The following is a 143,860-nucleotide window of genomic DNA, read 5'->3' on the forward strand; positions in this document are numbered from 1 at the left end:
CAAAGAACACTGAATAGAGAGAATTTTAAAGTACAGAATTGGCGGGGCAACAAAGATAACCAAATTAGGGTTTTAAAAATACAACATCTTAGAGCGGTTATTTAACAACCGCTCTCAGAAGTCTATATTAGAGAGCGGTTTCAAATGAACCGCTCTCAGAAGTCTATATAAGAGAGCGGTTCCAATTGAACTGCTCTAAGAAGTATATATTAGAGAGCGGTTTCAAATGAACCGCTCTCAAAAGTCTATATAAGAGAGCGGTTCCAATTGAACTGCTCTAAGAAGTATATATTAGAGAGCGATTGAGGCAAAACTGCTCTTTTAATGTTTTATACAAAACAATTATTACTAACCGTTATCTAAATAGGCGCTCCAAAAACTAATTTCTAGCGTAGTGATTGATCCATGTGTTTAAGTCTTTATATAAGTATTGGATGTAGCTTTAGATCTAACGTGGCATGACACTTTTAATTATGGTTATTTTGACGACTCATGAAAAATGATGTTTATGACACTTGTTTACCAAACCTCTGTAAGTAAGTGTATGCATGTGTATATATATAAATGAACAAAGTCTATCAAGTTTTTTTGCTGCTCTTAGCTACGAAAGCTTACCTATTATTATTTATAAAATTAGATATTGATTGAACGACATTAATTTATTCCAAGGAATTATTATAAGCAAGCTATTTAAAAAGTGTGTTAAGTTATATTTTCTCACTTTGATCTTAAATTTCAACAATCTTTAGAAATTGTTTTAGCTAAAATAAAAATTTGGAGCCATGGCCAGAATTTAACTGTAAAGTTTGAAACTTGAGTCTTATTTGACCAGAAAGCTATATATATATTTTTAATATATATAAAATCTTATTTCCACTTCAGTCACTCCAAAAGTGGAGTTGTATGATAAACGTTGTTCTTATTGAAAACCTACGGATATACGATACAAGAGTAAACTTAACATGAAACAGAGACCCCCTTGAAGATAACTAAAGAGCTTAAATTTTAAAGGGTCCACGCCATAAACTTTGGGCTTTTCCATTAGCAACCATTTCATCACCATAGCGAACACCTGCTTCGTTGTTATTCATGCCAGAAGCAGCAAACTTTCCCATTGCATTATCATCAATTATCATCCTTGAACGTTGTTGTTTCGTAGGATATGCGTCATTCACACTGCTTCCTTTGCGTGTACCAAAAAACTTTTCTACCATTTCAAACCCTTCTTGACCGATCCTCCTGAGTTCATCCATATATAGATGTTGAATATTGGAGCTGTAACAAAATAGAATTTATTAAAGTAGTTGCTAGTTGAGTCGTTAGTTTCTTGCTTCAAAGGATGTGAGACCCAAGTGTCCTTTTATAGAGAAACCGATCGAAGTGGTTGGTGTAGCTTCTTCCTCTTCAGCTCTCTGCGTGGACACTAGAAAAATGTTAATTTCAGTTTTTAATTAAAAACATTATTTATTTTGTAACCTTGAGCAGAGCAAATATATCCTAATTTTTATTTTAAAAAAGTCGAATATTGATTTAAAGTAAAAGATCATAGCGTATTTGGCAAGCTACCAATAATTGAGTTCTGATATTCGTATAGTGCAATGCTAGGTATGGTCATTATTGAGTATAGTCGCCCAAGTATTGAGACGATTCGATTTTTGAAAGTTTGAGTATCAATATGTTAACTTCATAAAAATTTATTCTCTAAAACTTTAGTCCTCGGTATCCACTCTGTGATAAATATATTTTTAAATACAAATATTTTATCGTTTTTCTATTCAACATATATAACATTTATAAATATTATATTATGATAAAAATATTTTATTTAAAAAATATTATAGTGTTCTTATAAGGTTTTTTTTAATCTAAACTATAAATATTCTTTTTACTAAAAACAATAATATTGAAGCTAAAACTTAAGACTATAGATTAAACTGAAATAAATTTTATTATTTTTTAATCATTTATTATAATTACAAATTTTATTACATAGTATATCAAAATTTTTCCATAAATATTGTTATAATTATTAAAGATTAATATATATAACTAATATATTATATGAAAATTAGCGGAAAAAAACAGTTTTTACGTGAGGAATAATTATGTTAATGCAAGTTAAATTTTTGAATTAATTCAATATAATTTCACTGTTATCTTATAAATAAATGTAATTATTAATTATTGATATTAAAAAAATCAATTTAATTTTTTTAAAATATATCTGCAATTAAATTACACTTTAAATAAATCCTGAATATTTATAGATATATTAAGAAATATATTAAAAAGAGCTTATTAAAAAACACAAGTTGTTATCGTAAACTCTTCCTTATTTTAATAATATTTTCATAAGCTTTTCATTATTCTACAAGCTTCTTATTTTTATTATGTCTTTAGTGTATATATATTAAAAAATTATTCTTTAATATAATATTATATATAATTATATTCATTGTACTTTTATGCTCTATTTTTCATTCACTTGAAAATTTTTAATCAATAAAAAGTTGAAACAATTGATTTTAAATTTTTATTATGTATTTATTATTAATTTTGTTTATGATCCTATAATAGTTAAAGTAAGACTTATCAAAATCTCATATCAACTTTATATAATAATATTATACTAGGATTGGGTTGTTATTAACTTTATATAATAATATTATATTAAGATTAGGTTGTTATTTATAAGTAATATATTGAATAGCTCAAGTAAAGTGTTTAATGAGTTAGAACTTCTTTATTATTGACTAGATGTAATGTTAAATGAGTAAGAATTCTTACATTTGACGAATATAGATAAAGAAATTGATTAAAAAATTTAATTTAATTTTTAATCGAGTTTAATAATATTGTGTGTTATACGTATAATCAATCTTGCCTAATAAGATAAAAATTTATTTTTATTATTATTATACATTTATAAATATAAAAAAACTTAAAATAGATTTAAGAACTCAAATGTAAATCAAAAATTGAAAATTCTTCTAGACTACATGCACATAGAGTTGGAGATAAAGCCTTATAAGCCACTTTTACTTTTTCTATAAAAGGCCACTTAGATCTCAAACCTAAAAAAGAACTTAATTATACGATTGTTTGATTTGATAGCGAGTTTTTAGTTTTAAATTTTTAAATATCAAATTTAGTTGTTTTAGTTTAAATTAGGAGATAAATTGTATTTTTTCCTAAAACAAACATAATATTGACACAAAAACACAATTATTAAATTAGAATAAAGATACCAATATCGTTTCATACTTTAGTCTAACATTTCACTTAATTATTTTAAAACTCCGTTTGTCACCACCATTTTTTTTTAAAAAAATTTAGGCACACTTTTCACCAACAGTTATAAAGTCATTTTTTAAACATAAAACTAGCAACCAATTTTTTTTATTTGCAAGCCATTTTTTGGTCCATGATTATAAAAATATTTCTAAAGTATAGATATACAATATTTCTTAACATGTATGTATTTAAATAATTAATAATACTCTTTATTTTTACAATATATGTAAGAGTATTATCATTATTAATACTCTTATACTTTATTTTTATTTTATATATATATATATATATATATTATTTTCACAATATAAAAGATATAACTTAAATTTTTAAAAATTTTGTTAACTAAATTCTTAAGATTGATTTAAAAAATTTTAAATTAGTATTTTTGTATTTAAAAATATCTTTATTACACTTTAAAAATGAAAGTGAATTAACTATTTTTTAATAAAACATTATTACTATCAGTTACTTAAACTCAAATAAAAAATTAAATTAACATTTTAAAATAATAAAGTTAAAAACACACTCTCGTAAATTATGGAAAAAAACAATTATTGTTGTAAAACTTTTTATGTTAAAATAATTGGAAGCTTTAAACTTGTTGTTAGAAGCACGTAAATTCCTCTTCAATCCGCAGCGTCTGAAGCTGTCATTTGTATTCTTTTCTTATAAAAAATACTTAGAAGAGTAATTCCATTACATACAGAATACTTTATTGAACTAGGTATGTAATTTCTTTTCCTCAGCTACAGAAGACCATGATTTATTTAAATACATTTGCGGTTCTTCGAGCTTTCTCCTACATATATACCATACAGCAGTAATCTAATATAACAACTAATATAGACCCAGTTGAGGATAATTGAAAACATTTAAGCCGAAGAGCTTAAAATTTAAAGGGTCTACCCCAGCGATTTCCCTTTGGGTAACTAACAAAAGATATGCCACCACAGTGAACAGCAGCATCCATGCTATCCGTAGTAGAAGGCACTTGATAAACCACCCAACTGGAAGAACCTTCTCGTCGCCCAGAGAATGCATCATTGGTGATCCTTCGGTTTGGACCACATTCCTTGTCCACAAGAGCAAAGCCTTCTAAACCGATCTTCCTGAGGTCAGCCATAGAAGTACTAGTCTTCTTCTTGGGTTTCTTGCTTCAAAGTGCGAGACCCATGTATCCTTTTTATAGAAAAGCAAAAGTGGTTCCCGAGCTTCTTCCTCCGCAGCTCTCCGTGTGGACCCATGAAGAATGTTTGTTCAATTACACGAACGAATAAATTAAAGAGTAATATCTACGAGACGTGTTCATCCAGTAATTAAAGCCACAGTTTCCCATAAACAAATGGTTATATTAATCTTTATGAGTTCTTAAATTTATCTATTTGGTAACCTTCAGTTATAGAGGGAAAATATCCAAATTTTTATCGTTTTAAAAGAAAATAAGCCTAGTCATCTATAAAAAACAAATACGACTTACTGTGTTTATGTAAACTAAATTTAAAATTTTATCAAGTTTACAATTTTTCAATGAAATTGCACCAGAACTATAGAAAAATCCTTATTATTTTTTGGTGATTCTTTTCTCCTAATATATGTTAGGAAAAAAAAAACAGAGAAATATAGTTTCATATCTAAAATTTAAATAACTTTATACTTAACAGGAGTTTGGTATGAAGATTCTTTCAATTTCTTTATGAATCTTAAGTTAAGAATGTTAAATTTTTATGTAGGGTATGAATAATTTTAAAAATACTTTTAAGAAACTAAGAGTATGTTTGATTTGTATTACATTTTATTTTTCAAAATAAAAAAAAAACTGTTTTTAAAATAGAAATCAAACATGTTGTAACATTCTGGAGAATAATTTTTTTAATTAGGCTTTTCAAGAAAATATTTTTAAAAGAAGAAATTTTTTTTTAGGATTTATATGAAGGCAGAACATATTTTATAATATAAAAATATAATTATCTTAACATTTTTAAATTTAAATCAATGCCTATTCATGACTTGTATAATTATATCGCTGCAATAATTGGAAATAATTTAAAGTTATTATAATTAAAATTGTATAATTATCACCGCTCATGGTGATGAACGTAAGTGCTACTGTCACTCAATACAATTATTTTTACTATTATTATTGATAAAGTTAATTTTTATTTTATTTTTAACTTTCATTTAATTTTAAATAAACATAAATTTTATTAATAGTGTGCATAAATTTTATCAATTATTTGCTATGTTAATTTACATTTAAGTTCATAAAGTATTTCAATATGTTTTATTGTAAAATTATGAACCTACGACACAAATTAGAAATAGAAGGTTTTGTTGTTTCAATTTTTGTATAATCAAATAATTAAATATAGAAAGTGGAGCATAATTCTCTTTTATAATTAAATAAATATCTTATTTTACGTTTAAACTGTGGAAGAGGGTATGAATCTTTTGTTCCTCCGCAAACCGTGTTCGCGCCACTGAGCTTCAATTATGATTTATGCTTTTAATTTCAAAGATTACAAGTTGCTCAATGAATCCCGTGTTTAGAATATAATTTCTTTCTCTGTTTCTAGGATATGTACTAATTCCCTTTTATTTTTATTTTATTCCTTTTTAATCAATCAGAATACTCGTAATATGATCATAGCCTGCTTTATTTTCTACAAATCTCACTCTACGTGGTCCTAATAAAACTTGAACCTAGTTCTAATTTATTTCTACAAAATGCTTATGGGAATAATCCCAATATAATGCTTTCAGATCAACAAATCAAAGTATTTTCTTTCTTAATTTTCTCTCTTTTTTTTAACAGTATATTATACTCATATATTATAATAATTTGGTCTAATATAACTAGTTACGGTAAAAGGAACTAAATATATTAAGATATGACGGGTGCTGTATAACTATTCTTCAACATAATGCCTGTTACAAACTAATTAATATATATAAAGTTTTTTTTAAATAGTAACTTATTTTTAAAAAAGAAACACGTATTTCATAAAAGAAATAATTATAACTACCAGAGTATATTATTTTTGACATATATTAATCAATGTCTAACAATGAACATGAAATTGTGACCAAAGTTAAACGTAAACTCAACGAGTTCTCATTAAAAATACTTATGGCAGAAAAGAAAGTTACTTGTTAAATAAGTGGCATATATTCATCTCTTGATATGAACACATTTATTTTTTAAAATATTTAAATAATAAAATTATTATACTCATAAGCTTAAACTTAATGATGATAACTTAAATCCATTTTAATTTTCTCATCTTAAAATTAAAAATTCCAACTATGTCAATATCTATTAATATCTTAGTTTTAATTTGTACGACACGTCGACGCTCGTAGGGTACAAGGGTATTTTCGTCTAGCTCACTGATATATTAAATTAATCTATCTTATTGGTTATTATGATACGAAATAAGACAATTATTTAAATAAAATAAAGGTATTAATTATGTGTAAAGATGAATTTTTTAAAACGTGAATATATATAACCGTATAAAAATTAATGCTATAATATCATATTTAAATTCATAGTAGGGTGATCCAAAACTCAAAATCAAGGCAGCATTGATAATAAGTAATTTGTTTATACAATAAATTTTAAATCTTATTTTACATATTGTTACAATACAATAGTATAAAAAAAATATAAAATTTTAAATTTTAAAAATATTAATAACATATTTGACATTTTTTTTATAATTAAATAAAAGTTATGTACTCTACTAAATAAAAGATGAGCTCAACTTATGTGTGTGTGTGTCTTAGAAAAAAAAGCTTATTTAAATTGTGCGAAAAAGATCGTGTGCCAATCATAAATAGGTTTGTATTTTAGCTTGAAGGTTGTGTACACTTTATTACTTATTTTTAGCATCCCTCTTTTCCTTGTAGCTGGGTTTAGTGTTTGTTCTTTTTTTATTTTAAGAATATCCCATAATCCGTTTTTAATTTGTTTATTGCATGTTTAGGAAAGACTAATTCTGGAATCATTCTTTAAAACTTTTAATGATGAAATTATAAGCTCCAAACTAATTTTCAAAAGCACGTAAATTTCACAATGATATGCGGCATTTGGAGCTGTTATTTGTCTATTTTTCTTACTGTAAATATTATTCAAATTTGTTAGTTTTAACTTTAGGTACTGAGTTTAAATATTTAAAATCAGTAAATTTTTATTAAAAAAAGATATTTATTATTTTGAAGATACAAAATTGTAATAAAGATTTTTTAGTAAAAAATTATTACTTTTAAATTATTAAACTTAACTTTAAAAAAACTGAGGTTAACAAAACACAAAGTTATATTTCATCAAATCTGTGAATCCGTTGTCTCAACTTCTATATTGATTGTACGATACTGTTCCTATTCACACTACCGTTTTTTAATTGCGTGGTTAAGAAAGAAAAACTGTAATTAAGTAAAATACTAACAAGTAAAAATTTATGATTTTGGTGATTAATGTCCACTTTATACAAAACATTGGGAAAGAGGGTCGTGAGAGCACTAGAGATCAAAATTAAGAGGTACTTTCACTACATCTCCACAAGAGTTAAGACATACAAAGTATTTTTTGGAGGGAGGGTACTCAAATTTATAGGGAGTACTTTATTCAACTATGTATGTAATTTCCATTTATCAGCTACAGAAGACCTTGACTTATTTAATATATTTGCAGGTTTTCGAGCTTGTTCCTACATATATATACCACCACACAAGGGTAACCTATAAAACAAGTAACAGACACCCAATTGAGGATAACTCAAAGCATTTAAGCCAAAGACCTTACATTTTAAAGAGTCTACCCCAGCGATTTTGGGGTTTACCCTTTGGGTAACTAACAACAGATATGCCACCACAGTGAACAGCTGCATCCATGCTATTGATTGTAGAAGGCTCTCCCATCATATTGTTAGGCACTTGATAAACCACCCAATTGGAAGGACGTTCTCGTCGCCCAGAGAATGCATCATTGGTGGCGTTAGTGTTCCTTCGGTTTGGACCATAGTACTTGTCAATAAGGGCAAAGCCTTCTAAACCGATCTTCCTGAGGTCAGCCATAGATGTTGAATACTATGAATGTAGAGTTACTAGTGCTAGTCTTGTTGTTGGGTTTCTTGCTTCAAAGTGTGAGACCCATGTGTCCTTTTTATAGAAAAGCAAAAGTGGTTGCTGTAGCTTCTTCATCTGCAGCTCTCCGTGTGGACCCAAGAAGAATGTTTGTTCAGTTATACGAAGGGTTAAATTGAAGAACATTATCTAGACGTGTCCCCCAAGTAAATAAAGCCATTTTTTGCCATAAACAAATGGTTGTATTATTCTTTATGAGTTATTAAATTTATTTATTTGGTAAGCTTGACTGACTGAAAGAATATATCCAAATTTATCGTTTTAAAAAGTCGATAGATCATTGATAGAAAGTGAAAGTGATCACAGACGTGTGTATCTAGCTACCAAAATAATTGAGATTTGAGATTCGTATAGTGTTTGGATTATATTGTTGCACCCTAGATATCCTCTCTCTATCTATTTATCTATTATATCCAAACTGATAATTTCAATTGATTTAGAGTTTATTTAGTTACAGCATAGAATTGATTATGTAAGAATTAAGAAAAAAAAATTCAAACTTAAAGTGTTTCATTAAGTGTGTATTTTTTTTATTTTAACTATTGATCTATATTTTAAAAATTAATTTTAAAGTGTTTAACTATAAAAGAAATAAGTACTTCGATTGTTTGAAAGTTTGCATATTTATTCTTTTGTTTCTGAATATATCCATTTACATATGATAAATTAATCCTTATTTGTTAATTTAATACTCTATCCGACTCTAAAATAAATTAGTATTGACCTTTATTATATTAATTATCGAGGTAAAATTATAATTTTAATTTGAGAGTGACACCAAAATTTAAGAGGCTTTATCAAAATTTTATCTAAAAAAAAAAATCACTTGAATTTTCAACAAATGTAATCATACACTTTGACCTATAAAAAAATGAAGGAATAAAATTTAATAGAAAATTTTTGCTATTCTCTCAAGTTAAAAAATAAACTTTAACAATTGAAAAATCATTCACATCCTCTCATTTTTATCCTTATAATGAATAAAAGTAACACATATTTTACCCGATTCTCAAACATTATATTTTATAATCACATTAAATTATAATGATTTATTTAAACTCAATAAGTAATCTTTTATAACTAGTCATGAATAACCTAAATATTTTTATAATTTATTTTGATGTTGAGTTTTAGTTTGGTATCTGTAGCTAGATATTATTATGTTTTTAGTCTCTTTATATAACACTTTTCTTTTGTTATTTTTCCTATTCGTAACATATATTTTATTTCAATCCCTATAATTTAAGTTTTTCCGTATAAATACTAAAAAAATATAATATGTAAATGGATCACAATAAAAATTGTATTATGTATAAGTATTGACATAAAAAATTGTTTAAATATGAAAAAAAGCATATTTTAAAAACTTTATTTAAAAATTTGTTTATAAACTTTTTGATAAATAAAAATTAAAAGTAAGAATTTTATATAGAAATTAAAATAATATTTAAACTAATATTTTATTATTATAATTCAATCAAAAGAAAAATATCTAGCGTCTCCATCCAGTTACAAATGCCATACTTTATTTTCATAAACCATTGGTTATGGGTGCTTAATTTAGTTTTTTTAATATTTACTTTTCTTTTTTTATCATAAAGTTATTTAAGAAAATAAGTATGCACAATATTAATCTCAAATGAGTATCCACTACATTAATTTATTTGAGTTCTTAAACTATTTCAAGTTTTGTTTGTTGTATAATTATGAATATACAAAAAAAATTAAAAATAGAAGTTTTGTGGTTTCAACTTTTTATAATTAAATAGTTCCAAGATTAAAAAAAAAAAAAGAGAATAAAGGTACCGTGAATCCAATTCTTTCTCGTTTGTAATTAAAGAAAAAACAAACTGTGGAAAAACGTATGAATCTTTCGTTGTTCCCCAAACCGTGTTCGCTACTCTGACTTCAATCATGCATTAATTTAACTTCAAAGATTACTAGTTACTCAATGAATCCCGTGTTTAAGAATGGAATTTCTTTCTTTCAATCGGAATACTCAATTAATCATTCAAGATAAGTGTTTAAAAGTTAAGTAATATGTATTTTAGTGTTGTACCTTTTGTATATTTTTAAGGAATTGTTAGAAAATGAGACTTACATGAACTATTTTAAATACTTTTAGAGATAATTTTTTAATTAAAATATGAGTTGATTTAAAATTATTGTTAATTAACTTTTAATATTCATTTTTATTATAGTAATTATCAAGGCAAATTTCTATTTTTAATTTGAGAGTAACACCCAAATTTAAGAGACTTTATCAAAAATTGGTCTAAGAATAACATAAATTTACTATGATTGTACTTTGAATTTTGAACAAATGCAATCATATACTTTGACATATAAAATGAAGGAATAAAAATTAAAATGAAACTTGCACTATTCTCTTAAGTTAAAAAAAATAACTTTAAAACTTAAAAAAGTATTCACATACTCTCTTTTTCATCTTTGTAATGAATAAAAGTAACACACGTTTTACCCGATTCTTAAACATTGTGTTTTCATAATCACAATAACGGTATTGACATTATTTAAACAATAAATAATCTTTTATTACTTGTCATAAATAACCAAAATATTTCTATAAATTATTTTGATATCAACTTTATTTTAGCTTCTATATATAATTTTCTTTTAAGTTTCTACATATAACACTTTTTTTTTTGTTATTATTTTCTATATAATATATATTTTGTTTTGATCCCTGTGATTTATATTTTTTTTATATAAAGACTAATATATATATATATATATATATATATATAATGTAAAAGAATGATAATAAGAATGTATTATTATGTATAAGGATTAACATAAAAAATATTTAAATATAAATAATGACGTTATAAGGAAAGTTAAAAAAATTATTTAAGAAATTGTTTATAAAATTTTTTGTATAAATAAAAATAAAAATTAAGAATTTTATATAGAAATTAAAATAATATTTAATTATTATATATTAAATCAAAAGAAAAATATCTAGCGTCTCAATCCAGTTACAAAAGCCATATTTCTTTTTTCATAAAGCATTGGTTATGGTACTTAATTTAGTTTATTCTTTTAAAAAATATTATTTACTTTTCTTTTTTATATGAAATTTATTTAAGAAAACAAGTGAATTATTTAAAAATTAATCTCAAATGAGTACGCACTATATTAATTTATATTTGAGTTCTTAAAGTATTTCAGGTTTAGCTTGTTCTATAATTATGAATATGCTAAAAAAATTAAAAATAAAAGTATTTTTGTTTCAATTGGTTATAATTAAATAATTCCAGAGTTAAAAAAAAAATAGGGCATAAAGGTACCGTGAATCTAATTCTTTCTCTCTTGTAATTAGAGAAATCTTTCATTTAACTTTTAAACTGTGGAAAAACGTATGAATCTTTTCTTGTTCCACAAACCGTGTTGGCTACCCTGAACTTCATTTATGCATTAACTTAGCTTCAAAGATTTCTGGTTACTCACTGAATCCCGTGTTTAAGAATATATTGTCTTTATTTGGTTCTAGGATCTGCTCTAGTTCCCTTTTTATTTTATCTTATTGTAATATGATTTTAGCTTGGGTTGTTTTCCACAAACCTCACTCTATACGATGTTAATAAGAATCGATTCTAGTACTAATTGAGTTACTAAAAATATGCTTAATTATGGGGATTATACAAATATAATGCTTTCAGAACCAACAATTCCAAATAAAATATTGCAGATAGATATATTGGTTCCTTTCTTCTTCTTTTTCGAAACAGTAGATTTAACTAATTCAATTTAACTAGTTAGTATCTACGAAAAAAAATATAACATATGATGCTTTCGTGCGTGTCTAATACTGCTCTAAAAATAAACTCATTCAAGATATGGGGTGGTGTATCTGATTCTTGGACATTATATATGCATTGGCATCTTTCTACGTTCAAACATTTTAAACTAACTTATTCGAATACTTTCAAAAATGCTTTAGCTAACAAATTTATTGTCATTTATACCCCAAACAAAACACTTGTATCACCTTCTTTATCCTCTTCGAAACTTTATGTTTTCTTACTTGCGTAAACTCCATGACGTAATTGTATTAATTTGCCATTGTCCCAAAGGGATATGTAAATAATTTTTACTGTATGCTGGAAATTATATGAAAAAAAGAAAAAAGAGAAAATTACACCAGTGCTAGTAGCAAGCATCGTATCGCTAACTAGTAAGATACCAACACTCAAACGCATAATGGCAGGAAATGTATGCAAGTACAAAAATATAAGTTTTTTTTATAAGCCAAGATAATATTAATAAGGAATACAGAAGGTACTTAACCCAAAAGCAATATAAATTATTAAAAAATACAAGATTCTGTTACGCTCCCAAACTATAAGAGTTTTTAAAATTAGTATATAAAAAATCCTGACAATATATATATATATATATATGTATAAAAGATTAAATAACATTGTCACATAACTTATTAAATTAAAGCGAGGATAATGGGTTTGAATATAAATATTGAGATACTTATAAAATACGAAAATAGATACTATAATTATTAATTATTACTAAAAAATAATTCTTTGTTAACAAATAAAATTTGTTCAGTATTAAAATAATCTTTATTGATATAATTTTCTTATAAAAAATATATTATTAATATAGACATTGCAGGTTAATACTAATAAATAATGCATCATACTAATATTTAATATATTAATAGTGTGTACTGAAAGAATTATTTATTTACATAATTATAATTTTGTGTAAATTTTTCAAGTCTCCAGTAAGAACTTAGTTTTTGTTAGACAAAGGTTGTACTTGTTATATTCATCTTATTAATTCAGTTGCAATCTTCTCTTATATGTTGTTACAGTTTGTTTAGTAGATTTTTTAAAAAAAGTGTAAAAGAAATTAATTTTCTTCAATTATTTATCTTTTATTTCATCTTATCTTAGAATGGAACTTCTTTTTATATGATTAACTGAACAAATTAGACGTGGATACTATTAAGACAAGAAAGGTCGTATATATTCTCTACATATTCTCCAGTCTCCACTTCTCAGAGCACTTATATTAAATAGAAAAAAAAAATACATAACTTTAACGTAATTTAACATTATTTATTTATATCTACAAACTGTTAATATATAATTTTATTATTTCATAGGACAAAATTACAAATTCTCTAACTATAACATTTAGACAAATAAAATTATAAAATCTCATATAATAAATAACTATCTAAATTTCTAATACACTTAGAAATTACATATTATTTTAATAAAATAAACAAAATTTCATATTTATATATTTTTTTTACTTTTTTCTTCTTCTTCAATGTTTTCAAAGTAAAACTTAGATGAGTCACTTATTTTAATCCAATAATATTATATATGAATCTGATAACTGAATTTCGATTATACAACCAGGTTTTTAATTCATGAGGCTAAAAGCCGAAAAGTGTGATCAAGTAATACCTAACTTTTTTGAGAAAGGGAATCATGAGAACGCCAGAACCAGAAATCATATACAAGGAACTTCCATTACATCCCTTAAGACTTCATATTACAAAAACAACTGAGTACTTATTGGGTACTCAAATTACAGAAGAGTACTTTATTGAGCTACCTTTGTAATCTCCTTTGCTCAGCTACAGAAGACCGTGATCTATTTAAATATATTTTGTGGTCTTCGAGCTTTCTCCTACGTACATAAATATCATAAAAGAGTAACCTATAAAACAAGTAACAGACACCCAGTTGAGGATAACTCAAGGCATTTAAGCCAAAGACTTACATTTTAAAGAGTCTACCCCAGCGATTTTGGGGTTTACCCTTTGGGTAACTAACAACAGATATGCCACCACAGTGAACAGCAGCATCCATGCTATTGATAGTAGAAGGCTCTCCCATCACATTGTTAGGCACTTGATAAACCACCCAATTGGAAGAACGTTCTCGTTGCCCAGAGAATGCATCATTGGTGGCGTTAGTGTTCCTTCGGCTTGGACCATAGTACTTGTCAATAAGAGCAAAGCCTTCTAAACCGATCTTCCCGAGGTCAGCCATAGATGTTGAATACTGTGAACGTAGAGTTACTAGTACTAGTCTAGTTGGATTTCTTGCTTCAAAGTGTGAGACCCATGCGTCCTTTTTATAGAAAAGCAAAGGGCTCAACGCGTGGATCAAGAAGAACATTTTGTAGGCCTGAGTTTAAAAATATATGCCTTAATTAAATTCGAGTTTACGCGGGTTAACGCGCATAACTTCTAAACTTCAGGTTCGGCGTGTTGAATCCGCGGCTTCTGTGTCAGTCTGTTAATCTTTCAAAAAGAAAAGAAGAAGAAATATCATTTTTTATACTTTAATAATAATTAACTTTTATATGTTTTTTTATCAATTAAAAGTTAAAAGTTTACAATTTAAGTAATATATATATATATGGACAAACCTGCAAGATAACTTATTTAACTGTGAGTTTATGTAAACTTCACAAATAAAGCTTTTGGTTTGACTCACTTTATTTGAAAAAAAAAACGAAATGAAATATTTTTTATTTTAATAAATATTTTATTTTTAAATTTTTTAAAATGAAAATAAATTGAATGTGTTAAAATCGGTAAAATAAAACATCGGTAATAAACTGACTGAAATCAATAATGACCTGGTGAAAACTAGTATTAAACCAATTGGAATCCATTTATTTTAAAATTTTGAATTTTATTTTATTTGTAGGAAAATATATTCATAAATTGCTAATAATTAACTATTTATTATGAATATTTTATCTTATGAATCAGGTACAATGGTCCTTTTATGTATTTTTTTAACTTAATTTTTTTATTCAATATATTATATTAGATTGAAAAATATATATTAAAATTTACTACTATTTTTTATTCCGATTCAACTGCAAGCGAATTGTTAAATCATAAATCAATGTCTTTACTGATTTAATCTACAGTTTGATTTTCTCTAGCTACCAAAGAAATAACAGTTGCTGCTTTTTCTATCTATTTATTCTCAAGAACTGTAGCCTGTATTCTCCGAACTTTCTTAGCTGCATAAATCTCCCATTTTTTAATGAGGGAACATGAGAGCATAGTAGTTCATCATTTATCAATATTTTTATTAAAAAGAAAAAGAAAAATGGATATGAAAAAAATGGAATATTGATTAGATAGAACAAGGAATATGTGATATTTCACTATCTTGAAAAAGATGTTGTATAACAAGGTGAACAAAGTACCCCCAAAGCAGGCATAGGATGGTCTATTGAGTGGTAATGGATGAGCAGCCAGGAAACATGCCAATTCTAACGCCAAATCCTCTTTTACTGTATTGTCCAATTTCAATCTTTGAACCGAATTCCACTCTCCATCTGTCAAAATATTCCATATATTTATTTTCAGTTCTTTCCAAAGCAAACTCTTTTGCTGTCCCTATTGATCTGTTTGGTTTAAATTTGATACACTTAACTTTGTATGAATTTTATCTAATCATACTAAACAAAATTACATTAATGGATTTTCTTTCATTTTCTTCTAAGTCATATTGTAGAAGACACTTTATTTCAATGAAATATTTATTATGTTTTTTCAATTGGCCGTGCTTGTGTATCAGATCAAACCGTCCAAGCCCATTTTTATACTCGCTTGAGATGCCGTGGATTGCTTTTGGGGTTATTAGATTTCTTGCCATGTTTCATGTACAATGGAACCGTCTTAGATTACATAGACACTTGGACTCTGCTTTCGATTGTACTTTATGTACATAATATTCTACATATAAGCTCTTTTTTTTACATGTTTAGTTCTTTACTAATGTATGGGAATTATTTTAGGTAAAAAGGCTGTACTTCGTGCCATTACGGAATTAAATATTAAATAGCTATAAAATATACGTAATCAAATTTTTATGTGATCTCAATTCTCATTTTATTCGTTCTTAAGCTTGATTAATTAATAGCGATATATTCAATATAATATCACTTGCAGATGTAGAATTTTGATTTTGTGGTCGCTATCAAGTAGGAGGCATCATGCTTCAAAGAAGTAAAAAATAATAATAATAATAATTGGAGGTATATCAGCTCCACTTTATTCGCATTAGTAACTTGGGCTTTTTAAAACTAAGTAGTGCACTTAAAAAAAAACTATATAGTGGCGTATTTTTTAAAACTATTTATTAAAATATGAGAAAAAAATAATATTTATTACTTTAGAATGATTTTTGTCATGCGACAAACTATCCCATTTTGTTATATATGTGTATGTGTCTACGCACATGTGCAATGCAAGCAGTGGCAAGTACTAGACTTCGTAGATTATCAATTTTTATTCAATTTTTTTAAGTTCTACTTCATATAATATTCCATAAATTGATAATGTTAAATTTAAATATATTTAAATTTTATTTGGTTTTCTATAGTCACTTGAGTAAAACTACTATATTTTATAATGATACTTACTTTTTGTCAAGGTTTCAAGGTTTTAATTTTTTTGGTTTTTTGTCAATTCTAGTGGTCTTTTGTTATGGGTTCATACTTATCATCTTTAACGAAACCCATTTCGGCTTAGTTTTTCTGGTCAACAAACCCATTGACACTTCCCCAACCAAATCTTTGTTTTGGGTCGTTGGGCCTTGTGGTTTATAGAAACTAGAGTCCGGATAATGCGAAAGACTTATCATATCATGTAAAAAGAAATGTCCATATGGTGGAGGGTAATTTCTTAGCCACTTTTTAAAAATCAAAATTTAGAAGTCACTTTCAAATTTTAAGTTTTGAAAGCTAATAATAAATTTTGAAATTTTATTTTCAAAAAATATATAAAAAGAAACAGTATTTTAAAGAAAAGTGATAAAAAATTAAAATTTTTGATATAAATAGTCTCTCTAAGTAAAGCTATTAAGATGAGTTAGCTTGAATTCTAACTATTTTTTTATTGTATGAGATGAGAAAGATGTATGTTTCTTTTACCAACATGCCTCAATTAATAGCATGAAGAATGTTAGTAACACTCTATTTTATATTTTTTTAATATATTTTTTATTATTAATTAAAATTTATTAAAAATTAGAAAAGTACGAGAATGAAATACACACCGTTAATTACGTTAACAAAAATAGACTAGGACACAAAATGCGGAGAACTGATCCAACACTATACAAATTATCAAAGGAGAAAATGTAAACTCCAAAGATCAACACATATAAGGGAACCCCATTAGTACATCCACTAGATTTATATAGTACGTGTACACGCAATCATAACATTTCAGCTTTCAGCTGCAGAAAAACCGTAGATACACTACCATAGGCACTCGAATACTTTCAGATTTCCTTTATGTAACATACAAAAAAGGGACCAAAGTAATGATATAGTAGTGACACTAGTTGACACTATTTAATGAAACCAATGATCTACCTGCCCAATTACGACGTGGTAACTTTGGCTTTTCATTATTGTCAACATTTGCCCCACCAAATAGAGCAACTGCTTCTTTGCTATTAACAATAATAGGCACTTCGGGTGTTAGAACTTGAGGCCTTCTGAATCGACCATAGTATTTCTCTATCAGATCAAAGCCTTCAGAACCGATTTTGATAAGGTTTGCTGGAGATGCCGATGGACACATAGTGTAATCAAGTTAATTTTGGGGGTTGTTTAGTTTCTTGCTCCCAAGTACAAAGCCCACGGGCTCTTATATAGATAGCAAAAGTGGTTTTAGTTAACATAATTACTATGTACGATGGAACCATATTGCGCGTAGAAAATTACAAGGGTAACATGAAAGATGCGTTTGTATAAAAAATAGTGCTTGGGACACTTGTTTGGATTATGCTTCACGCATATGGGAGGAAGCATCTCTTTTTATATTGCATAAATATCTTGGGATCATTTTGACACAATAAAAGCTATCTTGTTCACGCCAATATGGATCTATTTAATTTGTTTAGGTGATTTTAATTCTGATTTGATTCGTTTTAATTTTGATTAGTGAAGGGATATTTTCAAATTAATATCACTAACAGAGGGGGTATTTGGTATTTTGCTCCTCGTTGGGTATGATATCATATCAAGCTATTTGCTGCACTTTTTTGCGTTAAGATTAAGAACACAAAACAGCAAAGAAGCTGTGAAATGTGGCAGAATCGTTCAACTCGAATTGATCTTGTCTTAAATTCAGATAATCAATCATGATAAAGGACATGGAGAATCTAATTCCCTGCTGGACCCTTCTATTATTAGTCCACTTTACCTATTTATGAAAAATTATCTGGTTACTGATATTACATTTTAATTTTATGGTTGTATGACTAGGTTATACCATTTTTTCAGGCCATAGTCATATCGTTTTACTTTTCACCTTTTAAAATAATAAAATGATTTATTCTTATACTATAAGTCTGAATATTCACTCTTAAACAAGATAACTTTAAAATATCTATTCAGCAAGTCACCTGACTTTTTCAACATCAAATATTATGTTTTGTGTGCGCGCGTGTATATATATATTCTTCTCAAGTATTATTATTTAAATTTAGTCAATTTAAATTGTAATGGTTTATATCAAATTAATAGACACAAATTATATGTCTTGATTCAAATAATTTATTTTCATACATTTTTTTAATCTCAAAAAGTTTATGTATATTTTATTTGTATTTAATAAAAAAATTATTATTAACAACAAAACAACTATCACTATACTTTTTTTCTTAAAATAGAAGACCTTGAGATATTTCTTCTTTTGCAATTCTTTGTATTCTCGTACCCCACCTCCCCCTCCCAAGTACTACGATTGAATCTCACCATGTGTAGACAGAACGATTTTGTAGTACATCTCACTTTTTTTTAAAAAAAATATCCTTAATATTTTTGCATACAAAGGACTAAAGCATCTTAATCATATTTTACTTCTCACTCTCCTATTCTTTTTTTCAATTCATTTTTTTCATTAAATTTACAAACTAAAATATCCAACAACACGTACTATTAAAGATGTTAAACAATGAGAGCACATCTAGAGTGCATAACCAATACACAAAAGAAAACAAAGTATACATACTCAATTTTAAATACAATTTAACAATCTTAACAGCTCTAAAATCTAATAAAATCAAGAACTAAACTTATTAAGGCAAAAAAAGAGAGAGAAAGTGACCTAATTGAGAAGAGATAGGAAAAAGAAATTCTCACAAAGAAAAGAAAAATGCCCATTAATTAAATATGAATTGAGATCTTTTTTTCAGTCAACTTCGTGGTGTTGACTTACAGAATATTATTACGGGTAAAGGGTTAAGGTGTTTAGTTCTGGGCCATCCTTTGAGAATTCCGACACATATAAATTCGATAGCTATATATTGAGTATATTAAGTAAGAGTAACCATTTTTATAAAAGACTAATAAAAAAAGTTAAAATCCTAGCCTCTAAATTATATTATAAATAATTAAAATTAAATATAAAAAAATGTATTTTTTAAAATAAAATTTAATCTTAACGGTTGACTGACGCATGATTATACTTCTTAAGTAGAAAAAGTTGGTGAATGTATTGAGACTTTGTCTTTGTTTGATTCAATATTACTAAAGAACAAAAGCCACCGTATGAGAATTTAAATAACGAGGGAAAGAAGCATCCTCATTGTGTTGTGGGACAGCAAGTGCAGCCACCTTTTCCTTCAAAGTGCCAAGTGCCTATATTCACAGCAACATACAACAATTGCCTCCATTTCCCTTCCCCTATAAATACACCTTAACCTTATCTCCAATGTCTTCCCCTCTACTTTCCATTTCAGAGTTTCATACCCAATTCATTATTCATGTCCTCTTCTAGATTCGATAGAGCTTCAAGCGTGAGAGAGAGGGTGCAAGATACCCTCTCTAGTTACCGCAATGAATTGATCTCTCTTCTCTCTAGGTGAGAATATATGATTAATTTGGCATTTTGGGTACTCTAATTAATATTTAATTCTTCATACATGCTAAGTATGTGTGCCATGAAATGATAATAATTAAGTACTTTTTTGGTTGCAATTTTGCAAAGGTATGTTGCTCGGGGCAAAGGAATACTACAACCACATGACTTACAAGATGAGGTAGAAAAGATTCTTAGAGAGGTTGAAGGGATGCAGAAACTCAAAGATAGCACTTTCGTCAAAGAGCTTGAATATGCTAAGGTTGGTTTTTTTTATTAGATCATAATCACAATGAACTAATGGGGCTCTTTATTCAGCCCCGTCTGTTGTTATCTAAATCACACCATGGATTTTATACTTTAATATGTGTGCAATTTTTGTCTTCCTGATTTTAATAACTACATTTAATCTTTTTAATTTTTTAAATGTTTAAATTAAGTCATTTATTCTAAAAATAAAACATTATATTTTATTTTATTTATATATTTATTTATTTATATAAATCAATAAAATGCACACTTTTATTATATTTTTATTAATTATTGAATAAGATTTTAAGATAGAAGACTTAATCTGAACATTTGAAAAAAAAATAAAAAAAACTAAATATGAGTAATTAAAACTAAAAATAAAATAAAATTGTACATATATTATAGGGATAAAAAGTGTAATTAAACCTGAATTATATTATAAGATTTTTTTAAAATACATACATTGATTATAAAACATTATTGGCAGTATTTGTATTGTTACGACTGTTAAAAAAACATTTTAAAATAAAATTATTCAAATCTTAATTATTTTAAATAAATTGGATTAGAAGATAAACTAAATAATTACTCATTATTTACTGAGGAAAGAGTGTTAGAAATACTCTATTGTAAAGCTTTTGATTAATGATTTTGCAACTCAAAAGCATAAAAATTAATGAAATAAAATCTAATAAGTTAGTATATTATACATCGGACATGATTTTATTACTTCATTAAATCTCCAAATTTTCTAACATGGTGTTGCCTAATCTTAAACTTTAAACGGGTTGCTAAGATAGTTGATTCATTAATATTACATAGTATCATCCTTGGTTATTGGGTTGTCTATACAATCCAAACATACCAAATTCACTATCACATATAAAGTGCCGAGTTTACTTTCAAGAAAAATTTGTAATAATAATGTAAAAAGTAGCCAACAGAAAACTTAAATGAACCGCGTATTCATAACACCCCCAACACCCCCCCCCCCCCAATAGTTTGACACTTATTGTTCTATTTTTTTAAATAAATAAACAAAAAGGTTATATTTTCAAATAGAATAATGATATTTTTCTATAAAAATTATACTTTTTTTTACAGTACATTATTTTCTCTCTATCTGTTCTTCTCACCACTTATGTTATCCCATAAATTTCTCTCGTGTTTCTGTATCTCTCCTTGTTGTAAAAAAAAATTGTGAGAATTTTAAATAAGAACAATATTATTCTTTCAAACACAAGATATGTTGGCTTATGAAACATTCTTAAATTTAAATATTATATTGACTCCATTTTTCCTTACCGCTGCAGGTTATAATAATGATAAATGCTACGCGATGCTTGTTTTTATCGATTTTTCTTTAGTTTTAAGCTAATTGTTCTTGTTGTTGCAGGAAGCTATAGTTCTACCTCCTTTTGTATCTATAGCATTGCGTCCAAGACCTGGTGTTTGGGAGTATGTTCGTGTTAATGTATTTGAACTCAATGTGGATAATCTTAGTGTAGCAGAATACCTTCGATTCAAAGAAGAACTTGTAGATGGAGAGTAAGGGTTATCTTTGTTACGTGAATAATTTTTTATAGTACTTATTGAATTTTATATTTGATAATAATGATAAGGAAGGTTACCATTTTCCAAAATGTTCAATAAAATAAATTATGTATGATTTTGTAGTTTAAGTTTGACTTCACATAGATGATAACATGATTCTTGAAAGTTTGATCCAGGTGCACTTACAACTATGTGCTTGAACTAGACTTTGAGCCATTTAATGCAACATTCCCTCGACCAACTCGATCATCCTCCATTGGTAATGGGGTTCAATTTCTCAATCGTCATCTATCATCATTCATGTTTCGTAACAAAGAAAGTTTGGACCCTCTCCTTGCATTTCTCCGCACACACAAATATGATGGCCAAGTACGTTTCTGTATTACATTTTGATTCTGCTGAAAGCAACATATTCAATCATTAAGATTAAATAGAGAGAAATTCTCTCACTTTCTTTTTCGCTCCTAATTTCTTCCCTTCAGTTAAGCTAAGTTTTAATGTGAATATTAAATTATAGTACGATTCTTATTTTACCTTCATCATTTATCTTGCTCATGCATCACGTTAGAGTGCTCCTTCAATTGGGTAAACTTTTTTGACAGATGTAAATTTATAATTATATTTTTACTAACAATATATTGTGTAGGCAATGATGTTAAATGATCGCATTCATAACATATCCAAGCTCCAGTCTTCTTTGGCAAAGGCAGAAGAATTCCTTTCTAAGCTCTTACCCAATACACCATATTCTGCCTTTGAATACGAGTAAGCAAGAATCTACCAAAAAACTGATGTAATAATGAATTTTCAAAAGATTTGAAGCTAACTATATGTATAAGTCCATTTATTTACTGATAACAAGAATTAGATATCATTTTTTCTTCATTATTTGGGTGTAGACTACAGGGAATGGGATTTGAAAGAGGTTGGGGTGATACAGCACAAAGAGTGTCAGAAATGGTGCATCTTTTACTAGACATCCTTCAGGCTCCTGATCCAAACACCTTGGAGACATTTCTAGGAAGAATTCCTATGGTGTTCAACGTTGTAATTGTATCACCGCATGGTTATTTTGGCCAAGCAAATGTCTTAGGTTTGCCTGATACTGGTGGGCAGGTATTATTTTTTAAGTCCTATATGATTCTACATGATATTAATAATTGAAATTGAAAACTTGCTCATTGTGCATATTATGTTGACTTGCTAATACTTCAGTAAGAATTATAATTCTTTGTGTTGGTTGTAATTAATTCTTTCTATCATCTAACAATGAATAGATTGTTTATATACTTGATCAAGTTCGTGCTTTGGAAAATGAAATGCTACTCAGAATTCAAAAGCAAGGGCTTGATGTGTCTCCAAAAATTTTGATTGTAAGTTGTTCCACAAGTTCTCCTCACAACCTTCCCCCCATCACACTTATATTTATGACCAAAAAAATATATTATTGACATCACATTATATTGAAGCTTTTATGGTGCTTCAAGGTTACAAGATTGATACCAGAGGCAAAAGGGACAACATGCAATCAGAGACTAGAAAGAGTTAGTGGAACTGCACACACATATATATTGCGAGTACCTTTTAGAACTAAGGATGGAATTTTGAGAAAATGGATTTCAAGGTTTGACATATGGCCTTATCTGGAGACATTTGCAGAGGTATATTAGCTTATTTTAAATTTTATCTGTTATGCCTCACTTTTGTCTTTCTCCTCCCCTGTCTTTTCATCAAAATAATGTTACCGAATGTTAAATAAGTATATAATTTGCACATTTACATTTTATTATTTGTCTTGCATTAGAATTGATTATTAATGTTAGCCTTACATCAAAGTTGATCAAACTGAAAGTTGGATGTACACTTGAAACTAAAAGTCATTTCTAGTCAATAACAGATAAAAATGTTTGGAAAAATATATTTTTGTTAATTGATATCAATGCAAAGTGATCTATGTAATAATAATTTTCAATATTGTGGGATCTTTTCTTTTCCTCTTTGCTTTTAATCTATGTTATAAAAGTGTAGGATGCAGAGGAATTGTAACCCTATATACCACAATCTAACCTACAAGTGCTAGTGTAGGTTGAAGACATTTCATTAGTTATCATTTCATTTACTTCTAAGGTAACAAAGAGCTCAGTAATCTTATGCCTTGCTTACATAGTCTAATGGCATTTCTAATTTGTGAAACATGATTATTTATTACTATATGAAAGGATGCCTCAAACGAAATCGCAGCTGAGTTACAAGGAATTCCAGATCTAATAATAGGCAACTACAGTGATGGAAATCTTGTTGCTAGCTTGTTATCCTATAAGCTAGGAATCACACAGGTATGCTACCACTTTAACATCAAGTTATAATAATACAATACAAAAGTCAATTAACTTAGATATGCTTAATCACTCGTCTTTTAGGCCTGAATGGATGGTAAGACTGATCCATCTTTTTATAATGTTATCTTCATTGAATTTTCCATATAGTGTAACATAGCTCATGCATTGGAGAAGACAAAGTATCCAGATTCTGATATATATTGGAAAAAATATGAAGATAAGTACCATTTTACTTGTCAATTCACAGCCGACCTTATTGCAATGAACAATGCCGACTTTATAATCACAAGTACATACCAAGAAATTGCAGGAAGGCAAGTTTTTTAACATGATACTTGAATTAATATTTTCTATTATTTTCATCACAACTGATGATAATTTTTTTTTAATTATTCATTTAATTTTAAAACAAATTTCATTTTAGAGTTTACATCACCATTTGATCCTTTGTATAGTGTTTTAATTTAGATCATCCTACCCCAATCTAACAAATTTTCTTTGTCTTCTGAGAATTTGGTTTCCCATTTCATACTTTTCTTGTACCCTAAAGCATACAAACATGCACAAAGTATTATAAGCATTCATGACGTCAATTGTGTATACAAAATTTCCCACCTATTTTAATTAAACTCTAAATAAATGTCAAAGTTAAGTAAAATTGATGGGAATTTTCTATTTTTCATTTTACATAAAATATACTCATGAACACATAAAGTGGATTTTTAATCTAACTTAAGCGTTACTAAGATTTCATCAAAAAATAATTGAATGGTTTCACATAATTCTGTAGTATTTGATGAATTGGTGTTTTTCACCTTTTTCTTCAGTTGTTCATATGTGATTTTCTAGATAGAATTTTCTATTCACTTCTATTCACTAACTCTGTTTATTACTTTGCCTCAGCAAGAATAATGTTGGACAATATGAGAGTCACACTGCCTTTACTCTTCCAGGATTGTATCGTGTTGTTCATGGCATTGATGTTTTTGATCCCAAGTTTAATATCGTGTCTCCAGGTGCAGACAAATGCATATATTTTCCATACTCTGACAGAGAAAACAGACTTACTTCTCTACATGGTTCAATTGAAAAGCTGGTATATGGTATTGAACAGAATGAAGAGCACATGTGAGTACATTTGTTCTCTTCTCTTTTGTTTTTTAAATTGGATTTTGTTAGCACTTTCTCAGTCAAATATTCATTTATCTTAGAAATTAAAACTAAAATTCATAGCAGTTGCGTTAATCACTATCTAGTGTCGAATGAACTAATTTTAATAAGCATTATTTTAGCCTGTGCCGTAAGACATGAGGTTGAGTAAGTAATGCATGAACATAAACAATTTTTGGAATATAAAAGATACATTAAAAATTAATTTAAAAAACAAATACTTAATCTAAATGCCCTATTTGGTGTGCTATGCAGTAAGCTAGACCAAAATTTGTTTCGTTATCATGCAACTTCAAATCAAGCCTGTTTTGCTCTCCTATATTATGATAATATGTCAATCATATCATAGTTAATAAGGAAGTTTACTACTTTATAGTTTCATTTATTATGTCGCTTTAATCTTTCCCTTGGTTGAAACTGCACTTGCTAAATGGAATAGGTGAAGTGTTTTCGAGATGCAATTCCTTAAGTCAAAACATCTCTTACAATTCCTCCATTGCTTTCATAACACTAATGGGAGATAAGAATTTTGTTTAATATCTTGTTTTGTTGGTGCAGTGGCTTGTTGAATGATCAATCGAAGCCAATTATCTTTTCTATGGCAAGACTTGATGAAGTGAAAAATATGACAGGGCTTGTAGAATGCTTTGGTAAAAGCTCCAAATTGAGAGAGCTTGTGAATCTTGTGATAATTGGTGGTTACATTGATGTACAAAAATCTAGGGACAGAGAAGAAATGGGAGAGATAGAGAAAATGCATAACCTTATAGAAAAATACAACTTACACGGTCAGTTTCGTTGGATAAAAGCCCAAATGAACCGTGCTCGTAATGGAGAGCTCTATCGTTATATTGCTGACACCAAAGGCGTTTTTGTGCAGGTAAAAAAAATTGATAATCCTCCCTCGAATTCTGTTTATAAAAAATAATTATTAGTATTTTCTTTTTATGTCAGACCCAGTTTCATATGCATTGATTAGTAAATATTATTTTTAATGTGAGATTTGTGTTAAATTCATTGCTTGTATAATAGATATATTTATTTATTTAATGTACAATTCATCAATTTGACCATCTAATACTATGATATTTTTAGAATATAGAATAAATTTATAATATATAACTACTTTTTATTAATATTGATAAATTAGTTATTTACTTATAAAAATAACATATGTTTTGAGTTGTTAGATGTTGAATGGTTATGCATGTTCTTGTTACTTGTTGCAGCCTGCATTTTATGAAGCTTTTGGCCTAACAGTTGTGGAAGCTATGACTTGTGGGCTTCCTACGTTTGCCACTTGTCACGGTGGCCCTGCTGAGATAATTGAGCATGGCATTTCTGGATTTCATATTGAGCCACATCACCCTGATCAAGTTGCTACAATGTTAATAAACTTTTTTGAGCAATGTCAACGTGATCCTAGCTACTGGAACAAGATTTCTGATGGAGGGCTTAAGCGCATCCATGAAAGGTATGTTCTTGCCAGCTACACATTACAAAAAATGAATCTTTCTTTACAAAACTAATTATTATTATTTTTCTTTTGTGTTTTGATATTATAGGTATACATGGAAGATATACTCTGATAGGCTACTGACTCTAGCCAGTGTTTATGGCTTTTGGAAGCATGTCTCTAAGCTTGAGAGGAGAGAAACTAGGCGATACTTGGAGATGTTTTACATTCTCAAGTTTAGAAATTTGGTGAGTTGTATTTCTCTCATGGAAACTCTTTTGTGTTTTTTTTTTTTTAATTTTAGCTTTTAGAGTTGAGTTTAAGTATTTAAAAGTAAAAAATAAAAGTTATTAAAAAATATATTTATGATATTGAATTTATAAAAAATAAGAAGTTTTTAATGAAAAGTTGTTGTATCGCCTTCACTAAGAATAAACTAAACAATGGTTTGTGCAATACACCTATTTCGGAGGGTGTCTTATCATTCAAGCCATTGCAATTTGACACTAAAACAAAATGAAATGGATGTTTCCTACGTGTACAGACAGATTTGTTTTCATAAGTACCACTTTAATAATTTTTTAAATACTATCTTGATGATGTTTCCCTACCTTGTGTTTTTTTAGATAAAATCAATTCCATTGGCAGCCAATTAGCAAATTTAGACTTCATGGATAGAGTTTTTCCATATGATGCTCACTTGTTCTCCTGGCTTATGGAACTAATGCGAATGCTATAAAGGTAGGTTGGAGATGGTGTAAATGAACTTCTATGAAGTTCATATGAATGGACAATGTAGAAATTATCTAAAATCATAATTGTACAATGTTGGTTGTACTTTCATGAGTTTTATATTTGTGTTGTTTTAGTTAAATAAATCCACCGTACATATTATCAGAATAACATTATTCAACAAATAGAATTTATAGTAACTTATGTTAAACAATTATTCAGCATTATTGTTGTTCAAATTTTTTTAAGACATTTTTATATTTAATTTCAAATATCATATAAATTCTCTAACGTACTAAATCTTAATATCCTACACTATGTATATTATTAAAATAATTTTGCATATTATCTTAGTTATCGAACATTTAATATATCAACAGCTTTTGGCATCAAAAATGAAAAAAAGAAAGAAAAGAAAAACACCAAAAGCCTTAAGGCGATCGATAATAGCTATTTTTATAAACAAATTTTATTGTTGTGATTGAATCAAAACATTGTTGAACAAAAGAATATCCTGCCAAAATGCCTTTCACTCACCCCTTTATCTTCTTAAATCACTTACACAAAATAGTTTAGATTTTCCTTATTTTTATATTATCTTACTTTTGTTTCCTCAAAAGAAGAATGAAAGAGGCCCTCACTTTTTGTCTTTAGATTACGAAAGTGACTCGTTACTGAAAGGCAACCTTACCATCTTCACTAGTAATCATTACATATATTTGTCCCCTTTTTTTACTTAAGAACCCTTACTTACTTATAACATTTTATTTCTTTAAAAAATAATAATTACTTGATAAATGATAGTTTATTAAGAGTAATTAAAAACATTTATATTTTAAAAAACTCTCATTTTATATTAATAGTCATTACTCATTGAAAATTTAACAGTTAAAATTATAATTACATGTATGCATATGTAAAATAAAGTATGTAATTATAGAAATATCAACTGTTAATTTTTCAATCAATGATTATAACTTTAAACTTTTGTTTCCTAAAATAACTCTTTAGAGAATATATAAATTCTGATTTTTTTCCATTTCTTTTAAAAAAGTAAAGAAGTTTATCTTTATTTTGTAAGTTTATCTTTAATCTCTTCGTTTCATGAGATGGTTTTACTTTTTATTTAATGGTCTTACGTAAATTCAAATTCATAATATGTCGTTAGTAATTTTTCTTGTACAATATTATGTTTTCGTCTGATATAATGTTGTGTGCATTTCACACTTTCTTGGACAATGATGTTTTCTTTTGGTATATTATGCACATTTGTTTGTGCAAAGTCATTTTCTTAAAAGATTCTGGTAATCATCTTGTTTTTGTTAATCTGAGGCACTGTTTTACGAGGTGACCGAAATCACATACGCAAAACATAAATGAAATGCCAGAACATATATCCAGTACGAGAAAAGTTCAACACGTAAAAATGTTTAATTTAATTTATTCAAAAGTATATACTGTTTTTTAAAATGTTTGAAATTAATCCAAAACATGCAATCGTTAAAAAGTAATGGAAATTGATTGTTAAATAATAAATGAGGTGTATATATCTGATAAAAAATAATAAAGTATGTAATTATACACAATAAATAAATAAATCAATAAAAAGTAAAAGATAAAAATATTCGATAAGTATATAAAATTGATAACTCAAAATTAATTTCACAAATCTAATCCTCATGATAATACAAAATTAGCTTGAATAATAGGAATTTAATTTCCTTTGAGTTCTTTTTAACAGAGATAAAATAGAGATGAAAGAAATATATTAAAAAATAAATAAAATATTATTGTTTAAATGAATGAGTAAAAATTAATTAAATTATATTAAAAATAATTCTAAAAAGATAAAACCAGTTTTTAACAAATTTATTTTTTAGTATGATATTTTTTTAATAAATTTTTATTTTAATATTTTTATATTCTATAAAAAAATTTAATAAAATAAAAAATAAAAATACAATAAAAGAAAATCAAATTTTTTATTATATAAAATTTGTATTTCAACAAAAACAAAGTGAGAGGCAGTTCCTCATCCCATTTCTCCTTTCTCCTTAATTTCCTCCCACCTCTTTCCATCTTGTTTCTTCTTTTTTACCTTTTTAACAAATATCAAATTTAATAAAAGATCAACGTACACCAAAAATATATAATTATTTATATCTTTATACATTTATTATTTTATCACATCTCAATTTTTATGTTAATTTCTCTGGTATTTTAACTCCATTAAACACTTGGAAAACAGTATCCAATTCAGACGCAAGTTGAACTCGACCCAGCCTACAACTCGTAGTTATATACCTGCACTTTGTCTGTGACACACACCAAAACCAAATCACACTTTCTATAATATATTCATCTCCATCGATAACTCCGTCTCACATCGAATTCGAACATGGCGAGGAATACTATTGACCTTGTATCCAATCTCAACGTAGCACAACACTTCTCCATCGACTCAACCCTCCGCTATTGCTCCTCCAATGTCTCTGGCTTCCCTCATTCCCCTACTCACTTCACCATCTCCCAGGTTCCATCTCTTTCATTCTTAGCCGTTTTGCGCTTCTGGGTTTTCTGAGTTTGCATCAAAATTTGATTTTTCATTCTGTTTCTTTGTGGGTTCCGTGGTGAATTATTCTTCTAGTTTGGGCATGGACAATCCAACCCCACGTACTTGTTGGAAGCGGGTTCACATGGCTCCTCGGTGAAGCGCTATGTTCTCAGGAAGAAGCCTCCAGGGATGTTGCTGGCTTCAGCTCATGCTGTCGAAAGAGAGTTTCAGGTTTCTCTATTCATGAATTCATGGATGAATGTTGAATAATCCTGAGTTATTTTGTACTTGAAAAAAAAATGTATTGAATAAAATTTTAGTTTTGGCAGTGAATTAAAAGTAGTGGACTTGAAAAATGTTTTTTTTTTTTTTTTTTTTTTGTCTATAACTCACAGGTTCTGGAGACATTAGGCACTCATACCCAAGTTCCGGTTCCTAAGGTTTTTTGTTTGTGCAATGATCCAAGTGTTATTGGAACAGCATTTTATATCATGGAATTTTTGGAGGGACGCATATTTATTGACCCCAAGCTACCAGTATGATTTCTATTCTAGTTAGTGCTTTGTTTGCTCCACTGAAATTTGTGATTGCTCAATTGTTATGGATTTGATTGCTGACATGTTTTGTGTAAATGTGTCAGGGTGTGACACCGGAGAGGAGGAGGGAAATTTACCGGGAAACTGCAAAAACCTTAGCTTCCTTACATTCTGCTAATGTGGACTCAATTGGTCTCGGAAAATATGGGCGGCGAAATGATTATTGCAAAAGACAGGTAGTTTATTTTATATGGTTTACTGTTGAACTGCCTGTGTGTTTATGCTCAAGGTTATGTGTTGAACATGTTTTTATTTTTTCAATGAGGTATATTGTATGAGGATAGAAGGGAGTGCCAGTTGACCTTCTGATGAATTGTGTATCTCTATGGAGGACATGAACATGGATGCATTAGACAGTTATTACAGTAACATAAAATTCATGAAAGTGAATTTTATGTAGACCTTGAAAAGGTTGAACCCTTCACTTGGTTCTTAAAAAAGTCTGAGTCCTCCATCAGGTTGGCCAATGCCCAGGATCAATCTTTGGTCAGGGACTCGGGGGGCTCTTATCTCTTTTTGCTTGCCCAATTTTTTACACCATTGCCCCATCTCCCATGCCTGCCCCTGCCTATTGTACCAGCCCACTAAAGGGGGGTTAGGATCAAATTATTTTTATTTTGCCAACTCTATTGTACTAATAGTTTGATTCTTTTAGATTGAGAGGTGGGCTAAGCAATATATTGCCTCAACTAGTGAGGGTAAACCTGCAAGAAATCCAAAAATGTTTGCCCTGGTTGATTGGCTGCAGCATCAAATCCCTCCCGAAGATTCTTCAGGAGAAACAGCAGGTCTGGTTCATGGAGATTTTCGCATTGACAATCTTGTGTTCCATCCCACAGAGGTAAGATAAATATTGTAAGAGTAATGACTAGACACTTTCCTTTTCTTTGTTCATGTATTAGTGCATAGGTTTTTCTTTTGGGTCATGGTCAAACTAAGAGTATCATAATCCTTGGGCTAAAAGAAACAAAAATTTATGTTTTCAATGTTATGTATAGATTACTTGGAGTTTGGTCAGTGTTAAGAATCAAGATTAGCATCTTAGAACCCAGTTCTTATGCCTGATAAGTTTTCTTTCTGCTGCAGGATCGAGTAATTGGAATACTAGACTGGGAATTGTCTACCCTTGGTAACCAAATGTGTGATGTCGCATATTGCTGTATGGTACGTACTATATCGACATTCTTCTGAATAAAAATGTGTTGTTATATTACACAGCATAGCTGTTTTGAACCGCATTTTGTTTATATTTTCTTAATGATTAGCATTTTCATTTATTCATTTTGTGTTTTTTTTTTTCCTGGAAGCCTTATATTGCAGATATTGGATTTGAAAAAGTACAAGAAGGTTTGGAACTTTTTGGATTACCTGAGGGAATTCCTTCACTACCAGAATATTTGGCTGATTACTGCTCTGTAGCAGTAAGTGTTGTAACTAAATGCCTCAATTTAGATTTATATATCATTTATGAGGTATACTGAAATAAATCAAAAAAGTTTATGTTTACCCTTACCTGAAGAGATAATCGTCTTAGGGATTGCAAACTCCACCATTTGGCTTGTGACGGAATTTAGATTCAAATCAAATTAGCAACAAATTGAAACTTCTAATCAATTAAATTCTAACACTGCTTGCACAATAATATGTTTCTAAATATTAGCGTATAAGGTTATCTAGAAAGGATGAAGATGCAAAAGCCAAAATTGATCCTGAAACCACAAAGAAAAATTCATGTATGTGAAGTGAGAAACTATCCTCACTCTTTATATGTGTGGAAAATCACATAGCTCAGTTGGGAAATCGTGGTTCATATAGGGTAAGGATAGGGGCTTTTCGTTGTGACAAACAGAGTGTTAACCTACTCATCATGCAAAACCCATCACAAGGCACAGAAACCATACAATCCACATGGGTCTAAGTGCTTATAACAGCCCTAAAATAAACATAATTACAATTTACAAATTGGTTTATACCAATATATGCACCATAATATTTGACATCCAAATATTCAAGTTAAAGGAATATGTGAATATTATAATCTATCTACGATTTAAAAAATCCAACAGCATGTTCAATGATAACTAGCTAATCTCGTAACCTGGAGATTGGGATTGTACATATGTTCTGTTGGAAATTTTTAATTATATCTCTGACATCTGTATGATATGTTGATCTACCATGTTAATTTGTAGCTCTAACTTGCAATTTATGTACATCATCTAGCTTCTAGAACTGGTCAAGTGAAATGGCTATTGCTTTATATTATATCTTTGCCCATACTAAAGAATCCTAAATTTCTAACTTAGGATTTTTGGATGTCAGGGAAGAAAATGGCCTGCTACTGAATGGAAGTTCTATGTTTCCTTTTCTTTGTTCCGTGGGGCTTCAATTTATGCTGGAGTGTATAATAGATGGGTTAAGGTATCTAAACTTGTTAGAGATGTTGTTGTTATTGCAGTTTAAGATGTAATATTTTGTGGCCTATTTGTGTGCCATCTAGGGCAATGCATCAGGAGGTGAGCGTGCTCGACACACAGCAGTACTTGCTAATGGCCTTATAGATGCTGCTTGGGAATTTATTGAACGCAAATCTGTACTTCCGCACCATCCTCCCTCAGGTAGCTATACCATTTAAACATTATGGGCTCTCACATGTAATGTATCTCAAATATAAATAATTTGTTACTTTACTTGAAGCTAATCATATTGCTAGATTATTAGTATTACACTAATAGCCTGGGCATTTTTACTCTTCAACAAATCAGATGCAAATGCACGACACTATTCAAAGGAGTTGGTGAATGGGAATGATATGCAGGGCCTCTCAAATCAGGGGAAGTTTGTTCCTAGTCAAAAGGTTTTGGTGCTGAGGAACAAATTAATTAAGTTCATGGAGGAACACATATACCCCTTGGAAAATGAATTTTTTAAACTTGCCCAGTCAGAATCACGTTGGACTGTTCACCCAGAAGAGGAAAAGTTAAAGGAAATTGCAAAGAGAGAAGGCTTGTGGAACTTATGGATTCCTGTATGCATCTTAATTCTGCTCTTCTGTTACAAAAGCTTTTCTTTTCCTTCCTTCTAGTAATTGGTATATAAGGTTTTCACCATTTTCTACTTTTTATTGTCAAATCAAAATTCAAGCTATTATACAAGATATTACATAATCACTAATTAAATAAAATATTTATGACCCACTTTTTTAGTGAAATACTATTCAGAATGAGTTAAAATTAAGGTTTTCAATGTGAAGAACTCAACCTTATGTGAGATTCATACTTATGCATGTGTTTAGAATTATTATTATGTATACAACTAGCTCAAGCTTTGTGAGTTGCGTACATTGAAGTATGAGGATGCTAATGTAGAATTGTAGATAATCTACCCCCCTCCCCCAAAAAAAAAAAGCATAAAAAAACCTCCTTCCAGACAAAGCTTGCTAAGCTCTAAGGTTGTTGCAAAGAGTACTCCAACAATAAAATAACAAAAATATAAATGGGTACATGAAAAATGTCTGTAAAAGGAAGTCACAGATACAGAAAGTGCTGGAGAGATGAGCATTGCGAGGAAGATATCTTGGCAGGAAAGCTAAGAAGATATTCAGCCTAAAGAGCTAGATGGAATATTGCATTATTAAACAATTTTCATCTATGATTATTTTTAAAATTCTGTTTTTATTGGTGCTACTATTACTATGTTTTTTTGAGAGAAAAAAAAATCTGAATGTGTCTGTTTTTATGCAGCTTGATAGTGCTGCAAGGGCAAAAAATCTTATTTTTGATGGAAGCAATAGTGATCTCTCTAGTGATGCAAATGAGTTGTTATTGGGTGCTGGACTTACAAATCTCGAATATGGATACCTTTGTGAGATCATGGGTCGTTCTACTTGGGCTCCACAAGTGTTTAATTGTGGTGCACCTGACACAGGTAATATGGAGGTAAGATGGAACTTATAGATTTGCATATTTGATCAGTAACTGACCAACTTTAGTTGGATTCTCTCCCAGGTTGATCAGTTTAGCACTTCTCTCTATCTACAATGCATTCTTGTCTGATCTGGTTGCAACATTACCTTGCATGTTAGGTATTACTACGCTATGGAAATAAAGAACAACTACGAGAATGGCTTATTCCTTTGCTTGAGGGGAAGATTAGGTCTGGATTTGCAATGACAGAACCACGTGTTGCATCTTCTGATGCAACCAATATTGAGTGCTCTATCAAAAGGTAGGATTATGCATAATCTTAAAGCAATTCAGGAGTTTAGTCTTTCCATTTAGTTGATGTAAATGCTATGAAAAATTAATAAAAAAACATGGGTTTGAGTCAATTATACATTTGAGGCTATGGACTGCCTATTTTTTTAATTATTCATACACAGGCAAGGAGATTCATATATTATCAATGGGACAAAATGGTGGACAAGCGGTGCTATGGATCCAAGATGTAGAATTCTTATAGTTATGGTGAGTATTTGGTTAGAAGTTATTGCTTCAAGAGTCAACGTGCTATTCAAATCAACAGAGATTAGAGAGTAACCAAAACATACATGGACAGGGCAAAACTGACTTCAATGCAGCAAAGCATAAACAGCAATCTATGATCTTGGTGGATATCCAGACTCCTGGTGTTCACATAAAGAGACCACTGACAGTGTTTGGCTTTGACGATGCTCCTCATGGGCATGCAGAAGTAACATTTGAAAATGTTTGTGTGCCAGCAAAAAACATCATACTGGGTGAAGGACGTGGATTTGAGATTGCTCAAGTAAGTTGAAAAATATTTCCTTTGGGTTTGGGTTGAATACCGGGATGTGATCTTTGTTTGAACACTGTTATCCACTAAAATTAAACACTTTTTTGTACAATTAAATTCAACTCTGCTTGAATGCTTGCAGAGCTTCAACTTTCATGTGTCAATTCCTCCCATGGTCTAAAGAGTAATACCACCTTAAATCAATGTTACTGGCATTTTTTCTTAGGGACTAATATTGTAGATACCATAACATAACAGGCACTTGAGTAAATAGAGATAGTGTTAAAGGCTTGAAGATGTTCCTGTTTACCTCACCAGGCACCTTTTAAGCGCAAAATCATGACGCTCATTCCAATAGACTGAAGAGGACTATTCCTCATGTGAACCCATAGTCTTTGGCCAACATCTAGCTAGCAGCCCGATGATTTCAGATATGAGACATCTTATCAGTATAAATTACCATTTAAAAAGTGAACACATCAATAATAGTTTTAAAAATTATCCTAACAAGTATATGAATTATTTGAGCTTTCTAACAGCGAACACTATATCTCCCTTTATTGTTTGAGATGCTTGCTGAAGTACCAAATATATATATGTGTGTGTGTGGGCCCACGGATGACTTGCATTCTTGCAGGGTAGGCTTGGTCCTGGAAGGCTGCACCATTGTATGAGACTGATAGGTGTTGCTGAACGAGGCATGCATATGATGGTTCAAAGAGCTCTTAATAGAAGAACATTTGGGAAGTTGATTGCTCAACATGGTTCATTTCTTTCAGATATGGCCAAGGTATTAGGATTCTCATGAGATTGGGTTAAAAAAAAGAAGCAATTATCTAAGTGAGAAGAGTAGAAATCTGTTTTAGTTTGACTTCATTCGAGGTCTCCGCTTACTTAGCTTCCTTTGTTCAGTGCCGAATAGAGCTAGAGAAGACCAGATTGTTAGTGTTGGAAGCGGCTGATCAGCTTGATAGGCATGGGAACAAAAAAGCTCGGGGGATAATAGCAATGGCAAAGGTAATTGCTGTTTGTAACACAGCATATATTGTCCAGTCTTACGGTACATTTGGATATATAACTTAAGTACTTATTCAATAAGCTCTTTTTATATGACTACTTATGCCATAAATTTAACCACAAAATATATTAGGATAAGCTGAAATCAACTTATTTTGATAAGTTATATTAAGAAGATTTTTGAAATATGTTAAAAAGCAACTTATGGAAGTCATAAGCTATTTTTATAAGCTCTCTACAAGCTATTCTAAACAGACCCTAAATCTTATATTCTTATCATTTCATTTCTGTTGATTTTATTTCAACCCTGCTTGGTATGAGAGCAGGTAGCTGCGCCAAACATGACTCTAAAGGTGATTGACATGGCAATCCAAGTGCATGGAGCAGCTGGTGTATCATCTGACACAGTCCTGGCACACATGTGGGCAACTGCAAGGACATTGAGAATCGCAGATGGTCCAGATGAAGTCCACCTGGGGACCATAGCCAAGTTAGAACTACAGAGAGCCAAGCTTTAAGAAGTTCAACAGTCTGCACCACTAGAATGAAACAGGAAGTTAAATTGCCACCAAGGAAAAAGCATTTATGACAATAGCATTGTTCCCAAATGCTTTTGGAAGCATTGCATAACGTGTATTTGTTCAAAATAAGCTTGCTCACTGTATTCCAGGTTGGTAACGCTTGTATTCTTTGTTAAATAGTATACACCATAACAATGTTGTTGCTGAGAGAAAATAAAAATGATACTGGGTGTGGCAGTCTTGTTCTCATTTACAAACATAAATATATACCAAGATTATCCGTGGTAGAGATTAAAGATGCATGCTTGAATATCTTAACCACGCCTAAGCAAATATGTGAGCCACAACTTGGTGCCTTATTCTCCATGTTTCAGAAGAGTGCTAAATACTCTGCTTCTCCATTCCTCCCATTCTCATTGACACATCTTCACATCATACAACCTCTGCATTTAACAGAAATAATACAGTAAAACGTAAATCAAGAGACCGTAGCGTTGTTAAACTTCTACCATTTTAATGCTTAACTTAAAATTTTAAAAGCAAAACATTTGCTACGTAATTCCCACATTTCAAATGAAAGGAGTAAAAATAAGTTGGGTTGAGTAGGCTTCACAAAGCCAGAAAGAGCTTGAATCAATCTTTTTTAAAATTTGATTTAACCTGTAAGCCTAAAGAAAATTTTATTTTGTAATATATTTTTTAATAAATTAAAAAAATTATCTTTAAATTTGTTAGTAAGTTTAAACTTGTATAAATTATTAATCCCAAGTCTTTAAATAAAATAAAATATATAAATTTATATTGACTTATAAGAGGTTAAAGTGTTGTCACTTAGCAACAGAAGGAATAGTATGAAAGGAAAAAAAAAAGAAGTAAATTTTATTTTTAATTTTTGTGTTTTATTAACCTCAAACTTTAAAGGATAAGTATTCACAAATAGAAATTTTTTTATAAAAAAAATATATAATTATTGTATTGAAATTATAAAAGTACAATAAATATTTTTTTAATAAAATTTTATTATTATTAATTGTTTATCATTACCTTAAGGGTTGAGGTTAACAAAATTTATAATTTTTTTAACAAATTTTAAATATTAAAATAAAGTAAAAAATGTGCAAAGTAAATACTTTTCACATAATTAAAGAGAGATGATAAGAAATTAATAGTATAATGATAAAAATAAAATAAATTTTACATTGATTGAAAATAATATCTAATAAATACTTAAATAACTAATTTAATTATATATGTATTATTACTTTTTTTTAGGTATGATGAAAATAAAACTTATAAAAATATTTTGTTCTAAAAACTGAATGAATGATTTATTTTAATATGAATTTATACTTGATGATATAAATTTTTTAATATAGTTCTGTAATATTAATTTCTAAAGTTTGATATTTTCATTTGAATAGTTTTATTTTGAATTATTTTACTAATGTTTTGGCATGGGTCCACTTACGGCCGTACATCGGGGTTGTCTTATCCATTCCACCACAGGAATTTTCAACTCGCATTCCTCACTCACTGCATGACACCACCTCACTCTCCAATGTTTCGTTTGCCGCAGGTGGATATTGTCCCTACCACAGGAGTACTGAGCCCGCAATGTATATTACTCTTATAATACATGATTTTATTATTTTTTCAAAAATGTAAGTATGATCTATTTAGTGTGCGATACCAGTTAATGACGTTGTAAAAATCACTCCATGCATGTAAATTTTTAATAATTAATTTTACTTTTTTGGTACAAAGCCGAAGTGAAACACGATCTTGTAGCTGCTCATAATAGAATTGCACTGTTTAAAGTAAATAACAAAACTTACGTTGGCAACCATTTGATGATTTTTCTTTGGTTTAATTTGATTGCTGTCATGTGTTGTGTAAATATGTTGATCACATTTCGTTCAACGAATAACAACACGATACCTAAGTTAATATAACGATATAAACACAATAACGGAACAACAGTAAAATTCAAATGCCATGCATGCACACGCACACGTCAAGAACTGATATTGTCACTGAAGTCCATGATTCAAGGAGCCCTTCTGGAGTATATACCCTTTTTAACCATCGTTTTCCCTAAAAATTAAATGCCCAAAATTAGCGAAATGACAAATATATTTTAGTCGATATTGTACACCAAGTTTAGGAGTTAGGTGACGTGCCTGGATGTACATTGCATGGACATGACAAATTAATACACTCCGTTTCATAAGTGATTCCCAACCAATTCCCTTCAAGATAACGGAGATGATTTTGCATATAATTTAGTACGTATATAAATACAATCATGATGACCACAACTTGATCAGAAGCACAATACCCAGAAGGAAAAAAAAGTCTTAAACAATACTATTCTATATTCTTTTTCATTTTTGTTTAGAAAAAGAGAAAAAAAAAAGTTTTAGTTTAGAACTGCACGCATAGAGGGATATGGCCGAAGAAAAAAATGGCAAGGAACAACAGAATAAATATGCCATGGTTGGCATCTCTTCCGTCCTCCTTGTGGCTATGGTGGCTGCCGTGGCTGTTAGCTTAACCCACAGAGGCGCAACCTTAGATGGAAACGATCACCTCCATAGTTCTCAAAGGACCAACGTGGACATTCTTTGCCAACCAACACAGTACCAAGAAACCTGCAAGAAAAGCCTCGAAAAATCATCTGAAACCGCAAACATGAAAGAGCTCATAAAAACCGCGTTCAATGCCACAGCTATTGAGCTTTTAAACCACATAAACAACTCCACCCTCTATCAAGAGTTGGCCAAGGACAACATGACAAGACAAGCCATGGATATTTGTAAAGAAGTGTTGGATTATGCTGTTGATGGCATTCATAAATCTGTCGACACTTTGGACAAGTTTGAGTTAAGCAAGGTGAGTGAGTTTGCTTATGATCTCAAGGTTTGGCTCACTGGGTCACTCTCTCACCAACAAACTTGTTTGGATGGTTTTGTGAACACAACCACAAATGCTGGGGAGACTATGGCTAAGGTTATGAACACTTCTTTGGAACTTAGTAGCAATGCTGTGGATATAGTCAATGGGGCTTCTGAGTTTTTCAAGGAACTTAACCTTACCACAAAGGGTAATAGGAAGCTTCTCTCTCTTGTTGGTGGTGGTTTTCCTTCGTGGGTTAGTGAAGGGCAACGAAGCCTTCTCGAAGTTGGGCCTGGAGATGTTAAGCCCAATGTGCTTGTGGCCCAAGATGGGAGTGGCCAGTTTAAAACACTCGCTGATGCTCTCAAAACTGTTCCCCCAAACAATGCACAGCCGTTTGTGATTTATGTCAAAGCTGGTGTGTACAATGAGATTGTGAATGTGGCCAAGGAAATGACCCATGTCACTGTTATTGGAGATGGTCCCACTAAGACCATTTTCACCGGTAGCTTGAACTATGTCGATGGTTTCCTAGTTTACAACACAGCTACCTTCGGTAAGTCCCGCAGAACTCAGTATTGAACATTAATTGCAGTTGGAGAGTATAAACTTCAAAATTTTCTTTAATTAGAAAAACCATTATTTACTTAACAATTAAAAATACCTTGAGTTTATCTCTATTAATATAAGCTTTATCTAATGACAGTTAAATTACTTATATAAACAATATTACATATCTACACTGACAATATAATATCACATTCACATACAAGCCTCTCAATATGAAAACATATAGTATTAATACTATAATGTTTGAAAAATCCTTAATATTTATAATAACAGCTTAATTTAAGCCACACAAAAGAAACAATCCTATTTCTTAACTTCATTTTTGTTAATACATGATTTTTCTAAAACCCATACTACTGCAGGCGTTAATGGTGACTATTTCATTGGCAAGAACATTGGTTTCGAGAACACAGCAGGATCGGAGAAGCGGCAAGCAGTGGCACTTCGAGTGACCACAGACCACGCCGCATTCTACAATTGTAAAATTGATGGGTTCGAAAACAGCCTCTACGCCCAATCGCAACGTCAATTCTACCGCGATTGCACAATCAGTGGCACAGTTGACTTTGTCTTTGGGGATGCATTTGGAGTCTTCCAAAATTGCAATCTAACGGTGAGAAAACCTTTGGATAACCAGCGGTGCACCGTCACAGCAAGCGGGAGAACAACACCGAACAGCCCCAGCGCCCTCGTGTTCCAAAGTTGCCACTTCACGGGAGATGCTGACGTGGCAACATTGACCCCCAAAATAGCGTACCTTGGAAGGCCTTGGAAGCCTTACTCTAAGGTTGTCATCATCGACTCTCTGATTGACAACATATTTTCCCCCGAAGGATACATCGCATGGATGGGAAGGGCGTTTATGGACACGTGTACGTTTTTTGAGTACAATAACAAAGGTGCTGGTGCTGACACGTCAGCAAGAGTTAAGTGGCCAGGTGTTAGGACCATAAGTTCTGTTGAAGCAGGGGATTATTATCCTGGGAGATTCTTTCAACTTGCTAATTCAACCGAACGTGATGCTTGGATCGTTGATTCTGGGGTACCCTACTCCCTTGGCCCCATTGTGACTGTGACTGCCCAAGCCCAAGCCCAAGCCCAAAGTCCTATACCCACTGTGTTAGTAAAAGGAGAAAGCAAAACGCATGCTTGACATTCTCATGCATCTGTTGAGAAAGTCAAGATAGAGACACGATGGAAAGAGACAAATGGAAAATATAATGAAAATGTGATGCAAAAGACAGACTCAAAATTGAAAGAATAATGGAATGTAAAAAATTGAAAATTTTAAAGTTGGGAAACTATTTGTTCACTCTTAAAGTTATGTACGAGAAAATAAATGTAAAAATATTATTACTCTATTAGAGTTTATGTATGTTTGATTTAATTTATATTAGTAAGTTTTTCCTTTTCTTCATTTTAAAGTATGATTAAATTAAAATAAATTTAATTAAGATAAATTGATTGGCAGAATGCAATATTCAATAATAAATATTATAATTTTTTTATTTACATGCATTTTTTTCATTTAAGGTTCACTGTGACTTGAACTTAAAATTTCAGATTAACCAGAATAACTCTTCTAGGTTAATTTACGTGTTAAATTCATTTTTTTAATATTAAAAATAAAAGTGATTTAGAAAGTAACAAAAGGCTAAGATTTAACTTAAATCAACTGTCATAAAGCTAATTATAATGAAATAGAACTATAGAAGTTAACCGTACCTGCATGTGAAAAGTATAAAGCTTTTTAAAAAATTCCAATACTCTTTAAAACACATATTTTTAAATTTATCATATTGACTCAGGGTAATTTTAAGGACAAATTTATAACCAAATGTTAATATATTTTTTATACAATCATGTTAAAATAAATGAAATGTGATTATGAGGAATGCTAATGTCAAACCAATCATACTCTTGAGTAAATAAGTAAAAGAGGAAGAAAATAAGTAAATAACTGCAGATTACTCCTTCATGTAACTGTTTGTTTTTAATCTTTTTTGGTCAACATATAAATTTTTCTTAGTCACATTATCCTTGATATAGAGATCATGTGATTTATTGGGCTAAAGATCAGGCCCAATTAGCTTTGATTTGTGCGGGAAAAACAAATCGAAAAGTTTTGAAAGTCTTTCTCTCTCCTTCGAACCATCTCCCTCTCTCTCTTCGCTTGGTTGCCGCTCTAGCCATTTTCTCTGCATACCACAAAGCTTCGAACTTGTCAACACCCCATTTTGCGTTTCCTGGGGGATTTTAAAATCCTGTTTTCCGTTTTCGGAGTTCTTTAACTCCTCGCCGGAAAATTGAAACCCTAGGGTTTTTTTTTTCTCCATTTTGTTTCTTGGTATCGAAAGTTGCTGACATTACTATGATTTGCTTAGTGATTTTGCCCATTGAATATGACTAAAGATACTTCGGAACCTGGGGGAAGTGGCGGCGGTGGCTTCCACGCGGTTCACGCGGAGCGTGACCTAGAATCTAACTGGGAAGTTGACCTCGCCAAGAAACTTGAGGAGTATCTGCTAAAAATTTGCTCCGGCGAGATTACCGGAGAAGAAGAAGGCCATATTCCAGTAAATTTTGCCGAAGGTTTGATACATTTCACACTTTTGCCATTAAAAAATTGAATTTGATGTTCAAGCCCTATGTTCAATTCTTCAACTGAAGTAACTGTTTCTGGGTAATTGTAGCTGCTCTGCTGCTTCAGGGTTCCATACAGGTGTATAGTCGGAAGGTGGAATATCTCTACACGTTGGTGTTACGTGCTTTGGAGTATCTTTCTCAGAAAAGGTTTGATTTTTGAGTTAAATTTTCAGAATTTATCTGCATTTTATTTTATAATCTGCAGCTCTCTCCTGTTTGGTGGAGAAGTAGAATGAAGGGGCCAATGCCCATTTTGAAGTTCCCATTTGGTACTAATAAACATTGGTATTAGGCGCGAAAAAAAAAAGTAGAATTGCCTGATTCAATGTTAGAACTTCACCATTTTTTTATTACATATCAGTGGCAACAGTTTGTTCGTGCCTTTCCTATCTATCTGAAACAGCTAATATACCACTTGTGGTAAATGCAAGTTAAATTATCGAATATATAATATGTAGCATAAACTACAAACACAAGCAATGAATGACCAGGGATCAATATTTCATAAATGGAGATTCTCAAGTACCATAGTTTGTTTCAAAAGGACAAAACAATCAATGTGTCATGGATTAGTCTTTTGATACTTGGCTCCTTTCTTGTTACTTAATCTTGGAGGGTGGACTCTAACCATCTATTTGGTTCAAATGAGGGGAAGGAATGTGAGGAAAAATATAATTTCCCAATATTGTGGGAGAGGGATTTAGGCATTTAGCCACCTCATTTTCCTCCCCTCCATTCTCTTCCAACCAAAGTGTATGTAAGTGTAAGTTCAGTTCATATTATACTAGTCTATTGACGTCGTATCTGAATATTTGCTTTTTATAAAATTGTAAACCATTGTTTCAGGTTGCATGTTCTCAGCTTGCTTCTGCAATGGAGCTGGATAAGTTTAAAAGATAACTGATTTTCTTTCAATAATTGTGATTTCATGAGAAGGAAGGTGACTGTAAATAATCCTATTAATAGAGCTTGTTAGGCTGAAAGACCTATGAAACCAATCACGTGCCTTCACCTAGCAGTTGAAGCTTTGGGAGAGCTAATTCCTGACATGTTATCAGGACCTTTATGACCAAGTGATCAGGAGTATGATCAACTCCACCTCCATTCTTCTAAATGAAAAGTTTGAATTTCAGCATGAAGTAGTTACCCATGCACTGCCCATGTTTTGAGCCCTATGTGCTGGGCATGTTAGAGATATGAAACCGACCATGCTCCTTCACTTAACAACTTAAGCTTTTTGGAGTATTGATATTTGACGAAAATAACAACAGATTTTAAGTGACATAAAATAGGAAATAATGTGTTTTGACCAATTTTTTAATTTCAGTTTATGGAAACTAAATAAGTGGATAGAACTGTTTGATCTGACTGTTTTTTTTTTTTGAGGCAGACAGCAAGATCATATAGATGGGTCATCAGTCCAACCAGAAGAATGTGGTCCCCATGCCATTGTTGATGAAGAAAACGATCAATTCTGGGGCTTAGATGACGTCCCAGGTACTCTATTTAATGGAGAATATGACTAAATGATCAAACAAGAACCATGACATAAGGGGATTTATTATTTTCATCATTAGTTTTAACGTTTATTTAGAAAATATTAGGTTAACACAATAGATTTGTTCTATACCGGGGTGAAGCATATTTATCTACAAATCTCCTTAAATTGGTAAGATTTTGGGCTTATTTGGTGGAGGATTCAGAAAAAATTAAAAAAAATAAAATTTGGGTCATCATGTTTTTCTGAAAAATGGTTCTTGCTGCTTTGGGCCTCCATATGATGACTATAGGTTTATTGAGAATGTTTCTCATTCTAGGCTTCTCCCTTCTCATATGGCTAGATGACTTAGATATTTGTATGTATTGCAGTTGAAGAGAAGATTTCCTTGGATGGTACAACAGGCAAAGAAGTGAATTTGGATCTATTTATAAAACCTCCTGCAAATTTAGTTGTTCTTGAAGGTGACTGCTTGGATGCTGTAGGTGATGGAGGGGAATTGGAGTCTTATCTGGTATGATAATTGCTTGCAGCTGTTTGCATGATGATGTTTGTATAGTTTTATTCGCTAATGTAATGATGATTTGTTGCAGTTGTCCACCACAGATTTGTACCAGGACTTTATTTTATTGGACACATCTGATGCTGTTGCCGTTAATCAGTTTCTGAAGAGCAGCAAAGCTGGTACCACTCAAAATGGTGCTAATAGAGGAACCTCAACTCGTAAAAGCTTTCTTTCTCCCAGACGTTCTGGTGGAAGTGCTCATAGATCATCAGCTGCTAAGAGTCAGCGTGCTAATTCCAACTTCTCTCCTAAACTTAACTGTAGATTTGATGAGGAAAATGTTCGGCCCAACACTCCTACTTGTGATGGTCTTGGTAACAATGACTTTGGATTTAATATGGGTGATGCATCTAGGGATTCAGACAATTCAGATGCTGATAATGATGATCCATGGAAACCTTTGAATCCTCATGAACCAGGCAACTTGAGGGTGAAGCCATTCAGAAAAGGTCCCCACCACCAAAAAAAAAAAAAATTCTTCATCAACTTGCCTTATGTAAATTGTGTAATTTACATATCTACTTTCTTCTTTCTGTTGTAACTGCAGTGAAAGTTTTAAAAAAGAATGGCTTTAATGTAACACAACCGGTTGCTATGAGGACCTTGTTTCCACCTGCAAAATTGCATGGTCCTATCAGTACAGAGCTCATGGAAATGTGGGAGATGCGACAACATGTTCACGATCCACAGAGGGATTCTCAACCTCTAACATTATATGAGAAGGTACCTTTTCATGATGTTTCTGTTTACCAATACATGACTTCTGATTATATACAATATGTGATATGTAAATTGCAGCTTAGGCAATCTATGATTAATGAGGTGAATGAAACCAGTGGTACTTTTTTTAACTCTGAAGCTGACAATGATGACAACGACTTTGATGGTGGAAATCCTGAATTTGATATGCCAGACAATGCCTGTACGGATGAAGATCTACTTCCTTGCAGTAAAGAGGTTAGGACTTGGGAAAAAGGACCTGCAATAATTTGACTATTTATATATTCTAATAACTTATTTGAAACTAATATGATTTGAATATTTACTTGAATTAACAGCATGAAATTGATGATGCCCATACCAAGGCTGATGAAGCTGTAGATCTTGAATGTCCAGATTCTCAGGCTAGTTTGGAAGATCTGTGCCGCTCTCACCTGGTAAGAGTGTCATCATCTTGTATTGAATTAGTTATTTATCTATTATAAAAATCTGCTATAAAGGTGCTTGTCATGTGTCAACCTCCCCACTTTCCTGTATTCATAAATTTATTTTACCAAACCCCTAACTTTACCGGGAGAAATTTAAGTTCTGTAAAGCATATACTTACGGTTGTCTGGAGAAGTGAAACGGATGATAATTCACTTAAATGAATTACAAACATCAATCAAACAGTGTATATAATTATGTATTCGGTCCGTTAAGGAACACAAGAGTTCCAGAGTCTTAGCTCTGTATGATTTCTGTCTTCCTTGCACTAGTATGTATATCTTTCACTAAAATGATTACATATTGTTGCATGGTTGGTAACCATTTTTCCTTATCTAGAATGCTCTGCTAGCAAGCATTGCTGAAACTGAAAAGCAAACTGAAATGGCTGCAAGGGTTTCAACATGGAAACAAAGAATTGATAACAACTTGGAAGAACAGGTGAATTCATCTTTTGGGCGTCCATCCTCTCCATCTTTTGAGTGGTTTGTACTGACTGGACTGTTTTGGTATGATAGGAATCACACCCGCCATTTGATATCCAAGACTATGGTGAGAGAATTCTCGACAAACTATCCCTCGAAGCAAGCAGTAGTGGTGTCCTTTCCTTTTCAGATTTGGTCAAGGGTCAAGAGAAGTATGATGTGGCCCGAAGTTTTTCTTCTCTTCTTCAACTGGTAATTCCCTTGTTAGCAGTGTCCAGTGCATTTCTAGAACTTGTACTTCATGTTATGAGGTTGGACGTTGAAGAGTCCAATTGACTAGATTATCAACAAATCATTAGTTCGATGTGTCATGTGAGTTCTACAAATTTCCAGGTGAACAATGGAGAAGTCAATCTACAGAGAAATGGAGTTGATGGGGAGTCTATCTGCTACACATCTGTGGATCCCTTTCATGTTAGGCTCCTTAAGCATGATAAGAAACGGGAGAACGTGCAACTTCATTTGTCAAAAGAGAGAGCCAAGTCTCCAACAAAAAAGCCATCTATAAAAGGTAACAAGAACAAAACTAAAAGAGAAAAATCTCCCACATCTTCTAGGAAACATGGTCAAACAGGGTTGTCACCACCAGCAAATTGTAAGTTTTCTGTAAAGCTTGGAAAGGCGAGTGCCATAAAATTCTCTCCCGAAGCCAAGAGAAGGCGTAGATCTCAGTATGTTGAACCAGTTAACCAACATTAAGCAGGGTGACAATGTTGATATTAGCACAGCTTATTCCACACTGCCCCAAAATGATTGAAGACATTTGCTAGATGTCTTAGTTAAGCTATGAAACCATTTCACTTCTAGTTCTCGCTAAATACTAACATTCATCCGTTTTCACCTGTATCATTATTGCTGTTGACTTTATTAACATATTGGTGTAATAATATCGCCATGTAACACTACGAATATGAATTCTAATCAATGTAATCACTTCTGTTCATGCTTCATGCCCAATATCTTGATTCTATAAAACTTCACGTATCCTTCCTACACCCGCCATCAGTTTGTTGCTAGAATTTGTGATTGCAAGCTAATTGTGCATTTGATCCTGTATAAAAACGGAGATCAGTCTACATTGTAAGAATTGGAAAAAAAAAAAAATATCTGTTGAATTTGTACTGAAATTCTTGCCCCTTCATTTATAACTGTTGATTTTTCTTGTAAAACTCCTCTCCGTTGATTGAACTAGAATTCAAATAAGCTCTAAATGTGATTCAATTAAGTAATTTTTTAATTACGTTAACTTTATTAATTTTTTTTATTAATCACTAAATTGTCTTCATTAATCTTATTCCTCCGTGTTCTTTTCCTCCTGTTATTAAATAGTAAAAGATCAGGTCAAAATTTGATGATTACATTATTCAAACATTTTACTCTAAATTAAGAATTACTTTCACCAATTAAAAACACAAACTTCATTTGCCAGTATGTGTTTTAAAGAGTATTGGAATTTTTTAAAAAGCTTTATACTTTTCACATGCAGGTACGGTTAACTTCTATAGTTCTATTTCATTATAATTAGCTTTATGACAGTTGATTTAAGTTAAATCTTAGCCTTTTGTTACTTTCTAAATCACTTTTATTTTTAATATTAAAAAAATGAATTTAACACGTAAATTAACCTAGAAGAGTTATTCTGGTTAATCTGAAATTTTAAGTTCAAGTCACAGTGAACCTTAAATGAAAAAAATGCATGTAAATAAAAAAATTATAATATTTATTATTGAATATTGCATTCTGCCAATCAATTTATCTTAATTAAATTTATTTTAATTTAATCATACTTTAAAATGAAGAAAAGGAAAAACTTACTAATATAAATTAAATCAAACATACATAAACTCTAATAGAGTAATAATATTTTTACATTTATTTTCTCGTACATAACTTTAAGAGTGAACAAATAGTTTCCCAACTTTAAAATTTTCAATTTTTTACATTCCATTATTCTTTCAATTTTGAGTCTGTCTTTTGCATCACATTTTCATTATATTTTCCATTTGTCTCTTTCCATCGTGTCTCTATCTTGACTTTCTCAACAGATGCATGAGAATGTCAAGCATGCGTTTTGCTTTCTCCTTTTACTAACACAGTGGGTATAGGACTTTGGGCTTGGGCTTGGGCTTGGGCAGTCACAGTCACAATGGGGCCAAGGGAGTAGGGTACCCCAGAATCAACGATCCAAGCATCACGTTCGGTTGAATTAGCAAGTTGAAAGAATCTCCCAGGATAATAATCCCCTGCTTCAACAGAACTTATGGTCCTAACACCTGGCCACTTAACTCTTGCTGACGTGTCAGCACCAGCACCTTTGTTATTGTACTCAAAAAACGTACACGTGTCCATAAACGCCCTTCCCATCCATGCGATGTATCCTTCGGGGGAAAATATGTTGTCAATCAGAGAGTCGATGATGACAACCTTAGAGTAAGGCTTCCAAGGCCTTCCAAGGTACGCTATTTTGGGGGTCAATGTTGCCACGTCAGCATCTCCCGTGAAGTGGCAACTTTGGAACACGAGGGCGCTGGGGCTGTTCGGTGTTGTTCTCCCGCTTGCTGTGACGGTGCACCGCTGGTTATCCAAAGGTTTTCTCACCGTTAGATTGCAATTTTGGAAGACTCCAAATGCATCCCCAAAGACAAAGTCAACTGTGCCACTGATTGTGCAATCGCGGTAGAATTGACGTTGCGATTGGGCGTAGAGGCTGTTTTCGAACCCATCAATTTTACAATTGTAGAATGCGGCGTGGTCTGTGGTCACTCGAAGTGCCACTGCTTGCCGCTTCTCCGATCCTGCTGTGTTCTCGAAACCAATGTTCTTGCCAATGAAATAGTCACCATTAACGCCTGCAGTAGTATGGGTTTTAGAAAAATCATGTATTAACAAAAATGAAGTTAAGAAATAGGATTGTTTCTTTTGTGTGGCTTAAATTAAGCTGTTATTATAAATATTAAGGATTTTTCAAACATTATAGTATTAATACTATATGTTTTCATATTGAGAGGCTTGTATGTGAATGTGATATTATATTGTCAGTGTAGATATGTAATATTGTTTATATAAGTAATTTAACTGTCATTAGATAAAGCTTATATTAATAGAGATAAACTCAAGGTATTTTTAATTGTTAAGTAAATAATGGTTTTTCTAATTAAAGAAAATTTTGAAGTTTATACTCTCCAACTGCAATTAATGTTCAATACTGAGTTCTGCGGGACTTACCGAAGGTAGCTGTGTTGTAAACTAGGAAACCATCGACATAGTTCAAGCTACCGGTGAAAATGGTCTTAGTGGGACCATCTCCAATAACAGTGACATGGGTCATTTCCTTGGCCACATTCACAATCTCATTGTACACACCAGCTTTGACATAAATCACAAACGGCTGTGCATTGTTTGGGGGAACAGTTTTGAGAGCATCAGCGAGTGTTTTAAACTGGCCACTCCCATCTTGGGCCACAAGCACATTGGGCTTAACATCTCCAGGCCCAACTTCGAGAAGGCTTCGTTGCCCTTCACTAACCCACGAAGGAAAACCACCACCAACAAGAGAGAGAAGCTTCCTATTACCCTTTGTGGTAAGGTTAAGTTCCTTGAAAAACTCAGAAGCCCCATTGACTATATCCACAGCATTGCTACTAAGTTCCAAAGAAGTGTTCATAACCTTAGCCATAGTCTCCCCAGCATTTGTGGTTGTGTTCACAAAACCATCCAAACAAGTTTGTTGGTGAGAGAGTGACCCAGTGAGCCAAACCTTGAGATCATAAGCAAACTCACTCACCTTGCTTAACTCAAACTTGTCCAAAGTGTCGACAGATTTATGAATGCCATCAACAGCATAATCCAACACTTCTTTACAAATATCCATGGCTTGTCTTGTCATGTTGTCCTTGGCCAACTCTTGATAGAGGGTGGAGTTGTTTATGTGGTTTAAAAGCTCAATAGCTGTGGCATTGAACGCGGTTTTTATGAGCTCTTTCATGTTTGCGGTTTCAGATGATTTTTCGAGGCTTTTCTTGCAGGTTTCTTGGTACTGTGTTGGTTGGCAAAGAATGTCCACGTTGGTCCTTTGAGAACTATGGAGGTGATCGTTTCCATCTAAGGTTGCGCCTCTGTGGGTTAAGCTAACAGCCACGGCAGCCACCATAGCCACAAGGAGGACGGAAGAGATGCCAACCATGGCATATTTATTCTGTTGTTCCTTGCCATTTTTTTCTTCGGCCATATCCCTCTATGCGTGCAGTTCTAAACTAAAACTTTTTTTTTTCTCTTTTTCTAAACAAAAATGAAAAAGAATATAGAATAGTATTGTTTAAGACTTTTTTTTCCTTCTGGGTATTGTGCTTCTGATCAAGTTGTGGTCATCATGATTGTATTTATATACGTACTAAATTATATGCAAAATCATCTCCGTTATCTTGAAGGGAATTGGTTGGGAATCACTTATGAAACGGAGTGTATTAATTTGTCATGTCCATGCAATGTACATCCAGGCACGTCACCTAACTCCTAAACTTGGTGTACAATATCGACTAAAATATATTTGTCATTTCGCTAATTTTGGGCATTTAATTTTTAGGGAAAACGATGGTTAAAAAGGGTATATACTCCAGAAGGGCTCCTTGAATCATGGACTTCAGTGACAATATCAGTTCTTGACGTGTGCGTGTGCATGCATGGCATTTGAATTTTACTGTTGTTCCGTTATTGTGTTTATATCGTTATATTAACTTAGGTATCGTGTTGTTATTCGTTGAACGAAATGTGATCAACATATTTACACAACACATGACAGCAATCAAATTAAACCAAAGAAAAATCATCAAATGGTTGCCAACGTAAGTTTTGTTATTTACTTTAAACAGTGCAATTCTATTATGAGCAGCTACAAGATCGTGTTTCACTTCGGCTTTGTACCAAAAAAGTAAAATTAATTATTAAAAATTTACATGCATGGAGTGATTTTTACAACGTCATTAACTGGTATCGCACACTAAATAGATCATACTTACATTTTTGAAAAAATAATAAAATCATGTATTATAAGAGTAATATACATTGCGGGCTCAGTACTCCTGTGGTAGGGACAATATCCACCTGCGGCAAACGAAACATTGGAGAGTGAGGTGGTGTCATGCAGTGAGTGAGGAATGCGAGTTGAAAATTCCTGTGGTGGAATGGATAAGACAACCCCGATGTACGGCCGTAAGTGGACCCATGCCAAAACATTAGTAAAATAATTCAAAATAAAACTATTCAAATGAAAATATCAAACTTTAGAAATTAATATTACAGAACTATATTAAAAAATTTATATCATCAAGTATAAATTCATATTAAAATAAATCATTCATTCAGTTTTTAGAACAAAATATTTTTATAAGTTTTATTTTCATCATACCTAAAAAAAAGTAATAATACATATATAATTAAATTAGTTATTTAAGTATTTATTAGATATTATTTTCAATCAATGTAAAATTTATTTTATTTTTATCATTATACTATTAATTTCTTATCATCTCTCTTTAATTATGTGAAAAGTATTTACTTTGCACATTTTTTACTTTATTTTAATATTTAAAATTTGTTAAAAAAATTATAAATTTTGTTAACCTCAACCCTTAAGGTAATGATAAACAATTAATAATAATAAAATTTTATTAAAAAAATATTTATTGTACTTTTATAATTTCAATACAATAATTATATATTTTTTTTATAAAAAAATTTCTATTTGTGAATACTTATCCTTTAAAGTTTGAGGTTAATAAAACACAAAAATTAAAAATAAAATTTACTTCTTTTTTTTTTCCTTTCATACTATTCCTTCTGTTGCTAAGTGACAACACTTTAACCTCTTATAAGTCAATATAAATTTATATATTTTATTTTATTTAAAGACTTGGGATTAATAATTTATACAAGTTTAAACTTACTAACAAATTTAAAGATAATTTTTTTAATTTATTAAAAAATATATTACAAAATAAAATTTTCTTTAGGCTTACAGGTTAAATCAAATTTTAAAAAAGATTGATTCAAGCTCTTTCTGGCTTTGTGAAGCCTACTCAACCCAACTTATTTTTACTCCTTTCATTTGAAATGTGGGAATTACGTAGCAAATGTTTTGCTTTTAAAATTTTAAGTTAAGCATTAAAATGGTAGAAGTTTAACAACGCTACGGTCTCTTGATTTACGTTTTACTGTATTATTTCTGTTAAATGCAGAGGTTGTATGATGTGAAGATGTGTCAATGAGAATGGGAGGAATGGAGAAGCAGAGTATTTAGCACTCTTCTGAAACATGGAGAATAAGGCACCAAGTTGTGGCTCACATATTTGCTTAGGCGTGGTTAAGATATTCAAGCATGCATCTTTAATCTCTACCACGGATAATCTTGGTATATATTTATGTTTGTAAATGAGAACAAGACTGCCACACCCAGTATCATTTTTATTTTCTCTCAGCAACAACATTGTTATGGTGTATACTATTTAACAAAGAATACAAGCGTTACCAACCTGGAATACAGTGAGCAAGCTTATTTTGAACAAATACACGTTATGCAATGCTTCCAAAAGCATTTGGGAACAATGCTATTGTCATAAATGCTTTTTCCTTGGTGGCAATTTAACTTCCTGTTTCATTCTAGTGGTGCAGACTGTTGAACTTCTTAAAGCTTGGCTCTCTGTAGTTCTAACTTGGCTATGGTCCCCAGGTGGACTTCATCTGGACCATCTGCGATTCTCAATGTCCTTGCAGTTGCCCACATGTGTGCCAGGACTGTGTCAGATGATACACCAGCTGCTCCATGCACTTGGATTGCCATGTCAATCACCTTTAGAGTCATGTTTGGCGCAGCTACCTGCTCTCATACCAAGCAGGGTTGAAATAAAATCAACAGAAATGAAATGATAAGAATATAAGATTTAGGGTCTGTTTAGAATAGCTTGTAGAGAGCTTATAAAAATAGCTTATGACTTCCATAAGTTGCTTTTTAACATATTTCAAAAATCTTCTTAATATAACTTATCAAAATAAGTTGATTTCAGCTTATCCTAATATATTTTGTGGTTAAATTTATGGCATAAGTAGTCATATAAAAAGAGCTTATTGAATAAGTACTTAAGTTATATATCCAAATGTACCGTAAGACTGGACAATATATGCTGTGTTACAAACAGCAATTACCTTTGCCATTGCTATTATCCCCCGAGCTTTTTTGTTCCCATGCCTATCAAGCTGATCAGCCGCTTCCAACACTAACAATCTGGTCTTCTCTAGCTCTATTCGGCACTGAACAAAGGAAGCTAAGTAAGCGGAGACCTCGAATGAAGTCAAACTAAAACAGATTTCTACTCTTCTCACTTAGATAATTGCTTCTTTTTTTTAACCCAATCTCATGAGAATCCTAATACCTTGGCCATATCTGAAAGAAATGAACCATGTTGAGCAATCAACTTCCCAAATGTTCTTCTATTAAGAGCTCTTTGAACCATCATATGCATGCCTCGTTCAGCAACACCTATCAGTCTCATACAATGGTGCAGCCTTCCAGGACCAAGCCTACCCTGCAAGAATGCAAGTCATCCGTGGGCCCACACACACACATATATATATTTGGTACTTCAGCAAGCATCTCAAACAATAAAGGGAGATATAGTGTTCGCTGTTAGAAAGCTCAAATAATTCATATACTTGTTAGGATAATTTTTAAAACTATTATTGATGTGTTCACTTTTTAAATGGTAATTTATACTGATAAGATGTCTCATATCTGAAATCATCGGGCTGCTAGCTAGATGTTGGCCAAAGACTATGGGTTCACATGAGGAATAGTCCTCTTCAGTCTATTGGAATGAGCGTCATGATTTTGCGCTTAAAAGGTGCCTGGTGAGGTAAACAGGAACATCTTCAAGCCTTTAACACTATCTCTATTTACTCAAGTGCCTGTTATGTTATGGTATCTACAATATTAGTCCCTAAGAAAAAATGCCAGTAACATTGATTTAAGGTGGTATTACTCTTTAGACCATGGGAGGAATTGACACATGAAAGTTGAAGCTCTGCAAGCATTCAAGCAGAGTTGAATTTAATTGTACAAAAAAGTGTTTAATTTTAGTGGATAACAGTGTTCAAACAAAGATCACATCCCGGTATTCAACCCAAACCCAAAGGAAATATTTTTCAACTTACTTGAGCAATCTCAAATCCACGTCCTTCACCCAGTATGATGTTTTTTGCTGGCACACAAACATTTTCAAATGTTACTTCTGCATGCCCATGAGGAGCATCGTCAAAGCCAAACACTGTCAGTGGTCTCTTTATGTGAACACCAGGAGTCTGGATATCCACCAAGATCATAGATTGCTGTTTATGCTTTGCTGCATTGAAGTCAGTTTTGCCCTGTCCATGTATGTTTTGGTTACTCTCTAATCTCTGTTGATTTGAATAGCACGTTGACTCTTGAAGCAATAACTTCTAACCAAATACTCACCATAACTATAAGAATTCTACATCTTGAATTCTACATTTTCCAAGGGGGTATATGTGTTCCTCCATGAACTTAATTAATTTGATCCTCAGCGCCAAAACCTTTTGACTAGGAACAAACTTCCCCTGATTTGAGAGGCCCTGCATATCATTCCCATTCGCCAACTCCTTTGAATAGTGTTGTGCATTTGCATCTGATTTGTTAGAGTAAAAATGACTGAGCTATTAGTGTAATATACTAATAATCTAGCAATATGATTAGCTTCAAGTAAAGTAACAAATTATATTTGAGATACATTACATGTGAGTGCGGAAGTACGGATTTGCGTTCAATAAATTCCCAAGCAGCATCGGGCTGCTAGCTAGATGTTGGCCTAGGACTATGGGTTCACATATTGTCTTCATTAATCTTATTCCTCCTGTTATTAAATGGTAAAAGGTCAGGTCAAAATTTGATGATTACATTATTCAAACATTTTACTCTAAATTAAGAATTTCTTTCACCAATTCAAACTTGTTAATATTACTCTATAAACAGTGCATATATTTAGAAAAAAAAATCAATTTTTTTTGTGGTACCATATTAATAATGGGGTTATTAGTTACTTTGGATAATATTGCTTTTAATACCTTAATCTGAAAGTAAAATTTAATGATTAATATTAAAATGCTTACCAAATTTTGCAAGATTAAGAATTCAAACATGATGATATTTATAAAGAACGTGGTTTAAAATCATATGCTTTAGTTTATACTTTATAAAGTGCGGAAGTGAGAAAAATTAAATTTTTGAAAAGAATGAGTATAAAATAAGAAACGATTGCATAAGTGAAAATTTTAAAAAATTATTGAAAGAGATTGATAATTAATATCACTGAAAATTTAATTTTTAATAAATTTGAATAATCCATGTAATCGACCACTCTTATCCTAATTATTGTTGTAAACACATTTTAAAAGAGAACTAAAAAAAAATAATCACGTGATTCATGCACAAAAGAAAATTAATTAATTAAGAGATAAAAAAGAAAACAAATATCATTGCCAAGAACAGAGTTATCCTTTGAAGTTGTTTTCACACTTACTATGTACAAGCATTGTATTGTATTTTACTGTTGTCCGAATCCAACCAACAAAAAATAAAGAAAATAGTATAAACAAATAGGAACATCATCCTAAGCTTAACACAAATTACATTCTGTGCCTCTGCGTGCCACGTATCCTCACGCGCCGCTCACTGCCTCCACTCACGTCCCCACTATCCCCTTACAAATCCATCTACAGTCGCCGCCACGCGCCAAACCCACGCTTCTAACAGGTTTTCGCTTCGTAAGGCGCCACGTCAGTACCGACTCACCGAGTCTCGTCGCCCCCACCTCGTTCCGCGTTGGACTCAGCCGCAGAGCTGCAAGCGCCGCCGCACGACGACGGGGAAACGCTTCCCTTCCGTTCCCTACTAAGTATTCTCTTGAACGACAACATACGACTCATCGGCGACCGAAACGAAGACTGTGTCGAGGGCGAGTCGCAACTCGACTCGTCCCCAAAATTCTCGTTCCTCAAAGGCACCTCAACGGTCACACCAACTAACGACGGTTTCCTCGTCCCGACCGAAGAAGTAGAACATGAACCCTCTCGACCGGTTCGGTTTCGGTTCTCATCTTCCATTGAACCCGAACCGGAACCCGAACCGGATTCCAGTTCACACACCATTATAACCACTTCGGCTCGGGTCTCTCCTTCGGGCGCGGGTTCAACCGGAGCACGACAAAGCGGACACGTGGCGTGAGAATGGAACCACATGTCTATACACTCAGTATGAAAGCTGTGGTTACATTTGGGCAAAACCCGACCCATTTCACCCGATTCGAACTCCGACAAACACACAGCACATTCCGTCGGATTCTCCGGCTGATTCTTGGGGTCGTAGGAGAAGACAGGAAGCGAGGCGATGACGGCGGCGTCGAGGCCACGGGAGATGGCGGCGGGGTTGTCGGCGTGGTCGTAGAACACGAGCTGCGTCCGACCGCTACGACGGTTGCGGCGGAGGTGACGGCGACGAGCGCGAATAAGGTACCATCGGGCGTATATGTGAAGACAGAGCATCAAAATGACGACGAAGAAGAGAAGGATTATGGCGGAGAGCATGATCTTGCCGCTGAGACTGTAACCCTTTGCATCGAAATCGTTGGGGATTGGATTCTCCTTGAATTTTCGTGTGGCTTCATCGTTTTCGACTTGAGCCATGTTGTGTGTGAGTGAGTGAGAGAGAGTGAATAAGAGGTAGAAAGATAAACTATAAATAATAATAATAATAACTAATGAATGAATAAAAAGGATTATGGTTTGGTTAGTTTATAAAAAGAAGAAGAAAGAGTGAGGAAGGTTCTGAAGGGTTTCTTGAAACTTTGACGGATGAGATGAGATGAGGTTTTTATATTATCATTTTTGCTTTATATCATCATCTGTTCTTGTCAATCTTCAACAGACGCCACTGTTGACGCGCTTTCCCTTTTTTTTCTTTTTTTTATGTTTCTAAATTTTGTACATTTTCAGGCACTGTTGACGTTAATGCGAAGATTGGGGAAATTGGGTTGCACTTTCCCCTCCCAGACCCACGCTTTACTGTTTTCCACGCGGCTATTTTTTTCTTTTTTTAATCTTAAACATTCCAATTCAATATACAACTTTGCCATGTTTAAATTATTTGTTTGTTCAATTATTAACTTTATTATGCTTTCTATTGGTAAACGGGGTAGAAAGATCACATTAATTTGTGCTTAGCATAACTAAATATGCTCTATCTGTATTTTAATAAATAAAATTAGCTTAAATGTAATTTTAATTTATATCTAATTCAATTTTTGTTTTAATTTATTATACCCTTATATAAATTCAAAACATACATAAAATAATTAAATGAAAATGTATTGTATTTTATGAATTTTATTTGCTTTTGTATTCTAATTTTTATACTTCTTTATTAATTTTATACAAATTGATACGTTGCATTTTGGTTATATTTTTATTAATTATTAAATAAAATTTTGAAAAAAATGTAATATAAATAATTATAAAATTAAAATAATTAAATAAATTTAAATAAAATAGAAATAAAAATAAAATCTAGATATTTAAAGTATAATTAAGAAAATAATAATGACAAAAGCTAAAAATGTTATTTTGGCTCTGACTAGCCTTTAATCTAAATTGTTATGTAATACTAAACTTTCAATACAATCACGTCATGTAATAACATTTGATTACAAAAAATTATAAATTATGACATTTGCTAATATTTAAAATAATTTATTGTGTTTTCGAAATTAAAAATTGTAAGTTTTTACATTGCGTAGATGTATTAGTAATATTTAATCTTCGCTATTAAGTATAAACCATAAATAATAGAAGCAAACGTGAAACTTGAAGGGGACAGTGGTCAACTTGTATAGCAAAGACAATGGTCAACTTGCTTACTTAACCAAAACGGATCCTGTCCAGTGTAAAGTGTAAACGTTAATCTTCGTTTCTTTGATTATACGTCGTTTACTTTATTGCAAAGGAAAAAAGAATAATCGAAAAACAAACAGGAAAATTATCCCCTCTTTAGTTGCTCGATTTATAAAATATTATTTACTTTAATTTTTTAGAGATAAAATAAAAATTAAATTAAAAATAAATGATATTTTTCAAATCAGGAAGTAAAGTAAACAAATTAAAGTTATTGATAATAACAATATTGAAGATTAAAGTAAAGTTTACTCTATAATTAAAAAAAAATTATTTATTCTGAATGAAAAAATAATTATTCATATTCTTTTTCTATTTTGTTGCTTTTCGCTTTCCTTACATTAGATACCTGTCAGTTTTTTTGTTATCTTCCTTCTCTTCAAATTAAGATGATAAGAATTATGTGTTTGTTTATATTTTTTTATAAAATAAATTTTTAAAATTTGATATTTTTTATTTTTGACTTAACTTAGATTTCAATAAAAATAAATAAATAAATAATATATATATATATATATATATATATATATATATATATATATATCATTTTGTTATTGGTTGAGAGAGATAACGATATTCCAATCATACAAAAATAATTTTCGCCAACCATATTATTGCAAGCGTTTCTGAGTTCCCTTTTAAGTTCAATGCATAATAGCATCACAAGATTCGGAAACCAATCAAGTTGAAGATATTTTTTTAGGCATTTGTATATTCTCTCTGTTATTTTTATCGGTCGACTTTTGAAGGAAAAAAATTATCTGTTCATTTAAAAGTTTAAGATCGTAACAATTATGATATTTTTACTTTGTTTTTATCTATAATTCTTAAATACAATTCACACTATTATCTTAAATAAGAGAGATAATAGTAAAAATTATATTAGAAAGTTAAAAATAATTTTAACATATATATACAATGGTATTAAACTATTAATTATATTTCTTAATTTATATATTATCCTCTTACAGTGAACAAATAAATAAATACATAGGTAGTAATAAATTGATCAAAATTTATATGTAAGAACAACTGTTGAAGAAATTGTTCTCTACAAAATATATGTTTATCTCTTTACCCCTCTCTTAGTTGCTTGGCATTGATGTCATCCATGGTGTCAAAATGACAAAAAATGGCGAACTCTGAGAGGCTAATAAAGTCATAGCTGTCGTCCATAATCTCAACACAAGTGGAGAGGAACTAAACAACAATTGTTATTGTGGCTTTTCAGGCGAAGGCAAAAAGCTCAAAAGGGTGCATTGTCTTCTATAATAATGGATGCAATTTTAGGAATAATAGTTTGACTGCTTCTGAACCATTCACTTTCTATGTTATTATCTTTAAGAGTTGGATTTCACGTGTCCATCAACGGTCCAAAATTTTTAGAATCAGAAATTAAAAGATGTTAATTAATTTCTACAATATCCATGTTAAGCTTTTGTTTGTTTAGAGTAACGTGAATGTCAAACTTTGACACTACTAAGGTATATATAACTTAAATAATTTTTTACTACCAGGCTCATCCAACAACTAAATGGACCGGAAACCCACCGTGGCCCAATTAATCATGGGTCCAAAACAGGTTTGGCAGTTATAAATGGAATCATCACCATCCTATCTAACAATAATCATTAAGCTTTTTGAGGTCGATTGAAAACATAATCGTCGTGCTTCTGTCTAGGATAAGAAAAATTTTTTAAGTTAAAAATTACCTTGAAAGAAACTACATTTCAACAAGTTTTGAGGGTCAAGAAGGAGTCAAAGATAAGCCTGAACATAAGAGAATATTGGAAGATCTTTGGTTTCAATTAAAAGGAACATATTTCAAGCTATTTTAGGATATTTTTGTCACATTGTTGATTTTTCTCTAAACTGCTTGAAAGACAGGAAAATATTCTAAGTCCACAAAAACTGATGGCTTTTCGAGGAATATTTGAGGAGTTTCTAAGTACCTGACACCCAAAACTGCTTGAAAAGCAGGAAGTGGTAAGAAAATATTCTAAGTCCACAAACTTGGCTAAGCTCCAGATTTCCTCCAGAATTGCTCGAAAAATAAGAAGTGGTCAGAAAATATTTTAAGTCCACAAATCTGGTTGAGCTCTAAAGTCCCTCCAGAATTACTCGAAAAACAGAAATGAGTAAAGAAAATGTTCTAAGTCCACAAGACCAAGACAAGCTCTCAAAACTCCAAGATGGCTCGAAAAGAGAAGTCAAGAAGAAACTATTCTAAGGCCATAACATTAAAAGAGTCTCCTAGGTTTCTCTCAGAAATACTCGAAAGATAAGAGTATTGAAAAATCCAAAAGCGGTTACCAGTAGTTATCAACATTCACCACTACGCAAAGGAGATCATGGGCGATAGCGGTTACAGTCCCAACAAACAGCACGATTACAAGCAATCGTGGATAGTGAGCATCAACAGTTGAAGGCAGTTACTAAGAAGTGCTTGCAAAAGGAGGAAAATAGTGGTGATCTTCATGTCTATAAATACTACAAAACACTATTTCACAGGGGACGACTTTTTGCACCCAGACACCGCACCTAAACACTCTGAGACGCTGAAACCCTGCACCACGCCAGACACCAGCTACAAGGAGACCCACGGTGGTCGCGGTTCGCCGTTGTGAGGAGTCGTACGTTTACATTTCAGCATATTTACATTCTTATACCTTTACATTCTGTATTTCAATTCAAGTTTCTTCGTTTGTTTGCTTTTGTTCTTGTTTCTGCAATTCATTTCTTATTTCATACTTTTCTGTAATGAACTTCTATGTTTGAGTCAATTATACACGTTTAATATTCACTATTTTTGCTAAATTGCTGAATTTACGCGTCCATTTCACCGTTATGTTAACAACAAACTTAAAAGAATCCACAGAGGACCTAAATCCAGTCCCTAGATTGATCTTTGAATTATTTGTTTATAATTATCATTTTTCACCGTAAACAGCTTCTCAAACGTGCTTCAGCATTAAGCAATAGTCAACAAAAAGTGTTTGAACCATTAAAAGAAAAAACACATAAGAGTAAACATGCCAGCATCGCTTATAAAACAAACAGATCAATACTAGTAAAACTGTAAACGAGAGCATAAGAATAGAAACAAAATCAGAACAGCAAGGGCTAGTGTTAGAGGCATGAAAAATTATTCAAAGTTATGATAAACTGATTTGAAATATGTCCATTAATAATATTTTTAAACAAATTTGTTCTTCAATAAGCAGTGTTTAGAGAATTATTTGAAAGAAAATTTTGAGAGAATTAAAAGAAGAAGAAAAGAGTTTTTTAAATTTTAATTGAAGAGAATTATATATTAAAATTGATGTCGACCGTTAATAAAACCTATAAGCAATTATAATGCCAATTCAAACCTTACGAGGTCATACGAAATACACTCTTAACTTCTGAAAAGCATGAAACCGACAAAGATGTCTGAACAAATATCTACGGGAATGCGTTGATCATATACACTTGTGCTCTCAAATATAGAGTAAGGTCAAGGTGTACGATCTAATAAATTTTATACTGTTTAATAATTTTTTTCAAATATATTTATTTAATCTAAATTTTATTTTTAATATTAATAAAAATGTTAAATCATCTTCAGATAATTTTAAAGGAATATAAAAAAATGTATTTTGATTTTTTTATAAAGTTAAGATTATTAAACACAAAAAAGAAAAAAACACGAAATATGTCCAATTTGTTATTTTAGTAGCTGTAATTATAAATATGAGTATGTTGCCTTTTTAATATTTTGGTATTGGGGTAATATAACATCGAAAAAGTAATTTTCATTTTCATATAAAAAAGAAGGCATAGAAAATAGAGACAGCGTTGGTTACAGGAAGTGGAGGAAGCAATGAGTAGTTTTGGCTGTAAGGAAGCTAATACTAATAAATAGCGGAATTAAATAGGAGGCACCAAAAGATGTGAAATGCATTTACTACGCTTTACCCACTCTCATTCTCATTCAACCATCACCTTCGCCGCTCTCTCTCTCTTCTCTTCTCTTCTTTCTTCCCCTTTCTTTTCCTCACCCAATCACCACACTCACAATGTCCAACAGGTCCCCAATTTTCCCCATTCCAGACCCCCAACACTTCAGCGACTATGGCTTTGATCCTCAAATCAACTATTTTCAGGTCTCTCTTTCTCTATTTTCACACACAACAATTAATCAATTGTTCAGCTCTCTCATTATTCTCCAAAACAGGTGTTGGAAGAAGCCATGAAGCACAAGCGCGAGACGTCAAGATCCATAGACTCCATACACTTCAAGCTTCAGAAGCCCATTTCCAAGGAGGACTCAAGGGCCAAGCTTCACAAGCCTAAGAAGAAACGCTGGTGGAGAAGCGCCCTCTTTTTCTTTAAATGGAGATGGGCCCACCCCCGTGAAAACGACGACGTTCACCAAGCCCGGGCTCGTGCCTTCCGGGCCTCCATTTCAGGCCCCGTTTACTGGACCGAGAGCAGAAGTGGGTCCACCACGCCCTACCGCACCACTAGCCGGCCATCCTCCGGGCCACTCGCCGGAACCTTGGCGCCGGCGGCGAAGGGGGAGGTGGACACGCCTTACTTGAGTCTCCGAGACCTCAACATGGAACAGCAACAACTGCAGCAGAGGATGTCTACTTCAAGCATGCCCATTTATTTGGTCACTTGAACTTTAAGTTGAACCATTCAAGTCACGTGATAATGTTGTTTCCACTTTCAAATTCATGGATCCTATTTTCTTATTTTTCAGCTAACCAAAGGCGTTTGTTTGATCCACTGGAGGAAAAGCTGGATCCTCCTTTTAGTGTTTGTTGCCCACTTTTATTTATTAAAAAAATGTGCAACTGAACTTACCTTGCTTTTGACCAAAGTTGATTGTTCCATCCCACATGAGTTGTTGTGAATTCCTCACTCTCATTTTTAAATAATATTCATTGTAATCTGGTCCTGAAAATGAGGATCACGGCAAGTGTTAGTTGCTTCTTGTAATATTTGCACGTTACTAATGTAGCGCCAAGATTTGGTTCCGTTAATTTCGACCCCACTTAAAATCAAAGTGAAGTGAAGCAATTTGCTTGGGAATTGGGGGGTGTGAGCCCCGAAACGGCAACGTTTCGTGAGATGTAAAAGGTGGGAATATTAGAGGGAAAAGTAGGTTATTTTATAAAAGCATTTTCTTTCATTGTCAATGTGGTAAGGGAAAAGAATAGCATGTAGATAGAGGAAGAGGGGAAAGCACGAAGGGTCGATCTCGGAGGAAAATTCCAAATCAATAAACGACCACTGCATGTGCACTTGCAATTTGGCATGACATGCCAAGGTTTTCTGTAACTCTTCCTAAACTCACTATAAGAAGTTAAAAAGAAATGTTGAATAAAAAGTATTTATTATATTCATTGGGTTCTTGAGATGTTGGTTAGTAGAGTTTTTGAAAAATAAGCGGTTTCTATGATTACACGTTTGCTAAAAGTTCCATAAAGATGGTTGAATTTGTGTGAAAACTGAAAAGGTTGAATTGGCTTGTAAAGCTTAAGATTTGATTCTTTCTGTAAACAATTAAGGCTGAAAAGAGAAAAGGTTAACATAATATAGCCAAGAATCTGTATTAGTTTATTCCACTCCTTAAAATATAGTTTTTTTACTTTATCTCTTGTCCCTATTATATCGGCTGGGACAATGTTGTGGCTGACTGAGGTCTCTGCTCTGCATTTTTCATTTTTATTTTAACATCCAATCCAAAGTGCAATCTACACATGCACACAATTTGGCTCTGGCCTCATCCCCCACGGATAAAAAGAATAAACATCTCTATTCTACTTGCTATTACATTCATTCTCTTAGATACTTGTTTTTTTTTTTCTTTTTACCTTATATATTTCTCTCTCAATTTATCTAGAAAGATACAGAAATAGTTCATATACACTCATTAGGTATGTATATTTAAAGATAAATTTTTTTAATTAGTATATTAATGAAGCTACTAATTAAAAAATTAAAATAAAAACATTTTATTGAAGAAATATACTCACTCTTATAATTTTTAATATATCTTCATATAATTTTTAATAAAGATTTATTTTTTTATTTATTGATTCTTTAAAGAATACTGGTCAACAAAATAAATAATAATAATAATAATAATAATAAATGAGATAAGTGTTAATTTGATTTATTTTTGAAGAATATGTTATATAATCTTTTAGTATTAAGTTAAAATTTATTAACCTAGTTTTTTAATACTTTTATATAAACTCATTATTTAACACTATCTATATATATATACTTTTAATTCTTTAAAGTTAGCATTTTACTTTTAACAAAAATAAGAAGAGCATCGTAACTTTGATCTTCCGAAATTCATATGCAATTAGTAATATACAAATTCAATCAAAACATAACGCGGGGCACAAAAAATGTCTCCAATTTGAAATATACGGTAAGAGCTGGAAGTTTAAAGTTATTAGTGAAGCATTCAAAGTAAACTTATGGATCACCCGACCCGACTTGAATGAGCTAGATCAAAAATTAAATTTTTTGAAATATTATTAATAAAAAGATATCTTATTATTCATAAAAATCTCTCTTTCAAGGTAAAAGAGTAGGCTTAACAATCTTAACAATTCTGCACCATGCTCAATCAAAGGCAAAAATTGAAAGATTGCATACCAAAACAAAGCAAGGAAGGACTTGAACAACAACTAGTGAAATAAGTAGCATTCTCAGATATGTTTGCACTTGACTGCATGCAATTGTAATGAAAGAAAAAGATATATTACATGAGTCAAATTAAGCTTTATTTGGAAAATACTGTAAGAGGAAATTGATCCTCTAAGTTAAATTTTGGCATTATTATGTCATGTGAAAGTTGTCTATTATTTGGAAATGGATCATTTTGTCACGTGAGAAAATGTATCTGTGCCAATACAACTGAATTGATCTTTTAACATGTAGTTTCCTTTGAGCAACAAGAAACAAAAACATTGTCATGTTGCTGCTATGTGCAATTGGTAATTCCTCTGCTACAGTTTGTCTATGGGAGCTTGGAACAGTTGATAGTTCTATGGAACTTTTCTTGCAGTTTCTTCTTGCATGTGCGAAAAGAATTGCACATTTGCAGGTGAAGTATAGAAGCAACGCTCCAACAGAGAACATAATAACAAATTGGATGGCAATGATTGATCCTAAAGCTGCTAACACAACTAAAGATACTACATGCTTTTTGGGAATAAAAGATGCACAAAATGGAAACGTAGCTAAAAGTATCGAAATTGCCATTCTTCGAATGTCGTTACTTGTCAATGGCAAACTCTGCAGTCCAAGTACACGTCACCACCCACATTTCCAGAGTTTTTATTATGTTACATGATTGTTGTTGTTTTGCTGACACATTCACATCTATTCATTCATACCAAAAGCAAGAAACTGCACAACTTGCTCATGCTAGTTTAGTTTTTTCTGTTAATACTCATATCTTGTAAGAAACCACTTCTGTTATTGTTGTTTGTTGCTCACTCGATTTCTTTTTATCCCCATTAAATTTCAATCATAATTCACAATCAATCACAAAAACGTGTTCAATTCCATTACTGATATTGAGGGTAATTATGAGAAGGGAATTGGGTGGTTTGTGATTGTGTTGTTTTTGAGTTTATGGTGTGCATGCATGAAGAGTTGGGGTAATTGGGTGTGTTTAAACAGGTAAAAGGATCATGCTTGGGAACGGGGTTGTTGGGATTCTGGCAGAATCTGTGAATAAATGGGAAAGAAGGGCACCTTTAACTCCATCACACTGTGCCCGAGTACTCCATGGTGAGACAGGTGTTTCTAGAATCATTGTTCAGCCTTCCACTAAGCGAATTCATCGTGATTCTCTCTATCAAGAAGTTGGCGCTGAAATATAACAAGTTTTGTCACAATGTGGCCTAATCCTTGGCATTAAGCAACCAAAGGTTTTTCCTGCTAGAGTGTGTAGTTGCACGTGTTTTTAGCTGATCTGAGCTTTCTGTGTGTTTGTCAGAACGGGTGTGTGATATATGGTATAGATCATGAATTCGTGACAGCTCTTTGCATTTTTGTCTCTATGGTATAAAATAATATTAGCATCGACCCCAAGTACTTGCCTTATGTGTCAAAAGAACATATACCAATTATTCATGGCAGCCACTCAAAGTTTCATTCAACATGGAGGGCTTTTAATTTATGTAGCTCTTGTAAAATAATTATAAAAGTATAATCTCAAAGTCATTTTTTAAAGATGATTTTTTATAGAAGGGTTGTTTTTCTTTCCTAAGATCACTGGGTGTGGTCACAACGAAAGGTGAAAAAGAGCTAGTACTCATTTGGCCATAGGCTTTTATGCTATTCATGGGGCACCACAACCAGAAGCTACACTGAATAGTAGTATTAATTAATACCTTGGTAAAAGGAATGTGTATTTCTGTTCTGTTGAGAGAGATGATACATGTATTTATACATATCATACTCAAAAACAACTTCTATGCCTGCCAAAAACTGCAACTAGATCCTTGATCTCTTGCAGATACGGCTGGATATGCTTCATATGTGGACATGATTGAGCCGAATATTTCTCATTACCCCCCCTCAAGTTGGAGTGTGCAAATCGTGAACACCCAACTTGACCAGCAAAGCATTAAACTGTTTTGAACCCAGGGCTTTAGTAAATATGTCCGCCAACTGTGTATGAGTGGGGACATAAGAGGGAAGGATCAGATTCTGGCTGACAGCATCACGAACGAGGTGGCAATCGACCTCAATGTGCTTGGTTCGCTCGTGGAACACAGGGTTCTTGGCAATATGGAGAGCGGATTGACTGTCACAAGAAAGAGGTATGGGTTGATTATGATGAATGTCGAGGTCTGAAAGAAGAGCCTTCAACCATTGTAGTTGACATGTAGTGTTGGCCATGGAGCGATATTCGGCTTCGGCAGATGAGCGAGACACTGTGTGTTGCTTCTTTGTTTTCCAGGAAATTGGGGAGTTGCCGAGAAGAATAAACCAGCCAGTGATGAATCTTCGAGTAAGGGGGCAACTTGCCCAATCAGAGTCACACCAACCGTATAATCTAAGGTCATTGTCCCGTCGTAGCAAGATTCCTTGGCCAGGCTGCCCTTTGAGATAGCGAACTACTCGAAGAGCAGCTTGCCAATGTTCCTCTTTTGGTTGATGCAAAAATTGTGACAGAGTATGCACACTACATGACAATTCTGGGCGAGTGAAGCATAGGTAGATAAGACGGCCAACAAGACGACGATATTTTCCAGGATCAGAGAGAAGCGGACCTTCGGCCAGTGCCAGCCGATGGTTTTCTTCCAAAGGTGTGGGAGACGGTTTCGAGCCAAGTAACCCAGTCTCCAGAATAATGTCTAGTGCATACTTTCTTTGATTGAGAAAAAGACCAGTAGAAGAACGAGCAATTTCCACCCCCAAAAAGTACTTAAGCTTACCCAAATCCTTCATATGAAAACAAGTATGGAGATAGTCTTTGAACTGTTGTGTAGTCGAGGGAGTGTTTCCAGCAATGATGAGGTCATCAACGTATACAAGGACGACAAGTTGAATCTGATTATGACGAAAGACAAACAATGAGTGATCCGAGGAAGATTGTTGGAAGCCATAACGGAGAAGAGCAGAGGATAGCTTGGCAAACCAGCATCTTGGTGCTTGTCGTAGTCCATATAGAGATTTCTTAAGTTTACATACCATTCCTTGAGTTTGTACATGAAACCCAGGCGGTAGTTTCATAAAAACATCTTCTGAAAGATCACCATGTAAGAAGGCGTTATGAACATCCATTTGGTGAAGTTCCCAATCCTTTGCAGCGGCCACAGCTAGAATGGTGCGAACCGTCACCATTTTTGCCACTGGTGCGAATGTCTCAGTGAAATCCATCCCCTCAACTTGATGATTTCCCAGGATGACTAGGCGAGTTTTGAAGCGTTCAATGCTTCCATCAGAATTATATTTTATTCGGTAAACCCATTTGCACCCAAGAGCTTTTTTTCCAGGGGGTAAAGTAGTGATTTCCCAGGTGCCGTTATCTTAAAGGGCTTGGATTTCGTCGGCCATAGCTGTTTGCCAGCGAGCATCCTGAGCAGCTTCATTATAGTGCCTTGGTTCCTGTTCTGTTCCTATCGTAGCCAGAAAATTGCGATGTTTTGCAGAAAATTTATTATAACTAACATAATTAGTTAAGGCATAGGACGTACTTGAGGAAGACGATGGAGGGAGAGAGCGGAATGATGGGCTTGTGAAGCTGATAGTATTAGTAACATAGTCTTGAAGGCGTATGGAAGACTTCTTTATGCGATGTCCTCTGCCAAGTGGGACCGCAGATGGTTCTTCAGCCACTGGAGACGGGGAACTGCTATCTTCTTGCTGGGGAAGAGAGCTAATAGGGGTTGTCTCTTCGGTGGTCGTGATGTCATCTTGTGGTGTGGGTGTATGGAGGGAAGTTGACTGACCTCCCTGATCATCAGGGGTGAGATGATCCCTTGAGTTTTCATCAAAGAAAGATTCATCAGTACTTGGGGTAATGACCGCAGCTGGCTTAGTCGGGGATGCAAAAGGGAATTCATTTTCCACAAATTGTACATCACGAGAGTCAAAGAAGACATCTTTGTCCAAATCATATAGTTTCCATCCCTTTTTACCAAACGGGTACCCCACAAATACACATTTTCTGCTTCTACTTTCAAACTTGTCCCCCTTAGTGAATTGATTTTGTGCAAAGCAAAGTGATCCAAACACCCTTAGATGCTCATAGCTAGGTGATTTTCCATGAATCATTTCATAAGGAGTTTTACCTTGAAGAACAGAAGAAGGTGTAAGATTGATCAAATGCCCCGCAGTGAGAACACATTCTCCCCAAAACCGAATGGACAAATTTCCTTGAAATCGTAATGCTCGAGCCACATTAAGGATGTGTCTATGTTTTCTTTCTACCCTTCCATTTTGTTGAGGCGTGCCGACGCATGAGGTTTGGTGAATGATCCCATGTTGAGAAAAATATGAGTGTAAACACATAAATTCGGTGCCATTGTCACTTCTGACTTTCTTAACATGTTTGTTGTATTGTCTTTTAATGAGGGCAAAAAAATTTATAAGAGTGTTTGATACTTCCTTCTTTTCACGCAACAAATATATTCACATCGCTCGAGAATAATCATCCACGATTGTTAGAAAATACGAGGCTCCACAAGATGAGGAGGTTCTATAAGGCCCCCATAAATCACAATGGATCAAGTCAAAAATGGTTATGGCATGATAATTGCTCAAAGGAAACTTTTCTTTTGTTTGTTTTGATCTTTGACACACCTCACACATCTTATTCATATGTTCAACTGGAAAATCATGGTTTACACCAGCAATCATTTGAATTACTTTATTTGAAGGATGCCCCATTCTCTTGTGCCAAAGGTCGAATTGATTATCCATGCTTATCTAATATGCTTTTGTTGTGTGAATCCCTTGAAATAAATACAGCCCATTTTTCCGCTCACCCGCTCCAATCATCATCCTCGATGTGAGGTCCTGCATTGCACAAAGCTTATTAGTGAACAATACTGAACAATTCATGTCATTAGTTAATTGAGATATTGAGATTAAATTGCATCGTAATTGTGGCACATATAACACATTCTGTAATTTAAGCCCCCCTCAAGGGTCACTGTTCCTGCTTTTTCAGCAAGAACTTCCTCTCCATTAGGCAGTCTTACTGCACATGCTGCAACTTTGCGTTGCTGTCTCAAATACTTTGAGCTTCTTGTCATGTGATTAGAGGCTCCACTGTCCACAATCCATATATCACAAGCTTCTTTACCTGTCATCTTTTCTATCTTATTTCCTTTGCCAGTGTTGAGCATTTCAATCAATGTCTGCCACTGCTCATTGCTGAGCCCAGTTAAAGCATTGTGCGATTCATTTGAATCATTCATGACCTGCGCTGTATTTGCACGCGTAGTCCCAATTTTCCCACGTCCACCTGGTTTCTGAGGAGCTCGGTTGCTTGTTCCCTCATTGCGGGGTCGATCGCCCCACCATTCAGGATACCCATTTAGTTGAAAGCATCCCTTGATATCATGCCCAGATCTGCCACAATGTGAGCATGTGATTTGTTTTGCTTCAATTTTTGCTTTGCTTTTGTACGTTGTTTGCACCAAGAGCCCCATCACTCCTCCGCTCTCTTCCTTCGCCCTAGTAATCAGCTTCATCCTTTCTTCTTGCACCAAGGTGGCATACACCTTGTTAATAGAAGGAAGTGGTTCTGTAGCTAGAATGTTTGATCGCACAGTTCCATATCTGAAATCATCCAAACTCATCAGGAACTGATGGACTTTTTCTTTCTCCTTTTTCTTTTCCAGTTGCAGGCTAATGCCACACCTACAACCTCCGCAGATGCATGTCGGGATTTGCTCATAGTTGGCCAGTTCATCCCATATAGTCTTCAATTTTCCATAGTACGTGACCATGGTTGTCCCTTCTTGTTTGCATTCCGCCAATTCAGCCTTTAACTGCTGAATTCGTGGTCCATTGACCATGGAAAATCGCTCTTTTATGTCCTTTCACAAGTCTTTTGCATTCTCTGCATACGAGATGGTAGAACGAAGGCTTGGCTCCACTGTGTTTAATATCCAGGAGACCAACATGGACTGCACAGTCCACCAATCTTCAATTTCAGGTGTATCTTTTTGTGGTTTTTCATGGGTTCCATCAAGGAACCCCCACTTTCTTCGGGCTCGCAGTGACACCTTCACGGCACGCGCCCACTCCTCATAGTTTTCTCCACGCAACTGTACCTGCGTAATTACACTCCCTGGATTGTCTTTAGCACCCAAGTCATAGGGTGATGGGCCTTTCTTGGGTTCAGCCTTGTGATTCCTCATATTGTCCTCTGTCTGAGGTATTGCTTCTTCTTCTGCCATTTTAGCAGCTGTAATCTGTCTGTTTGTGATGTCTGTCAGAGCTTGGTTATTCCAAGCTCTGATACCATGGTAAAAGGAATGTGTATTTATGTTCTGTTGAGAGAGATGATACATGTATTTATACATATCATACGCAAAAACAACTTCTATGCCTGCCAAAAACAGCAACTAGATCCTTGATCTCTTGCAGATACGGCTGGATATGCTTCATATGTGGACATGATTGAGCCGAATATTTCTCATTATACCTTGCGTAAAATTGATCCCTTCTAAAAATTTAATATTGGTCGGGATTCCTTACCAATAGGGTGCAATTATTCAGGCCTTACCCATTTCTGGTGCAGGTGCAGCCTTGTTAATTTTGTTGCTGAAATTTTGAATGAATAACACAAGCCACAGTTTAGGCTCACGATGCATCTGGTCAAGATGAGTTGTACTTAGATTTGATTAAAAAATAAAATCTCAAGTGAGAATCCTAATCATGACTTGGTAGTTTGTATTATCACTGACAAGGAAGAAGCGCTAAGAAAAATTCGTAATTCTGGTTTTTTCTTGTCCTCTTTTCTTACGTAAATTTTTTCTACGCTCCGTGTATTTTTTGTCACATTGCTTATTATATCTCTCGCTTTTTTTCCTCTTTCTATACTTCTTTTCTTTTTGTCTCTTTCTTCTATATCTTCATTTCACACCTTTTCATGGGTGTTCATATTAGAAAATTCCGGGTAATTTTTGTTGTTTCAAAAAATCAGATATTTGTTTCCCGTGCATTTTCAAATACAAAAGATAAAATCAAATTATAAAATTATGTAGACATCTCAGATTTCACTTCTTAATTTAGACTCAACTTCATTTTATAGGCAAAACAGATCATTATTTGGATAATAATTCTATTTACTCCAGCATTTGTTGATACAATTCTATGCAAGTACTTTCCATCCACCGTAGTTAATCCAAGATTGAAATTCAAGATTAAATTTTTCTTTTAAAAAATGGTAAAAAAAGAAAGTAAAAAAGAAGAAGATTACAATTGATCAAAATGAGCAACACCATCAACACATAACACAAGGATATTTCCCACCCTGCCTAACACCGACGTTTCATGTGTATGAATGGAAAGGCCATTTGGAGTGAACCATTTATTTCAACCGTACAAGCCTTGCACAGAGGGCACACCTGTGCCTTGGTTCCATGTACCTTGCAAAAAGATCCCTGGAGTAAACTTGGTAGCTCCCTCCTTGTTGATGACTTTGCAACCAGGCCACTTGACCCTTGCACTAGTGCTGGCACCAGGTCCCGAGTTATTGTACTCACCATAATACAATGTCTTGAAAGCAAAGTCTCCCATCCATTCTGTCCACCCATCAGGGTGAATCAAATCACCTATTCCAGTTTCCATAACAATGGTTCTTGAGTACTCCTTCTAAGGCCTACCAAGGTAGCTCTTGATCTTGTCCTTAACTGGAACAAGTAAGTCATCAGCTTTGATCACACACTTTTGTAGAACAATTCTTGTGCCTTGTTTCTTGTCCATTCTACCTGAAACTATGCAGCTACGGTAGAATTGTCTGTGTGCTTGGACATATATAGAGTGTCTTGGTAGCCCTCAAAACGGCAGTTGGCAAATACTGAACGATCTGCTTGCACTCTTGCTGCGATGCTCTTCTGGGATCCATCACCATACATGGTTACATTTTGCATTGTCTTCGTTACTAGCACTGTCTCATCATACACTCCTTCTTTAACATAAATCACATACCTGCATTGTGACAACATACATTATATACCTTAACATAACATGAAACACATATAACAACGTGATAAGGTAGTGAGATGAGAGGAGCATACCGTCCATCGTAAGTTTGAGGGATGGCATTCAAAGCTTCAGAGATGGTTTTGAAGTTTCCACTTCCATCTCTTGCCACAATGACATTAGGTGTAGGTTTGTTATTCAAAGCCTTTAAAAATCATCTGTCCTCGTGGCTAATCCAAGAAGGAAAGCCATCTCTTTTGTCGAGAGAAGCAAGTGGGGAATTGGAGTTCTCAGATAGCAACAAACGCCACGTGCAAGTGCTTGGAATGTGGAGAGGACTGAGGCTACCTGAGGCAAAATGGCGAGGGAGTTGCTAACAAATTCCTTAGAATCTGCAAAGAGATTTTGAAGATCACTTTTCATTTTTCTTTCAGGAAAACCATCAACGCAGTTTGGTTAGAAAGAGATAACAGCACTGAGCCAGCTATTCAAATCAAGAGTTCCTTGAGACATTGATTTGATTTCAACTCAATTTTTGTAAGTTTATTGAGAGATGTTTCCAAGTGATCCTTGACATCCTGAAGTAGCTTCTTCCAATCTTCATATGCTCCTTTCTCTTCCACAGATTGGAACTCTTCCTCAGATTGGAACTTCATAGAGACGGTCTTATAAAAGACTTGTTAACCTCATCTTCAGCATATTTCATGTAGACTTTGATAAGGTTTTTGGGGGTGTGAGAGTGTTGTGTCATCCTGCATGGCCATCTTCTATGAATTTGACACGTGTTGTTTGCCGCTGCTGGCAAGCTACAAAGATATAATAAATGTTTTTGAATTATTTTAAATATTTAAACTCAATCTGAAAAATACATACTCCAAAAAAATATTTAACTAAGAGTTCTCTAATGCAAATGTAATAATGTAACAGAGCAATTACAAAATAAACAAGACACATGCACGCATGAGCTGTGTCTCCCATATCATGCTGCACGCCTACCGTCTTCGTGTCTCATCCATCTTTTTCATCTTCTTTGCTGATTTGCAAACCTTTAGAATCACTTTAAATATCCTCCAACCAAAACCAAATAATCGCACTCTCTCTTTCGTCTCCTAATTCCCTCTAACCATCCTCTCCATTAGCAGAATAAACAATAAAAAATAATGGCTTGCAACACAATTTTAATCCTCTTCGTGTTCATCTCATGCCTCCTTCTCCACATCCACGCAGCCGACGTCACAGGCTCCCCTCGAACCCGCGTGTGGAGCATGTGCAAACCCACCAGCTTTCCTGTCCTATGCTACAAAACCATTTTGCCAAAAGTTCAATCCCTTCCAAGCTTCGACACGTACAAAGCCCTCGAAATCGAGGTCCTCGTCACGCAGCAACAGGCTCAGAAAGCCTTTACTCTCATCAACACATTGCTCGCCAAACCCGGCAACACCAAAGACCCTCAACGATACCCTTGGAATATGCCAAGAACAGTACAGCAACATACTTGACGATATTGCCGAAACCATCAAGCTCTTGGAAAAGCGTGACGCGTTGGAATCGCGTTTCAAGTTCAGCGCTGTGTTCTCTTATTACTCTGAGTGTAAGGACGATTTCAAGAATCCTCCTGCGGAGTTTGTCAAGGAGTCGCAGATGCTGTCGGATCTTGCAAGTAACTGTTTGGACATTATTGCTAACATCTGCGCAAGCCCACCAGCTTATGTTGATCAAGTCACGGGCTGCATTCCCTCCATTGGAATTTGCTAGGCCCAATCTTTCAGGCCCGATCTTTTATTCACTGTGGGAGGGCCTCTTATGTGAAATCTGTGTGCGCTTTATTATATTTATATTCTGTGTGACAGTAAATGTGACTTTTCTTGTTCTTCTCTGTTACATTGGGTTATTTACAACAATAAAATAAAATAAATTTCATATTACGTATATATATATATATTCTAAAATTAATTTATTTACATAAATGTCCTTTTTTTATATAATAAAATTTGATTAAAATCAATTTTAATACAAAATATTTCAATCACAATTAACTTTAGTTGTAGTTGTGGTGTTTAAATTTTTAATCCCGTTTATTAGAAAAAAATTAAAATAAAATAAAAATTATAAACAATTAAAAATGATGAAAGAAAAAAGAGGAGTAATATTTATTGTTAAATTACTGATTGACACAACAAGGAAATTATAGAACACTGAAAATTAAAATATCTCAAAATTTCAAATTAAATAAGTGGTATCTTACTCATTGATTGAGAGACCTACACAGATAAATAAAAATCAAACTGAACTTATAAGTTATACTAGGCATGACAATGCTAAGGGACCAAACAGCAGTCATTGAGAACACCCCGTAACTGCATTGATGAACCGTCTCATATTATCTTACTCCAACCGAACAATACATACAATACATTCGTTGAGCCGTCGAACTACCTCAGAATGCTGGTTATGTCAAACATTCTCAATAGAATTCAAGTAAAATTTTGAAAAATTTCAACCACTAAGAAATATTCAATATTGTCACGTAGCGCTACAAAATCCTGATGATATCTGTATGAAGGATTTAAGAAGTAAGCAGCCCAAGTAAAGAGGGTGACAGAACATAGAGTTCCAATGACTGTCTATCACCTTCCAGAATGGTTCATATTTACGAGCGTGAACAGATTTGATTGCAAGTTTTGCCTTGTACATATCATTATATATATATGGCATTGACAAGCTCTTACCACTATAAACCTTTTGAAGTTCTTGCATAATGGGATCTACTGACATCCTGACATATTGCATTTTCTTCCAAAATGTGACATTCAAAATATGTTTTTTTTTTCCACTTCTTTCCCCTCGTTTGAACTGGAAAATCTGGATGAAATCCATTTGTTGGGAAAAAACATTCTTCTGGGTTAAATTCACTTTTCAATAGGTTTAACAACCACATGTCAATGTTGAAAGTGGTGTAGTATATGGGTTTGGTTATGTACGAGGTGCTGATGGGTGGGCACAATGCACCGCATGTCAATGTTCAAGCCATGGATCACATGTCGATTCATAGATCCCACAAGCTATTATCCATTTATTGAACAAAAGTCATTAGTGTTTGTTTGTGGTCTTTTACTTGCGTGAATAGTTAATTAGGATTCATTTGTACATGAATGAAACCTTTCATGTACAAATAACTTACTTGAATGTTGAAAACTTATAATCGATTTGGAAATATATTGATGGATGGTTGTAAATTGACTTTCACATTAGTGGAAGCACGTTAAACGGTATTAATAAATTATAGGTTTACATATTATTTTAGTTTTTATATAATATTTTTTTAATTTACTGTTATACTAAAATCCAAGTTCGTAACTAAGTTTTTAGAGTAATAATATTTTTAAAATAACCTTTGTAGCATCACCATGTCATATTTAAAAGCGATTGAAGGAATTTAGAGCTAACTTTTAAGAAAATTAGATTTTAATATTAATAGAAGAAGAATCTCTGTTAATTATTTTTATTATATTAAAAAAGTTAATAACACATAAGGCTAAAATAAATTAAATTAAGAAATTATAAATAGGACAAAACTAAGATGCAATATATTAAATTCTTTCGGTATTATTCTCCAATCAATATTAATAAACTCCAATAATGATAAAAAATACCTATATTACAACACTAAAGTTATATCCTCATAAATATATAGTATATTAAAGGTATAAAGATATAATAAATATTTTATATTTTTGAATTATTTTAAATATTTAAACTCAATCTAAAAAATACTTATGATGTATCATAATCCAAAGAATTATTTAGCATGCGAAGGTCTTCTGCTGCAAATGTATTAGAGTTTAACCAATAAGAAGTAATCAAGAAACAGAGCACATGCTGCATGCACTGTGTCTCTCTTCTTATACTCCACGCTTATAATATACGTCCTCGTGTCACATCCATCCTTTCCATCCACGCTTTGTCATGTGATTTCGCTGAAACCTTTGAAATCATTTTAAATTAATGAAAAAAATTAATAGGGTGTATAACTTTAGTGTTGTAAATAAAACAGTTGGTGGATAAGAACTTAGATTTTTTAACCCTTTTTTCACTTAATAATTAACTTTAAAACTTGAAAAATAATGTCCAAAGGGATGCATAGTGCACAAAATATTAATGTGTGTCATATTGATTTTCCTATATTTATATGCTTTAGGGACACTTGTTTTGTTTTTATTTGGAAACTAACTTTGTATTATTGGCATTGGCAAGCAAAACGAGAAGCCAAGAGTGAAAAAAAGAAAATCAAAAGGAAACGATCATTTCACCGAGGATGTCGCTCTTAGAAGATACTGTAGTATATAATGTAGTATATAATGGATGCTGGTGAAAGAGAATAACCCTGGTAGGAAAATATCGTCTCCATATTGGGCCATTCTGTTATGGATTTTTGTAGGTAACAGTGAAAATAATGCAAGGCTTGGTGTACTAATCAGAGGGGCATTCGTACATTGACAGTTCCACTTTGAGCTTTTCAATACTTCAACCGCTGATTTCTATGGCAGATTAGGTAGAAACCAAAGGTTGCAATGCAAGCACTGTTCAACCATTTTGATGACTGGAAACTGTTCCTAAACTCACTATAAGAAGTTAATAAAATGAAATGTTAAATAAAAAGTATTTATTATATTCAGTGTGTTGTTGAGATGTTGGTTAGTAGAGTTTTTATTAAATAAGCGGTTTCTATGACTAAATGTTTGCTAAAAGTTCCAAGAAGATGGTTGGATTTGTGTGGAAAGGTTGAATTGGCTTGTAAAGCTTAAGATTTGATTCTTTCTTTAAACAATTAAGGCTGAAAAGAGAAAAGCTTAACATAATATAGCCAAGAATCTGTATTAGGTTATTCCAATCCTTAAAATACAGTTTTTTTTTTTTTTTTTTACTTTATCTCTTGTTCCTATTATATCGGCTGAGCCAATGTTGTCGCTGACCGAGGCCTCTGCTATGCATTTTTCATTTTTATTTTAACATCCAATCCAAAGTGCAATCTACTCGTGCACACAATTTGGCTTTGGAGAATTTGTAGATTTGTCACCGTTAATTCTTCATTTACATTCATAGATTATTTTTTATTGTTCATATATTAATCTTTGATATTTATTTTATTTAATTTTATAATAATTTATTTGTATATTATGTAGTTTAGCATAAAAAGACTACAACTAGGTTTAAGACATGTTTTGAGCCTAAATTGGTTGCAAAATAGAGTTTGCAGCAATCAGCAGACTCAAGCCTATCATCAAGTAAGGGAATGCTTCAAGCCTAATTAATGAAGAACTTTTAGGATTTTCAAACCTTATAAAAGAGATACCTCAAGTATATTGTTGGACACACCATTTACATATTGTCTTTCACTCTTCGATACATTTTTCATTTTGTCTCTCTTGCATGGAATCGTTGGCATACTCTTAGTGGGACTTAAAACTTCCAGCGATCGTACTTGAAGATCGGGAAACTATCTCTTTTTAGTTTGCTTTTGTCCATGGCTCTATTTATGATTGTTTTAATTCTTCTCTTTAGCATAAGTAACTAAATTCATAGCTAGAACTATAAAAACTATTGTTCATGAATTTATGGGATTTTGAAGTTTGAATCTATATTTAGTTTTCATTCTTAATTAGCTTTTATTCTATTGCACATAATTATAATCCTAATTAATTATATCGTCAAGCGATCGTACCTCGATTAGTTAATAGATCTATAAGATATAATGAGACAAAGAATTTAGTGGATCAAACTAATTTTTCTCTTCTAATTGTTATTAAATTAACAAGTTCATAGGTGTTTTATGCTTTCTTTAATTGATGTCTTGTATGATCATTGAGGATATTAATTCAGAGAAAAAAATATTAGTATTGCATGATCATTGTATATTAATAGTATTTGTATGAATGATTGATGATCACAAGAAAATCAAATTTAGAGTTAAACAGAAAATAACATAAAGGATTGAACAAGAAAACTCATATGTCCTAAATTCTTCTCCTATAAGTTCAACCAAGACATGTGTTGTGTTATTTGCTTTTGGATCAAGAAATGAACAATACAAGCTTCCTTAATTTTCCAACTTATTAGTGAAGCTTTCAAAGTAAACTTATGGATCACCTGATCTGACCCGACTCAAATGAGTTAGATCAAAAATTAAATTTTTTGAAATATTAGTAATAAAAGATATCTTATTATTTATAAAAATCTCTCTTTCAAGGTAAAAGAGTAGGCTTAACAATCTTAACAATTCTGCACCATGCTCAATCAAAGGTAAAAATTGGAAGATTGCATACCAAAACAAAGCAAGGAAGGACTTGAACAACAACTAGTGAAATAAGTAGCATTCTCAGATATGTTTGCACTTGACTGCATGCAATTGTAATGAAAGAAAAAGATATATTACATGAGTCAAATTAAGCTTTATTTGGAAAATACTGTAAGAGGAAATGGATGCTCTAAATTAAATTTTGGCATTACCATGTGTGAAAGTTGTCTATTATGTGGGAATGGATCATTTCATCATGTAAGAAAATGCATCTATGCTAATACAACTAAATTGATCTTTTAACATGTAATTTCCTTCGAGCAACAATAAACAAAAACATTGTCATGTTGCTATATGCAATGGGTAATTCCTCTACTACAATTTGTCTATGGGAGCTTGGAACAGTTGATAGTTCTACAGAACTTTTCTTGCAATTTCTTCTTGCATGTGAGAGAAGAATTGCATATTTACAAGTGAAGTATAGAAGCAACGCTCCAAGAAAGAACTAACAAATTGGATGACAATGATTGATCCTAAAGATGCTAACACAACTAGAATTAGCTTATAAGTCATGTAAATAAAATACCTAAGATGCTTCCATTTATGATAAATTATGAAAATTTTGTACAACAATGAGAGAAGGATCGACTCTGTTTCAGTTTGGTGCCCATGAATTTGAAATTAAATAATTCTATAATTAGGTGTACAAATATAAATTAATACATTTTAACAACCTTATGTTTTCAACAAAATTTCAAGTATGTGGGAGCTTATAAGGGAAAAATCTTCAAGGTTTAGGTAGGAAACAAAAATCTTCACCCTAGATTACTCTAAAAATTACTACTTTGACTCATGACTACTAAAATGAATGCCAACTAAGAGGGCTAGTAACCACCAAAACCTGTCAAGGATCAAAATAAGAGGTTTTAACACTGGTGGAATCAAATTCAACTCAACTTATGCAATTTTCAATTTACTGTGAGCAAGAAATAAGCTCATTGGCTTCTTTCTCATTAATTAATCATAGCTTTAGTATATAATGGCATTGACATCCCCTCTGCTCAATCTGGATAACACCCATAGTTTTCAGTTTCACTCAATGTCAATGTTAAAACAACTTTGTGCTCACCTCCCTGCATGAAAAAAAGAAAAATTTTACTTCATATAATTTAGTAAGATAGTGTTGTCATTGCCATATGACTGAACAAAGAAAACTATAAGATTTAGTTTATTCCATAAGATAGATAAAAAATATTGTAGTATTTATTTTCATACACACCCTACGATCCTTTTCAACAATGTATTCATACTAATACAACAAACTGTTGAACAATATGTGCATGTTTGTAACTTGACTTCTAAATAGTTTTATATGTTTTATAAATTCTACTACTTTGATCATGAACTCATGATGAAGAAACAAATCATAGTGTTTGGAATGTGGAGAGGACTAAGGCTACCTGAGGCAAAATGGTAAGGGAGTTGCTAACAAATTCCTTAGAATCTATAAAGAGATTTTAAAGATCAATTTTCAATTTTTCTTCAGGAAAACCATCAATACAATTTTGTTGGAAAGAGATAACAGCACAGAGCCAGCTATTCAAATCAAGAGTTCTTTGAGACATTGATTTCAACTCAATTTTTGTAAGTTCATTGAGAGATGTTTCTAATTCATCCTTGGCATCCTGAAACAACTTATTGCAATCTTCACTTCCTCAGACTAGAACTTCATAGAGATAGTCGTATCAAAAGCCTTGTTAACCTTATCTTTAACATATTTCACATAGACCTTGAGAAGGTCTTTGGGGCGGGTGTGAGAGTGTTGGGTCATCCTGCATGGCCTTGTTAAGGGGTCCTTTACTTTTATCTTTGTAATTTGTAGAGTTACACACTAACTTCAGGCTGTCTACCTTTGATTCAAGAGTCTCACCTTGGCGATCTACTGAGAATGTCGTATCCATGGTCTCGACTTGCTCATACCCAACCCACCTCTCTGAGGGAGACTTTCTTGTTATGCCACAATCCTATTAGCTTAGCTAGTAGTTAATCTATTTACTATTTTGATGCACACTTGGAAGGCTATCCTTTATCTTACCAGTCGTGCAGCACTATACACAGGTGCAAGCTATAAAGATACAAGAAGAAACAGAGCACATGATGTATCTCCCTTCTCATGCTTCACACCTATGCACATGTGATAAGTCTGTAATTAGGCCTTATTTTACAGCTCATATATTCATATTTGACCTTTATTTTATTTAGGTTTTACACTAATTTATATATTAATTGTGTAGTTTGGTATAAAGAGGCTGCAAGTAGATTTTGGGCCGAAATTGATAGAAGATTAGAATTTCGCAACAACCAGCACGCCCAGACCTTCCAATAAGCACAGGGGTGCTTTAAGCCTATGCACGGTCGTGCTTAAGGCCTTGCACGACCGTGCTCATCTGCGGGAAGTCTAATTATGAAGAGTTTTTAGAGTTTTCAAGCCTTATTAAAAGGAAGACCTGAGGCACCATTAGGGAGACCGTTTTTGACATCTTGGCTTTTACTTTGGGATACATCTCTCATCTCGTCTCTCTTGCACGGGATCCTTGGCACATACTTGGAAAGACTTGGAGCTTCAAGCAATCGTACTTGAAGACTGGGAACACATCTCATACTCTAGTTTGCTATTTTTTTTTATTATGACTTTGTTTATGATTGTTTTAGTTCTTTTCTTTAGCATGAATAACTAAGTCCATAGCTAGGGTTATGAGAACTATTGTTCATGAATTTATGAGATTTTGATGTTTGAATCTAAATTTGATTTTCGTTTCGTGATTAGATTTTATCCTATTGCACTTCTCTCTTAATTCTAATTAATTATATCGTTAGACGACCGTACATCGGTTAATTAATAGATCTATAGGGTAAAACGAGACAAAAGATTAGGTGGACCAAACTAATCTTTCTCTTCTAATCGTTATTAAATTAACAAGTTCGTAGGCTCCTAAAGTTTTCTTAAATTAATGTCTTGCATAACCATTGGGGATGTTGATTTAGAGAGAAGAATATTAATATTGCATGACTATTGGGTATTAATAGTATTCGTATGAATGATTGGTAATCACAAGGAAATCGAATTTAGAGTTAAATAGAAAAATAACATAAAGGATTGAATGAGAAAATCCATATGCCCTAGGTTCCTCTCCGATAAGTTTAACTAAGACGTGCATTGTATTCCTTACTCTTAGTTTTATAATTGATTTTATAAATTCTTGTTTTTAATTAATCTCGTATCTTTGAAGCTTAAACAATTGAATTAGAAAATTCTTAGTAATTGAAAAATAATTCTTATGAGACGATATTTTGGGAACTTAATTTAAGAACTCTTTATTACTTTTCGATGGGTACACTTGCCCTCCGAACAACATGTTGTGTCTCCTTCCTATGCTCCATGTCTATAATCCTTGTGTCTTTATATACATGCAAAATATAATCCTCCTATGCCTCCTCCTCTACACCCACGCAGCCGGCGTGACAACTCCCCTGAAGCCGCGTTTAGACCATAAGCAAACCCACGAGCTTTCCTCTCCTCTACTACAAAAGTATTTTGCTCAAAGTTAAATCCCTTCCAAGCTTAACTTGTACAAAGCCCTTAAAATCGAGATCCTCGTGAAACAGCAACAGGCTTAGAAAGCCCTTTCTCTTATAAACATATTGCTTGCTAAACCCGGCAACATCAAAGCCTTTTCTCTCATAAACACATTCCGACACATCACGCCTTTTCCTTGATGGTTTTGGAAATATCTCCTAGCATGTTGCCATACTGGTCTTGGCATATTTCAAGGGAATCAGTGAGGTCTTTGGTGTTGTTTTGTTTGGTGAGTAATGTATTTATGAGAGAAAGGGCTTTGGTGTTGCCGTGTTTGGTAAGCAATGTGTTTATGAGAGAAAGAGCTTTTTGAGTCTGTTGTTATGTTATGAGGTTCTCAATTTTGAGGTCTTTGTACATTTTGAAGCTTGAAAGAGATTTGACTTTGAGCAAAATGGTTTTGTAGCAGAGGAGAGGAAAGCTCGTGGGTTTACATATGGTCCAAACGTGGGCTTGAGGCGAGCGTGTCATGCCAACCGCATAGGTGTGGTTTCTACATGCAAACCAGGTTATATAAAGACACAAGGATGGATATTGTAGGCGTAGAGCATGGGAAGAGAGACACAATGCATGCAAATCAAGTTATTTATATTATTTTTTTTTGCAGTTGTCAATGATTTTACTTTTTTGGTTTACTCGAAATTGTGGCTTTGTGCTGTTGTTGATGATTTCTTCTTAGTTGGTAGTATGGAGCATGTGCTAGAAAGTGAATAGGTCTAAGATTGTGTAAGTTAGTCCTTATTTGCTTCCAAAAGTGTGTGCTTGGAATTTAGAAGTAATGTTTGGAACCTCAGTTTTGTTACTGTTGTTGTTGGTTGCATGTGGTTTCTTAAACAGTCAAGCTGTGTTTATTCAGTTAATTCTATAGTAATGGCATAAGATTTAATGTGCGTTTGAAAAATAATTTAAATATGTATTTATTCAATGAGTTTTTTTATATAGTGGCTTATGCGATAAATTTAACCATGAAACGTATTAAGATAAGCTAAAAATAGCTTATTTTGATAAGTATGTCAATAAGCATATTGAAATAAGCTAAATGGAACTTGTGGGAGTCAGTTCGTGGGCAAGTATGCCCATCAAAAAGTAATAAAGAGTTTTCGAAAATAGTTCCCAAGTTATCGTCTCACATAGATTATTTTTAAGTATCAAGAATAACGTGATTTAATTGTTTAAACGTAACGGGATTGTAGCAGCTTAAAAACAAAGCTTAATGTTAATAATAAATTAAAAGAACAATAATATAACGTATGAGAGAGATTTGATGAGATGAGCCTAAGACTTATGAATTTACCTACTACACTTCTTTATGATCTAATTAATTTAATCCCGGTATTGGTATCTAAATATTTGTCAACCACTCATAATTAATTCTATTAACACCTAATGATTATGCAATGTCAATATTCTTTTTTCTGAGTAAATACCCCCAATGATCATGCAAGGTAATTAGTTTAGAAAGCATGAAGATCTTATGAGTTTATTAATTTAATAATGGTTGAAAGAAAAGAATTAAGTGTGATTAACCTAACCCCTTGTCTTATTTTATCTTATAATTCTGTTAATTACACGTGGTACGATTGCCTACAATTCAACTAACTATGGATGCTAAGGGTGATCAAGTCTTAACATACACAATATAATCCAATAGAATAAAAATTGAACATTAAAGGAAAATTAATACTAATATTAAAGTAAAAATCACACAAAGTTTGCAGTAAGATCCACCATTGCCTTAGCTATGGGTTTAGTTACTCATAAAAAAATAAACTACGAAGAACATGATAAATAAACTCATAACCACAAAGAAAAACTCAAAAAAGAAACCCAAAAAAGTAAAAGATGAAAAGAATTCTCGTTCTCCAAAGGGGCGCTCAATTACTTGCTTGGACTTCAAGGGAAAGCTTTTCATCCTTGCTAATGGTCTCCAATGATTCTCAAAGATGAGTTGGTTAGAACTAAGAAGGGTAAGAAGGTGCGTAGAGAAGTGGAAGTGTCAAGTATGGAGTATAAGATCTCTTTATATAGGTTGTGCCTTATGTTTCCTGTCAGTTGAGCTCTATCTTTTTAAATTGGTTTTATCCACAATCAGAATCGCTCAAAATCTTCATATCTCAATCTTTATCTAAGTTTAAATTTTAAAGTCAAAATTTAAACTTAGATTCATATAGCACAACCAAGGACTAAAAGTTTCTAAACTTTATCCAAAATATCTCCATAACACTAATAACAACTGCAGCTAAACTGCAACAATTAATAACATAATTAGTGTAAATATATATGAAATAGGATTTAAATGTATAAATATAAGTCATAAAATATATCAAAATATGAATTTATCAATAAGTTTTTCATAAGCTTCTTCGAACAGAAAATTTACTTTCTGTCTATCTCTATTCTCCCTAAGCTGAATGGTATATGAGTATGTACTTTAGTTGGTGTGGTCCATGTGGATGAGTCACCATTACTTATGTATTATATTGATTGGTAACAAATATTTTGTTCAACTATGCCTCAATCAAACATTTTGATTCTACCACCTAAGTTGTAGTGAATGATCTTCTTTCTTCTTTGTTGGTTTGCAAAGTCTTTTCTTGAATTAATGATTACTGGATGACAAATGGTTGAACATAACATCAACTACTTTATACTTGCATGTTGATATAGGCATAAATGCTCCATGAGTTGTTTGATGTTTTGTGTTAGTATCTTGTGATTTCAATCCCTTAAAATTGATAATGAATTACCTTGTAAACTCAAATGTCAACTTAATACTCCTGGGCAAAGGTCCAATTATTGTTCTTTAATACATTAAAGGGCCATTTGTAATATATATTCTTCCCTACAAAATGTGTCTGTCTTTCATTGTGGATATCCTAATGTCATTGCTCCCTTCTATAAGCCTACTGCTAGTTAATAAAAACCTTTTGACGATTAAAAAGTATTTGCAATTAATGCTCTTTCTTTACTCTTGATTGTTATCCAGTGTAATTAATATTTTCAGTCGATAATCTCAGGAATTTTGCTTGAATGTATTGGGTGAATGCGCAATATTATGTTTCAAGTTAATGAAACTTGTAAAATTTTATTTGTTTAGTAAAGTAGTTGATATGAGTATGATAAAACTTTAAAGTTTTTAGCAGAATAAAAGAAGAATTTAGGCATATTTTGAGCTTTTAAATATAACAATGTTGCAGTTACACAGAAACGTGAGATAGACAAACACACTTAAAAAAGGAAAGGCAAAGACACATGCAAAAAGAATCACTAACACTAAAAAATAGTAGTCATACATGTGTCAAATGTGTATCTTGTGGACATTTCATATACACTTAAAATACTCCTAGCTACATTTTACTTTTTAAAATTTTCTTTTTATACCAAATAGAAATAACACAATACTTAGATTAAATAATTAGTGACTTATATTAATTTTCAAAACATTTATTTTCTCTTTTGATTTAAAAATTTTGTTTTATGTTAATTTTATACTAATTTTATTATAATTTTTAAAATTTCTTGTTTAATATCATATCATTTCATAAAGAACATCACTAGAAAATAATCCTCACCATCACCACCTGACATAGGATATGACCCATCGGCAGCATGTCAAGCCTCCAAACTTTCTTTCAACTATAATAATGACACGCATTTAATATGTCAGATTCCAAAATTATTCTAGTAAATTAGAATTTATATCATGCTGAAAATTGTCATGAATGCAAGCTTTTGGATCAGGAAATGAACAATACAAGCTTCCTTACTTTTCCAATTATGGGAGTAAAAACTTATTAATCCATGATTGTAATATACGTTACTTAAATGTAAAAAATTAGAATTGAAATAACAATGTAGATTATCATTCTTCTCTTGTTGGTTTCTCTTTGACTTGGTAACTAATATTATTACATGTAATTTTTCACAGCTAATAAATCTAATTATCTATCACTCCATCCTAGCTATAAAAATAAGAGAGGCCTTACCATTAGAACGATGAGTCAGTAGCTTTATTCGAGTAGAAATAAGCTTACAATTAAATACTTGCCATTCTTATAAAGGTTTATTATCTCAGTAAACGAATTCAGAAAACAATTAGTTAACTTAAACAACATAACCACCAATACCACTCTACTAGTTATTTTTCATTTTAACACCATTTGCATCTGATGTCTATATATTTATGACTTAATATCCCAAGCCTCTGGATTTGGTTTTCTTGACCATGCAATCAATCTTCAAAGGATCAACTACTGTACAGTTATGCATGTTTTTCTGTTAAGCTGCATTTTCTCTACATATATAATTATTGCTGTACATATATAATTGCATGTTTTACCTTGTAAATCTTACGTTAGATATAAGCTAATAAAAAAGTATTACCTCAAGACATTAATTCCCTACCGTACCAGGGATGATAAGAAGATTGGGATCTCCAATGAAAAAGTCAAACTCTTATTTCTCTTGGTCAAAGATAAGGGTCTAATCTTCATTACTCCCCAATATGATGAAGTAGGAGACTCATAAATGGAGGATCATTTGTAGGATCAACCAAAATTGGAACGCCCAATGAATTTACTCCATTCTTATTCTTGTCTGAGATTTGAATGATATATTCCACAAAAATTATCGCTTCTGAAGCACAAAAAATACCATAATAATAATAACAATAATAGTTGAAAAACACATCTACACTTTTACATGAGAAAATTTATTTTCCAAATCATACATGTTATTGCTTTGTTGATACCAAAGAATTAATTTACAACTCAGTCATGTGGAGCAACACATAGATCAAACAGAGTAGGACAAAGCAAAGGTAATAAACAAAAGCCATATAGAAAACCTAAAAGTTCAAGCTTATTACACACACAGTGGAAAGAGACTGCTATTGTTTTTGTTGTACTACACACACGTGCATGCACATATGGGGGCGCAATTTGACATTTAATAGTGGACATTGTAATGTGCATGTTATATAAAGATGAGTATGTTGTGATGGATGAGGAAGCTTACATGATTTGATATAATCATGAACGAATGCATAAGAGGAAAAAGTGTGAATGGCACTTGTTGAGCTAAATATGATTATGATCTCGTTTACGATGATTTGGTCAGGTGACGAGACCATTAAAAGTCTCAGTAAAAAGAGTAGAATAGATAAAAGATTATCTTATAATTTAAGGTAGAGATAAGCTCAAAAAGAAAAGACCCAGGTGAAATGAACTAAGTATGAAAATTTTAGAATTTGGTTGATGATAGCATAGAGTGACATGTATGATTTATGTAGGTAATCCACCCAAGTAAGAAAAGATTTTGGTTATTAATATTTTTGGATCCATAAGCAGATGATAAATTATTTGTGAGAAAATGGTATAATTCTGTAAACATTACTAAACTGAGCCTTAATTATAGATGACTGACCATTTTCCATCGATATATGGTTCTTCTGACAAGTTAATGAAACATCCTTTGTTTGAATTTTATTGCTGGCTACTTCAAAAACTTAAATTGCACGAGTACCATATTGTTTATTAGGGAGCTGTTTTAGACCATAAATTTTGGATGAATTTATAGATAAATCTTTATAATAATAATAATAATAATCATTATTATTATTATTATTATTATTATTATTATTATTATTTAATAAAATAAAAATAACTTATTTTCTTATATTTTAGAGGTGTTAAATAAGAAAAAATTTAATAAATAAAATATTGTAAGTTGATTTTAATTGACGAGATATTTTATATTATTTAATTTCAACATCTATAAATATTCGTTAAAAAAATTATCTGAACTGGACTCCAAAGTCCTAAACTCATTTGTGTATTTATTTATATGTTCCATATGAAGCCCACAATTAATTGACCTCGGGCCTTGGATAATGGCCCAACTTCCACCCATATTTTCCTTCTTCCCTCAACTATATACCGGTTTATTGGAAGAAGAAAATACTGATTTATCAATTTATTAAAGAGTTATGGATTAAAAAATCATTTATTAAAGAGTTATATATTATTTATTAAATAAATTTATTTAATATTATTGTTTTCTCCATCTATTCTGTTAATCATCTTATACCACACACTTCTTATCTCTTTCTGTTGTATATTTTTATATACAAATTTTTTGTATGAAAATAATTTTTCTTTATCAAAATATTCGCACTTCAAAGTTATTGTGTTCTTATTTTGAAAGAGAGAAAAAGAAAACTCCAATTAGTGTAGTTCAACTATATAGTTGTCTCTTTCACTCAAAAGCTTGAATATAATTAATTAAATTTAAGCTTTTTCTTTTTCTCTTATTACTTTGAAAATCGTTGGAAACTTGATGTGAAGTCACTCACATGCTCTTGCACCTCATGAGCCCGTCCTTCGCAGTTCATATGATTGACTACGTACTTTCTGTCAAATTGGGAAAATGATAATACAACATTCTTTTTTCACAAACTGGTTACAAAACTTGTCTTAATTTAAATGTGTTTTCTTTTTCCTTGAATTTGAAATTGATTGACAAGGAATCTCCTTGTATAGTACTTTAATCAATCATATCTTTGTCTTATAAAAAAGAAAAAAAAAATCAAAGTCTGTAGCTACGGCTAACAAACTAAACTTTTTGTATTATAACTGATTTTAACTAAATCTAAGCTCATGGCATTGATGATTGCTTTATAAATTAATAATAGACTTTTTCAAATCAAGAAATTTTGGATATTATGTAATGCAGCTTGTTTTGAGAACTATTATATCTTAATTATAGGGTTTTGTTTGGTATTGGGAATTACACTACAAAAACTATTGTGCATATTATCAGTTTCATTATATCTTTTGTCTAATTAAAGTTTTATTAGTATATATAATATAAACTTACATGCACTGACCATATGATATATTATATTACAATTTTGTTAGTGCAGAAAAATTCATATACACTATGCAACATATTAAATATTAGTATAATGTATTACATTATTATTGTAAACCGATAATGTTCATATAAATAAAATAATTTGTAAAAAAAGTATATTAATAGAAATAATTTAAATTTCAATATTATTTTGTCAACAAATAGCATTTTTTGTAGTGCTGATTGTATTTTGTAATTACTTAAGGGACTATGGCTTGAATGAAATGCTTTAAGTACTGAGAGTGGTGGCTTTAATAAGGTGCGGGCATGTGTACATTTTTTTATTGGAAGTAAGTTTGATTTCAATTTTTTTTTTATCAAACATGCAAAACTTTATTAAGAGAGTATAAATAGTATTTTAATCCGTATATAAGTACTATGGTTATATCTATTGACTACCATATTGTTTCAAACACGTGAAAGATGATTAATCTACAAGTCCTGGAAGAGAATGCATAGCAACTAATGATGACTAGCTCGCACGTTCCTCTTAATTTGCCAAATTCAATTTAGTGGAAATTAATCCTATTAATTAGCAATTAATTGCCAAGAAAAAGCAAGCACCTAATTAACAAGAATTGATTTAAGAACAAATCCATGGAAGAAAACCGAAGATATCTTTGTATAGGTACCCTAGAGATTGAGAAAAAAAGATATGCAGATTTTGCGGAATAAATTATAGATGGATCCAGCAACCACTTCCAATAATCATCACAAGTTGCTCTTAATATGGACTGAAGATATTTAAAACATTTTCAAGTTCTGAGAACAATTCCTTTCCCATTCAAACCCACTCCTCCACTTGAACAACCATTTCCAAAGGGTATGTTCCACCCTCCCATTGATATTAAAGCATTCTCTTCCAATCCACATGTCACCCCAAAAATTTATCAATATTACATCACCTGTTTCTTTTTATCTGTCATCTAAAGTTATTTTACATTGTTTTAACAAATTAATTAATGTTTCAATTTAAATAAAAATTGCAATCTAGTTTTTAACCTTACCCTTCTTCTCTCTAGTTAATTAACTTAGTTAAATTTGTAAAAGAATTAAGAATTTTATAAAAGTAAGGGTATAATAGGAAAAAAAGTAATAAATATAATTTTTAAAATTTCTAAAGTGACAGATAAAAGAAAAAGAATAAAAGAGTTATAATGAAATATAATTGAGCATACCAAACCAAATAATTGTTATGCTTAGTGTTATAATGCGTAACTATTATATCAAAAGTAATTATGGTTGCAGGATAGACAAGAATGCATACGTGGTCAAAAGGTACATGCGTTTCAATCTTCATATTTTGACTCAGCAATTCTTTTGTAGTTTTAAGGTACCTGAATAGAAGAGACCGAACAATGTGGATGATCTATGTGAAGGATATTCCCTCCACTATGTTTTCCCATTTTAGACTAATTAGCTTTGTAGCTTGTTTTAATAATAATTATTACCATTTTGACTTAGCACAACATATTGGGAATTTTTTATATATCTAGTAACAAAATGTCAAACACGTGGGTCCTCACTAGCTAGAGATTATTACCACAAGATCCTCAAAATCTCTTTATGGGTTTTGAATCTTTTGACCTGAAGTGATAGTGGCTATCATTTATAGTATTTGTTTCACGTTTTAAAGTACGTTTGAAAGAGATTATAAATAGTTTATAAATTAATTATATATTTTAATTAACTTATCTCTACAGTTTATTAAACATAAATTTCATAGTAAAATTTATAGTATAAGTTATCATTTAAAAAGAGTATCATGATAAAACACTTAATATTTATCCAAACATACATTTAATATTTATCCATTTTACTATATGAATCTCAAAACAAATTTAATCATCAGTTAATAAAGCATGAGGTCCAATAATAATAAAAGTTATCATAATTTTAACTTCAATGACAAACAATATATAGCTCTAGAGTACGTTTTCATTACACACAGGCTTTGGCATATATGGTCTTATACAGTGAACATTATAGGCTTCACCTTCAAAACAAACCCAACAAAAGAAGACAATTGAAAAAGCAAGTGGAGCATAAGTGGCATCTATATATAACTAACAACAACTAATATGGTGCTAGATATAATAGAGGATTATAATATCTATCTTTAGAGTGAGGAAATGGAATAGGCCCCAATATATAACGTAATTGGTTACAGGTGAGATAGACATATCTCTCTTTACCAAATCCTGAAGCGATTATTCAATTGAACTATGGAGTGATGGAAGCTAGCTAGAAACGTGCACTCCTTGTCATTCATGGCGGGGAGAAAGCAGAAAGGTGTCGGTTGTTCGAATTTTTCAATACAAAGACTAAGATTTTGGGACCAAAGGTTATCACGTTCAGTATGACTATATATTCAAAACCATGAGGGATGTGACACTTGGATACGTTATCATTTCTTCCTAACAACCATTGCATAATAAATGTTAACATCAGATTGGCTTAGGAAGGTATAAAATCCCATCTTAATATATGATATTACAGATAAAAGTTGCCAGAGATGCAAACTATCGACAAGATTATTCTTTGTGGGGATCATAATTGTTGAGAATTGTTCCTTTGGGCATTTGGTGCAACTAGATTGCACATGCATGGTTCCATTTATCTGTGACATTAAGTAATAACAGTTAGTGTGTAATATTTCATCCGCTATGCTATACAGCCATATAAACGCACGCACACGCTAGTTAACACAACACCCACCCACCAACAGAGAGAGATCCAGAGAGAGAACTAGTCATTGTTAAACAGAAAACAATGAGTTATTATAACTTTAGCATGGTTTGGTCTTTGGATGGAAAATGATAAAGCTTCACATCAATTAAAAATAAGAGAAATAAAAATATCAATGAGAACTGTATACATCTAAATTATCTTAGATATTTTGGATAAAACAACTTTAGGGATTTATATAATTTGCCCACATAGTTAAGATATTATATTTAAATTTTATCTTTTATAACTTTCAAATTTCACTATGAGAGAACACTAGAGTTGACCGAACAAAAAAATTACTAATGTACTCTTTGAACAATTAATTTAATAATTTCATAAGTGAAGCAATTTATTTAAAGGGAATTATAATAAAAAAAACAACGGTCTAATTAAAATTATCAACTAAAGTCATATTCTAATGAAAGTTAAGTTCATATACCGGATCAATATTTAGACAAAATAATTTTGTACCCTCTCATTATTTTTTTTATAAATAACCTTGCAAATTTGTTATTTTTCTGTATAATAATGCCTAACTGTTATTACTTGTCTATATTACCCTATGATTTTTTTTTTCTATCGTTTTGTCAAGATCAAAATAATTTTGATGAAGAATTATATATAGGTATTTTTTATGAGAGATAATTTTATTTGAAAAAAAATGAATTTGAATTCAAAACTTTATTTTTCTTTTCTTGCATACTAAGGTTATGTAAATGAAAGTTTATAATTTAGAACTTATAATTGATAAATTAGATAAAAGCTTATAATTTTAAAAATAATTGAATTAAAACTGTTTAGTAAAATTAGCTAAAATGTATTAAATAACTGAGGAAAAATATGTAATATTATATATTAATAAATCTTAGAATTTAATGAGGAGAGATAGAGATTTAAAATTTATATTTATGTTTAATTTATTTTAAAAGATAAATATATAAATGAGATAAAATTATTAGTAGTTACAAATTACAAGCTAAATTCTACTTTTCAACAAGTTTTTCAACACAGTATTTAAAAAATATAAACTCTTTCATTTTTTAAGTTATCAAAAGGTTTTATTATCTTTTTTTTTTAATAAGCTATAAGTTCTTGAATAGATTAAAACTATGTACTACTAAACACATCTTAAATGAATTATAGTGATATGATTTAAGAATTTATATGAGTTAGGCATAGCGCTAGGAGGCAAAAAGAAAAAGCATTATCTGAATTGGGTGGTTAGGTATAACTAGAAAGTTAAAAAGCAATCTAGATAGTAATTATGTGACTACACAATGTATCCAGATCTAAGAACAAGATACAATGTGAACTACACTCCTTATATAGGAATCTATAAAAGATCCTACTAGTAGCTAGCACGGGAAGTAAAAAAAGCTAAAGAAATAAGTCACAAAGAAAATCAGTTCAGAAAAAATTAACGGGAAAGAAGGAAAATTTGAAGGGGTGTAGAATTTATTGTTGAAGTCTTGGCACAATGTTTGACAAGACCACCGGCCACTTTTTGGGTGGTAACGTAACATTGAATCATGGAAGTTTTATATTCATAAAAAGTGAGTTAATGGTCTAAAGGAGCCTTCTAATTCGGCAGTCATCGAATTTGAAAGTGCATTTGCACGCCTAATTTCAAGCGAATTTGTCAGAATTCAACAGTATAGTCATAAAGAGTAAGAATAATAATGCATGTATGACTAGCCATGCAGCTTAAAATAAGCATACATGCATTGGTTATACTTATATATCAAATGCTTCCTTGACCATTCCACACACCGCCCACGTTCTATCATAATGGGTTCATTGGTGTAAAACCACCTATCCCTGTCGTAAATTGAATCGTAAGGAATGTGTGAATAGTAATGAATGCGTATGTAGGATCCAACATAGAACAAATATTGTATATACTATGTCGCGACATGGTAAGGGGAGAGATTACAAGATCAAATTATAGTTCATTGTTTCTTGTGATAATAACAGCTCAGCACGTGAGAGTTTGCATTGTTCTGATATAGTGGTAGTATTCAGTGATGACGAGACTCTAGTGGACAAAGTAAATAGGCTCAAGTAAGTAAATAAGGATTCAAGGCAAGTTTAGTGCAAAAGATAAGAAAAATGAGAAACTTAAGTGTGACTTACATTCTCTTTTCTCTTAGATACAGATGTTTATAACAGACTTTAAACGTACAAGTTGTGTGATAATGACAAATATTGTGACACTTAAGGCTTCTTGAATCCACATAACCCCAGTTATTGATATAATAAATAGTATTATATCTGAGTATTAAAAGTTATTGTTATAATAAATTTGTGACAATAATTTAAATGATCACCATTCGTCGCTGCAACTCAAATTACTATTCAATTGGTGATAATTTTTTAACATTACAATGATGACAAAACTTATCGTAACTAGTAAATGTGGTAATATTGATTTATTTGTTACTATTTAATATTGTTTTAGTTTTGAAAAAACATTTTCAAATTTTAAGTACAGATTAATTTATTTGTTCGGTGAATTTAACTTATGACACCTTTGAAATAGTATTTATTGTATTTTATACACAAAAATAGTAATATATAAATAGTACAAAATTCTTCTACTAAGACGTTATTAATTTTAAATTTTTTTGAAATATTTTAATTTAATTTCCTTACTTAAATTTTCTTCATCAACTTTTCAATTACACATATTTATGTTTCATGACTTTTAAATTTTTAAATCATTATAGATTTTAAATTAATTGAAAATATTATATAATTTTACACATATAAATCTATGTTTGAAATATTGTTATTGTGTCTAATTATGTCTTAGTCTACATACATTACAACGAATATCTTTTCATTCAATCTTTTGGAAAAAATGCACTAAACTAAAAGATATTTAATGTATATTTGTTAATAGTATTTGTAACTAAGAAATGTATTAAAATTATAGGGCAGGGGATACATATACGAATTACAAGGTGGGTGTAGTAACTTTTGTGGACAAGGTGCGTGCTCTAATGGGAAAGGTAGTAGTGAAGTTTGAGAAGAAGTGAGATTTTGGATCTATAGCAAAAATATCTTGCTGCAAACATGTGATAAAAGGCAATTTTTTGCTTACGATACAATCTAATTTTATTAGACTCTGTTTTCTGATGTGGACCGGAGGCCCCAAAACCCTAATGCTGTTAGTTTCAAAGGCCCTACTCGTTATAGCTTACTGAAGTGACCTCATACTAACATTTTATGTAAAGCCACTAATTCCCACATTCTCCCAAACTCCCAACCCTTCTAATGTATATAAGAATTCGTTAAATTATAAACTATTTATTGTTTTAGTAATTTTGTATACTAAATATTATACAAATTAAACATTCCTAAATATATAATTTTAGAATTAAAATTTATTTATTTATATTTTTAAAATTTTACACTAAATTTAAGATAATTAATAAGGTTTTAATTAATTTGTAACTATATAAAATTTTATAAATCTAATCTATTAAATAAAAACTCTTAATGCAACAATCAAATTGATGAAACTTATTGTGTATAAAATATTATTAAGTAAAATAAATTTCATTTTTCCTTTTATGTATGTAAGTTCTCTTGTACAGGCATAAAAAAAAACTTCCAAAATACTTTTTTCTCTAAAGTCAGCAACTAGAAGGTATTTTCAAGTCTAAAAAGCTAAAAACTAATACCTATTCACAATTTGTGTTGTCGCTGATACAAGGAAAACATTAATACAAGTTATGAAATGCAAGTTTATTTTAAAATATAAGTGAAATATTGAAAAAATATTGAAAATTATATAAAATAAGGATAAAACTTTAATGCAGTATTTTGAATATTATTTTAATTAAAATCAAAGTTTTAAAATAAAACTCTAATTTTAATTAAAAGTTTAACAGTAAAAATATAAGAAATTATAAAATAAATCACCTTATTTTGTTTTATTTTTTAAAAAGTAAAATCAAATGTATAAAACTAATAGACGTAAAGTCAAGTTTATAAATATCCTCCGAAATATACAAATTATTCATAAAATAAAGCAAGTATAACGAGACGTGTTATTTTCCAAAAGAATGCGAAAGAGGGTATGAGCACCCGAAATACGTAAACTATGAGCTCTGTGGCTATGATAGCAATAGTCTGACTCACATGCGCAATTAATAGCTTCTTTTTAAACGTGGAGATGAAATTTCTGGTAATACAACATTTATGCAATTCTTATCGAGCAGAGAAGGTGCTATGATTCTCCATATTTGGGAAAATGACAAAATATGACAAGTAAAGAAGAAAGTTTCGAGCATCACTTGATTAATACATATATCGCACGGTTTAAATAAGCTCTTTATGCTTCTTACTGAACTAGCCCTATATTTTGGACATTTTTTTTACACTCACAGGTATATATATTTTTATTGGTCTTCATCGCATGTTTCCTCCAGTGAATGCAATTTTGAGCCAAATAAAATTACTATAAATGATAATAAAACTATCATTCCAAAAATGACAAGTAATCTGCGTGCACTTAAATTTATTAATTAATTTATAATACATGTATTTCAACCTTTTAAAATAGACCTATTATAACAATTAAATTAAAGAGTGTGTTAAAAAAATACATATGTCGATAGCATTTTCTTTTATATTTTTATATTCCGTGCAGTTAAACATTTCAACGTATAGTTCTATTTTTATTAGCATGCTATCTTTCATTCAAATGAATAAAATTTATCCTGAGTTTTTCTTTTTTCTAAAAGAAAAGAATGCAAAAGCTTAAACTTATAGATAATTAATCACATGTAATTTTTTAACTAACTTTCCTCATAACTTACCCAGTTCAAGTGGCTTATTTGTCCTAAGGCATTGATTTAGGAGTGAGTGACTCAAACAGGCTCATACTGAAGCTTGAGTTCAAGCTACTTAAATCACCTCTTTTTATTCTTATTCTCTTCTGTGTCCCATAGTGACAAAAATAACAGATGGTGAAAAAGTGACACTCTCTTTCTTAATTGTAAATAATCTCCTTTTGCTAAAGTATTACTTTTTAATTGGGTGATAGAAAAGAGAGCACGAAATCGAAACACGTGTCTTGATTCTTGTTCAATATATGCCACTTGCTAAGGTGACATGAGTAATCTCAATACCAAAGATAAGGCCGATTTCATGTATATATCTCCAATGGCGAAAATGGTGTACAATTCACGTGCCATGCAAGTTCAAAATAAAATCATGATATAAGAGTTAGAAAGAGGTGAAAGTAGTAATTATTGTTGGATTCAACGTTATATCTAGCTAGAATTTTTTGTTTATTAGAATTTAATGTCTCCAATCATAGCATATTATAACATTTCATTTTAATTTCTCTTTTATTTTGACTATCCAATTAACATTAGAAATTAACAATAAGAGTAATAATCTTGGACCTTCTTTTAAAGGTAAAAACTTTTTAAGATATTTCTTAACATTATTGTGTAGAGCTGTATACTTCAAATGTGTTAGTTTAGGCTTTTGGAATCATTCTCTCTTCTTTCTCTTCTAATAATAATAAAAATTATTATATGTAATATAGCTTTTAACTTTTAAAGAACCCAGCAATATTAATAACGAACGCACATACGTACCCCACCACCTCCAAACCTTATATAAAGGTCTCGCATCTTACTTCACACTCTCACACCCAATTTTCTTTGTTCCCTCCCTTCCTCCCTCCTGGTCCCCTCTCACTTTGTACTTGGAGGAGTGTTTTGTGGAGAACAAAGACACCCACTATCTCGTTGTGTTTCTCCTTATCATACATCTCAAATAACACACGCGCGGAGAAAAAAAAAAAACCAACAACAACAACTACAACAAAGGTTTAATTAAGATGGTGGCGGAGGAGAAATCCCAAAAAACATACCCGACAACTACTGAGGTACGAGACCTTACAATCCCCTTCAGAACCTTCCATGAATATTTTCACTTGTTCATTGATCACTAGAAATATATTTTATCATATTATATACATATATACAATAACATTCATTGCGTTCTGATTTTGCTTTTGCTAGGTAGTGGATGAACTAAAGAGAATGGTGGACTTAGGATTCCCAATTGCAGCCATGAGTCTTGTGGGATACATAAAAAACATGGTCTTAGTTGTGTGCATGGGAAGGTTGGGAAGCCTTGAGTTAGCTGGTGGTGCTTTGGCCATAGGCTTCACCAACATAACCGGTTACTCTGTCCTCTCAGGTTTAGCCATGGGCATGGAACCTCTATGCACACAAGCCTTTGGTTCAAGAAACTTCTCTCTAGTCTCTCTCACTTTACAAAGGACAATTTTGATGTTATTGGTAGCGTCACTGCCCATTTGTCTCTTGTGGCTAAAGCTTGAACCTTTGATGTTATGGCTTCATCAAAACCCCGATATAAGTAAAGTGGCAAGCCTCTATTGCCGCTTCTCCATCCCTGACCTCTTAGCAAATAGTTTCCTTCACCCAATTCGCATCTATTTACGTAGCAAAGGGACAACTTGGCCACTTTTGTGGTGCACTTTACTTTCCATTCTTGTACACATCCCTATCGTCACTTTTTTGACCTTCAAACTTCACCTTGGTGTACCCGGGATTGCTATGTCATCTTTTGTTGCCAATTTCAACACCCTTTTCTTCCTCCTATCATATATGTTCTACATGCGCATCTCAAAGGAGTCACTATCTATGCCACTATTGATATCTTGTCCCTTGTCATCACAACCAGATCAAAATCCAACTAGTGTTAGTGCCACAACTACACTAGGCAAGGAATGGGGCATGTTAATAAGGTTTTCTATTCAAAGTTGTTTAAGTGTGTGCTTGGAGTGGTGGTGGTACGAGTTCATGACAATTCTAGCTGGTTACCTCCACAACCCGCATGTTGCTTTAGCCACTGCTGGCATAGTGATACAAACAACTTCTCTTATGTACACTTTACCAACGGCACTAAGTGCATCAGTGTCAACAAGAGTAGGAAATGAACTCGGTGCGGGTCAACCCGAAAGAGCAAGCTTGTCAACAGTGGTAGCAATAGGAATGGCACTTGCAAGTTCAATATTGGGGTTGTTAGGGACCACATTAGGAAGAGAGAGATGGGGGAGAGTGTTCACTAGTGATAGTGAGGTGTTAGAACTAACCATGAGTGTGTTACCCATAATTGGAGTTTGTGAGCTAGCAAATTGTCCGCAAACCACAAGTTGTGGAATCCTTAGGGGAAGTGCTAGGCCTGGTGTTGGGGCTGGGATAAATTTTTATTCATTTTACTTGGTGGGAGCTCCAGTGGCCATAGTGTTGGCATTTGTTTGGAGACTAGGGTTGGTGGGTCTTTGTTATGGGCTGTTGGCAGCACAGATAGCATGTGTGATCTCAATTCTAGTTGTGGTATACAACACAGATTGGGAAAGAGAGTCATTGAAGGCAAAAAGCTTGGTGGGAAAGAGTTCATATGACAATTTGGCACATGGAGACCAAACAGTCAAATGTGAAGAAGGTATTCTCTTTCTCTATGAGAATAGCTCCCAAAAGTGATGTTATTTTGCACCCAATTTCGTGGGAGGAATATACACACTGATTGATAATCGTGGCACTAATTAGTGGAAGACACGTTAAAGATCAAATGACCATATACTTAATTATTTTTGTTGTTATTATGCTTATGTATATGCTTTTTGCATAACCCATATTTTTTCTTGTATTTGTTTCCTTGCTGGCTACATGCATGCAAGGTCTAGTAACTCTACCTAGCTAGGTGGGTGCCATTGTCTACGACTTGTAATAGTAGGGTTATCTGATTACTGATTAGTAACAGATTCATATAATTAAATTTTGGTTCCGATCCCCTCTCGTATTTGTATGGGTAAACATACCGATTAATTTCTATATTATATGTTAACCACAAGTTACTGGCTTAGAAAATGAAACAGCTGTGTACATGTCTTAAATATCAACTATGATTGATACACACTTAAAAACAGTGTCAATATTCATCTAACATTTTTTTGTCTCTTTCTTTTTGTTTCTTTTCATTACATCACTCATCATAATCTATTATAATTTTATTAATTCCTTCTCTTTATCTTTTTTTTATTTCCAAATATAGACACCTTCACAAATATCTGTAAAAACTTTTTAAAAAATGATAGATTTGTCACCAACAAATCAAAAGTTATGATCGAAATTGATATATATAATAGTTTATCTATATAATTGTTGTGTGACAATTATTACAGAAATATTATTATTATTATTATTATTATTATATTGAATAGATCCCGGTATCAAATTTTTGAATAATAAATTATATTTATTCTTATATTGTTTAATATTTTTTGTTAATTAATTTTATTATAAATCAAATGTTAAATTAAAGGTTATAATTATATAAATTATATGTGTAAAACATACATTAAAATTAACATAATATATACTTTTAAAATATATAAAATTAAAATTTTTAGATCGATAAAAAAATATTAACAGTATAAGACTCTCGTTCTCATATATATATATATCCACACACATAACTTGTGCAAAATCTTGAACGCTATTGTTTGGAATCAATAAAAGAAAAGGCAACTAAATATTAAAAGGTACGTATTAATACTTGGAGACCGAGTATATCTTAAAAATGAAGATATTCTAATTGTGGATAATATAGATAAGTTTTACAAAGTTAAAAATCTATACCTCGTTGAAAACGAGTAGGATATACATGAGTTGTTGAGGCAGGATAACCTATTTTATTGAGGTTTAAGCATGTGCTTGCATGTGTTACGGCTACGACGAAGTATGCATGTGCAGGGACACATGGCAAGAGGAATATTATGGTACTTTCATTTATGAACAAACGAAAAATCACTGTCCTATGTCATTTATATGTACTTCTCTAGAGTTGCTATATATTTCCTTTTCTTTTCTCAGGACGAACTTGAGCCACAGCCAATGGGGTAGTCAAGGATGTGAGAATTGTGGGTTTATAAATCCACAAAAAATGTCCAAGAATAAGTTACCATACGTTATATGACAAACTATGGCAGAAAAAATATATATATATATATATTCTTTGATCTAACTCCCTAATGTAATGACATGTATGTCCCCTCTTCCCCACCACATCGATCACTTCCACTCGAATAGACTAGACACTAGACATATGCGAATATGTTTGGCAGAAATTGTACCAATTTCTAAGTTATCGCCATTTCTCAAATTAAATAAATCTGTGGAGAATGAAATGTTTTTTAAGCATCCCAAGGAGGACAACTTTGGTGTGATCTCTTGCATTTAGTTTTGATGTATTTTTAATTAGGATGTATATATATATATATACACACAAAATAAGTAAAAAGATGATTGTTTTAATATTAATTTTTAATTATACAAATTACGGCTAAACTAAATAAGAAATATTTAAAGGATAATTAATCGACAATGGAGCTACTACTAAATATCCCACCTTGAGGACCAGCCGAAAGCAGGGACAACATTTTGTTACTTGCCAAGGAGAACCTAACTGGCCAACTGCCACCTATTTTATGTCCCACTCAAATTAAATAAAATTAAAACTCTTTTTCATTATAGGATGAGCATTTCTCTTGATGAATATATTAATGTCATCTTAATTTATATATGTGTGTGTATTTTCATCACTCTCCTTAATTATTAATTAGGGTAAAAAATTGTTGTGAGAATGTGAAGTAAAAATAGTGTCAATAGTGTCACTCTTCCTTATTTAGTTGGTACTCAACTGATTTGGGTCATATGTGAACAGAATAATGATGATGAACGCATGAAAATATTGGATAAGTCGGTCTAACATTCCTGCTTAGAAGATTAGACCAAACAATAATGGAGAAAGGTTTCTGCAAAGCGTAAACGACATAGCGAATTAGACAAGTTTCGTCCTCTTTAATTAAAGGAACGTCTGAAAAAGTCTATCAGAACTAATGATAAAATTATCATTCTCATGATTCTCATATTTTTTTAAATTTGTTATAATAAATTTATTGATATAATTTATGTAAGTTATTTTAAATTAGTTTAATAATAAGTTTTACGATAAAATATTTATTACTTTTTATATAAAAATTATTAAATAAGTAATTAATTAAATTATACACAAACAAACGCACCCAAAAAAATTGATGACCCTACACCCTTGTCTCAGTACTATACTTCAACATTGATGATATAAATCTGAGCTAATGGAAAAACATGTATGTAAAGTTGTGATGAGGAAGGAAATGATTTTTGAGCGGTGTTAGATCAACGAAGATTAGTGATATATAATTATGATAAAAAAGAAATATTATTATTGTATTATTTGAGAGGCTTTTTTATTTAAATATTGTAAACTTAAAAACAAATTCTTAATATATGATTTTTTTGAAACTATTTTCCTATCTAGGGTGTCAGTCCATGTGTCATTAGTTTCGCCAATGCGACTGGAGAAAATATTAAATTTTTATTTTTTTAAAAATAAATTTCACCATAAAAAATGTGAAATAACTAGATTGTGACATGTGTCAATATCTGTAAAATTTTGTAATATGATTGGTGAAATTAAATACCAATTTCGCCATACATAGTGCAAAATTCTCAAATTGTGACATGTGTCATGATTTGAGTGAGTTTTGCCATAAAAATTACATAACTTAGCAAAAATTTGACACGTGGCACAATTTTAATGTTATCATAATTGGTATCTAATTATAAAATTTTAATTATATTATTAATTTAAATTTATTTAATTAATATGTAATTTAAATTTATATGTAAATAAAAAAATATTTTCTAGTGGAATATTAGTAATTTAATTTTTATTTTAAGTGTGGTAATGATTTGCATCTAAATCTAAATCGGATTTGGTTTGATTATGTTATTAAAATTAATAAAAGTAAATTTGCGTAATAGTTTAAAATTGTGCCACATGTCAGATTCCTGCAAGTTGTGTAATTTTTATGGCAAAACTTACTCAGATCATGACACGTGTCACAATCCGAGAGTTTTGCATCTGTATGGCAAAACTGGTATTTAATTTCACCAATCATATTACGAAATTTTACAAATATTGACACATATTACAATTTAGTTATTTCACATTTTTTGTGGCAAAATTTATTTTTAAAAAATAAAAATATAATATTTTTATCAACCGCATTGACGAAACTAATGACACATGTATTGACACACCTCAGACAAAAAAATAAAAAAAATCATATATTAAGAATTTGTTTTTAAATTTATAATATTTAAATAAAAAAGCCTGTATGTGAAGGATCCTTTTTTATTATCATAAACACAAACTACTCTGTTGTGACAGTACCAGACAAAACCTGCAAAAAATAAAAATGAAAAATTAATAATAATAAAGTGGAAACTGCAAAACTGCTACGTGGCAGTTGAACATCAAATTATTTGTTGCTGGTCCATATCTGTAAGGGACCCACCTCACTGAACCATCTTTCACAGTGAATTCGTGTGCTTCCCGGCTCATACAAGAATTCGTGCACTCTTCATGTCAATATTTGATTGCTCAGTTAACTAATTACATGCTTTCATTCTCATATATCTGCAAAGGAATGTGCGATTCACAAACGAAATGGAAATGGAATTAACGGTATAATTAAGCATTTTTTTTCTTTGTTTTTCTTGATTATACTATATTTATACGCATTTACACGCTAATCTTTATTGCATTTAATATTGACAAAATTAATTGTATTCATGTTCTGTAGTTTGTTCTACCTGTTACGGTTCAAACTCAATCTATAGGACATCTACACAGTCCACGTTGATTAGGAACAATTTGTCTACTCAAATGGTAGAGAAGTAAAATAAATAAAATGTGTTAAATTTATAAAAAATTATTTATACATCATAGTTTCTTCAACTTACATATTACATTCACCCCCCTCATGACTAAACTCTAATTGTCCTCTCACATTATCGCGTGAGCATTCTATTTCCTTTTTTGGTTGGCCTTGCAGTAAAAACATCTGTATTGAATGAGTGGAAACCTTTCCAGCCAAAACCAAGATGCTGAAAATGTACTTTGAAATGCATCTGTGAGGCTGTCTTATGGTGAGGACATAAAACTTTCCTTTCTACATATTAAAAAAAGTATATTTTGAATTTTCAATAAACAAGACATAACTGTGCTTAATTTAATAATTTTTTTACGCTTTCAAGGACAAAGGAATTTAGTAGGTTGTAGCTGATCCTCTTCCAAAATTATGTGGGAAGAAGATGCTATCGGATTACCAGAGATTCAGAGCCGTGATTTTAGTCTGCTAAACATTGTGAGCATATTAGGTTAGGTAAAATAATTTCCCTCATGAAACTTGCATAATGTTACCCAGCTCTTTGTTTAACTAAAAATAAAACTTGAACTTATGTTGGCAATAATTGTCTACTTATTTTTATAAATAATTTACAATTTACGTTATTTATTGAATAAAGATTAATAAATTTTATTTATTAAATTATATATCTAATGATTAATATTACTTATAAATTGTTAATGGTTTTTTTAAAAAATTACTATAATTATTTTTACTTGAAACTATCATAATAATTAGTCAATTATTTATTATACTTTAATTTTAGTTACTCAATATTTTTATCGGTAGAATTGATGATTAATAAAAACATACTCATCAACTCTTATAAATGAAATAATTATGCTCTTCTATTATTTTAGTGGTTCTTCTTGAAGGTGAAAATTATTATTTCATTTATCCGGCGTCAAAAGAGTGTTGTTAGACGGCAATGTATATATGTACGTAAAGAGAGAGAGCTTATAATTTTAAATTGTTTACCAAACCAATATTACATGCATGTGATTTGATTTTTGGTAAAATCTTTATAATTAGAAGGGTTTAATAATCTTTCATACATGTTAAACGATTATGGGTGTTGTTATGCATCTTTCACTCATATTCGCTTGATTTATCCTATTCAGGTCTGAATACCATTAGGATCTTACGACAAGTATCCTGTTTCGGTGTCCTTGAAGCTATGGATGGTGGACAGGAACGGATAGAAGAGAAGCGTGTCAAACCAATAATAAGCGCTTCACGAGATAACTGCTTTTAAACTGCCATCAACTGCTCAACATAACTACCCTTTTCATTTGACCATAAACCACATTGTTCAAATAATCTCATCAAAATGGAGATCCTAACATGCACACTCATTGTCATTTCACTCTCTTCTCTCTCAGTTTCTCATTCTGAATATCCAACTTCAGGTAACTGAAAAACAGCACTCATTCATCTTTGCTCTAGTTGAATGTACAAAAAGATGAAAGTTTTGCACAGTCTTTACCCTTTTTTTTTTGTGACAGATAGATCACAATTGCCGCTATTCGCTTTTAGTTGGTGGGATGACAAGGGCACATTCGAGGCTGGTGACACAGCAACCATTAAGGTCAAAGTGCTTGAGAATGCTGATAAGATTGACAAAAATGTTTTTGTGCCCATACTCACTGTGAATGGAAAGGAAGGGAACAGTTCCTATGTATCTACAGTGTTGTCAAATTTTGAAGGAGACCCGAATGACTGGAAGATTTCATTCACACCCATCAAAGTCGGATTGTTTAATGTACTCATCAATGAGGACCGTTATAAAATTTATGATTCATCCTTGCATTTCCAAGTTGAGCCAGGTTTAAAACTACCCTTCTAAAACACTCGACTATTATGTTGTTTAAAAGTAAAGGTAAAACACTACTGCTTTGTAAAATGAAAGTGCATATCATTTTGCCCGTTCTTGCTTGTACTTAGGCGCTGTGAATCAGTGTAGATTACTTGGGTTTGTATGTGCTTAATAATACTAGATGATGTTGTTTGAGTGAAGGAAACATGTACCCATCAGTGTGTGTTGCATCATGGAAGGGCCTGAAACATGATTATGAAGTTGGTTCAAAAGCTACAATCATGGTACTCCTTAAAGATGCGTTTGGGAACAGTATCTCTAAGACGACTCAAGTTTCCTATTTGCCTGATTTTAAGCTGTCTGTGCTGCATGAAAATGGTTCTCTTGCAAGTGTTCCAGATATCTCCAACATGGGATGGAATGATTTTGATTATATAGTCATCGAGTTTATTGTGACGAAAGCTGGAAACTTCTCCTTGGGCATAGAAGGAGGAAATCAAACCTTGAATGGTTCTCCGTTACCATTCAAGGTGAATCCAGGTTGTGTGATTTTGTTTCAATGATAATTATTTTATATCATATTTGGACCATCTGATATATATATCTTTATACAATGGGTGGAATCAGTAGTAATTTAAATGTTTTAGTTACATGCTTGAGCTTGATACACAAATAGTTCTAACATAATGATGAGTAATGTATATTTCAATTCACAGTGTTGGATTGAATTTATTAAATTTCACACGTGGGGTTTGTTTCCTTGTTTCTTCTAATGTCACTTATCTACAATAACTTGACTTTTTCTCCCTCAAATACCAGGAGCTATAGATGTCTCTAACTGTATCGCCAAATGGAGGTTTGACCCACATGCATGGCAATTGGCTTCCAAGATGGAAATTTTCGTACATCAGTTAGATCAATATGGAAATCTGGTTTCTGGACTGTATCCATTTGATGCTGAAGTTGTTGAAAGAGATACAAACTTGTCAATACCGATAGCAGATCTTCACTTTGTGGAAGTGGATGCTGGAATTCAGTTGTTTTCGTTTAGCAATTTGGAGCCCGGGAACTTCCTGTTGACAATATATGATTCCAAGCATAATAAAAGCATTTCCAATATGCCATATGTTTATACTGTTTTTATAGGTAAGATTTCATGCCAAGTTTCTTACAAATTTTATTGGATTTGTGCCATTATTCGTTCCCTATTGTTTAATCATTTATTATTGCTGACAGAGACAATGCATTTCTTTTTCTCCCCTCTCCCTTCCTATCTATCTTTCTGCCTACCCACCACAAAATTGAAATTTACTTTTCACTCTAATTAATCTCTTAGACCTAATGAAATAGAGAGAAAAATAAATAAAAATAAAAATAGAGTAAAAAATATGTTTTGTTTGGATAAATAGAAATAGAAAAATTTCATTTGCTTGTTTGAATGAATAAAAAAGAGAGTAAAAATAAATAAATAAATAATATAAAATTTTTAATAATAAGAAAATAATTTGATAAAAATTAAAACATTTAATATAATATTTTTTATATCAATTTTTAAAAAATATTATTTTAAAAAATTAACAGTTAAATAAACTTAAATAAATAAAAAATAAAAAATTCAACCCTCAAGTCTCTTGTTCATCTCACGGCAATATTGGAAAGAAAAAAGTAAATTGTGGGGGGAACTCTTCTATTTTATTTCCTCCCACTAAAAGATTAAATATCCAAATAAATGAATAATTTTTTAGTTTAAATAAAGTTTTAGTCTTTCAAATATTCATAATTTTTCTTGTTATTCAACTTTATTCATATAATATTCATATTTTTAAATCTAAATTTAAAATATCTTAACGTTATGACTTCAAATTTTATTCAGAAATATAAAAATGCGATGTTGTTAACGACTAAACAAGTTAGCAATTTGTCAAGTAAAGGGAATGATAAAAGTAAAAAATAATTTTTGAGTAATAAATAAAAAAATTAAAAGAAAGAAGTAAATAAAATATTCACAAATTTTTACTCCAAAAAAACTATATAATATTCACAAAATCACTCCTCTCTATTTCTTTCATTCTAAAATCACCTCATCCAAATATATCCTTAAGCCGTAGTGATTAGTGACTTCCTACATAATCATTTCAGCAAGTGAATTTTATCATTTTCCTCTGTTAGATGTAATTTTCTGTTTCATATTCCTTTCTGAATAGGTTATTGTGATGGGGTGAAAAGTGTTGTTAATGGGTCTGGTTTAAACGATTCAGTAGCTGGGGTGAAGGCAAAATTCTCTGTTTATTTGAATGACATCTATCAATATCCTTCACCTGTTGAAGCAGACATACTTCGAGTACAAATCTTAAGAGAAAATGACTCCTATAGTGTTTTACCAATCATATATCCTATGCTAAACAAAAATGGTACGTTGATATTTTCAAAGATAAACTTTTAATTTCATTCCTTTATGTAATTGATAATTGTGTTTTGATTGTTATAAGTGGATCTTGATATCAGGGAGCAGAATAGGTTCAGGAATTAGATATGATGGTAATATGGAAACTGCCCCGTCACCTTCAACAGGGCTAAGCAACAATGTAAGGAAGACATAACATTAATTTTTGGCGCACAATTACTTGGGACTCTAATAAGTTCTTACTTTGGTTTCAGTATAATGGAAGCGAGAGCTTCGTAATGGCCAGTGCTTTTCAGGTGGATTACACGCCAGAAAAAAGTGGATTTTATGATATTAATGTATATTGTGGAAACATATTATTGAATGATGGACATCCATTCAGAAAAGAGGTAAAAGCAGGTATTATATTGAATGATACATGCACTTCTTCCCATGGTGCCCCCCCACCATCCAATCAATGTGTAGAGTTCAATTCCCATTGCCTCATTCTTTTAATAAAAGTCAAATTTTAGCGCAAGGTATTGTGCATTGCATTGTCCACACTTCAAGTTTAAAAGACTCTCCTCTGTAAAGAAACATGTTAAATGTAAAATGATTCACATGCTTTCACGGAACAACTCAAGTTTATAGTGATTAGCATAAGTACAAAATATCTCCATAGTATATATTTGTATTGCAAGGTTTATGTCAGCTTTGGAAGGTACTTTTTGCAAATAGTTATTATTTAGAGGCTAGGAATCATTTCTCATGAGTGTGATCTTATCGTGCTACAGGTGAAATAAATATTTCCTTGTCAACTGTTGTGTGGTTTTCTTCAAAGGTGCCAAAGCTGTCAAAAAATGAAATAGTTGTGCAGCTTGTAGATTCATATTTGAACCCTGTCCCCTCACAACACTCAAGGTTGAAATTGGAAATTGCTTCAAATAATAGTTCTGGGTTTTCAACTTGGGACATTATAGACAATAAGGATGGATCATACAGTTGCAGCTATATGGTTAAAGATGTTGGCACTTACGATATTTGTGCTTCCTTTGATGGCAAGCGTTTCACGCCATGTCCCTTCAGTATCAATGTGTACAGCAGTAAGTTCAAACAACATGCCACTTCTAATTTTATTATTATTATTATTTTGGAAAAGAATCCTGTTTACAGTTAAAACTTAGATGCATCTAACATTTTCTTTATTTTGGAATTTTTTAAAATGAGAAATTATCTTATAACGTTTCAATCATCATTTATTCAAAAAACAATTAAACATTTTATAATTCTTGAAATTTGAAAATTGCAAATTAACCTTGATTTTTATTTCCCCTCCAAACTACAGCTTCCGGACATAAACAGGAAGTATAATCAATACTTTCAAATAGTTATTTTCTATGTACCTTCTGGATACCTTTATTAGTGTTTTCGAAGTTTGAACTTGTAAACAAAGAAATTTGATCGTGTATGTTTTAAAAATTACTTAAAAAATTTTCTTGTGACTCTAGTTGGATGGTCAAAATGCATATTTTCTATTGTATTATAATTTTTTAAAGAATATCTTTTAAGGATTCTTTTGCTTGATGACTAAGGTGAATATTTTCCCAAAGCCAACAACGATACGATATCTATTTGGGAGGATCAATCCATTGCCATTGATGCCTTAGCAAATGATTATTTTGCGGGTGATAATGCAAGTATAGCTGAATTCTCAAAAGTAAGATATGATATCACTTCATTCATAAACCTCCTCCTAGCCTCCTATTTGATGTTATTCTAAATTGATTCTAAATTTTCCCAATAGAAAGACCTTTAGTTATCATTCACATTGTGGGGGATTATGGAATTAACAAAGAAATGGTTCATTTTCTTCCAGCATTTAATCATCATTTGATGATCTAGCAATTCAGTAAATATGAGCCTCAACATCAATTTACTACATAATGAATAACTTACTTCAAATTTTTTTTATCTTTGTTGAACCAACTCGTTTTTTAAGAGATGTGTTGAAGTTGTTGATAAATTAAATTAGAAATATTTTCCATTACATTATCCACTACCTTCATCTTTGTCTTCATATTATTTTGGAATATGATAAATGACCCTTTGTCTTGTATTTTGTCAGTCAGATCATGGTTCACTTATACAGAATGGAAGGATCTTTCGTTATACTCCTTATAAAGGGTATTATGGAAATGATTCCTTCTGTTATACAATATCTGATATAAATGGAAATCTTGCAACTGCTTCTGTGTACATATCTGTTCTCAATATTCCACCTCAGTTTGCTTCTATTCCAAGTCAACTGCAAGCAACAGAAGATTTGATAAGCCCAAGATTTGGGTATGTATACTACATGCAGCATATATATAAATATTTTTGAGGAATTATGAAATATTGTTTAATTAATTGAATTGTCCTTTTCGGTATGATCGCAGTGGTTTCACTGGGTTTGAGATAACTTACTCAAATCCAAAGGAGAATATTTCTGTCAATCTGAGAGCACAATCTGGAAGTATTCTTCTGTCTCCTATAGCGATGCAATTTGGACAAGCAATGTGGAGTGAACTTACAATAAATACAGGAAATGAAACAGCAACCAGTCTTCTAATAGAGGGCTCAGTGGAAGTAATTAATTTTGCACTTCAATCAATTCAGTATCTGGGGTACTTTTTATATATTATTGTTACGTTTAAATTTGTTGAAACAATGCTCTAGTTGTTTGGAAAATTTGGTTTATTCCAATGGCACTGAAGTATTGCAAAATTGATTATGTATCTGACACATGGAACTGCACTTTGATAATGACACTTGCCAACATGTTCAATGTATTATAACATTTTGTCACATAATCTATCATCTGCTTATGGATACAAAAAATATCAAAAATATCTTTTCGGGCTAGGTGGGACTAATTACTGAAATCAAATGATGTCACTGTGCGCTATCACAAACCAAATGTTCAATGCGCTATCATTCATGATCATATCAAATCTTGTATGTTTTCTCATCGATGACAACATACTCATCTACAGCCATAAAACTTATGTTCATCGATCACAACATACTCCTATTTACATCTTACCAGTATTGGATCTTCAGGCTTTGTTTAAAAGTTTTACAGGAGAGAAAAGGAAAAGGTTTGAAAGGCATGGGAGGAGGAAGAAGGGTTAATACAAAATCTCCCAAATTAAGATATCTTAAAAATATAAGATTAGGAGGGTTTTAGAAGGTTTATAAAACATCTCTTTCTCATCTAAAAACTTTCAAACAAGAATTATCATAAGTCTTTCTCTCCTCTCCCTTTCTTTCCAAGAACTAGCTCCGAACAAAGCCCTAATGTCCAATATTCAATGTCAAGTGTCCCCAAATGTGCGTGTGCATGTATAATACAACAGTTGTTTTCCACTAGGTGTTTGTGTAATATGCTTGAATTTTCTAGTTCGATATGGCTTTTGTTTATTGTCTTTACTCTGTCCAACTGTAGTCTATATTAAGAAGTAACTCCACATGACTGAGTTATAAAGGAATTCTTTGGTATCAACGATGTGGTTAGTTTCAAGGCATTTTTATAGCATAAATTTCATAGAATATGTATTATTTTGGAAAATAAAATTTATCATGTAAAAGTAATGTGTTTTTCAAGTATCATCCATCATGATCATTATTATTTTTATTATTAATTCAGGTTTTTTTTTTCCCTCAGAAACGAGAATTTTTATGGCATAGATACCATTCAAGTCTCTACCATGAATAAGAATGGAGTAAATTCATTGGGCGTTCCAGTTTTAGTTGATCCTATCAATGATCCTCCATTTATTAGAGCCCCTTACTTCATCATATTGGGAAGTAATGAAGATGAGACCCTTATCTTTGACCAAGAAAAAGACAAGTTTGACTTTTTCATTGGAGATCCCGATCTTTTTACCTTCCCTGGTATGGTTAGGAATCTTGAGGTTATATTTTAATGCTTATGCCTAACGTAAGATTTACACGGTAAAACATGAAATTATATGAGACAACAATAATTATGTTCTTTTTTAGCCAAATGCAGCTAAACAACAAAACATGCGCAATTGTACCGTAGTTAGTTCTTTGGAGATTGATTGCATTGAAAACCTAATCAAGAGGCTTGTGATATCTAGTCATAAATATATAGACACCAGATGCAAATGTTGTTAAGTTAAAAATAACTGGTTGAGCGGTAAGATCTTTTTGTTGTTGTTGAAGCTGACTAATTGTTTCTTTATTCCTTTAGGAAGACAATATGTCTTAATAAGGATGAAAAATGTTTAATTTTGAGCTTATTTCTACTCTAATTTGGATAATGACTCTTCATTCTAACATTAATGCCCCTCTTATTTGAATAGTAAGGATGGAGTGATAGATAATTAGATTACATGTTTGTGACAAAGTACATTTAATATTGCTTACCAAATCGAAAGAGGAGAAAGCAACAAGAGAGGAATGATAATCTACATTGTTATTTCAAGTCCAATTTTCTGCATTCAAGTAATTAATATTACAGTAATGGATTAGTAAGTTTTTACTCTCCCGAAAAAGTGAGGAAACTTTTGATTGTCTTTTTTTCGTAGGAGTTGGTGTCTGACATTTTCTTAGCATGATGTAAATTATAATTATTGTGAATAACTTTTGAATCTGCTAGACTAAATGCTTCTGAATATTACAATTGATGTGATGATGTCTGTAAGAAAGTTTGGAGACATGAAATTGTGCTGATGGATCATATGTCAGGTGGTCAGGCTCATTTTCTGGTGACGTTCTCAATGGAAGTAAACGATGGAGTATTAGTTACTAATCTACCTGTTCATTTAATCAATACAACTGAACTCAAGCACATGAATAATTATCAGTGGCAACCTCTTCAGACATATGTTACTATCTCTAAGCACTTTATGGTCAAAGCTATTGGAATCAGATTTCAGGGCACAGTCAATGACTGTAATACTGTTATGCAGCAACTGTTCTATCATGTGGGTGATGTTCTTTTTACCTTGAAGTTTGAGGTCCAATCACGGCCTTCAATATGTTCACATCACCAGTTAAATATAAAGCATAGACCAAATGTATATGGCTAGTAGCGGAAACACTATCATCTGTTCCTTCATCACAAGTACATGACCAAAGTAATAGAATTTATAAAACACAACTATTTATAGAAATGAAATCATAAGAAGTTATAAACACACAAACACTACTGTTCAGGGGTTTGGTATACAAGTCTGGATACATTGTTGAAAAGGATCATAGAGTGGATATGAATACTACAGTATTTTGATCAGTATCATTTTGGCAACAGTTTAATTTGACAAAACAACATATTTTTGAAAAAAGTGGCATTGACCATTGAGAAGCTCCAAATGGTTTTGCATGTCTACTTTCCAATGCACCTCCAACCCAAAGAAAAACACCACGAACATTCTAGAATGTAATACCGAATTAAGAGTAAAAAGAATTGTAGTTTCCTTTGTTTAGTCTTTATGAAAATAATGTCTTTCTAAAATATGAGTGATTTTTTTCATTTTTCATACAGGGAGGTGAGCATGGAGCTGTTTTAACAATGACATTGAATGACATGGGAAACTATGGATGTTATCCAGATTGTGCAGAGGGAATGTCAATGCCATTATATGCTGAGGCTATGGTAAATTTAATGACAAAGCAGCCAATGAGTTCATTTCTTGCTCACAGTAAGTTGAGGATTGGTCTAAGCAGCTACCTTCATTGTAGTTGGAGTCCCCATCTTCTGACATTGTCAATACATAATTTCCATATTCAGTTTATCAAATTGAGAAATAGAAGCATACAGGTATTTTATTTCTATAACTTACAAGCTCATTCTATTTGTGGTAACAGCCTTAGGATCAATCATTGTCATCGAATTTGTTATCATGTTCTCTCTTGGAGTGTTGCTTTTGTACTTCACCTGTAAATGTGCAATTCTTCTTGCACATGAAAGAAGAAACTGCAAGAAAAAGTCGTCAGAGCTATCAACTGTTCCAAGTTCCGATAAAGAAACTGTGAGTGTGCATAGAAGATGAATTACCCTTTACACATGTTTCAAATTTTTTGGTGCTCAAAGGAAATTTTCATGTTAAAAGAACAGTTCAGTTGTATTGCCACAGATACATCTTCCTGCATGCCAAAATGATCCATTCCCATATAATACACACAATTTCCACTTGACATAAATCTATTTCTCCATATTATTTTCCTGATAATGCACAATTTGACTCCATCTAATATATCTTTGCTTTTATTACAATTCCTTGCAGTCAAGTGTAAACATATCTGAGAATGCTACTCATTTCACTGGTTGTTGTTCAAGTCCTTCCTTGCTTTGTTTTGGTATGCAATCCTCCAACTTTCGACAACGGTGAGTAGTTTGATTGAGTATGCTGCAGAATTGTTTCGGTTTCTGTGAGATTTTGAGGACAACTATTTTGACCACAAATGAATACAAAATGAGAAAATAAGAAGTCTCAAGAAACATTGATGGGCAAACTTAACTAATCAAGTTTGAGCATATGACGCTATAAGCAATGCAGTTATATAATGCTTGTAGATATGGGCTAAGCACCCCTAGTGCTTAATTAATGAAACTTTTGTGCTTATTGAAAAAATTAAAAACAGAAATGGACAAGTTAAGTAGAAAATAGCTTATGATTTGATTATAGAATTGGTGTTTTGTGTTCTACCGGGGGATAGTTAGCTTATTTTCCCTACTACTAAACTGAGCTTACTCCTTAACTTTACATTGATTGCTTCACTAACAACTTCAAAGTCCAAAATTTTAGGTTTCGTCCTCTATTTCAAGTTGGAGAATCAAGCACGGCAATAAACCAAACCTCTCCTTCAACAAGTGAAAACCAGCCTACAACTGTGCCTACCTCGAGCACCTCTTGCCTTTGAGATTGCATTAAACTCAAAACATTTAAGCCTTTTCAGTTGACCAAACTGAAAGATGCCTGCATTAATGTACAGCAAAAATTCAATTTTTATGCCCCGTGTATGGTTTTAATTGGATTTGTGTCTTTACTAATTACATATAAACTTCTGAAGATCAAAGTAACTGTGCTTTCTTAGTGGGATATAAAATATGGCAAACGGTTACTTTGTTAAATGGCCCATTCTTGCTGAACAATGCGACTTCAGAAAAACGTTTATAACATTACTGTCAGGTAAAAGTTTATTAAAAATCACAAAATAATTATTAATCCCACTTTATGTTTAGAGTTGGGATCCATTAACACTGTATTAAACTACTTACAACATTTATAAGTTGTAACTACATCACTGTTCACATTACTGTAATATAAAACTACTTGAATTACTTCTTAGTCATATTTATCATTTACGCTATCGTAATTAACGTTTTTAAAATTGAATAGATAATTGAGCCAATAAAAGTATTGAATAAGATAAAACATGTGAATACAATTTAAATAGCTTTTAATTTTTTTTAACCTATATGTTTTCTATATTTGTTTAATCCGAAAAAAAAAAACAGTATGCAGATCCATAAAAGATATCGCCATCGCTGTAATTAAAAAGCAAACGTACTACAAACATGTTTATTAAAAGGACAAAAGTACAATTCCTTAAATATTTTTAACGTTACATTTCAACTAAAATTAGAATTTTTCCTCAATAAAAAATCTATATTAACAAAATTAAATTCAAATTTTGAATAAAAAAAATACCTAAGAAAATATAAGTAAATTGTCCCTATTTAAAATGTGAAAGATTGTAAATGAGATTTAAAAAAAAAACCCTTGAAAATAAGAAAATATTTTCAAAAATAAACAGACCCTAAGAAATCTGGTGCATGTATGGAAAAAAGAAAGTTTTTTTTTTTTTTTAATAAAAAGGAATAATTTATTTTCTCAAAAACTCTTCAGAGAAGTTAAAAAAATCTCAAAATAAGTTAATCCTTAAATTCGTCTCCAAACCAAGAACTAGTTTACATGACATAAAATATACAAGCTCAAGAATGCCCTGCAAAGAGTTTGTATGGCAGTGGAATTAATACATGGAGGACTGAATACAGCATCATAATCACAAGACACTTCCCATTGCTGTCAACTTCTTTCACCACAATATGGCTTTAACCAGATTTAAAGAGTAAAACCGCTTTCTGATCCAAATAGAAATAGACGAAGTGGTCTGTTTCATGAGTCACATATGAGCCTGCAAAAAGATAGAAAAGTTTATAAATGCACTTCAAATACAACTAACCTAAGCAAAAACAAGGAATTTTGTCTTCATTTGCATTAATTGTCTGAATTTCATTGAAAATGGAATAATATGACAAGAGATTTGGTAAATAATCCGGTTAGGTTGTGCCACACAAAGTGACATTGAAAGTACATTTAAAACCCCATGAGATCCGGAATTCTAAACCACACCATCAAGAACATATAAGATGTAGGGTAGTTTGGTGAATAGGGTAAGACAATTGTTCCCATTCTATCCTATTTTTGACATTATGTTGAAAAAACAGGACCTGATAAATCTATCTATATGGTTTCCTCTAATGTAAATTTTATCTCGTGAGAGGCCTGAATTAGAAATAGCCATGACAGGATTACACAATATATCCAGTTTATATTTTGGCATGCATGAAACGTAAAATAAGACGAGTCTATCATGCTCTTATCCTGTCTTAATTTTATTCAACTATCCTATCCTATGGGTTCCTATCTTACCACCAATAGGCTTAGTGACAAGAAAATGTCATAAAAAAATCATAACTAAGCCAATAACAGTAACCAAAATTCAATTTTGATACACACAAGTTTCAATTTCTACTTTCTGTATTGGCCATCCAGATCCAGACATCTTGTAAGCATAATCTCATAAAAGAAATAACCAGGATCATTTAGTCAATGACAAGAAAATAATCTTCTTAAGGAGCATATCAAAACATATATATCGTAACTCAATTTTAAGCTATGACCTAAATAAAAATGTGTTGGCCAAAATGTATAAATACAACATGGGACATGAAATGATATGATACTAAATAAGACATATTTTAAAAATTACAATAAAATTAGTATCAAATTAACATAAAACACAATTTTTAAATCAAGAGAGAAAATAAATGTTTTAAAAGTTAAAACAAATTACTGATCATTTAATTTAAGCATTGTGGTATTTCCATCTGTATCGGTATAAAAAGAAAATTTTTTATAATGTAAAATGCAGCTAGGAGTATCTTAAGTGTATATGAAATGTTCACAAGATACACATTTGACACAGGTACGGCTACTATTTTCAAGTGTTAGTGCTTCCTTTTGCATGTGTCTTTTCCCTTCTTTTTCCAAGTGTGTTTGTCTGTCTCACATTTCTGTATAAGTGGAGCACTTTTATGTTTGAAAGCTCAAAATATGCCTAAATTCTTCTTTTATTCTGCTCAAAACCTTAAAGCTTTATCATACTCATATCAACTACAACTACTTTACTAAACAAACAAAATTTTACAAGTTTCATTAACTTGAAACATAATACTGCACATTCACCCAATACATTCAAGCAAAAATTTCTCAGATTATTCACCGTGAAAATATTAAAATATTAATTGCACTGGATAACAATCAAGAGTCAAGAAAGAGCATTAATTGCAAATTCTTTTTTGATCGTCAATAGGTTCTTGTTAACTAGAAGTAGGTTTTAGAATGGAGCAATGACATTAGGATTTCCACAATGAAAGACAGACACCTTTTGTGGGGAAGAGGATATATTGCAAATAGCCCTTTCATGTACCAAAAAACAATAAATGGACCTTTGCCCAAGAGTATTAAGTTGACAAGATAATTCATTATCAATTTTAGGAGATTGAAATCACAGGATACTAACACAAAACATCAAACAACTTGAGCATTTATGCCTATATCAACATGCAAGTATAAAGTAGTCTATGTTATGTTCAACCATTTGTCATCCAGTAACCAAGTTCAAGAAAAGACTTTTTAAACCCATAAAGAAGAAAGAAGATCATTCACTACAACTTAGGTGGTAGAATCAAAAAGTTTGGTTTGGGGCATAGTTGAACAAAATATCTGTCACCAATCAATATAATACATAAGCAATGGTGACTCATCCACATGAACAAAACCAACTAAACTACATATTCATATACCATTCACCTTATACATTTTCTCCTGGAGAATAGAGATAGACAGAAAGTAAATGTCCTGTTTGAAGGAGCTTATGAAAACTTATAGAAATAACTAATGACTCTCATAAGTTCAATTTAGCTTATTTCAATATACTTCTTTACATACTTATCAAAATAAGTTATTTTCAGCTTATCTCAATAAGTTTCATGGTTAAATTTATCAAATAAGCCACCATATAAAAAATTCATTGAATAAGCACTTATTTAAATTGTTTTCCAAACGCACCCTAAATCTTATGCCATTGATATAGAATTAACTGAATAAGAATAAACACGGCTTGACTGTTTAAGAACCACATGCAGCCAACAACAACAGTAACAAAACTGAGGTTACAAACATTACTTCTAAATTCCAAGAACACACTTTTAGAAGCAAACAAGGACTAAATTACACAATCTTAGATTTATTCACTTTCTATCACATGCTCCATACTACCAACTAAGAAGAAATCATCAACAATAGCACAGAGCCACAATTCCGAGTAAACCAAACAAGTAAAATCATTGACAACTGCAAAAAAAATAATAAAAAATACAAAAAAGTAATTACCAAAATTACGACCAACGATGCAATGCCAAGTGGGGCCATGCCTCTTATCGAACTCCTTCTTTATCTGTTCTGCAACATCTTTCTCCACATTGTACTTCTCAAACGCCTAATTAATCAGCAAAAAGGTCAAGGCTTTATGATTCAACAAGGCAAAAACAACCAAACCCAGAAACAGAATCCAAAACAAACATAAAGAGAGAGAGAGAGAGAAGAAAGTTCTGGGAACTAACAGTGACGGCGATATCAACGGCCTCCTTCTGCATGTCGGGGATCATATCGGCGCTCTTGATGATGACCTTCTTGGGGGGAACTGGAGGCGCAGGTGACGGTAAAGGTAACGGTTTCCGGTCATCGGAATTGGGCCTCGGCGTCGGAGCTCCGGCAATGTTCTTCTTAGTGTCTTCGCTCATTTTTTTTATTTATTTACTTAAATTATTTTTATGAAAGCGACAAGAGAGGGTTTCTGTCTTGTGTAACAAACAAGAGGCTGAGGTGAAGGAAGAGTACAACCAGTAATGGTTGCTATGCTAGAAAATACAGAAATAAAGGTTGTGCACTGTTTTGGAATACGATGCTTTATGGGAAAAAGTAAATAATTTAAGTATTTTATTAAAAAAACAAACTAGTGGGACTTTGATAAATAAATAAATATATATATATATATATATATATTAATTGAATTTAACCTTTTCAAAATTAAAAATTAAAAATAAAAAAATATTAAATTTAAATTTTTATTATATTTAATTAAATTTTAAATAAAAATTTACTTTTGATTTTATATATTTTTATTTTAAAAGAGTTAAACATATATTAATTAATAATAAAGTGTAGAGAAAGGACAATGACTATGCTTGCTGTGCTGGCTGAGAATACTTGCACGCAAGAAATTTGGCGGAGGACTATTGGCTGATGCTTGTGAGCGTGTACTTGGTAAGAATATGGTCAAGCGTAATACTCTATTCCAATGATAGATAAAATAAGAAAAAAAAAAATGAAAAAAAAAAGTCTCATATTATTAATCTCATAAAACAATGTACTTTTCAAAATCTAAATTAAACATACTATTACAATAAAATAATTCTTTTTTATTAAAAAAATATTATTAAAAAAATATAAATTATTAATTTATTTAAATATTTAGACAAGATACTAATGAATGTGAACATTATTAAAAAGGTGATCAATGGTTTTTAAAATTTTACATAATATGAGACAGAAAATATTCAAATGCACTAGTTCATGTTATTCATTTTTGTTTTCTAAGAGTTGTTCATGTCATTCATATTCAGTTATTACCAGATTAATTAATCTTTCCAACTATGTTTAGCTTCTAATGTACTATTCGTTCACTCTACTACTCGTTCCTCATCACAACTGTAACTGAAAAAGTTAAAAACGAAAAGAAACAAACCAGAACAATGGCATCCCTCTCCTTTGATGTTTATTTCTCATTTTCTTTCATGAATCTGCTTCATTCCCTCAATTACTTCATACCCATTATTTCTAATGTCTGAAAGCCTAAAACTTTATATATTTATTTACTTTCTCATATAACTGCCATTCCTATTTTTTTTCTCTAAATGTACCTTCTGCATTACTTATATTACATTGTTTTCCCTAGCTTAAAGCGAAGTTTTGATCAAGCTTCTCAGAGAGAGATGTCATGACAATTGTAATTACAGGTATTGCAAAGAGCTTCTCGAGTATGCGGTTTCTTTTTGGTAGTTTGAGTAGGATTTGATGAAGAAAGCAGTAAAAAGGTTTTGCAGTAGAAAATTGAAATGATAAAAAATTTTCAGAACCTGATTTATTCAAGGGAAAACTGTTTGTTTCTCTAGGAGAGAAGATAGGTGCACTAACATCAACCACCCACTAGATGTTTGATAGGATTAGCTATTTTTTTATTCAAAACAACATGTAATCATAATCTTAGAGAACCTAAAAAAAGAATTCCTCACAATTTAGTCAAAACCAAATACAGCATAGGTAAGGTTGGCTGTATGAATCATTGATCTATGACAAGGTCTAAAAGGGAAGAAGATACATGGCCAAGTGAATCATTTCAATTAAGCAAAGGATATTTCAATGAGCCGGTCAACATCTTAAACAACAGTCAATCAACATTAAGTTCATTCTAATTAAAAATTTATCCTTTGTTAAAGTGAAGCAACATAAGATTTGTTAATAACCTCAAAATTAATCATTGACGTTCTTTGTTTAAAGATTAAAATTTACTTGACAGGCGAAACAATTGGCTAAGATTCTTATTTGAATGTTATAAATATAAAGTTCGATTGATAAATAATATTTTTAAGAATTTAATTTTTAATCGAATATAATTAATTGCACTGTGTGATACATGTAACTAATTATATCTAATAAAATAAATCTTGGTTTTTGCAGATGATAAGTGCAAGGCTCTTCCTAATCTTAATTGAAGAATTGTAATGAGAAGGTTAGAAGCATGTCGGTGACACTGGTGAATTTCTTTTACTTATCCTAACCAAATTTAACCATATTGACCACAGTAGAGAACACAATATAAAGTTAATTTGTGTTGTCAATTTCATGGATCTATTTTTGTGTGTATGAATCAGAACAACTTGTCTTACTCCAAAAGAGCTTTTGATCATTTGGTTGTCACGGACATTGGCTTTCCACCTTAGAGGTTTGTCTCATCCATTATTTCAGTACACTTTTTTCTCCAAGACTTTGTTCTAACTCTGACTTTTGGAATTAGTATAATTTGGAAAGGTGTCAACTTTTGGGCTGACCCTAATGTATATGTATCCACTCAAGATTGAAGGAATGCTCAAAATTGTTTCAAGCCAACCTACTTGGCTGCAAGAGCTGGCAAGGGAATTCCACTACATTATCAATTTCATAATTAGAAAATGTTCTTTGGTCCCACGTCTGATCTATTTGTTGGATTATTGAACAGTTTTTTAACTACAAACAAAAATCTTATTAAGCATTGTCCTTATTAAAAATCAATAAATACATTTTTTTTTTGGTTAAAAATCATGTTTGAAATGCATTAAAAAAACATGAGAATGGGTATATTTTTGCATCTTCCTATAAAACAATTTTATTTTTTATTCTTCAGATACTGGTTAGCATTTTTTAAAAACAAAAGATAGATATTTCATAAAGATAATTATTTAATTCCAAGATCTATTTCAACAACATAATACACCTGCATACCCAGAAAACTAGGATCTTCTAGTAGAATTTGTCACAAATATATGCTTGCTACTTTCATTCTACCCTATATTATTGATAATATAGGCTGAAACTGTCAACTTTTTATTCAGTCATTGCTTTGTACTCTTGGTCAATTAGAATTGAATTGTCAAAATCCTTGTGAAAACAAGCTTTAATCTGTCTTATTAAGTATTGAGTCCGTTAATTAGTCAATGCCTTTTATTAATAGTGTCGCTCGTTAATTTACATCTTGGTGATTCATGTTAACAAGCTGAGTTCATAAGGAGTGTATGGTCAAGGAGCAATACCAAAACGAATTATATTACTCCCTCATTCTATTTATAAAATTAACTATCATAATTTTATTTCTAAAATATAAGAAATAAGAAATTATTTTAAATACATTAATTGTTAAACATTTTCTATATCCTCATTAATTGTGAAATTTGTATTAATAAAGCATTCACTCGCTGTTAACTAATTCATTTAATAAATGAGTTACTAATTGATTAATTATTATCCTGAATATGGAATACATTATAAATTTATGACATATCAGTATATTTTTATTAATTTTAATGAACTGTTTTTTTAATAAAAAGAATGAATTCTAAATGTTGAAGATCAGGGCCTAAATGAGGGGTTAGAAAAGAGCTTAATAATGCATAATGAGGGAATAAAAATGAATGGATAAAACTCAGATCAAAATTTTTTATATCTTGGTCATTAATTTTCAAATTAAATAATAATATGTAAAGGGAAAATATTGGGAGGCCAACAATTCAGACATATAAAAGGAAGGTAATAAGTTTGCATATTTGGACTCTAATTTGGGGTGCAATTATGAGCCTATACTTATACTTATGAATCAACTTAAGCCTTCTTTTATTGTTGACCACAAAAAAGCAGCATTGTTTTAACTGATGCATAAAGAGTTTAAATGGGGATATATAGCATTAATAGGACAATGCACCAGCAATAATATACCCCACTTATATTGTGGTGGAGTTATTCTTAATCACAAATTTTGGTTTGTTTTGCATATTTAGAAAAAATTTCCCCTTCTTTTTTGGTAGGTATACCATACCAATATTAGAACAATCAATCATAAGAGGGCTGCCCTTGAAAACACCCAATCCATCTCTACTCCATCAAATAATTTTCGGTACAAAAAATTATTTTTTTATATATGCTTTTTCATCTTTTTCTTCTTTTATCATATTTTTTATATATTTTTTTTATTTTTCTCTTTTCATACGTCTCAAATAAGATGTGAAACTACATGAGTTTAATTTAAATACATTGATGGTGTAAAAAAATTTATATTATTATTTAATTATAAATTACTGTGGCTTGTAAAAATTGTTAATTTTGTTGATAATTAATATAAAAATTATATTCACAATATATTTAAATTTATTATTAGTGCTAAAGTACATTTTTGGAACAAAAAATATGTTTGAATTGTGTATAATTCTGGTCTTTCAAAATTTTTTAATTAATTAAGTTTTTTACTTTTAAAATTATGGAAATATGGTTCTTCTATTGATTCTGTTCTACTTAAAATTCTTATTTTTTTATTCAAAATTTTTAAATAATTTTAATAAAAATAGAAAATGAAATTATTTTAAAAGTTTAAAAGTAAAAAACAAATTGTAAAATATGAAAAACTTTGAGATGTGAGATTAAGATTTGAAGAGAAAAAAATTACAAGTTTGATAAAATATGATATTTTGGTTTAAAAAAGAATTTAGTAAAAAATTAATCGATTTAAAATGTAAAATATTTTAGTAAAAAAATAAAAATTTAGTAGTTTTAAATAGAAAAAATTTAACAAGAGACTACTTTTGTTTTAAAAATACAATGATTTATTAATAAAAATATAAATTTGTGAAATCCTTGAAAAGTCAAAAATTAAATGATAAGAATTTTTGTGAAATCTTCCTGATTGAAACAAATAACACTTATTTTAGACGTAATTTTTTAAATAATAAGTTAAATTGCATTGCTGAGTTAAGTAACAAAATAATAATAATAATAATAAACGAATGCTATTACTTGAAATAATGAAACTTATTTTTATTAAATTAAATTTAATAAAATTTTTAAAAAAAAGTAACAACACTCATTTTCTATCAATGTTTTTATTTTATGAAATTGCAACTTTCAACTATATATATATATATAAACTTGAACAATGTAGATCATTTAGATTTTACTCATTTTTATATATTTTTGATAATTTGTTTTTAAAATTTGCATTTATTAAGTTAATCACCCCATGTATTTTAATTATTAATTTTGAAGTTTTGACGTCAACTAATTTATTTACGGATATTTTGGTTAACAGTTTCAATTTGTGTCCAGCTATATATGTAAGGAATTATTTGCACTTCTCTCTCGCTCTTCTTTTTCTTGCTACATAAATACACCCGAAAAAAGGAAATTCGAAACCACCTATTCAGAATCTTGCATCTTGGTCTGCAAAGTATCATGCCAGAACCGAGTTTCTTTGTTGGAGTGATAGGTAAACATATAACATATGCATCACATACCCTTCAGTGTTCCTTGTTTCACGGTTTCAGTTTCACCTAATTGGTATCTAGCTGATCTTGATTAATGCCCAAAAAAGGGTGTTAATTTCGTAAATGCCTTTTCTTTGTTTGCTGCAGGTAACATCATCTCAATTCTCATGTTTCTTTCTCCTGTGTGAGCTCTCCTAATCCTAAACCATTCTATTCCTTTGTTATTGTCTAAGGAAAATAGTTTACTTAATCATATAAAATATAAGTAATTCATATTGCTGATGGATGATATATATAAATATACAATGCAGACCCACGTTTTGGCGAATAATGAAGCACAAATCTACCGAAGATTTCTCCAGCATTCCTTACATTTGCACATTGCTTAATTGTTCTCTTTGGACTTACTATGGAATCATAAAGGCTGGAGAATACCTCGTGGCCACTGTTAATGGCTTTGGCATCGTGGTGCAGACAATCTACATTATTCTATTTCTTATATATGCTCCAAAAGGGATAAGGGTATATATATATATAAACTAGCTTCTAATTCGCCAAAATTGAAAATTTCTTTTACTACTTTTACTATGTTAAGTGGTGATGTACTAATTTGAATGCAACTTCAGGCCAAGACTTCAATTCTCTTCGGGATTGTGGATGTGGGAATCTTGGCAGTAGCAGTGATTGTTACTCAGTTAACATTGCACGCAGAGGCTCGTAGTGGTGCTGTCGGTATTATGGGTGCAGGCTTAAACATTGTTATGTATTCTTCACCTCTTTCTATCATGGTAAGCTTCACCAGTCCTAGTTTTCTATCATTCATTTTTGCCCGTTCTCTTTACAGTGTGAAAACTTCATCTCTATTCTCTCACTATATTTACAATTGGATTTACAGATAGATTGTAATATCCATAGTTTTTCTCACTGGATACAATATGATAACATATTATTGACAGAGACCTTATGGCCTTTTCGAAAATCCCAATATCACTTATTCATGTTCTAAGGCAACCAGGGGGGAGGGGGAGGGGGGCACTCACTCCTCAAAATTGTAAGAACTAAGTATTTTAATTAGATGTAAAAAATTATTGGTTAGGCCCTAAGTTTACAAATAACATTTATTTTAATATAAGTAATAAGAAGAAAAAATTAAAAATATAAATTAAAATATATAACTTTTATAATATCATAGACTAACACGAATTTACTCATTGATTATTTGAGGGGCCTAGAGATGCTTTGAAAGGTCACACATGCCTATAAATCAAAACATTTTCTTCACGTGGTATGATTTAAAATGGAAAAGTAATCAAATTTTGAGTTTTTCTCTCTTACTTTTTCATAAAGAAAGTTTATAAATGTATGGTCCAAAAAATAATTGATGTGAAAATATCTATTCTCGCGATCAATATACAGTTGCACTAAATAAATATCAGCCAAAAGAAAGCAATAAACTGATGAAACAAAAAAATGCAGTACTTTGTTGTTGTTGTTGCATATATGGTAGGTATATTCGTAAATTTCTTCCATATTTGGGTGGTCGAATTCAATTATTTAAATGAAATAGTTGGATCCTATTGAGTTTTGAAGCAACGTTTGAACCAACCCCAAATATGTGGCTATCCTCCTTCTACGCAGCATTTCAAACTTTATGGCACTGAAATACTGTCCCACATAGGGCACTGTCTTCCTCAAGTATATGTTTTCTCATGAGATGACATGTTTCACAGAGGGTCTCACACACTCTCATGTTGTCGAATTAAATTCAGCACGTGCTTAAAATGAATCAGTATTCATGTACGTCTAAAATACTAAAAACAAAAATGAAAATAACTCCATTTTTTGACCCCCCGTTAAAGATCTAAATATTGGGATGCAAGAAATTGAAAGAAAAATAAAAGGGAGAGTAAATTTTTTTATTTTAAGAAAATATTTCTATTTAAAATATCACGCATATTTTAAAATAAAAAGTTATTTATTTTTACACATTTAAAACTCTCAAGTAAAAATAAAGTATTTAACAGTCTCTTTCTTTTTCCCTTCTAATCCCCACCATGCAAACATGCATCCCCTGAGCCTGTGGTTCTAATGTGAACACCTATATATCATTGTTAGGTTGACAAAATGTGTCGAATTGTCCATATACATGCAAGCTGACATGATATGATTGTCAATGATTTTCCGAATGCATACACGTTGATGCATGAAACGAATTTTTATTTATTTTTAAATTATGAATGTACTAAGTATTATAAGATATTGTGTGAATAAAGTTTCTTTGCTTATAAAAAATTGTGTATATTGTGTTGGAGGAGGCTCCTATGTACCATTTTTTTCTGTTGCAAGTTGAGGTTCCATCCTTTTCACTCGTCTTATATGCTCTTAATTTTCAGAAAACAGTGGTGACAACAAAGAGTGTGGAGTATATGCCATTCTTCCTTTCGTTTTTCTTCTTTGTAAACGGTGGCGTTTGGCTGTTGTACGCTGTTCTTGTTCGTGATGTTATCCTTGCGGTAATTCTGCATTGATTCTGCTCTCATTCCTCTCATATCAATTTAATTAAATATTAAATATATTAAAATAGTGTAGATAGTTAAATCAGTATATTTAAATGGATTAAGAGTATGAAAACTTTTACTTACTAACAATATCTTAAAATTAAACTTTTATTAACGTCTATTTTTCTTGATGAAAAAATTGTATGTGTTTATACAACTATATATTTATATATATGAATAATGAAAATTAAAAATTATTTAATAATCAAGTAATTAATTTTAATGGTAAATAACATTTTTCTCCCTTAAATATGCATATATTACACTACCTTTTTTTCTATTTTAAAATTATATAGCTCTCTCTCCTAAAAAAATTAAAATATATCATAATTTAAATTATTTTAAATTTTTTGTTAAACATTGTTCAACATATGTTTAATATTTTTTATAAAAATATTTTTTTAATAAAGTTTACATTTTTTGTCAATATTTTAGGAAGTTCAACGAATAAAAATTTGTCATTGTTATAAGAGTTTTAAAGATTTGACTTGACATCAAATAATTAAAAAAAATCATCACATTTAATGAAAATATACGATATATAAATTATTTATAACTTTAACACATTCAAAGAAAGAGATAGAGTGTAAAAACATTACAGAATTAGGACATAATTTAATAAAAATTATACCATAGTTTCTTTTCTAACAGTATTTTAACAAAAAGTTTAAAATAGATTAAATTATAATGCATTTTAATTTTTTGAGAGAATTATAATTTGTTAAACTAAAAGAGAGGATAGTATAATATATACATCTTTTAAGATTTAAGATAGAAAAATATAATTTATTCTAATTTTAAATTACGTAGCTTGATATTTTAATCTTATTTTATTACTAAATCTAATAGTTAAAATCTATTCTTCTTACCTCTCATACTAAAAACTCTTCTCAATATTTAATGTTAATTACAGATAAAAATTTACAACAAATAAAATTTGTTAAAGTCAGAGAGACTAATTAGAATAGAATAGTAAATATTAAAGAGGAAATATACTCCTTTGGTATAAAAAGTGTATACTGGGAAACATGAGAGTTTGTAATAGTATACTTGAAAAAGATAACATTAATGTTGGTCTTTTCTCCCTAAAACACTGATGAATGTTGTGTACCACAAACAAAAAGGTACCAAACGGTAGTGGATTTTTACTGGGAGCAATGCAACTGGGGCTGTATGGGATCTACAGAAAAGGAAAGCATATCTCAAATATTGGATTGGAAGAAGGATTGCAACATCAGCATCTCATCTCACAGTCAAATCATGAGAGGCTAGCCAGACCCATCTAGTTTGTCTTTTTAAGTGTTAAAGCTTATATATGTGGACCTAAAAAAAGCTACATATTGCTCCACCATTAATGTCTCAGCTCCTTTGCCACATTATTGCTTGATATTTTCAACAAAGAAAAATAATTAAGTGTTTCAAATATTCATCAGACTTGTTCTTCGTTCCTTTTTGAATCTGATTGGTTTTGTTTGAATGGAATCAATAATGAATTATGTATGTATGCATCGATCATATAATAGTATAAAAGTTCTTTCACCATTTCTATCGCCTGGTGAATTTTCAGTTTTTATATCCTTTCGACTTTAAAAAGAAAAAACAACAATCAAAGTGTGTATACTTATTTTGATAAAATAAAATAAAAACAAGATAAATATATAGTATACAAAAATAACCAAGATAATTATGTTGATAATTAAGATTGCAAGGGTGCATGGATTTGAACCAGACAAAGCCCCCTGCGTAATGGATCATCCTTTGAACAATTTAAAAAATAATAATTTATTTGTATTTCATCAAAAATATATTTTATTTTATTTATACGAATATTATTAGCGTAAGATGATTGAAGAATTTTACAAAATACATATATGAAATGACATTCTAAACACTTTTTTTTCTTGGTATAAGATGTGTTTAAGTATAAGTTATCAAAATATAATTAAGATTAAGTTAAAAAATATATAATAATCTTGAATTTTAATTATCACGAAAAAATTATTCACTAATAAATTAATGTTGAATTATCTTTCATTATTATAATTTTTAACAAAATGTTGATTTGTTAGTATAAATATTTTCAGCTTGTACTAACACAATACTATACTAACAAATAATTTTATTAATATGAAATATTAATATACATCATAAATACAAAAGTGTTAATATAGTGTAGCATTATTTATTAGGATAAACCTTCAAATTCTTTATCAATAGTTTAATTTTTGGTAAACAGTTTATACTAAAAACAATTATGCTAACTCCGAATAAATAATGGTAATAAGGATAAATTTTTGTAGTATATCTGGCTAAGAAAGTTATCTTAAATAGGAACGCAATATATCAAAATTTAAATTAAATTACAAATAATATTTAAATATAATATAAAATTTATAAGTAAAGTACATGCTACATCACGACTTATACTTTTTTTATTTTCTTATTAAATTGACCAAACTTTATGGGCCTGAGCCCAATCTTTAATAGGTTATTTAAACATAAGCTGAAGGCCCAACGACTCTATTGCCTCCCATCATCCCCTCCAAGGCTCAAACGCCTCCATTGGAAAGTCCATTACAGGTATATTCTGAAATATTTTGTAGAGATTTAAATACTTATTATGTTATATATTTGTAAATGTATTTTAAAAATTTAAGAGTCCTTTTAAACAAAAATGTTTTTAATTGTTAATTTTATTTCTCAGTATGTCAGATGACTCTTTATATATTGGATATTTAATTTTTTAATTTAAATTTAAATTATATATTTTAAAATTTTTATAATTCATTTTTAGTTTAAAATTATATATATTATGATAAGTTTTAAGTGAAAGAAGTCATGCCTACATATAATTTGAGGATGTGTGAACTAAACTTTTTCCTACATTGCACAAATATGATTATTAGTAAAGAATAATAGATAATTAGTTATCAAATAGTCACAAAAATATGAAATATAAATGACAATCAAATGTTTATGCTACATTTTATGTAATTTAATTAACTTGATTGCGGTGAGTAAACCACCTGATTTGCGTGTGATAAAATGTAAAATGGTAATTATCTCAGTTAAATTTAGACATTTGAACTGTGATTATAGAAACACAGTGCAAGGCCAAGACTTCACGTCTATCAATTTCACATAGATGTTGTAAGGGCAAGAAAAAGGAAAAGGATATGGATGTTGCAGATATGGGTGCATTGATTGGTGGAAGAGTTGATCTTCATGCAATTATTAAGGATTTTTTGTTGTTACCTTTCACTTAATAATGCAAAATTTGTTCTGGCATATCACATAAGTGAGGTCAATTTGTTATACCATAATTATCATCATATGAGATGAATAAACCACACTTCATTGTGATGATATGATGACGATATCCTTGCATTCATCCTTGGTAAAAGGATTTTTTCAATATTTAAATGTATTTTTATTTTTAAAAATTAAATAAATTTTTAATTTTAACCATTATAAATATTCACATGCTTACAATTGTTAATTTTTTAATATATAATTTTGTTTTATTTTGATCATTTAATTTGTTTTGTTTTAATCTTCTAATCTTTAAAAATATTTTATACAACTCATTTTTTTTTTTTATCAAAAACATTAATTGTTTAATTTTTTCTTATAGCTTTTTTCTTTTTATGTTTCCTTTTAAATTTTTTTTCAATATTCGTCATTTATGTTTCTACAGCCTCAATTCAAACTCTTAACAAACATATAACCCATTTTGACAAGCTTTTCAATTAAGTATTTAACGTGTAAAAGAAGGTAAAAAGTAAGGCAATGACATTGACAACGGATTTAAGGTTATAGGAGAAGGTGGCAACAAGCTGAAGAATGCAAATTGAGTGCAATAAATATGGCAATTGCAGCAGAAATAACAATAGTAAGAATAAATAAGATCCTAATGAACACATATATGGAGACAAAGTCTAAACGCTATTGCTATTGCCTTGCTTCCCTTCTTTCATGATCCCAATGTCTAATTTTTTTAAAATTGTTTTTGTCCGAGTTAAAAAAAATAAATTACAAATTTTTAATGGAATTTATATTTTAGTAAAAAAAATGACTTATTTAAAACAATTAAAAAAATAAAATGACCAAAAAAAGAGAAAGTAAATGAAACAAAAGTAAAAAAATAAAAGATTAATACAGTAATTTAATCTTTAAATTATTATTATTATTATTATTATAAGATTTGATTCCTCTTAAATGAGAAAAAGTCAATAATGAAAAATAATTATTTTAATACAATTATATTTACAAATTATTTTAATTTAAATCTAGATAAAATTTTACTTTATCACTCTACATATTTTTTAGTCTATGAAATTTTTATAAAATTTAAGAAACATTTATTATTTCTTTTACACATTTTTTCTTAATTGTTGAAATGTTCTAATATTTTAACAATTAATGTAATGACAGAGTTTAATATTAAGTAAAGATAAAACTATAATATTATAATTAATATTTAAAAATTAATTATCAAATATTTTTAATAACATTTTAAATATGAAAATTTTGATTAACTTTTTTATAAAAATATCAAAAGGAGGACTATAAATTCGTCAATCTTGATTTATACATAAAACATAATACTTTTTCAGGTTAGTTTAACGAGACATGATTAAAAAATAATAAAATAATAAATATATTATTCATGTATAATACATTTTAGTGTTATAAATTTATTTTATTTTTTGAATATTTTTTATTTATATTAACATTTATATATACAAAATTGATAATATGTATTAAAAATTATTAAAATATTTATATTATTTAAATAATTCAAGATTAAAGGAATTATTATTAAATAACAAAGTAAAAAAATAATTATTAATTATAATAAAATAATGAAGTAATTTAATTTATATAATTATTAAAAACAAATAAATAAGAACGAAGATAACATTAATTAATAGCTGGAAGATATAGAAACTTGGAAGTCATGAGGGTCTGGCTTTTGCTTGTACTTAGTTTATACATTTACAAGTCAGTATTCAACGTGCTCTTTGGGGAGTCTACACTCACTTCACCACCCACGTCTCTCTCTCTACATGGAAGGAATGAAAGGCAATGAAGTGGGTGATGGAATGGAAATGCAATGCATGAATCATCCTCACAGAAACAACCCTCAAGGAATCTGTGCCTTTTGTCTCAAAGACAAGCTTCGAAACCTTCTCTCCTCTTCTCTCCCTTTCCCCACTCTCTCTCCTTCTTCTTCCCCTTCTCCTTCTTCCATTGCACCACCACCTCTTCTCACTACCACTTCCCTCTCTGTTAGCAATCATAATCACTACTGCACGCCCTCACTCTTGCCAAACAAGAAGAACAACAAACCCTCTTCTTCTTCTTCAGCTGACACTATTTTCAAACGTAGCAAGTCCATTGCCACACCAAAGAACCACTTTATGGGCAATGAGGATTTTAGTCCCAGAAAAACAAACCGCTTTTGGTCCTTTCTCTACCTTTCTTATTCAGCAAAACCCTTTTCCTCTTCTTGCAGAAAGAAAATGAAAGCTAACCCGAGGATCTCAACTGGGAAACCAAGGGTCAATAGTTTGGGCTCTTCTATTGGGAAAAAGTGTGATATGGCTGAGGAAGAGTATGATAGTGATGGTTCTTCCTTGGAACGCAAGGTTTCGAGATCTAGATCTGTTGGGTGTGGTAGCAGGAGCTTCTCTGCTGATTTTTTCGAGAGAATCTCTTCTGGGCTTGGAGATTGCACTCTCAGGAGAGTAGAGTCTCAACGTCAACCGAACGAGCCCAAGGTAGATTTGAACCATGGCATGAAAGAGAGATTGAGGTGTGGTGGCATTTTTGGTGGCTTCATGATCACTTCTTCTTCTCCATCTTTTTCATCTGTTGATGATGGTAATGGGGAATCAACGGGTATGGAACTTTCCCATTGGAAGAGTAGGAATTGGGGTTGGGCATTTTCTAGTCCTATGAGAGTTTTGAGCAGCATAACCTCTTCTAAGGACAATAAAAAGGGTACGAACGTTATTAGAAATGCTTATGATAAGATCGCCACGCCAAACTTATCAGCTATTCCTTCCTTGCTCACAGTTAAAGGCTGAAAAGAGGTTATCATTTGGTTTATGCATATGCACCTTACGATGCTGTTCTTTTCTGTCTATTGCCTGTGTTTAACTTGTGGTTGAGATGAGCGATTATTTCTTTTCCCAATTCATAATGTAATGTTTCCTCTACCAATTATTTCTTTTTTTGTTTATTTTAGGATAGTGGCTTCATGTTTATAAATTTTAATCAGATTGGTGGGTGGTAGGACTATGTAATACTCTCTCAAAACCCTTCATGGCATTGTAATTCTTTGGAGCACCCATCTTGTAATTCAGTTCATACTTATGCTGGGGCAAAGTTCTGTGAATTTTGTTCGAGTTGAATTCTGTAGAATCATTATTCACATGCATTCACATGTTTGATAATGATATATTCCACTTGTACATGATTTGTGATTCATAATAATTTTTCAAAGTTTTTTTTTAACTTTTTGGTTAATAGTCAAATAGGGAAAATGGTTGGAGACGGAGTTTTAGTGGTCCCCTAGCTTGCATTCACATAAACAAGATCTTGCAGTCACTGTATGGAACATTTATTATAGGCCTTGGCCTGCAGCTTATGGCAGTTGTACAATTTTTTTAGACATCTTCTCTGTAGAAATCTATCTGCACAGCTGTATAGAAAAGCCAGCGGGTTCACGGTGATCCCGAGTGTGTAAAGAATGCAAGGAATTTGTAAATGAGTTAAATATTTCATATGATTTTTTTCTTTACTTTTCTTATCAAATTAACTATTTATTATATTTCTCTTTTTTTGTGCATTATATATAATTTATTATAAATATTTCTCTTTTGAGAATTATATGAAAAGGATTTGAATGTAACCAACACATGAGCTAGACTGGTTTCATCAAAAGCTTTTCTTTTATCAACTTCAATGGATAAATAGTAAATACTATGTTTTAAACGAAAGTAATTAAAGACTATTTTTAAAGAGAAATGTTTTTAAATATAATTTTCTATATCATGCTAGATAGTTTTTTTTTTTTTAAATAGTGATTTCAAATTTATTTTTTAAATTTACTTTTAATTTCATTTAAAATAATATAATAATTTTTGTTAATAATTATAAAATGTATTTCCTTTTAAGTTTATTAAATTTTACTACTGAAATATATTGATTTGTTTTACTATTTATAAATAACATCTCAAATAAATGTTGACTATTTTTACCACGGATTTTTCAATTAATTTTTACAAGTTATTTTCTTTATATGAAAATATTTTAAGAGTGTAATGTAACATTCTTTAAAAAATAAGAAAAAGTTTAATTAAAATAAGTGCAATATATTCATTGTTTAGTACAACAATTTAAAGATATTTATTAATTTACTTATATTTTCTGAAAAATGGGTGTGCAAGACAAGACTCGAGAGAGATCTCAAATCCTGTTAAATTGATACGGAAACAGTGATGTGGATTGATAATATATAACGAATATCTGGGAAGATAAGATGTAAGGAATTATGATGGAGACAGAAGCTTGATGAAGAAGTACACAAATTGAAGAAGAGAAAAGCTGCTTCAACCTTCAAGAACACACTCTTGTTATATAATTTGAATTCATATTCTTTTTCGTTACAGTCTATTTTTTAAAATAAATTTATTTAAATAGAAATAAAAATATTTTATAAAATTCACTTAAACAAATTATAAATTTACTTAAATCATTTAAGTAAATTTATTTAATTTTTTTATTTTTCATATTTATTTAAATAAATTTATTTTGTTTAAGTAAAATGAAATTGAACGTTTAGTTTATGTAATAAAGAGAAAGGATCTAGATCCTTTAAAAATAGTTAATTTTATTTTTAAATATTTCAATTTAAATTATATGTAATTTATTTTTTAATACTTTGTTTAATTTTAAAAAGTTATGTAATTTTTTATCAATTTTTATTTGTAAAAAATTAATGAGCAAAATAAGTATTTCGAACTTCGTCTTAAAATAAATACACCTTCCTAATATAATATAATGTTTCTACACAATTTTATTTTATTTAAATTAATTATCACATTTAGACAACGAAGTTTAGATATCTTTTTAAATTTAAATAGATAAAAATAGATATTTAAAAAAAATTGATTTTTTTATGGTCTACAAAGTTGGATGGTCTATAATTGTGTATTAAGTCTTCGTTTAATTTAACATTTAAGTAAAATTGGATAAAATTAAATTTAAAAGATTAAGAGAAACTACATTAAAGGGCATGCTTTCTTATATAAAAGTGTGAAAACTAAATTCTTAAGGGTAAAACAAATGGGGCCTAACTTGTCCTATTTTTCTGTAAAATTTCACGAAGTTGAGCTTCACCTGAAATATCTACCATTTCTCTCTTTTTCTCAATTTTTAAGTCTTAACAGATAATTTTTTATTGTTCAAATTTATATCACTTACAACTAGACATATATGAATTGAAATATTTATGAACTGTTTGAGTTCAATTTATTAAATATTTGGTTAAACAACGTTGAATTAAAGTTATATTTATTATTTAAACAAAATAAATTTAAACTTGAGAATAATAGTTTATATACACATGCATGCACCATTTTTTAAATTTCAAAATTTAAACTTGCCATATTATTTTATTTATATTTTTAGGAAATTTTTATATCAATAAAATTATATTTTATTATTTTATTTTACTTTTTAACATGAAAATATTTATTAAATAATAGATTAATAAATATAATTTTATTAAAATTTTATAAAAAAAGAAATTAATTAGTCAAACCCAAATTTTAAAAATATTAATTAAACTAAATTTAAACTCATTTAAATAAATCGGTCAAATATTTTTTTTTAATAAAACAAACTTAAACTTCAAATACTCAATTTAATTAAACTCATTTATACTCTGCTTACAGTTATTCATTTGATTTGAGTTTAGACCTTCTCTTTGTTTGTTTGGTCGGTACTTAGAGCTTTTATGAAATCAAAGCAGAATTGTTAGAGGGCCATTGGGCTCACTACATTTTAATGATATGTTTGCATACAACCCGATGCAAGCAACAAAGAAGTGTCGATTCAAAGTAAATTGAAATACTTTTGATGAAATTAGTTTATGTCTGAATTAATCTGAATTGTAGCCAAAAAACATAATCTGAATCACATTTTAAAAAAGTGTGTTTAGATTAAAAGGTATGAGAATTATTTTTCTTACTTAAAAATAAACAGGATTAACTCCTAACATAACTTGCTAATGATCTACCCTTGGTTTCAAGAGTTTCTCAAAACATCACAAAAAGAAAACCTATTATTCTCTCAACACTAGCTTAATCAAAAGTCACGTATTTCATCTAAATTTTATCTCGTTTGTCAAATCAACCAAGCCAAATCCGATTATTAATCGGCAAACGTTAATCAAACATTGCACTTTATCGATCTCCACACTCAACACGAATGATTGAACATAAAATGCATATATGATAAATAAATTGAGCATCACCATGCTCTAAAATCCACAACTCATTAGCTTTATAGTTGTAAAAGGGAAAAGACATAACCTTAAAACAAAAACCAAATCCATTATATTCCTTTGTTCACTGCTCATACATGATAAGGAGAAAAATGAAGATACGGTGGATCTAAGGGGATGATGATTTGACATTGTGATTCAAGAGCATTCTTCGGAGCTCCACCGGGTCAATCTCATGGGCCTGATTGATGGGCCTGTAGTAACCGGTGACTGGGTCTGGGGCCCAAGCCGAAGCAGCCTCCGAACCACTTTTGTTGACAACCTTTTCTTCGACCTTTCCCACCACCATCGATCCACCGCTACTCCCAATCCTATCCAATCCACCCCTCACCGAAACATCAGACACCGCTGCGTACCCTCGCCTGTAATATAATAACAATAATAATAATATAAAAAAATCGTGGGAAATTAATAGTTTTATATAAATAAATTATCAATTTGATTTTAAAATACAAAATAAAACAAACGTGGGAAATTGTTAGTTTTATATAAGCGTGTCATAGGAAAAAAGAATGTGTGACGTGTGACATATTGTTAAATGGCATGCAAGATGGAATGAGTTGAGAGGGAGCACTGCAACTGCATGAAGTTGGAACGAACCGATGAAGAGCGAAGGAAAGGACTCGTTTGGCTTGTGCGAAAGAGTGTGCCATGTTATACGGTTCAAACGTCGGTTTGCTGCTGCGAAAGCTGTTGGCCCCAAAACGCTTCCGCAGCAGCAGCAGCTACCTCTGCCCCCGCCTCTCAACTCTTTCTGTATATGCGAGGAGGCGCAAACACTGGCTACTCAGGTTAGGGTTTCTCACGCGTTTATATAAATTCAGATTTTGAGGATAGGTCCACGTCAGACAAAAAAAAGGGAAAAATAATACAATATTTCGTGCATTAAGTTTTCTTAAAAATTTGTTAATTTTTAAGTAATTAAAAATATTTAAGAAAATTATTTTGTAGTTACGTCTTTTTTTTTATAAAGAATACAGTATGTAATATGAAAAAAAAATTAAAACAAACAAAAAATTAAATAAACATTAATACTTTGCCGTGTTTATAAATTAAAAAAAATAACATTGTAAATAATTAGGGAGAGAGCTAATGTCTAACAAAAATGGGGCACCTTGTTGGTTTGGCTATTTGAAAAGTGAGCCGCAGCCCTACGCTCCATTGAGGAAAAGTCCATTGAGAGGTTGTTAGAATAAAGTTAGGTATTATCATATTTGAATAAAATTATTTGATCGTTACATATAATTAGGATATATATAATTTGATTTTAGTTATAAATTTTCAATAAAGTACACTTTTTTTAAAAAAAATATATATATGTATAAAAACTAATTTTCTCACCATAAATTAACCAAGCCTTGTTATTTCTTTGTTATCTTCCACATTTTTATTTCCTTCTTTGTTACCAATTTAGTTTTCAAAATTAAAGTGGTGATCAAGTTCTTAGACATAATGTATATTTTTTCACTCAATTAAATTAACATAGGGGTTTTATTCGCAAGATTTTCTTCCACAGAATCAAAGAATTGCCGGACATTTTTCTAAACACTTTTTAAAATGATGACACATTATTTTTTTTATACTTTATAAAAACAACAATCAAATTATTTCTTATCAGGTGGATTTGGTTATATAAATTAAACAATGCGTTATTATACTTATTTAAAATTTTGTACTCTTTAATTATATGTCAATTTTCTTTACTCAAACACTGTCAATGCAATATTAAAAATATTTATTGATTTTTTAATTATTATTCCCAAAAGTCAACACTAGGCACAAGGTCCTAAAGATAAATACAAAGAGAAAGTGCAGGGAGAATATTGCGGCTCTTCACTTTATCAGATTTGGCCAGTAACTTTTTTTTAAGAATTATTGAAATTTTTTAAAATACACAAATTTTGATTTTAATTTTATAAAATTATTTTTTATCTTTATATTTTTAAAAAATTAATTTTAATCTAAATATTTATTGTACTGCCAACAAAGATTAATCTAAGTGACAAGTAGTTCAATATTTTTTAAACAAAATTTTGAGTTTGAATCCTTGTTCATATTACTTTTTCTTAAAATTATGTTGGCAAGAAGAATAAAATTATAATTTTAAAAATATAAAAATTAAAATTTAATATAGTTTGAGAGATTAAGAATATATTTGTTTTTTTAACTAGAGTATTGTTTAAGAAATTAATAAATAATATTTTTAAAAACATATTAATGTGTATTAAAAATTATGAAAATAAGTGGTTATTTACATGTTTTAAGAAAAAAATGAGACTTTGGTACCATAATAAGGGCCCCATTGAACTGTATGCATTGAAGAGAGGCAAGTCCCAAAATGGGCAAAAAGAAGTGTCCGTATCTAAGCAGTTTCTAGTGTGGCGTTGAACCAAATCTAAAGTGACCCGCACATGTATTTGCCCAAGAAATTTCCGAATAAGTTACACCAAATTTAATATACATATATCATTTAGATTGTAAAACATTACTTTAAAGGAACGAATATTCAACGAACATGGACATCAATTATGGAAGGAAGCTTAGTGCAGAAGAGAATCTGTCCGCTTTGATGAATTTATACAGATTCATTATTGTTGTATTTTGATATTTTTACTTCTCATTTTGTCATTTGAGACTTATTTATGGTAAAATTCATACAAAAACTTATAATTCAATTATGCAAAAGCAAATCTCAAGACCCAAGGAAGCTTTTTGGTTTTTCTTTTGCCACATTTGGTCTTGGATTTTACATGCAACATATGTATATAACATTATTTTGATGCGATGTACTAGCCAGTAAAAATTAGGGGCAACAGCATAAATGATGGAAAACACAAAGAAAAAGAAAAACAGTTATCTTCAAGGGTGATATTTATTTATCCAAATGGCAATTTAGACATAGCAGTGGGGGCAATTTCTAGTACATTGAGAATTAAAAAAGGAAAGAAAGAAAGAGGGGCGGGTTTAGGGGTACACAAACAAGGAATATGACATGCTTTATATAATAATAATAATAATAATAATTTTGTAAGGGTAGTGTCCTCTTTGTGATTAAGTAGAGGGCATGAAATGAAACCCTGAAGGAGTAATGTTAGCAATAGTTTGAGTCCCAACATGATTGATCCCAACAAATTGCAGTGCTGAAATGAGAGCCCCAGCAGAAGGAAGTTTGGCATTGCAATTAGAGAGAGGGGTAGCAACCACAAGGTTGCAACCAGTGAGCAGTGAAGATAGATCAAATAACAGGCTATCCATCATAATTGAAAACCTTCCATCACCATCGCTTGTTGCATCAGAAAACACCTTTCCTCCACACAACAGTTTCACTTGAGCATCTGAAATATATATCATATATAGCATCATCACTAGTTAGACCCAACTATAATAAATAAGGCTAATGTTTACAATATTAGTTTGTGTTAGAAGAATGACCAATATAACTTTGCAATTGTGGTGTTCTTTCAAATTCTGCTTTTGAGTACTTATTTCTTGCATGTGTGATAGGCAAGTCTCATTCCCATTAATTCTGATTACCATTATATCTTGAAATTTCCATCAAATTATTTCAAAATGAGAAGTTATATGTTCACATCCCACTAAAAAAATATTTGAAAAAGAGAGATAGAAGGAGACAAGAAAAATAAAGAAAAATTAGAAATATGATGTGATAAAAAAAAAGATATAAATAAAATGTAAAAAGTATATATACGCTAATATTGTTTCAAAATTCACTCTTCTTAAAATTTTAGTCAGTATTGCATGTTTGGGATAAATGAATTAATAGAGGATTCAGTTGTTTTATAAGTAACATTAATATATTGAATTTTGATTCACTATAAATATAAATATTTCAAATTTTTATACTATTAATACGTTAAAAATCATTGTATATATAATTTTTTAAGTAATTATTGTAAAAGTTAATGACATGTGAATTTATGATTAAATGAATAGATAAGATAAAGTCAAGTTATTTCTACCTATAAAAGTTATTCTTGCCCCATCTTGCATATTTAATATTATGATTGAAGTTTTTTTTTTTAATATCTTCTTCCTATATTTACCCTAGCTACCTCATTATTGTCATGCCATTTAAATTTTTCATATCTTTTTTTCGTAATTTTGTATGTAAAAGTGTTTTCTTAGATAATTTAATTAAAATAATTTATCTTAAAATATTTTTTTAGCAAATATAGCCAAGCATGTGCTATTTTATTATAATTGATTATTAACATGATTTTTTTTACAATTAATTCAAGCATACTCATAACTAAAATATTATTTTACTTTTCCATTAGTTTATAATGAAATTATTATTGGACTAAATTGGATTATCCATCATGTTTCATGTCCAAAACCTTAACAAAAGAAGAGGTAAAAAAATATTATAAAGAGAATTTATTTAATATTTACTTATCACAATAATAAATAATCTCTTGGTGTATTGGGACTTGGATAGTTCTTTATATGAGTGATGATTTACAACATTTAGAAAATGCAAAAAAGTAATCATCCTTTATAACAATAATGTATATTAGAACTGAGAGTTTTGCGAAATGAATGCAAATTGCAAAGAATTTATGGCCTTACTTGGGAAAACTGGGAGTGCGGCACCATTGGCACCCATATTGTTCTTGAAAGAGCAAAACACAGTTCCTTGAACATTAACCGAACTCAGGAGATCGCTGAGAAGCCCAAGCTGAGCTTTGGCTTGGGGAATTGGCATTACAGCAATTAGGAGAAATGTGATAAGATATTTCAAGGTCATGGCTCTCAGATAAATTATAACTTGCTTGCAACAATTTAGCTGTGCTCATACACAATTTTATAGTACAGTGCAGTGCCAAGTTACGTAACCCAACATTATTACACCCACCAAATTGGAATTTGCGTGTGCTTGTTATAAGCTGCATAACTATGCGCCTTATACCAAATTTGGCAATTTTTTTTTTTCTTTTCTCTTCTTAACCATATCATTTTAAGGTTGTCATTTTTCAATGCCAAAATGTCAAAGGTGCATTCTATGTAAAGCCAATGTTCTGGGCACCATTGTATCCTAAAAGAAGCAACACATTCTCTTCTGCAAGCTATGTGATCTTTGAATGGCCCAATGAGTTCCCACTAATTGAATGCTCTGCATACAATCATGATTCGCAAATATGTCACCACACTCTGTTTCCACCGTTCATCATTATTGTTTTTCTCATCTTGTGTTTAGTGGAGTTGAGTAAAGTTACACTACGCATCTATTTTGGTCCATTAATAATGAAATTGACATCAACATCATTATTTCACACATAAATTGTGAAATTTAAAGGTTCAGTTGAAGTAGTTTCTTAGTGTTGAGACACTAAATGATACTTTTTAATAACTGAGAGTGAATTAACTTACCTTCAAAAATCAATATTATTCTCATATATTTTAGAATATTAAATCGATATTTTTCTCTACTGTGCTCTAGTTTGGTCTAGTATAAAAGTTTATGTTATTTCTACTAATAGAGCTTAGTAATATATGAATCTAAAATTCACATTTCTAAAAAGAAGTAAAAATATTTTCATAGGGCTGGGAGACTTCTCGGGTCATCATGCTATTATTATTCTTAGTTTATATATATAGCATATAGACTGTTATATTGATTACAGTAAAAGGTGCTTCGAATGTAAGTGGTTATCAAAAAATTTTAAAAAGAAAATAAAAATTTAATAAAATAAAAATACAAAAGGTAAATAAAATTTAGTTGTATTATAATTTATAGTTTTTTCT

The 143,860-nt window shown here is 31.1% G+C and overlaps 15 protein-coding genes and 1 pseudogene across 19 annotated transcripts; 9 read left to right on the forward strand and 7 right to left on the reverse strand.

Moving 5' to 3' along the window:
* The first annotated feature begins 20,239 nt into the window (after window positions 1-20,239).
* LOC113852999 (sucrose synthase 2) lies at window positions 20,240-27,771 on the forward strand. The gene is made up of 15 exons (XM_027483428.1): window positions 20,240-20,347; window positions 20,474-20,606; window positions 21,993-22,144; window positions 22,327-22,519; window positions 22,797-22,915; window positions 23,050-23,266; window positions 23,428-23,523; window positions 23,638-23,811; window positions 24,370-24,486; window positions 24,637-24,803; window positions 25,393-25,617; window positions 26,218-26,539; window positions 26,889-27,133; window positions 27,225-27,363; window positions 27,742-27,771. The coding sequence occupies exons 1-15, from the start codon at window positions 20,250-20,252 to the stop codon at window positions 27,769-27,771; spliced, it is 2,427 nt and encodes an 808-aa protein (XP_027339229.1). The 5' UTR covers window positions 20,240-20,249.
* Window positions 27,772-29,867: 2,096 nt separating this feature from the next.
* On the forward strand, window positions 29,868-37,693 carry LOC113853149 (probable acyl-CoA dehydrogenase IBR3). 4 transcript variants are annotated; one of them, XM_027483625.1, is made up of 17 exons: window positions 29,868-30,380; window positions 30,495-30,632; window positions 30,797-30,937; window positions 31,042-31,173; window positions 31,653-31,838; window positions 32,084-32,161; window positions 32,305-32,418; window positions 33,320-33,418; window positions 33,498-33,615; window positions 33,763-34,025; window positions 34,741-34,935; window positions 35,082-35,224; window positions 35,379-35,463; window positions 35,555-35,764; window positions 36,390-36,542; window positions 36,665-36,769; window positions 37,096-37,693. In XM_027483625.1, the coding sequence occupies exons 1-17, from the start codon at window positions 30,246-30,248 to the stop codon at window positions 37,285-37,287; spliced, it is 2,487 nt and encodes an 828-aa protein (XP_027339426.1). In that variant the 5' UTR covers window positions 29,868-30,245; the 3' UTR covers window positions 37,288-37,693. The 4 variants fall into 4 exon arrangements, with proteins under 4 accessions (XP_027339426.1, XP_027339427.1, XP_027339424.1 ...); XM_027483626.1 differs by having other exon boundaries at window positions 30,157-30,380; window positions 33,498-33,618; window positions 37,096-37,508; XM_027483623.1 differs by lacking the exon at window positions 33,320-33,418 and having other exon boundaries at window positions 30,157-30,380; window positions 37,096-37,574.
* Window positions 37,694-39,780: 2,087 nt separating this feature from the next.
* Window positions 39,781-41,908, forward strand: LOC113852257 (pectinesterase/pectinesterase inhibitor-like). Its single transcript, XM_027482495.1, has 2 exons — window positions 39,781-40,741; window positions 41,118-41,908. Exons 1-2 carry the CDS (start codon window positions 39,784-39,786, stop codon window positions 41,906-41,908), a joined length of 1,749 nt encoding a protein of 582 aa, XP_027338296.1. The 5' UTR covers window positions 39,781-39,783.
* Window positions 41,909-42,915: 1,007 nt separating this feature from the next.
* On the forward strand, window positions 42,916-48,046 carry LOC113868549 (condensin-2 complex subunit H2). Its single transcript, XM_027504224.1, has 11 exons — window positions 42,916-43,347; window positions 43,449-43,548; window positions 44,792-44,898; window positions 45,271-45,413; window positions 45,493-45,913; window positions 46,012-46,187; window positions 46,263-46,421; window positions 46,523-46,621; window positions 47,010-47,111; window positions 47,189-47,347; window positions 47,489-48,046. The coding sequence occupies exons 1-11, from the start codon at window positions 43,158-43,160 to the stop codon at window positions 47,852-47,854; spliced, it is 2,022 nt and encodes a 673-aa protein (XP_027360025.1). The 5' UTR covers window positions 42,916-43,157; the 3' UTR covers window positions 47,855-48,046.
* Window positions 48,047-49,213: 1,167 nt separating this feature from the next.
* Window positions 49,214-51,026, reverse strand: LOC113852258 (pectinesterase/pectinesterase inhibitor-like). Its single transcript, XM_027482496.1, has 2 exons — window positions 50,381-51,026; window positions 49,214-50,004 (listed from the first exon to the last, which is right to left on the reverse strand). The coding sequence occupies exons 1-2, from the start codon at window positions 51,024-51,026 to the stop codon at window positions 49,214-49,216; spliced, it is 1,437 nt and encodes a 478-aa protein (XP_027338297.1).
* Window positions 51,027-53,613: 2,587 nt separating this feature from the next.
* LOC113852259 (probable acyl-CoA dehydrogenase IBR3) lies at window positions 53,614-55,801 on the reverse strand. Its single transcript, XM_027482497.1, has 5 exons — window positions 55,757-55,801; window positions 55,358-55,642; window positions 54,580-54,732; window positions 54,353-54,457; window positions 53,614-54,026 (listed from the first exon to the last, which is right to left on the reverse strand). Exons 1-5 carry the CDS (start codon window positions 55,799-55,801, stop codon window positions 53,835-53,837), a joined length of 780 nt encoding a protein of 259 aa, XP_027338298.1. The 3' UTR covers window positions 53,614-53,834.
* An 850-nt stretch (window positions 55,802-56,651) lies between these two features.
* On the reverse strand, window positions 56,652-58,075 carry LOC113852591 (RING-H2 finger protein ATL2). Its single transcript, XM_027482905.1, has one exon. It carries the CDS (start codon window positions 57,899-57,901, stop codon window positions 57,008-57,010), a length of 894 nt encoding a protein of 297 aa, XP_027338706.1. The 5' UTR covers window positions 57,902-58,075; the 3' UTR covers window positions 56,652-57,007.
* A 5,107-nt stretch (window positions 58,076-63,182) lies between these two features.
* Window positions 63,183-63,830, forward strand: LOC113853140. The gene is made up of 2 exons (XM_027483612.1): window positions 63,183-63,309; window positions 63,381-63,830. Exons 1-2 carry the CDS (start codon window positions 63,223-63,225, stop codon window positions 63,828-63,830), a joined length of 537 nt encoding a protein of 178 aa, XP_027339413.1. The 5' UTR covers window positions 63,183-63,222.
* Window positions 63,831-73,243: 9,413 nt separating this feature from the next.
* Window positions 73,244-82,108, reverse strand: LOC113852260 (annotated as a pseudogene).
* A 16,985-nt stretch (window positions 82,109-99,093) lies between these two features.
* LOC113853262 (protein DETOXIFICATION 55-like) lies at window positions 99,094-101,266 on the forward strand. The gene is made up of 2 exons (XM_027483797.1): window positions 99,094-99,334; window positions 99,471-101,266. Exons 1-2 carry the CDS (start codon window positions 99,287-99,289, stop codon window positions 100,959-100,961), a joined length of 1,539 nt encoding a protein of 512 aa, XP_027339598.1. The 5' UTR covers window positions 99,094-99,286; the 3' UTR covers window positions 100,962-101,266.
* A 5,338-nt stretch (window positions 101,267-106,604) lies between these two features.
* On the forward strand, window positions 106,605-116,406 carry LOC113852261 (protein GAMETE EXPRESSED 2). The gene is made up of 17 exons (XM_027482498.1): window positions 106,605-106,683; window positions 106,780-107,100; window positions 107,292-107,630; window positions 107,910-108,236; window positions 109,295-109,501; window positions 109,596-109,675; window positions 109,749-109,893; window positions 110,268-110,576; window positions 111,066-111,190; window positions 111,599-111,816; window positions 111,912-112,139; window positions 113,180-113,409; window positions 114,229-114,467; window positions 115,028-115,184; window positions 115,351-115,514; window positions 115,770-115,870; window positions 116,292-116,406. The coding sequence occupies exons 1-17, from the start codon at window positions 106,605-106,607 to the stop codon at window positions 116,404-116,406; spliced, it is 3,384 nt and encodes a 1,127-aa protein (XP_027338299.1).
* A 639-nt stretch (window positions 116,407-117,045) lies between these two features.
* On the reverse strand, window positions 117,046-120,778 carry LOC113852908 (dynein light chain 2, cytoplasmic-like). The gene is made up of 3 exons (XM_027483307.1): window positions 120,458-120,778; window positions 120,228-120,333; window positions 117,046-117,684 (listed from the first exon to the last, which is right to left on the reverse strand). The coding sequence occupies exons 1-3, from the start codon at window positions 120,635-120,637 to the stop codon at window positions 117,602-117,604; spliced, it is 369 nt and encodes a 122-aa protein (XP_027339108.1). The 5' UTR covers window positions 120,638-120,778; the 3' UTR covers window positions 117,046-117,601.
* A 5,032-nt stretch (window positions 120,779-125,810) lies between these two features.
* On the forward strand, window positions 125,811-129,963 carry LOC113852477 (bidirectional sugar transporter SWEET17). 2 transcript variants are annotated; one of them, XM_027482765.1, is made up of 6 exons: window positions 125,811-125,961; window positions 126,107-126,143; window positions 126,271-126,481; window positions 126,586-126,747; window positions 128,353-128,472; window positions 129,642-129,943. In XM_027482765.1, the coding sequence occupies exons 1-6, from the start codon at window positions 125,928-125,930 to the stop codon at window positions 129,801-129,803; spliced, it is 726 nt and encodes a 241-aa protein (XP_027338566.1). In that variant the 5' UTR covers window positions 125,811-125,927; the 3' UTR covers window positions 129,804-129,943. The 2 variants fall into 2 exon arrangements, with proteins under 2 accessions (XP_027338566.1, XP_027338567.1); XM_027482766.1 differs by having other exon boundaries at window positions 125,834-125,961; window positions 126,067-126,143; window positions 129,642-129,963.
* A 3,623-nt stretch (window positions 129,964-133,586) lies between these two features.
* LOC113852262 lies at window positions 133,587-134,609 on the forward strand. Its single transcript, XM_027482499.1, has one exon. It carries the CDS (start codon window positions 133,587-133,589, stop codon window positions 134,607-134,609), a length of 1,023 nt encoding a protein of 340 aa, XP_027338300.1.
* Window positions 134,610-138,031: 3,422 nt separating this feature from the next.
* Window positions 138,032-138,868, reverse strand: LOC113852882 (late embryogenesis abundant protein Lea5-like). Its single transcript, XM_027483277.1, has 2 exons — window positions 138,695-138,868; window positions 138,032-138,456 (listed from the first exon to the last, which is right to left on the reverse strand). The coding sequence occupies exons 1-2, from the start codon at window positions 138,745-138,747 to the stop codon at window positions 138,204-138,206; spliced, it is 306 nt and encodes a 101-aa protein (XP_027339078.1). The 5' UTR covers window positions 138,748-138,868; the 3' UTR covers window positions 138,032-138,203.
* A 2,277-nt stretch (window positions 138,869-141,145) lies between these two features.
* On the reverse strand, window positions 141,146-142,862 carry LOC113852263 (phylloplanin-like). Its single transcript, XM_027482500.1, has 2 exons — window positions 142,685-142,862; window positions 141,146-141,429 (listed from the first exon to the last, which is right to left on the reverse strand). Exons 1-2 carry the CDS (start codon window positions 142,860-142,862, stop codon window positions 141,146-141,148), a joined length of 462 nt encoding a protein of 153 aa, XP_027338301.1.
* Window positions 142,863-143,860: the final 998 nt, after the last annotated feature.

This window comes from Abrus precatorius, unplaced genomic scaffold (genome assembly GCF_003935025.1).
Source record: "Abrus precatorius isolate BTA unplaced genomic scaffold, Abrus_2018 Scaffold10, whole genome shotgun sequence".
In the NCBI taxonomy this organism is placed as follows: domain Eukaryota; kingdom Viridiplantae; phylum Streptophyta; class Magnoliopsida; order Fabales; family Fabaceae; genus Abrus; species Abrus precatorius.

What these genes read in the sequence shown, in the direction of transcription:
- LOC113852999 (XM_027483428.1), top strand. Translation starts at nt 20,250, where the DNA reads ATGTCCTCTTCTAGATTCGATAGAGCTTCAAGCGTGAGAGAGAGGGTG. An exon ending in AAGAGCTTGAATATGCTAAG is followed by an intron (nt 20,607 to 21,992) that starts GTTGGTTTTTTT and finishes TTGTTGTTGCAG; the next exon opens with GAAGCTATAGTTCTACCTCC. An exon ending in TACCAAGAAATTGCAGGAAG is followed by an intron (nt 24,804 to 25,392) that starts GCAAGTTTTTTA and finishes ACTTTGCCTCAG; the next exon opens with CAAGAATAATGTTGGACAAT.
- LOC113853149 (XM_027483626.1), top strand. Translation starts at nt 30,246, where the DNA reads ATGGCGAGGAATACTATTGACCTTGTATCCAATCTCAACGTAGCACAA. An exon ending in ATGTCGCATATTGCTGTATG is followed by an intron (nt 32,162 to 32,304) that starts GTACGTACTATA and finishes TTTTCCTGGAAG; the next exon opens with CCTTATATTGCAGATATTGG. An exon ending in GTGGATTTGAGATTGCTCAA is followed by an intron (nt 35,765 to 36,389) that starts GTAAGTTGAAAA and finishes GCATTCTTGCAG; the next exon opens with GGTAGGCTTGGTCCTGGAAG.
- LOC113852257 (XM_027482495.1), top strand. Translation starts at nt 39,784, where the DNA reads ATGGTTGGCATCTCTTCCGTCCTCCTTGTGGCTATGGTGGCTGCCGTG. An exon ending in TTACAACACAGCTACCTTCG is followed by an intron (nt 40,742 to 41,117) that starts GTAAGTCCCGCA and finishes ATACTACTGCAG; the next exon opens with GCGTTAATGGTGACTATTTC.
- LOC113868549 (XM_027504224.1), top strand. Translation starts at nt 43,158, where the DNA reads ATGACTAAAGATACTTCGGAACCTGGGGGAAGTGGCGGCGGTGGCTTC. An exon ending in TACTTCCTTGCAGTAAAGAG is followed by an intron (nt 46,422 to 46,522) that starts GTTAGGACTTGG and finishes TTGAATTAACAG; the next exon opens with CATGAAATTGATGATGCCCA. An exon ending in TTTCTTCTCTTCTTCAACTG is followed by an intron (nt 47,348 to 47,488) that starts GTAATTCCCTTG and finishes ACAAATTTCCAG; the next exon opens with GTGAACAATGGAGAAGTCAA.
- LOC113852258 (XM_027482496.1), bottom strand. Translation starts at nt 51,026, where the DNA reads ATGGATATTTGTAAAGAAGTGTTGGATTATGCTGTTGATGGCATTCAT. An exon ending in TTACAACACAGCTACCTTCG is followed by an intron (nt 50,005 to 50,380) that starts GTAAGTCCCGCA and finishes ATACTACTGCAG; the next exon opens with GCGTTAATGGTGACTATTTC.
- LOC113852259 (XM_027482497.1), bottom strand. Translation starts at nt 55,801, where the DNA reads ATGCAGGGCCTCTCAAATCAGGGGAAGTTTGTTCCTAGTCAAAAG. An exon ending in TTCTTTCAGATATGGCCAAG is followed by an intron (nt 54,458 to 54,579) that starts GTATTAGGATTC and finishes TCCTTTGTTCAG; the next exon opens with TGCCGAATAGAGCTAGAGAA. An exon ending in GGATAATAGCAATGGCAAAG is followed by an intron (nt 54,027 to 54,352) that starts GTAATTGCTGTT and finishes GTATGAGAGCAG; the next exon opens with GTAGCTGCGCCAAACATGAC.
- LOC113852591 (XM_027482905.1), bottom strand. Translation starts at nt 57,901, where the DNA reads ATGGCTCAAGTCGAAAACGATGAAGCCACACGAAAATTCAAGGAGAAT.
- LOC113853140 (XM_027483612.1), top strand. Translation starts at nt 63,223, where the DNA reads ATGTCCAACAGGTCCCCAATTTTCCCCATTCCAGACCCCCAACACTTC. An exon ending in CTCAAATCAACTATTTTCAG is followed by an intron (nt 63,310 to 63,380) that starts GTCTCTCTTTCT and finishes TCTCCAAAACAG; the next exon opens with GTGTTGGAAGAAGCCATGAA.
- LOC113853262 (XM_027483797.1), top strand. Translation starts at nt 99,287, where the DNA reads ATGGTGGCGGAGGAGAAATCCCAAAAAACATACCCGACAACTACTGAG. An exon ending in CATACCCGACAACTACTGAG is followed by an intron (nt 99,335 to 99,470) that starts GTACGAGACCTT and finishes TGCTTTTGCTAG; the next exon opens with GTAGTGGATGAACTAAAGAG.
- LOC113852261 (XM_027482498.1), top strand. Translation starts at nt 106,605, where the DNA reads ATGGAGATCCTAACATGCACACTCATTGTCATTTCACTCTCTTCTCTC. An exon ending in TGTTTATACTGTTTTTATAG is followed by an intron (nt 108,237 to 109,294) that starts GTAAGATTTCAT and finishes CTTTCTGAATAG; the next exon opens with GTTATTGTGATGGGGTGAAA. An exon ending in GAGTTCATTTCTTGCTCACA is followed by an intron (nt 115,185 to 115,350) that starts GTAAGTTGAGGA and finishes TTGTGGTAACAG; the next exon opens with CCTTAGGATCAATCATTGTC.
- LOC113852908 (XM_027483307.1), bottom strand. Translation starts at nt 120,637, where the DNA reads ATGAGCGAAGACACTAAGAAGAACATTGCCGGAGCTCCGACGCCGAGG. An exon ending in CCGTTGATATCGCCGTCACT is followed by an intron (nt 120,334 to 120,457) that starts GTTAGTTCCCAG and finishes CTGATTAATTAG; the next exon opens with GCGTTTGAGAAGTACAATGT. An exon ending in CATCGTTGGTCGTAATTTTG is followed by an intron (nt 117,685 to 120,227) that starts GTAATTACTTTT and finishes ATCTTTTTGCAG; the next exon opens with GCTCATATGTGACTCATGAA.
- LOC113852477 (XM_027482765.1), top strand. Translation starts at nt 125,928, where the DNA reads ATGCCAGAACCGAGTTTCTTTGTTGGAGTGATAG. An exon ending in TTTCTTTGTTGGAGTGATAG is followed by an intron (nt 125,962 to 126,106) that starts GTAAACATATAA and finishes TGTTTGCTGCAG; the next exon opens with GTAACATCATCTCAATTCTC. An exon ending in CTCATGTTTCTTTCTCCTGT is followed by an intron (nt 126,144 to 126,270) that starts GTGAGCTCTCCT and finishes TATACAATGCAG; the next exon opens with ACCCACGTTTTGGCGAATAA.
- LOC113852262 (XM_027482499.1), top strand. Translation starts at nt 133,587, where the DNA reads ATGGAAGGAATGAAAGGCAATGAAGTGGGTGATGGAATGGAAATGCAA.
- LOC113852882 (XM_027483277.1), bottom strand. Translation starts at nt 138,747, where the DNA reads ATGGCACACTCTTTCGCACAAGCCAAACGAGTCCTTTCCTTCGCTCTT. An exon ending in CTTTCCTTCGCTCTTCATCG is followed by an intron (nt 138,457 to 138,694) that starts GTTCGTTCCAAC and finishes ATTATATTACAG; the next exon opens with GCGAGGGTACGCAGCGGTGT.
- LOC113852263 (XM_027482500.1), bottom strand. Translation starts at nt 142,862, where the DNA reads ATGACCTTGAAATATCTTATCACATTTCTCCTAATTGCTGTAATGCCA. An exon ending in CGCACTCCCAGTTTTCCCAA is followed by an intron (nt 141,430 to 142,684) that starts GTAAGGCCATAA and finishes TATATATTTCAG; the next exon opens with ATGCTCAAGTGAAACTGTTG.